This window comes from Caloenas nicobarica, chromosome 24, assembly GCF_036013445.1.
Source record: "Caloenas nicobarica isolate bCalNic1 chromosome 24, bCalNic1.hap1, whole genome shotgun sequence".
Taxonomy (NCBI): Eukaryota; Metazoa; Chordata; class Aves; order Columbiformes; family Columbidae; genus Caloenas; species Caloenas nicobarica.
The window spans coordinates 2,834,798-2,945,535 of NC_088268.1; the positions used below are offsets into that span (position 1 = coordinate 2,834,798).

General features: G+C 55.6%; 9 protein-coding genes across 12 annotated transcripts; 4 read left to right on the forward strand and 5 right to left on the reverse strand.

Annotated features, from left to right (window-relative positions):
• Nucleotides 1-803: 803 nt before the first annotated feature.
• Nucleotides 804-15,625, forward strand: SMARCD2 (SWI/SNF related, matrix associated, actin dependent regulator of chromatin, subfamily d, member 2). Its single transcript, XM_065650931.1, has 13 exons — nucleotides 804-1,041; nucleotides 8,043-8,227; nucleotides 10,472-10,514; nucleotides 11,397-11,519; nucleotides 11,635-11,754; nucleotides 11,893-11,988; nucleotides 12,746-12,847; nucleotides 13,087-13,248; nucleotides 13,497-13,594; nucleotides 14,010-14,145; nucleotides 14,244-14,366; nucleotides 14,453-14,554; nucleotides 14,642-15,625. Exons 1-13 carry the CDS (start codon nucleotides 880-882, stop codon nucleotides 14,693-14,695), a joined length of 1,506 nt encoding a protein of 501 aa, XP_065507003.1. The 5' UTR covers nucleotides 804-879; the 3' UTR covers nucleotides 14,696-15,625.
• A 69-nt stretch (nucleotides 15,626-15,694) lies between these two features.
• Nucleotides 15,695-20,283, reverse strand: PSMC5 (proteasome 26S subunit, ATPase 5). 2 transcript variants are annotated; one of them, XM_065650933.1, is made up of 12 exons: nucleotides 20,190-20,283; nucleotides 19,324-19,395; nucleotides 18,931-19,000; nucleotides 18,386-18,483; nucleotides 17,981-18,037; nucleotides 17,666-17,896; nucleotides 17,010-17,136; nucleotides 16,638-16,828; nucleotides 16,456-16,554; nucleotides 16,256-16,366; nucleotides 16,099-16,185; nucleotides 15,695-15,790 (listed from the first exon to the last, which is right to left on the reverse strand). In XM_065650933.1, exons 1-12 carry the CDS (start codon nucleotides 20,226-20,228, stop codon nucleotides 15,737-15,739), a joined length of 1,236 nt encoding a protein of 411 aa, XP_065507005.1. In that variant the 5' UTR covers nucleotides 20,229-20,283; the 3' UTR covers nucleotides 15,695-15,736. The 2 variants fall into 2 exon arrangements, with proteins under 2 accessions (XP_065507005.1, XP_065507004.1); XM_065650932.1 differs by having other exon boundaries at nucleotides 17,666-18,037.
• A 345-nt stretch (nucleotides 20,284-20,628) lies between these two features.
• Nucleotides 20,629-30,309, forward strand: FTSJ3 (FtsJ RNA 2'-O-methyltransferase 3). Of its 2 annotated transcripts, none has more exons than XM_065650826.1 (22): nucleotides 20,629-20,681; nucleotides 20,814-20,939; nucleotides 21,031-21,136; nucleotides 21,267-21,313; nucleotides 22,415-22,494; nucleotides 22,677-22,776; nucleotides 22,908-23,102; nucleotides 23,182-23,297; nucleotides 23,839-23,943; nucleotides 24,696-24,796; nucleotides 24,871-24,951; nucleotides 25,033-25,191; nucleotides 25,788-25,923; nucleotides 26,029-26,234; nucleotides 26,332-26,452; nucleotides 26,544-26,637; nucleotides 26,865-27,009; nucleotides 27,109-27,185; nucleotides 28,387-28,489; nucleotides 28,620-28,803; nucleotides 28,885-28,979; nucleotides 29,707-30,309. In XM_065650826.1, the coding sequence occupies exons 2-22, from the start codon at nucleotides 20,873-20,875 to the stop codon at nucleotides 29,894-29,896; spliced, it is 2,508 nt and encodes an 835-aa protein (XP_065506898.1). In that variant the 5' UTR covers nucleotides 20,629-20,681; nucleotides 20,814-20,872; the 3' UTR covers nucleotides 29,897-30,309. The 2 variants fall into 2 exon arrangements, with proteins under 2 accessions (XP_065506898.1, XP_065506900.1); XM_065650828.1 differs by having other exon boundaries at nucleotides 26,868-27,009.
• A 130-nt stretch (nucleotides 30,310-30,439) lies between these two features.
• On the reverse strand, nucleotides 30,440-45,092 carry LOC135997906 (alpha-2-macroglobulin-like protein 1). The gene is made up of 36 exons (XM_065650825.1): nucleotides 44,863-45,092; nucleotides 44,007-44,196; nucleotides 43,464-43,626; nucleotides 43,111-43,163; nucleotides 42,668-42,688; nucleotides 42,362-42,515; nucleotides 42,153-42,237; nucleotides 41,502-41,613; nucleotides 41,304-41,418; nucleotides 40,544-40,653; nucleotides 40,261-40,425; nucleotides 39,871-40,098; nucleotides 39,488-39,545; nucleotides 39,259-39,404; nucleotides 38,680-38,829; nucleotides 38,273-38,485; nucleotides 37,946-38,042; nucleotides 37,572-37,728; nucleotides 37,171-37,396; nucleotides 36,968-37,094; nucleotides 36,576-36,697; nucleotides 36,340-36,391; nucleotides 36,044-36,118; nucleotides 35,738-35,914; nucleotides 35,013-35,094; nucleotides 34,731-34,887; nucleotides 34,011-34,085; nucleotides 33,668-33,824; nucleotides 33,333-33,550; nucleotides 32,424-32,639; nucleotides 32,226-32,350; nucleotides 32,034-32,124; nucleotides 31,831-31,899; nucleotides 31,626-31,728; nucleotides 31,453-31,494; nucleotides 30,440-31,084 (listed from the first exon to the last, which is right to left on the reverse strand). Exons 1-36 carry the CDS (start codon nucleotides 45,090-45,092, stop codon nucleotides 31,056-31,058), a joined length of 4,590 nt encoding a protein of 1,529 aa, XP_065506897.1. The 3' UTR covers nucleotides 30,440-31,055.
• Nucleotides 45,093-46,305: 1,213 nt separating this feature from the next.
• On the reverse strand, nucleotides 46,306-48,266 carry LOC135997882 (alpha-2-macroglobulin-like). Its single transcript, XM_065650792.1, has 4 exons — nucleotides 48,060-48,266; nucleotides 47,854-47,983; nucleotides 47,170-47,291; nucleotides 46,306-46,731 (listed from the first exon to the last, which is right to left on the reverse strand). Exons 1-4 carry the CDS (start codon nucleotides 48,264-48,266, stop codon nucleotides 46,714-46,716), a joined length of 477 nt encoding a protein of 158 aa, XP_065506864.1. The 3' UTR covers nucleotides 46,306-46,713.
• Nucleotides 48,267-59,594: 11,328 nt separating this feature from the next.
• LOC135998174 (1-acyl-sn-glycerol-3-phosphate acyltransferase alpha-like) lies at nucleotides 59,595-63,908 on the reverse strand. Its single transcript, XM_065651307.1, has 6 exons — nucleotides 63,721-63,908; nucleotides 61,375-61,508; nucleotides 60,539-60,714; nucleotides 60,307-60,402; nucleotides 60,001-60,073; nucleotides 59,595-59,830 (listed from the first exon to the last, which is right to left on the reverse strand). Exons 1-6 carry the CDS (start codon nucleotides 63,906-63,908, stop codon nucleotides 59,595-59,597), a joined length of 903 nt encoding a protein of 300 aa, XP_065507379.1.
• Nucleotides 63,909-66,676: 2,768 nt separating this feature from the next.
• PRR29 (proline rich 29) lies at nucleotides 66,677-70,772 on the reverse strand. The gene is made up of 6 exons (XM_065651364.1): nucleotides 70,695-70,772; nucleotides 70,112-70,238; nucleotides 68,859-68,974; nucleotides 67,477-67,652; nucleotides 67,268-67,338; nucleotides 66,677-66,708 (listed from the first exon to the last, which is right to left on the reverse strand). Exons 1-6 carry the CDS (start codon nucleotides 70,770-70,772, stop codon nucleotides 66,677-66,679), a joined length of 600 nt encoding a protein of 199 aa, XP_065507436.1.
• A 3,667-nt stretch (nucleotides 70,773-74,439) lies between these two features.
• Nucleotides 74,440-84,534, forward strand: LOC135998147 (vasoactive intestinal polypeptide receptor 1-like). Of its 2 annotated transcripts, none has more exons than XM_065651262.1 (13): nucleotides 74,440-74,532; nucleotides 76,141-76,264; nucleotides 79,655-79,762; nucleotides 80,584-80,693; nucleotides 80,916-81,013; nucleotides 81,654-81,786; nucleotides 82,025-82,178; nucleotides 82,729-82,789; nucleotides 83,047-83,113; nucleotides 83,222-83,313; nucleotides 83,740-83,869; nucleotides 84,190-84,250; nucleotides 84,323-84,534. In XM_065651262.1, the coding sequence occupies exons 1-13, from the start codon at nucleotides 74,461-74,463 to the stop codon at nucleotides 84,532-84,534; spliced, it is 1,422 nt and encodes a 473-aa protein (XP_065507334.1). In that variant the 5' UTR covers nucleotides 74,440-74,460. The 2 variants fall into 2 exon arrangements, with proteins under 2 accessions (XP_065507334.1, XP_065507335.1); XM_065651263.1 differs by having other exon boundaries at nucleotides 84,190-84,231; nucleotides 84,442-84,534.
• Nucleotides 84,535-95,071: 10,537 nt separating this feature from the next.
• METTL2A (methyltransferase 2A, tRNA N3-cytidine) lies at nucleotides 95,072-105,837 on the forward strand. The gene is made up of 9 exons (XM_065651086.1): nucleotides 95,072-95,169; nucleotides 96,701-96,792; nucleotides 98,955-99,316; nucleotides 100,674-100,723; nucleotides 101,199-101,259; nucleotides 102,415-102,554; nucleotides 103,375-103,481; nucleotides 103,692-103,757; nucleotides 105,349-105,837. Exons 1-9 carry the CDS (start codon nucleotides 95,081-95,083, stop codon nucleotides 105,498-105,500), a joined length of 1,119 nt encoding a protein of 372 aa, XP_065507158.1. The 5' UTR covers nucleotides 95,072-95,080; the 3' UTR covers nucleotides 105,501-105,837.
• Nucleotides 105,838-110,738: the final 4,901 nt, after the last annotated feature.

Below are 110,738 nucleotides of genomic sequence, written 5' to 3' on the forward strand. Positions count from 1 at the left end.
TGTATCTGTAAACGCATGTGTCTGCACACACAAGCACACCTGCACCCCTCGTGTCTACACACGCACACACCTGCACACGCATCTGCAAACCCCATGTCTGCACACCGACACGCACGCACACCCACGCACAAGTGCATTCAGACCCACGTGCACGCCCACCCGCATGCCTGCACGTGCGCGTGCGCACACACACACGTGCATCCTGCCCCGCGTGTCTGCACACCCGCATGCACTAATGCGCACGCACCCACACCCGTGCACGTCTGCACCCTTCCGTCCACACTTTCTCACACTCACCTCCGCACCCACGTGTCTGCACGCCGCTCGCACACGCGCTTGCACACGCGCTTGCACATGCGCTTGCACACGCGCTTGGGCATGCACTTGCACACGCGCTTGCACACGCGCTTGCACGCTCACCCGCATGCACAGCCACGCGCGAGCACACGCACACCCACACGCGCCGCCGCGGGTGGGCGGGGCCATGCCTGGGGGCTGAGCCTTTCCGCGGGTGGGCGGGGCCATGCCTGGGGGCGGAGCCTTTCCGCGGGGGGGCGGGGCCATGCCTGGGGGCGGAGCCTTTCCCCGGGTAGGCAGGGCCATGCCTGGGGGCGGAGCCTTTCCCCGGGTAGGCGGGGCCATGTCTGGGGGCGGAGCCTTTCCCCGGGAGGGGCGGGGCCAATGCGCGGGCGGGCGGATCCACTGCGGGGGGGCGGGGTCATTGGGGGGCGGGGCTCACTGCGGGGGGCGGGGCCAGCTCGCGGGGGGCGGAGCCTTTCCGGGGGCGGGGCCATCGGGCGCCGCGCTCTGACTCGGTCTCCGGGCGCCGCCGCCGCTGCCGCTTCCGAGTAAACACCGCGGGCGGGGGCTCCCCCCGCCATGGCCGGCCGAGGCGCCTTCCCGCTCAGCCCGCTGCCCCCCGCCGCCGCCCCGCCACCCCCGGGGCCCGGGCCCGCCATCATGCGAGGCCCCAGCCCGGCTCCCGCCGCCGCCACCGCCCCGGGATACCGCCCCATGGGCCCGGCCGCCGCGCAGTACCAGGTGAGGAGGCCTCGGGGTAAGGGGCTGGGGCTTGGGGCGGTGTGATGGGAACGCGCTTCGCGGGGCCGCTCCGGGAGCGGAGGGCTCCGGGTCAGCCGTTGGGGCCTTCGCGGGGCCCGGCCTGTGCCGGTACCCCCGCCTAAAATCCCCGGTGACGTTATTTTCCAGCCGCCTTTATCCAGGACACCTCCGCTCGTCCCGTCCCCCTTTCCAGCCTCTCCACAAACCCCCGCTAAAAGTTACGGCGGCGGCGCCGAGCGCGTCCCCTCGGCCGCAGCGCCCGGGAGCAGCCGCTGCCGCTGCCGGTGGCCGGTGAGACCCCCCGGGGGCCCCGCAGCCGTTTCCCCTCGCACGGGGACTCCTCGAAACCCGTTTCCCTGCGCTTTCGGTGATGGTGACGGCTCAGTGTCGTGGGTGCGTCTCTGCGAGAAGAAGCTGGGCTGTTATTTAAGTGGTGGGTAGAGGAAAGCAGGCACTGCTAAAACTGGGGGAAAGTCCTCAAAAAGCGGAAGGAACCACTCATCTTCCAGCCTGAAAACTTCTTGTAAGAAGTGTATTCTGATGTACACCCAAGTTTCCGCCTCCCGCAGCTTGTCGGTTCGCTCTTACGCGCGGGATAATTATTTTTTGTTATTAGGTTTGTGGGGTAAAGCACAATCTTCCAGGCGGGCTTGAAATGGAGGAGAGCCCGCTTGTGCAACACGTTCTGACCCGCCGCCGATCGCCTGATTTGCATGAACTAAAACTCGAGAAATAAACCGAGCGGGGGGAATTTCTAGCGCGTAAACTTCATTAATACAGGATGAGGAAACAACTTCCCCCCACCCTGTAATTTTAAAAACGCTGAAAACCGAGATGGCGCAGCCGAGGCTGGTGCGAGCGTGGACCGCGGGTAACTCGACTCGGAGGCGTTTCGGGCTCGATCGTTTTTCCCTGACCTTCCGTTGCGAATCCAGCCGGGAAGCTGGAGCTGTGGGTAAACAGCCTGACAGATGCTTGTTTTCCCCCCCTCCCTCCCCGTAATAACACCGTGATGGTTGCAGGTGTTGGGCGCACACGGCCGGCGCAGGGCGATGGACACCGGGCGTGCGTCACCGCGGTGTCTGGCACCGACGAGCCGGTGCGGGAGGCGGTGAGGCCGGTTGAGCTGAGGCCGGTTGAGCCCCGGGGCTGGCGGCGAGTTCCTCGTGTCTGGCCGGGAGCTGCATCTGGCGGGCAGATCGCGTGCGTGGGAGGGGAGAGCGGGTTCCGATCCAGAGGGGTCTGCCCTTTGTTTTGCAATTCCCCCCGGCTGGGGAAAAGCGGCCCCTCCCCTGCTGTGGCCATCCCTGCCATAGCCGGAGGACTTTTCTGCTTCGTTATGGCCTGGTTTGATGAAGAATTTCATTACTTGGGCGCTAGGAGACACAACAGGCCTCATCCACGCCGGTGAGCGCTTAAGGGCTCTTTAATCACGGGATTATTAAACATACGCTCGTCCTTTTGACATCCTTGCGTGCCTGCTGGTTGTTTACTGGTGGCTCAAGCAGGGAATTCAAGAGGACGACTCCCCTGGGGTGTCCCTTTTGGGACCCTTTTGGGAGCTGGTGTTCCCGGAGCAGAAAGCAGAGGGTTTTTTCCAGGAGGAGGATGATCAGCCGAGCTCCGTCAGGCTCCTCGGTGGCGGGTCTGCCCACAGACCCCCCTGTCCCGCTGCCTGTGCCGGTGGCAGCGCGGCTGCCAAGGCCAAATCCCAGCCCCCAGCGTCCAGGTTGCACCAGCCAGCGTAGATTTGGCAAAAAGGAGTGTTTCTTCTGTTTGTTCAGGTGTTTGTTTCAGGCTTAGGAGAGGTTTTTCCCCCAGTTACCGGGTTGACGCCGTGGCAGGGGGTGAACTTGGCTCTATGTGGCGGAGACCGGACTTTGCAAAGCCACACTCCAGCCTCGGCTTTGCCCTGCGCTGATGCTTCACTGGTGCACAAAGGTGGCAAAAAGCAGTTCATTAGGTGACATATTTAAAGGGGTTTTGGGCACTTTTTGGTAAGAAAGAGCCCGGTGTCCATGGGACAGGAAGGTTTCCGCAGTCCAAGCAGCTCCTGGCTGCTTTGGTGATCCCATCCCTGGGCAGCGTGAAGGAAAGCGGAGTCGTGCTTTGGGGAGAAACTCCGGGAAACTCAAGGTAGCCGGGATGAGGAGCCGGAGAAGTGTGGGATGCTGGCGTGGAGCCCAGTGGAAGGTGGAGTAGCCTGGACGTGTTGGAGAAGGTGTAGTGCGGCACAGGAGAGATCCGCCCCATCTTCTTGGGAGCCGAGGAAAACTGTTCCGGCTCACGGAGTGATTTGGTTTGGCTTGAAGGGGCCTGGGGAGAACAGCCAGGGCTGGAGCCACACCAGAACCATGCACAGAAAAGCTGTGATGCTGCTTGGGCTGCGTGACCCCACCCTTCCCAAGGGAGATGGTTTCCAAGGCAGGTTTCATCACAGACCGAGCCTCGAGTTAGTTCAAGTCATGATCCAAAGCAGATGGACGCTGTCTTCCCGGAGCAGGAGGGAGGAAAGCAAGAATGGAGACCACAGCACCCTTTGTTTCTCCTGGGGAAACGTGACAGTGAAGTTGTAGGTGGAAAACATCTCCAGAGTTTGCTGTTGGAGGCCCTCATTCCATCTTCCTCCACAGGACCTTCTCGGGAGCTCTTGGAGCCGTTCCCTCGGCGGTTCAGCACTGCAGCTGCACCAAAAGCAGATTTTATACCAGGCACCAATCTGTGCGTTAGAGGCCACCAGAGCTTCAAGCAGGAACCCAACACCTTTGTTCCTTGTTCCCGCTTGCATTAACACCCCCGTTGTGATTTGAATCCCCATGGCCTTTCCGTTCTCTGACCTGGAACATCTGCAGCTCCAGCTGTGAGGCCGCAGACGGGCAGGTTGGTCTGGACCCGAACGTCTCTGCTCCCAGCACGTGTCCTACATCTGCTCAGTGTCTTTCCCCGTTGCTTTGCCCTTCTCCCTTTAATTTACTACTTCCTTGTCCACGGTTTTTAGCTGAGAAGCGATCTGACTCCTGGAGCTCCTCCTGTATCGGAACACAGCAGGTTTTCCAAGCGTGACGAGATGTGTTGGGGCAGTTTGAGGGCTTGTTGGGAGCGAGGTGCTGCTCAGGAGCCTGCAGCATCCAACAGCATCTCGACAACAACGCCGCCTCCCAGATGAAGATCTCTGCCAGCACGAATCCCGGCTCTTCCTGGCACCCTCCCAAGAGGGATTTGCTCACAGATAAGAACAAAGAGGGGAAAAGCACCATTTTGGGGGGGTGACTCCCTTGGTCCCGATCCACGCAAAGCCCCAAGTTGAGCGGTGGCTTTAAGCCGAGCTCTCCTCGAGACCAGCCTGGCGTGGAGCTCAAATCCCGTTTGCTTTTGCTTCTGTCCTAATGGGAAGCGGGGAGGAATTGCAGGAAGAGCCGTCATTGCCTGGCGTCTGTCCAGGGCTCTGCTCCCAAAGCCCAGGGCAGGGGTGCATGTGGGCTCTCGCTCCCCGACTTAACGTGCACAAAGTTGGCTCGCGCCTTTCTAGATGAAGCAAAACATCGGGAAGAGCCTTTCCCCCCTCGTTGGGGAGCTGCAGGAAAAGAGCTGTGGCCTTGGAAGGAAGATGAAGAGGCTCTCAAGCTGTTTTCTGAAACGCTGCTTTGCTTCAGCCTCGCCTTCGTCTTGCAGATCCGTCCTGTAATTTATTGCTCCCCTTGTTTCTCCTCTCTGCTACCAGCCTCTGATTTCTGGCCTGTCCTTCCTCAAGAAGAGGCCTTGGGCAGGCAGGGAGGCTCCTGTCACGCCAACGAGCATCCATCGGGAAACCTTCCAGCCTCCCGTTGCATCCAACCAAAGCTGGATCCCAGCAGAGCTCCCCAAACGCCGGCCGCCTGTGCGCTGACCTGGGATGAACCGCTAAACCGCAGCCAGCCCCGTTCGTTCCTTCGCCTTTGGCAGGGAACAGAAACAAGCTGGTTTTTGTCCCATTTCCAAATGGCCCCGCTCGCTCTCTGCGGGGAAAGGCTGGACGAGGTCCAGCTCGTTCCTCGGAGCTGAGCTGATGAGGTTTGCCCTTTGTCCGCCCCACGGCAGGGACGAAGGGGACAGGGCAGTACCCGGAGGGGATGGGGAAGGACAGAGGGACAAGGGGTGTCCAGCAGGAATGAGCTAAGGAAGCTCTCGTTGCTTTGAGCTGGTCTAATAAAATTTCCTGTACTTAAGCCCTCTTGCATCCTGCTAATTTCCAGGCCTTCCAAAGGGAGTTGGAGGCCGGTTTTGCCCCGCTGGGGCTGTAATGCGGCTTCGTGGCTTAGCCAAGGATTTAAGGCTGTGCTGGGTTTGTGAGAGCGGAGTCTGAGGAGCCTTTGGGCAGGTTGGGAGAGGGCAGAGACCCCTCCCCGGACAGGGGTGCGGCCGCTGGTTGAACACAATGCAGAGACTGGCCCCACTTTGCTAATGGAGAAGCCTATGGGCAATTTGCAAATCTTGAGAATAAACTGAGAGTTAAAAAAAAAAAATCACGGAGACAATCCTGCCTTCTCTTTTTTGCTTGTCCAAGTGATCAAATGTGGGTCACTGCTGGGTTGGAACTTGCTCCCCCGGCAGCGTAATTGTGGCTGATGGTTCTCAGATGTTTGTAGAGGTGCTATTAAAGTGTGGCAGATCTGTTTGTCCTTGCGCTGAACCTCTCCCTGCCAACAGAATTGTCTCCTCTTCTTGCAACCGAGCAGTCTCTCGCCCTCTGAAGAGCAGATGGACGCACAGGAGAACTTGCACAAGATGCTATCCCTCACGTAGAGCAGTCAAATTCTCTCAACCGACTTCAGCCGGCCTCCAAGTCTCTTATTTGAGGGATAGATCAGAAATGTGACCCGTGGAGTGGCAGAGGGAGGTAAGAGAGAGCTCACGGTGTCGTGGTAGTGAGCGCTGCCTTGGCCACGTCACGTTTTATTCCAGACAAGCTGCCGACAGCTTTGTATGTTGTCACATTGGGAACCTGCCTGACCTCAGACCAGTTTCTTCATGGCACTGACCACAATCTCCTGCATGGGCTTGAGAAACACCCAGGATTAAGGGTGTCCTCAAAACCTTCTGTCTTCTCCATGCTTCTGGTGGCTCTAGGGAGCTGCAGGTGATTGCATGCAGCCTTGGCACTACACAGCTTTTTTTGGGGCTCCCAAATTTCCCATGAAAAGTTTCACAGCCTCTTCTCCCAGCTTATCTGTTCTCCAGAAGCCCTCGCAGGTGAGTCAGTATGGTTATGGGAGCGCTGTCCTCCGGTAGCCACGCTGCACTGGCAAACAGTATTTACCACTCTCTGTGTTTTTTAAATTTTGCAAAGGGTGTGGATCTTGGTGCTGCTTCTCCTCCTGGCCCTGCCACGGAGGATTTCATGATAAACCTGCAGGAACTGTGCTCGTGCCTTGCGATTTTTGGCAGAAGAGGAGGTGCTGCTGGCCGCGGTCGGCTCTTGGCGATGCCGCTGCAGTTCCTGATTGTCACGAGGAGTTGCGCAAATGTGGCCGATCAAAAGGAGAGAAACTCTGGGGGCTGTTTGGGGGAAGAAACGAGCTCCTGCCTTGCAGCAGGGGCAGGTTGGCGAGCCTGGGCTCGAGGTGCTGCTTCAAAAGAAGGCTGGGCAAAGGTGGAGACAGTGTTTGGTTGTGTAACGGGCTCAACCCGTGCTTGACCTGCCTGTTTTTGAACTTCCACGTGCGGCACTGATCCCGTGACCTGCTGCTGCTCAGCTTCCCAGCTGCAATATGCAGTGGTTGGTGTATTTTTGGGATCTCCTTGCAGACACTCCTATGGCCTCAGGCTTCAGAGCACGAGCAACTCACGGTCTTGATTTTGCGTTTACCAGCTTTTTGGGGAGGAGGTGAGTGGGTTTTGGCTCTAGCTGCCGTCAAACCAACTTCCCCTCTGCCCATGAAAGCTGCAGAGGACGGGCAGGCTGCTGGCGCTTGTCTTGTGCCCCCAGCCCTCCTGCGCCCGGGGTTCGTGCTGAATTTAATGCCTGTATGCACATAAGCTCATCAACTCGCGTTGTTGCCTTGCTGGGCTCCCCTGGGATAACGAAGCAGCTTCGTTAGGTCTCCCCATGGCACCGGGCGGTGGGAAGGGAGTGTGGGGGATGTCCTGGCACGTCAAGGAGCCTGCGGCAGGGCAGAAATGTTGCTCTGCTGGCTCGGTGGCTCTCCCAGCCTCCCGTCTTGGCAGCAGCGAGCTGGAAGATCAAAGGATCCAGGAGGCTGTTGGCTCGGAGCGCGGTGAAGCAGGTCAAAGCACGTCAGGACAGCTGGTGGGTCGTGGGGTGCTGTGACCACTTGTCGGGGGGGCTGTGTGGGGTGTAGACCTGGTGGCACAAACCGCTCCGCTCCAGGGGCTGCAGAGGGGCTGTGGGTGGGTGGTGTTGCGTCATGGATCGTAAATGCCCTTTCTGGGTCCCTGCAGGGGGAAGGATGGTGGCAGAGCTGGCAGCAGTGAGCTGTTTGAGCTGTTGCTTCCATCCCTTGCGACCGGGAGCTCCTTCCCACCTGGCGACTGGTGCCGTTAGGAGGTGGGATTGCCCCACTCCCCTCTCGGGTGTTGCATCTGCCAACGCCACTGCTTTCTGGAGAGGAACCCACAGCACAGCCCCTGATATCTCTGGTGTGTTGGCTTTGCATGCAATGGCTCCGGTGATGGAGTCTTGTGAAATCCCAGGTCCCACGTCTCCTGCGTGGTGGTGGCTCGGCCATCGACGCTTCAGCTGCCAGGCTGGGCTTACCCAGCGCTCAGCGGCTTCTGCTCGACCCTGTCCTGCTTCCCGGCTCCTTTTTGTGCAGCAAGGAAGGCTGCAGCTGCTGCCCTCCTTGCTTTGTCCCTCGCTGTCATCTCGGAGCAGGTTACAGCCTTGGGAATCTCTCCCAAAAAAGAAGCAAGAGGGCAGATGGTGTCCGCTGCTCCAAGCCTGTGTTTAACGCACATTCCTCCTTTCTTCTCTTCCCCACCAGCGCCCGGGGATGCCTCCCGGCAGCCGGATGCCCATGGCGGGGCTGCAGGTGGGACCACCGGGGGCACCCCCGTATGGAGCGGCCTCCTCGATGAGACCCGGCCTGCCGCAGTCCATGATGGATCCCTTCAGGAAGCGCCTGCTGACCCCCCAGGCCCAGCCGCCGCTGCCCGCCCAGAGGAGAGGGTAAGGGGCCAGCACCCTCCTGCTCCCCAACGGATCTCTGAGCTCCACACCAGTAACCAAAAAGCCTCTCTGCACATGTTTGTGCTTGCCAGAGGCTCCAGCACTGGCTGCTTGGAGTCTTTCCTCCTCCTCTGGACACGAGGAAGGAATTGTTGGCCCTGAGGGTGGTGAGAGCCTGGCCCAGGTTGGCCAGAGAGGTGGTGGCTGAACCATCCCTGGAGACATCCCAGGCCAGGCTGGACGGGGCTCTGAGCAACCTGAGCTGGTGCAGATGTCCCTGCTCATGGCAGGGGGGGCACTGGGGGAGCTGGGAAGGGCCCTTCAACCCAAACCATTCTGTGATTCTCACAGCGGTCTGTGCTGGTTCCAGCAGTACAGATGTGGCTGGAAACAGGGGCACAGGGGTGACAGGTTGCAGAGACGCTCACCAGAGCTGCGGCTCTCAGTAGGACTGTTCCTTGGGGCTGGTGTCAGCGAGCTGCAGGGCTGTGCCAGCTGCTTCTCGCTTGTTTACAGTGCCGCTAATCCCTTTGCTCCCTTTCTGTTTTCCACAAGGGCTTCTTGATTGCTGGAGGCAGTTTCTCAGCACAGGGTCCCTTGGTCCTAACAGATCGTCAGGTCACAGTCTGTGCGGCAGGACCGGCAGCCAACAGCTTGCCTGGCTCTGTCATCCCTCCGCAGGGTGTCACAGCCTCCGCGTGTCCCTTCCATGCTCCAGAGCAAGCTGGGGATTAAGGACAAGGGGCAGCTTGCCACCGAGCAAGGACGTCAGTGGCCAGATAAGGCTGCGGCTGCGTGGGATGAGCCGAGCTCAGCTGGTCAAGCATCCCCGCTCCCGGCTGGCCGTGGGGATCAGGAACTGCCAGTCGCGAATGGCATGGCCAAACCCTGCAGGGCAGGAAGGATTTAATGCAGCAAAAAGAGCTCTGAGAAGTGCTCTGTCCCCCGCTCATCACTAGGGCTGCCCTCCCGACGTGTCCTCCTGTGCCAGCGGCTGCAGAGCCGCTGGCGAACCTTGGCCACCGCGAACGCCCGCGTTTGCTGCCGGGGGAAAGGGACCTGCTGCTGCCTGCTGGACTCTGCCCCGTCTCTTGCTCACATGTGCGGCAGAACGGGAGGAGGACATTTCCCTGTCTATCCAGGCGCTGAGCGTGAATTTAGTGGGGTATTGGGGTGAGGGGTGAAAGAAGAGCCCAGGGCCCTGGTGAGAGCGAAAATGGCTCTAAGCAAGGCTGCAGCAGTTCTGTGGCTCTAGAGGCCGCTCTGCTGCTTCTATCCGTGATGATTTCAGCCCCACCGTGACAAGGTTGATTTGTTTTAAGCTGTTTTGAAGTGAGCTGGGCTTTGATTTGTAGCGCTGGGAGGATGTGACGGCCGCTTCCAGAAGCGAAGTCAGGAACGCTGTCCTGCTGGCGGGAACACACTGCAGCTTTGCCTTGTGCCACCTTCTCCTCACTCCTGCCTGCAATACCATTAGCAAGTGGCAGCAGTGAAGCAAACCGAACCAGGGACTGGATTTCCTTCCCTGGAGATATCAAATCACAGAATCATTTTGGTTGGAAAAGCCCCTCAAGATGATCAAGTCCAACCATAACCCCCTGGCACTACCCCCTGTCCCTGAGAACCTCATGTCCGTCTGTCCAACCCCTCCAGGGATGGTGACTCCAGCACTGCCCTGGGCAGCCTGTTCCAATGCCCCACAGCCCTTTGGGGAAGAAATTGTTCCCCAGATCCAACCTCAACCTCCCCTGGCGCAACTTGAGGCCGTTTGCTCTCATCCTGGTGTTCGTTCCTCGGGAGACCAACACCAACACATGCTCTAGATGTTCAAGACCTTCTCCCTTGGAGTCACCTTGGCTTGCCCACAGGCTTTATAACCTCTTGCTCATTTACTTTCCAGTTCTTCTTGCAAGTCCAAAGTCCCTGTCACCCCGAGCAGCCCCCAGACCCGTTCCCTGCAGCGGGAGCCTCCTCACCTGGCTCACACTGAGCCGTCCCTGTGGCATGCAGCTGGCACTGCCACTGTGACTGCTGTCCCCACCGCCTGGCCCCATTCCTGGCCTGGATGGGGACAAAAGAGCCACCAGGCTGCTGGTGTATGAGCAGAGCTCAGCGTTGTCCTGAAACCTGCCCGAGCAAAGGACGTGTAGCAGCTTCCCACCGCGCAGGCAACAAGGTGTCCTGCAAGAGCTTACAGTGTTGTTTGGTTTTTTAATTTTGTGCCCGTCTCTGTGCTTTTTGCAGGGTGAAAAGGAGGAAGATGGCTGACAAGGTCCTGCCGCAGAGGGTGAGTGCTGCCGCGGGCGTGGGGAAGCAGCGGAGCTGTGGGGGAATGTTGGTGCAGCCAGGGTGATGAGGATCTTGCTGAGCTGCATCCCGCCTGCCAGCACTTCTGCTCCGCCACAAACAGACCTGGAAGATGTCTGTCCCTTCCTTTGGGGTGGCAGGAGAGGTTTGGGGTGCGCACGAATTGGACAAGCAGGACTTGGGACAAGCAAGGAGCAGTGGTAGCTTGGAGTGGAGACCCCAGGAGGACCCCCAAACCCCTCCTGGGGGTCCCTTTTGACAATCTATGACCTGCATGTGACACTGGGCACAGGGACAGTCTCTGAATGGAGCTCTGCAATGTGATGGGTTGTTCAACCTGGAGAAGAGAAGCTCCGGGGACACCTTATTGCAGCCTTTCTGTACTTAAAAGGGGCCGATAAGAAAGATGGGGACAGATTTTGAGCAGGGCCTGTTGCAACAGGACAAGGGCTGATGGTTTGAAACTAAAGGAGGGAGATTCAGGCTGGACATGAGGAAGGAATTGTTGGCCCTGAGGGTGGTGAGAGCCTGGCCCAGGTTGGCCAGAGAGGTGGTGGCTGAACCATCCCTGGAGACATCCCAGGCCAGGCTGGACGGGGCTCTGAGCAACCTGAGCTGGTGCAGATGTCCCTGCTCATGGCAGGGGGGGCACTGGGGGAGCTGGGAAGGGCCCTTCAACACGAACTGTTCTGTGATTCTATGCGGGCAGAGCTTTGAAAGGCTGTGCTCCTCACTGAAAATGAGAAATTGGTGCTGTCATGTGTCACTCAGTGACTCCTTGGCCCGTCAGCCCAGCATTGCTGGGTGGTGGGGGGACAGCCCCATCCCAGCACATGAGGGACCGATCTTTTCCATTTGCCAGATCCGGGAACTGGTCCCAGAATCCCAGGCCTACATGGACCTCCTCGCCTTCGAGCGCAAGCTGGACCAAACCATCGCTCGGAAGAGGATGGAGATTCAGGAGGCCATAAAGAAACCACTGACGGTGCGTGGTGGCCTTGGCTAGCTGGGAGGGCTGAGGGGCAATGAGGTGGGTGCTGCTGTGGGTGCTGCCACCCTCTCACTCGGAGCATCCCCCTTTCCGTTTTCCTCCTCCACAGCAAAAGCGGAAGCTCAGGATTTACATCTCCAACACTTTCACCCCGGCCAAAGAAGAAGGGGAGGGCGGCGAGCGCGTGGCCTCCTGGGAGCTACGCGTGGAGGGCAAACTGCTGGAGGATGTGAGGCTGTGGGCAGGGACGGATGGGTTCTGGGGGGAGAAGTGGGGAGTGCAGCCCCCCAGGTGCTGGAGGTGTGTGTGGGCTGGGGTCCTGCGTGGCTGGGGTGTTGGGCTGAGCCTCTCCCGCTCTGTTTTGCAGCCCAGCAAGCAGAAGAGGAAATTCTCCTCCTTTTTCAAGAGCCTCGTCATCGAGCTGGACAAAGAGCTGTACGGGCCAGACAACCATCTGGTGGAGGTGAGACAGGAGCTCCCGGCCGTGCTGCGGGGCTGGATTTGCACCCTGGGCAGGGTAGAGAGCGCCCTTACCCGCAGGTGATGGGAATCAGGCTGCCAGGGCTGTGATCAGAGAATCACAGAATCATTTGGGTTGGAAAAGACCCTCAAAATCATCAAGTCCAACCGTTCCCCCAGCCCTGGCACTGACCTGAGAACCTCATGTCCGTCTGTCCAACCCCTCCAGGGATGGTGACTGCACCACTGCCCTGGGCAGCCTGTTCCAATGCCCCACAGCCCTTTGGGGAAGAAATTGTTCCCCAGACCCAACCTCAACCTCCCCTGGCGCAACTTGAGGCCATTTCCTCTGGTCCTGGCGCTTGTTCCTGGGGAGCAGAGCCCGACCCCCCCTGGCTCCAAGCTCCTTTCAGGCAGGTCAGAGATCAGAAGGTCTCCCCTCAGCTCCTGTTCTCCAGCTGAACCCCCAGCTCCCTCAGCCGCTCCCATCACACTTGTGTTCCAGCCCCTCACCAGCTCTGTTCCCTTCTCTCAACTCGCTCCAGCACCTCAAGGGCTTTCTTGGTGTGAGGGGCCCAAAACTGCCCCCAGGATTCAAAGTTGTGCCTCCCCAGTGCCCAGCACAGGGGGATCCAGGCTGTTGGCCCCTGCACAAAGTCCCAGCACCATCATTCTCTGCTCCTGGCTGAAGATTTTAAAGCCCATTAGGGGTGGCTTGTCACAGTCCTGGAGTTAACCAGTGTCCCCTTGATCTTTCGTAGTGGCATCGGCTGCCCACAACCCAAGAGACCGATGGCTTCCAAGTGAAGCGTCCTGGCGATGTCAATGTGAAGTGCACGCTGCTGCTCATGCTGGATCATCAGGTGGGGACCCCGGGGGTGCTGCTTGTCCTCCGCTGCCCTTTCTCCAGCACAGCTCATCCATGCAGGGGTGCCCAGTGGGGACAAACGGGCTCGGGCTGGGCCAGAGCCTTAAAATGAGGCAGCTGGGGGGTGGTGGGGAGGAGCACAGAGCTCCAGGCACGGACCCCGCAGCCTGTGGTGACACAAGCGCCGTGTGGAGCCAAATGCCAGACCCCCCCTCACTCTGCGTGTCCCCGCAGCCCCCACAGTACAAACTGGACCCCCGCCTGGCTCGCCTGCTGGGGGTGCACACCCAGACCCGCGCCAGCATCATGCAGGCGCTCTGGCTCTACATCAAGCACAACAAGCTGCAGGACAGTCACGAGAAGGAGTATATCAACTGCAACCGCTACTTCCGCCAGGTCAGCGCTCACCCCGCCACACCGCACGCTTTTGGGAGGAGAGGACCCTCTTCCCCCACACAGTAAAGCCAGAAAAACATATTTTCTGGCTCAAAACACACTCCAGTCTGAATTTATGGCCCTTCCCCAGGCTCTGGCTTGCACCCAGCAGCTCGCTGTGCACAAATCAGAGCTGGGTGACTCCCCTCCTCCTGCCTGGCCCTTTCAGTGGCCACAAGCAGCTCAGGCTCTGCTCTGTCCCCCCTCAGATCTTTAACTGCGTCCGCATGCGCTTCTCCGAGATCCCCATGAAGCTGGCAGGGCTGCTGCAGCACCCAGATCCCATCATCATCAACCACACCATCAGGTGGGGCTGGAGGGGGCATGGGGCAGCATTCCAGGGGCTGGGGGGCTCTGTGGGGTGCAGGGACACAGGGTGTCTCCCCTGGTGGGGTGCGGAAGGGAGGGCAGGATGTGCAGGGTCTCCATCCCGAAGCTGCAATGAGGGCAAGTCGCTTGGTAGGGGAATCATCAAATTGTTTTAGTTGGAAAAGACCCTGAAGATCATCGAGTCCAACCATTCCTCCAGCCCTGGCACTGCCCCACGTCCCTGAGAACCTCATGTCCGTCTGTCCAACCCCTCCAGGGATGGTGACTCCAGCACTGCCCTGGGCAGCCTGTTCCAATGCCCCACAGCCCTTTCGGGGAGAAATTGTTCCCAAGATTCAACCTCAACCTCCCCTGGTGCAAATCCTCCCCACTAACTCCCTATTTCCTCCCAGCGTGGACCCCAACGACCAGAAGAAGACAGCCTGCTACGACATCGACGTGGAGGTGGACGATCCCCTGAAAGCTCAGATGAGCAACTTCCTGGCTTCCACCACCAACCAGCAGGAGATCGCCTCTCTGGATGCCAAGGTGTGGGGACCCGCAGGGTGTAAGGGACATTCTGAGGTCCCACAGAGCTGGGGAGGGAGCTTGGTATCCTCTTCTGACACCCCTTGTCACCTCCCCAGATTCACGAGACCATCGAATCCATCAACCAGCTGAAGACGCAGCGCGATTTCATGCTGAGCTTCAGCAACAACCCGCAGGATTTCATCCAGGAATGGATCAAATCCCAGAGGAGGGACCTTAAGGTGAAACCCTGGGACGGAGCTGGCGGGGGGGACACAAAGGGGCGCAGCTCTGGTCTTCACCCCGTGTTTCCCCCCCACCATCCCAGATCATAACAGATGTGATCGGGAACCCCGAGGAGGAGCGACGAGCAGAGTTCTACCAGCAGCCCTGGGCGCAGGAGGCTGTGGGCAGACACATCTTCGCGAAGGTGGGCTCAGAACTCCACTGCGGGGGTGGGATGGAACTGGGGAGTCCCTGGGGCAACCCCTGATCCCCCCACCCTCCTCTCCTCCAGGTCCAGCAGCGTCGGCAGGAACTGGAACAAGTGCTGGGGATCCGCCTCACCTAAAGGGGCCGGCGGGGGCTCAGGGGGGTGCTCCTCCTCGTGCAGCACCTGAGCCCGATGGTACTTGCGACTGGAATCAAACAGCACTTGCACAAACCCATGTGCCTGGGGGGGTTCGGGGCCACCCACACCCCTGGGCTCCCCCCTTGCCGCAGGCAGAGTGGAGAGGGTCCCCCGCTTTCCCCCCCAAAAAAATCCCGCTGCTGCGCTAACACCTCTTGCTTTAGCATCGCATCCTTTGTGTCCCCTACTCTGGCCAAAACCCCCGAGTGGGAGGTGCTGCCTGTTCCCCCCAGCCCAGGGCCCTGCCCCTCTTTTCTTCAACCAAAGTTTTTCGTCATTCCAAACACCAGCCCCAACCCCCCGCACTGGTGCCCAACGTTTTGCACTATTTTTGTGACCAGGTTTTATAAAAAAAAAAAAAAAAAAAGAAAAAAAAATAAGCGTTTTGTACAGTGGGTTTGTATCTGATTAATATATTGAGTTCCTCAATCTATGCAGTGGTTCGTGCTGTTTGCAGAGGGCTGGCTCGGCCCAAACTCTCCTTTTTTTTTTCATATGTAACCAAGTTTTTTAGCGTTAAGTTTTTGACAATCAGTTGATGACTCTACCCTCCGCTACTGTTTTTACATAATTAGTGACTCACAAGACACAAAGTTGGGGGGCGGAGGGGCCGGTGGGACTCAGCGCGCCGCCCCAGTCAGAACTGGAGATACTGGGGAGCGAGGGGACCCCAGCACTGGGCTGAGGGGACAGGGCCACCACCCGCTGAAGTGCCTTAACCCCACAGGTCCCCCCGCTCCGGGGGGTGCAGGAGGGGAAGGGGGGGCGTTTACATATTCCCAGGGTGTCGGGCTCAGGTGCCTGCTCTGCCTCTTGTGTAACCATTTGGTTTTTTGTCTATTTTGGAAATTTTCTAATAAAACCAGTTAGCAGCAGCTCGGTGTGTGTGTGTTAGAGCCCCCCCGCACCCTCTCTATACCCCGAATCAGTGCACAGGCATGACCAGAGCAGCATTTTATTCCAGACAACACGGCCCCACTGTTACTTCCACAGCTTCTTGATGGACATGTTCTTCTCACTGTCCTTCTGCATCACCTGGCGGGGGAGGAGGAGACACTGGGTTCCCCACCTTCCTCCACCCCCTATTTGGGTGCTCATCACCCCAAAAACCACCCCCAGGACCAAGCATCACCCCTCCCTGCACGGGGCAGGTGCTGCAGCCTGGAGCTCCTGCCAGAAGAGTGTCTACCGCCTCTCGTGTCACTCATAGCTTAAGAACTTGGGGACAACCCCTTCACGGTGGCGTCTGTCCCCAGAGCCGTGTCCCCACGGCTCCCAGGTCCCTGCAGATGTACCCCAGGACACTTTGTGGCCTCCCGCTTTGCCTCCCTGACAGCACTTACCTTGGCAACAGCCATTTCAAAGTCTTCCTGCGTGACGTGCACCCGCCTCTCTCGCAGCGCATACATCCCGGCTTCTGTGCACACCCCCTGCAAGGGACAGGGACGTCACTCACCGCTCTGCGACCCCCCCAGTGTCACCACTGTGTCCCCAGCTCACCTTGACCTCCGCGCCTGACGCCCCTGGCATCAGCTCCGCGATCTTGCGCAGATTGATGCCCCGTGTCAGGTTCATTTTCCGGGAGTGGATCTTGAGGATGTCCAGGCGGGCCTGGAGGAGAGTGGCAGCCAGGGGAAGGCTGGGGACACTGCGTTGTCCCCAGGGAGAGGGGCAGGACCACAGAGGACCCCCCCACCTACCTCTTCATTGGGCGGGGGGAATTCGATCTTCCTGTCGATGCGGCCGGGGCGCAGCAGAGCCGAGTCCAGGATGTCAATTCGGTTCGTGGCCATGATCACCTGCACGGGGACAACAACCGCTGTCACCACTCCGCGTCCCCACTGCCACCACAGGGCCAGCACGACAGCTAGCAGCCTCCTACCTTGATGTTCTTGGTGGCCTCGAAGCCGTCGAGCTGGTTGAGGAGCTCCAGCATGGTGCGCTGCACCTCACTGTCCCCCCCCGAGCCCCCTTCGAGGCGTGAGGAACCGATGGAGTCGATCTCATCCATGAAAATGATGGAGGGCGCGTGTTCCCGCGCCATCACAAACAGCTCCCGCACCATGCGGGCGCCTGTGGAGGATGCACAGAGTGGAGAGAGCTGAGCCCCTGCACCCTGCACTGCTCAGCGCGGCCGCGGCGCTTCCATCTGCCCCGGACACCGGGCGAGAGGCCAGTCCCGGGGCGACCCGGCACCGCGAGAGTCCCCACCAGAATCCGGCACTGGCCTCCAAGTCCCCCCGCGCACGTTTACCTTCCCCGATGAACTTTTGCACCAGCTCGGAGCCCGAGACGCGGATGAAGGTGCAGTCGGTGTGATGGGCCACAGCCCTGGCCAGCAAGGTCTTGCCTGTGCCGGGGGGGCCGTAGAGCAGCACCCCCTGAAACGGCAGCAGGGAGACCTCAGCACCCAAATCAGCATCCACACCCCGACGGGGGACACAGGGACACCCCCAGGGTGACACAGGCAGCATCATCAAATCGTTTTGGTTGGAAAAGATGCTGAAGATCATCGAGTCCAACCATTCCCCAGCCCTGGCACTACCCCATGTCCCTGAGAACCTCATCTCCGTCTGTCCAACCCCTCCAGGGATGGTGACTCCAGCACTGCCCTGGGCAGCCTGTTCCAATGCCCCACAGCCCTTTCGGGAAGAAATTGTTCCCCACATCCAACCTCAACTTCCCCTGGCGCAACTTGAGGCCGTTTCCTCTCGTCCTATCACTTGCCACCTGGGAGAAGAGCCCAACACCAACATATGCCCTAGAAGTCCAAGACCTTCTCCCCTGGAGTCATCTTGCCTTCCCCACAGGGTTTATAATCTCTTACTCATTTACTTTCCACACCCTCCAGGTATTTAAACCACCACAGCACCCCAAATACTGTTCCCCATACCCCAAACCCCTACTTGCCTTGGGCTGGGCGATCCCCAGCGCCTCGAAAAGCTCCGGGTGTTTGACCGGCAGCTCGATCACTTCCTTGATCTCCTTGATCTGCTTGTCCAAGCCTCCGATCATCTCATAGGTGGAATCTGGAACCTTCTCCACCATCATCAGGGACACCAGAGGATCCACTTTGTTGGGCAGGATCTTGTGCAGCGTGTAGCTGTCGTTGCGCAAAGCCACGCGGCAGTTTGGCGTCACCTGCCGCCAGAGCAGAGGGGAGCTCAGCGTCCCTACGGCCGGGAGGGGACAAGCAGGGCCCAGCCGCGTCCCCAGGACACTCACGTCATTAATGTCAATGTTCTTGTCCACGTCCACCACGAACTTCCCCTCTGGGTGCACCTGGAAGGTGGCAGTTGTCACCGTTAAGAGTTATTTCTTGGAGAATTGCCCCATCGCATGCCCGACATCCGCACTGGCTGCTTGGAGCAGGAGGAAGGAGCCGGAGAACTTGGCCACCCGCACCCCGCGGTCCCTCCTGTCCCCAGGAAGCCCCGAGCCAGGTGCCTCCCACGTTTCTGGGGAAGGTTTGGGCCCAGAAAAGCCATTACAATGTGTCTCTCCACAAAAAGAGCTCTCACTCGAGGTCTTTTGATCGTTACACCCCCCCAGAGCTCATGCTCGCGCTCATCCCCAACCGTGGGGTCACAGGGAGCGTCTGTCACCCCTCGGGACAGCTCAGCCTTGTACCTTGACAAGCACTTTCTTCTTGTCCATGGCTCTCACCACCTCCCCAACATAGGAGCCCTGTTCCTGCAGCAGCTGCAGCTCCTCCCGCAGCAGACGCACTGCAGAGAGGGAGACATCAGCACCTGCCACAGCCACCCTGACACCCTCCCGAGGTGCATTTGCCACAGTGGCCACGAGCCACCAGCCTTGTGGGTGGGACCAGCCACAGAACATTGGTGACCAGTGACAGGACCCGAGGGAATGGCAGGAAGATGTGCCAGGGGAGGGTCAGTTGGACATGAGGAAGAGGTTCTTCACCCAGAGGGTGCTGGACACTGGAACAGGCTCCCCAGGGAGGTGTCACGGCCCCAAGCCTGACAGTGTTCAAGAAGAGACTGGACAACGTCTTCAGACACACAGTGTGACCTGTGGGGTGTCCTGTGCAGGGATAGGAGCTGGACTCGATGATCCCTGTGGGTCCCTTCCAGCTCAGGACATTCTCTGATTCTATGAACCCCAGGCAAGGAAGACAAAGATGAAGAAAGATGAGAGGAGCCCAGACGCACCTTTAGCGTTCAACTCATTTCTCTGCGCTTGCAGGCGCCGCAAGTTCTGGCTTTTCTCATTCACTATGAGCTGTTGGGAGAAAAGCTTTGCTGAGATCTCAGCATCCTGGGCAGCGTTGGCATCACCAGCACAATGGGCTCTGTCTGGGGACAGGGACCCAGAGGGCGACAGTCCTTCCTAGCCAGTCAAACCCCCCTGCCAAGGGCCACCTCACACACACTCAGGAGCTCGTAGGACTGAAATTCATCTCCCACACATCTAAAGGTTGGATTGGTCCTTGTTGTGGGGCGGCGCTTCCCCCAGAACAGGGCACTGTCAGCGCACAGAGGCTGTGGGGGCTCCCGAGGTGAGTTCAGGGCCAGGCAGGCCCAGCGCAGGCAGGACGAGCTCACCTGCAGTTCCTCGATCTTGGACAGGTAGTACTGCCGCAGCCCCGTGCCGCCCTTCCCGTCGTCCATCTCCATCTGTGACAGAGCAGAGCTCAGCGGCCAAGGCTCTGTGGTGTCCCTCTGGTCCCCATTTCCCCCTCCAATGTCCCTGTGTCCCCACTTGCCCTCCGACCCACCTTCTACCTCACCAGCTCAGCACCCAACTCCACAGAATCACAGAATCGGTTTGATTGGAAAAACCCCTCAAGATCACGGAATCCAACGGCTCCCCCAGCCCTGGCACTGCCCCATGTCCCTGAGAACCTCATCTCCGACTGTCCAACCCCTCCAGGGATGGTGACTCCAGCACTGCCCTGGGCAGCCTGTTCCAATGCCCCACAGCCCTGTGGGGAAGAAATTGTTCCCCACATCCAACCTCAACCTCCCCTGGCGCAACTTGAGGTCGTTTCCTCTGGTCCTGGCGCTTGTTCCTGGGGAGCAGAGCCCGACCCCCCTGGCTCCCAGCTCCTTTCAGGCAGTTCAGAGATCAGAAGGTCTCCCCTCAGCTCCTGTTCTCCAGGCTGAACCCCCAGCTCCCTCAGCCGCTTCCATCACACTTGCACTCTACGCTATTCTCTCTACGGCCCCAAATGGCTCATTATCCCCCGGATCCCACCGTTCCCACCCTCACGCCTCTCTCTCCTCCTCTCGGAGGCCCGTCCCCCCCCCCAAGGCCCGATCGCTCCCCGGCCCCTCGGGGAGGCTGAGGCGAGTCCCGCCGAGTCACGGTGGCCAGGCCCCGACCAGCCCCGCTCCCAGCAGAGCCCCGCGGGAACACGGCGCGACCCGACCCCCCCACAGCCCGCGGTCACCGCCGGGCCCGGCTGCACCTGCTCGGGCCCGTCCAGCGCCATCTTCTCCGCCGGCATCGGGACGCGCCGCCGCTGCCGCCGCCACTAAAGATGGCCGCCGCCCTCCTTCCGCTCACCGCCCAGCGTGATGATGTCACTTCCTCTCCGCGTCGAGCCGCAGACACCGAACACACCCCCTCCCATCCGCCCCGAGCGGCGGAATGCGCATGCGCACTAGAGAACGGCTCGGGTCGTATTCTTGACGCCATATTGGTACGGTCAAGCCTGATTTTTCCGTATGTGGAATCACTAAAGATGCAAGAACAAAGTCTAGACGCGCCCCCGAGGGGGCCTGTTACCGTTCCTCCTTCTCCTGCCTGCGGCAGCCCTGCCTGGCCACGGCGGCGGGGACGCGCCACTCCCAAGATGGCGGAGAGGGAGAGCGGAAGTGGGGCGGCTCGCGCGGGGCACGCCGGGAAGGCGCTGTGGGCACGTGGCGGCGGGACCGGGACCGGGATCGCGATCGTGACCGTGAGGCGTCGGGGGGGGACGCGGGGCCGGGATGGGAACAGCGAGGGGTCCGAGGAGGCCGCTGGGTTCTCCTGGGGAGGCGGCGGGGGACACCGGCCCGTCCGCCCCGCTCACCCCCGGTGTTTCCCGCAGGCCTGTGCCGGTGCCGCCAGCAGGCCTCGGCCCCGCGGGGAGGCCCACCCGCCGCCACCATGGGCAAGAAGAGCAAATTGGGCAAGAGCCGGAGGGACAAGTTCTACCACCTGGCCAAGGAGACGGGTGAGGGGCTGCGGGACCGGGGGGCTGCGGCCCCAGAACCGCGGGAACCCAGAGCCCCGGTAACCGGTACCCTGTGCTCTCCCTCCCGCAGGATTCCGCTCCCGCTCCTCCTTCAAGCTGCTCCAGCTCAACCGCAAGTTCCAGTTCCTGCAGAAGGCCCGGGCGCTGCTGGACCTGTGCGCGGCCCCCGGCGGGTGGTGAGTGCTGGGGGGTCCCCGGGGCGCAGCCGGTGTCACCCGGTGTCACCTACTGCACGGGTGGCAGCGTTTGGAACTGGGGGCTGTGCTGGCATCCTGCTGGAGCTCTGATTCTCTCTGTGCTTCCCAGGCTGCAGGTGGCTTCTAAATTCATGCCGGTTTCCAGCTTGATCATTGGTAAGTGATGGGACATGGTGGGGTGGCCTGAGGGGACAGGGACCTCCACGCAGTCCTTGGATGTGACTGGAGAAGAGTGTGATAGATAAACTTACTCAATACAGACAGAGTCTATGCTCAAGAGAAGTTTATTGTAGTAGAGATAAGCAAAGCAGCGCTGGGTGCGTGGGGAATCTGCGTTCCACCTACACGCATAGCTGACAAAGTTTTTAGTGGTCATTATATACCCCCGCTTTGTTATTACAATTCTCTATTTTGGGAATTATCCCACCTACTAATACATACTCATACTAATAGGTACGCACGCTCTGTCTTGGTGTTAGGGTCTTCTCTCCCCATCCGGTGGTCGTCAGGATGAAGGCTCTCATCTTGCTCAGTTTGTCCTTTATCTGAACTCGGGGGTCCTTGTAGAAAAAAATCACTGTCCTTCTGGCTTTGGCTGATGTTTCTATTATCTCCCCCATTTGGTCATCTTCTTGTCCTTCAGTCCACGATTTATCTGTTCCTGTTCCTGTGTTTCGGTACATCTGGTTTCCTCAAAATAGACTCAGAACATCCTTATCAATAACATGAGCCATCTGCCATCCCATTTAACTAGCAACAGGAATCACTAGGTCGCTCTAACATTTACTACAAGAGGGATCTGGCGCCGGGGAGACCTTATTGTGGCCTTTCTGGACTTAAAAGGGGCCGAGAAGAAAGATGGGGACAGACTTTTGAGCAGGGCTTGTTGCAATAGGACAAGGGGTGATGGTTTGAAACTAAAGGAGGGAGATTCAGGCTGGACATGAGGAAGGAATTGTTGTCCCTGAGGGTGGTGAGAGCCTGGCCCAGGTTGGCCAGAGAGGTGGTGGCTGAACCATCCCTGGAGACATCCCAGGCCAGGCTGGACGGGGCTCTGAGCAACCTGAGCTGGTGCAGATGTCCCTGCTCAGGGCAGGGGGGGCACTGGGGGAGCTTTAAGGTCCCTTCAACCCAAACCCTTCTGTGATCCTGAGCTGGGGATCCCAGCAGGAGGAGGGGGAAGTGGGAAGCCCCGTGGGACAGGCTGGAGCCCAATTTTGGGGGGGTTTCGGTGCTCACATCTCTTCCTCACTCCAGGAGTAGACTTGGTCCCCATCAAGCCCATTCCCAACGTGGTGACGCTGCAGGAGGACATCACCACCGAGAAGTGCCGCCAGGTACAAACCCGTGTCCCCTTCCCTGAGTGTCACACGCCCATCTGGATCTCAGCAGGTTCCTCTAGGAGGGGGGTGGGCATCACCCCATGTCCCCTCACCTGCCCAACTGGGGTTTGTGGAGGGGGGAAAGTGAACTGTTGGGAGGACCTGGGGTGGGACCAACATCTGTCCCTGTTCCTCAGGCCCTGCGCAAGGAGCTGCAGACCTGGAAGGTGGACGTGGTGCTGAACGATGGAGCGCCCAATGTGGGAGCCAGCTGGGTGCACGACGCCTACTCCCAAGGTGGGGCCCGCCTGGGGCTTTCCCAGTCTGGGGGGACACAGGGCAGGGGGCAAATTGTGTGCTGTGTGACAGGGAGCTGGGCGGTGGGGACGGTGACAACCCCTGACTGCTCTTTTTCCTTCCCCCTCCAGCCAACCTGACTCTCATGGCCCTGAAACTGGCCTGCGAGTTCCTCTGCAAAGGCGGGTGGTTCATCACCAAGGTGTTTCGTTCCCGGGACTACCAGCCACTCCTCTGGATCTTCCAGCAGTTCTTCAGCAAGGTCCAGGCCACCAAACCCCAGGCGTCCCGCAACGAATCCGCTGAGATCTTCGTGGTGTGTCAGGGTGAGCAACCGGGGGAACCTGCAGCTGTGGGGATGGGGCTGGGAAAGACCCGCTGATGTCTCTGGTTTCTCCGTTGCAGGTTATCAGGCTCCTGACAAAATCGACAGCAAATTTTTTGACCCAAAATACGCCTTCAAGGAGGTGGAGGTTCAGACCAAGTCTGTCAGTGAGCTGGTCAGCAAGAAGAAACCGAAGGTATGAGCTCGTTTCGCTGGGCAGCAAGGCCAAGCACATGCTAAATGTGCTGGGACTGGGGCCAAAGAGATCATAATAAATGAAGTTTCTCAGAAAAATGAAAGGTCTGGGGATGCAAAGTGCCAGAAGAGCCATTTTGGGGAGGTTTACAGCCTTAAAGGGTGATGGGGAAGCAGTGACTGAGTTGCGAGGCTGGGGATGGGTCAGTAAAACCCTCCCTGCAGTCACTGGCCGCTGGGTTTGTGTCTCTGTGAGGTGTCTTTGGGACACAGGATGCTAAAGGATGCGACAAGTGGCCTCAGCTGGGCATGGAGCTTCACAAATGTGTCACTGTCACCTTTGGGTGTCTGAGGCGGGACTGGGTTACATCACGGAGCTGGCAGGCCGGACCTGGTGACCTGCACTTGTCCTTAAGTCCTGCGGCCGCATTAAGGTGGACACCACAGCAAGACACGGGTTCCGTGACATCATTCATCCTTTGGGGACGGTCGAAGCTGGTTTTGTGCCCTGCAGCAACTCAAACAGCACTTTTCTCCCGCAGGCAGAAGGTTACGCAGATGGTGACACCACCCTCTACCACCGCTTCACCCTGATGGACTTTCTCAAGGCTCCCAACCCCGTGGATTTCCTCTCCAAGGCCAACGAGGTGAGTGCCTGAGGTGAGGTGGATTTTGGTGGCCTCAGAGATGTACCCAGGAGTGCACAGAAATTAAAAGAGGGAGCCAGAGGCCCCAGCGATGGCTCTGTTTGTGTCCAGGAGCCTGCCTGGAGTTTAGCCAGTCATTCTGTATTTTATAAGCTGATTATTCTTACCAAAGAAAGAGACTTGATGTAGATACTGTGACCAGCAGGCCCAGGGCAGGGACTGGCCCCTGTGCTGGGCACTGAGGAGGCCAAACCTCGAATCTTGGGGACAGTTTTGGGCCCCTCACACCAAGAAAGCCTTTGAGGTGCTGGAACGAGTTGAGAGAAGGGAACAGAGCTGGTGAGGGGCTGGAGCGCAAGTGTGATGGGAGCGGCTGAGGGAGTTGGGGGTTCAGCCTGGAGAACAGGAGCTGAGGGGAGACCTTCTGATCTCTGACCTGCCTGAAAGGAGCTGGGAGCCGGGGGGGGTCGGGCTCTGCTCCCCAGGAACAAGCGCCAGGAGCAGAGGAAACGGCCTCAAGTTGCGCCAGGGGAGGTTGAGGTTGGATCTGGGGAACAATTTCTTCCCCCAAGGGCTGTGGGGCATTGGAACAGGCTGCCCAGGGCAGTGCTGGAGTCACCATCCCTGGAGGGGTTGGACAGACGGAGATGAGGTTCTCAGGACATGGGGCAGTGCCAGGGATAGGTTAACAGTGATGGTCTTGATTCTGTGATTCTGTCCATGCTTAATTAATCTCCCTCCGCTCTATCCAGATCACACTGGGGGACGGGGAGCTGGAGAATCACAGTTCCACCACGGAGGAGCTGCGGCAGTGCTGCAAGGACATCCGCGTGCTGGGCCGCAAAGAGCTCAGGTACTGGGTGGGACTGGGATGGGACGTTACACCGGCCCTGAGGCATGTCTCTGACAGTTCACCTCCCCGCACAGAGCTCTGCTGAACTGGAGGACGAAGCTGCGGCGTTTCTTGGCCAAAAAGCTGAAAGAGCAGGCGAAGGAGCTGGATATCAAGTAGGAATACAGGGCTGGCCATGGGGTGGCGGAATGGGCTGGCTGCCAGGAGAGAGACTCTGAGCTCTTTTCCTTGGGCAGCCTGAGCTCCGGTGAGGAGGAGGAAGGCAAAGAGGAGGAGGAGAAGAAGAAAAAGTCGTCGCCAAGAGCCACAGCGGATGAGGAGGTGAAAGAGGAAGAGGAGGAGGTAGAGCTGGCATTGGCAGAGATGAAGGCCAAGGAGCTGGCGGAGTTAAAGAGGTAAAAAGAGTTCAGATGAGCAGAACCGGGGGGCTCCAGCCATGGGGACAGCGGCTGGTTGTGGCGTCTGTGGCTCTGGGGTCCTCAGGGTCGTTTTCAGGCAGGTGACATGGCTGTTCCACGCTTGTGTCTGTCCCCTTTGCCCTGGCGCTGGGGACCCGTCACAGGGGGGTGACGGTGCTGCTGGGTCCCCAGTCCTAGGGGGGATCTGGCACTGATGTGGCAGTGGCTGAGCCGGGGGGAGGGAGGTGGCCTCGTTCCTTTGCCTCCTCCTTAAAAGAGGCTGAGAATAAAGATGGGGACAGACTTCTGAGCAGGGCCTATTGCAACAGGACAAGGGGTGATGGTTTGAAACTAAAGGAGGGAGATTCAGGCTGGACATGAGGAAGGAATTGTTGGCCCTGAGGGTGGTGAGAGCCTGGCCCAGGTTGGCCAGAGAGGTGGTGGCTGAACCATCCCTGGAGACATCCCAGGCCAGGCTGGACGGGGCTCTGAGCAACCTGAGCTGGTGCAGATGTCCCTGCTCATGGCAGGGGGGGCACTGGGGGAGCTGGGAAGGTTCCTTCAGCCCAAACTGTTCTGTGATTCTTCTCCAGAAAGAAGAAGAAGATCCTGAAAGAACAGCGGAAGCAGCGGGAGCGTGTGGAGCTGAAGATGGACCTCCCTGGTGTCTCCATAGCTGATGATGGTGACACCAGCATGTTCTCCCTCCGGACTATCGGCAGGACACCGGTATGTGGGGCAGGGGGACACTGGGCCCCTGGATCTGTCAGTGGCAGCGACAGGCACATGGCTGATGATCTGTAGTGTGTGACTCCAGTCTTGCTTTCATTGCAGCTGCTGAATGAGATGACCCGTGGGGACATGGCTTCGGCAGACGCTCTGTTAGAGATAGGACCTGGGGACGATGACATTTACGTCTCGGATCATGAGGAAGAGGATGATGTATCCCTGGCCAGCGACCTCGACCCAGAGGAGCTGCTTGAGATAGAAGCTCGTCAGCGGCGGCTGGAGCGGGAGAGGCGAGAGCAGAGTGCGAAGAGGTGAGCGGCCTCCCTGGGAGCAGCCCTGGTGTCCGGCAGCGGGTACACGCACCTCGTCCTGGCTGGGGGACACTAATCCTGCTGCTCTTTGTTACAGGGGGAAGTTTAAGCAGAAGGAGGAAGAGGAAGAAGAGGAGGAAGAGAAAAATCCCTTGCTGGTACCTCTGGAGGAGAAGTCGGTGCTGGAGGAACGACAAACCAGCCTGTGGTTCGGGAAGGTGAGTTGTGCTGATGCAAACAGGGCAGTGTCACCCCAGCATGACCCCAGGGCTGCCCCGTGTCCCCTCACCAGCTGCTCCCCGTCCCCAGGACGCCTTTGCCGGCATCGAGGATGACGCGGATGAGGACCTAGAGCTGGGGCAGTCGCAGATGTTGGCTGAGAAACAGCGCGAGGCACAGAGAGGTGAGCAGGGGGCGCAGGGGCAGCCCCACGACCCGTCTGGGGCACTGGGTCAAACTGCGACGTGGACGCTGCTCTGAGCACAACCAGAGATCTCCAGGGGTTGCTTCCATTACCCAATTACTGAGCTGGCAATAATGCAGCATTAATGATCTGGGTCTCTAGAGGAATGACCTGCAGGGGTCTTTGCCTCAACTCTTCCTCACCCAAGCGGTTCTTGTTCCCCAAAGCAGCGAGAAAAGGGCAGAAGACGACGGTGGTTCCCCAGGAGGAGGCTCCAGCCGAGCCCCCGCCTGCCGCAGACGCAAGACCCGATGCCGATAACGTGCAAGACAATCAGAGCAGCAACGACGACACCAGCAGCGACGATGAGAGGTGAGGGGGGATTGGGGATGTTCCCCCCCAGCTCCGCAGCCCTGCAGAGCTGAGTAGGGGGTGAGGACCCCATCCCTGACCACTTTTTTCTCTCCACAGCCCACCCACACCGGTGGGGAGGAAGCGGGGCCGTGTGGAGCCATGTGGCTTCGAGGTGGTGCCCATTGAGAACCCGGGTGAGTGAAGGAACTGTCTGCACCCGTGGGAGTCCCTTTTTGGGGACAGGAGGCAGGGTCAGACCAGGCTTTTCTGGGTTCCAGGACTGCATGCTGCTCCTTGGGTCTCAAGGCTTTAATCTTTTCCAAACACTACTGAACCTACCACTGTTAGGAAAAAATTTTTCATGGAAAGGGCTGTGGGGCATTGGAACAGACTGCCCAGGGCAGTGGTGGAGTCACCGCCTGGAGGGGTTGGACAGACGGAGATGAGGTTCTCAGGGACATGAGGCAGTGCCAGGGGTGGGGGAACGGTTGGACTTGATGATCTTGAGGGTCTTTCCAAACCAAAATGATTCTATGATTCTATAACCAGCCTGGCTGGGTCACTCCAAAGGATTTTTAAGGCTTGCAGTCTTGTGTTTTGGTATTAATATATAAAATAGTGCTGGCTTTGCTTTTCTTTAAGTCTTAACTGATTATTTAATAGGCCTACGCAGCTACGTTTTGATTTCTCACTGTTTCATAGTGGTCTGGTCTCCCTGTTAGCTGTGGAAGTCTTGTTCCTACCGTAGTACACAGAGCTGCAGGGTAGGGGAGCTGGTTTTTGTTGGCTTACTGGTGGGGTTTTTTTGGGTAAAGGCAAAAATAAGTGGCTGAAATCTGAGTAGCTGGCAAATGTTTTTCAAAAAGATCTCCTTGTAGATGTTATTTGATTGAAAAGATTTTTTGTCTCCCTGTTGACTGTGGGTTACCAGGGAGCAGAGCCCGACCCCCCTTGGCTCCAAGCTCCTTTCAGGCAGGTCAGAGATCAGAAGGTCTCCCCTCAGCTCCTGTTCTCCAGCTGAACCCCCAGCTCCCTCAGCCGCTCCCATCACACTTGTGCTCCAGCCCTTCACCAGCTCCGTTCCCTTCTCTCAACTCGCTCCAGCAAGTTTCTGGTAGAGGCAAAAATAAGCGTCTGTATCTGAGTAGCTGGCAAATGTTTTTCAAAAAGGTCTCCTTGTACATGTTATTTGATTGAAAACATTTTATTTATTTTTCAAAGTAGGCAAGATACCCTTTTCTTGAAGCATTTAGTTTGGTTTTCACATTGCTTTCTTTGACACACGGTGTGAATTTTGGGGCTGTCCTATCCAGGGACAGGAGTTGGACTCGATCCTTGTGGGTCCCTTCCAGCTCAGGCCATTCGATGATTCTCTGATCTCTCCATCTGCTGCAGTGAAAAGAGCCCGTGTCCTGGATGCGGAGGGGCTAGCGCTCGGCTCCGTCATCGCCACCTCCAAAAAAGCCCGTCGGGACCTGATCGACGACTCCTTCAACAGGTACGTGCGGTTGCGGTGGCAGGAGGAGCAGCGTTCAGTCCCCAAACAGGAGCCAGGCCACGGGTTGGCAGATATTGCTGTGGGGACCTCATGTCCCGCTCACAACTCACCCGAGTCGTCCCCCCACCAGGTATTCCTTCAACGAGGAGGAGGGCGAGCTGCCGGAGTGGTTCACGGAGGAGGAGAAGCAGCACCGGCGCAAGCAGATCCCCGTGGACCGGCAGACGGTGGAGGCGTATCGGCAGCGCTGGCGCGAGATCAACGCCCGCCCCATCAAGAAGGTGGCGGAGGCCAAGGCGCGAAAGAAGCGGCGGGTGAGTGGGGCTGTGAACATGGACTGTTCCTCTCCCGGGTGCTCTGTCCCGCCTTGTCCCTCACCCTCGCTGTCCCCACAGATGCTGAAGAAGATGGAGCAGATGAAGAAGAAAGCGGAGGCCGTGGTGAACACGGTGGATATTTCAGAGAGGGAGAAGGTGGCGCAGCTGCGGCGGTGAGTGGTGATGCTGGGAGCCAGATCCTTCGTGTTTTGCTGGGCTCAATCACAGGGACATTGTGAATACTCGAATCCTGGGTTCGTCTCTGGGCTCCTCATGACAAGAAAGGCCTTGAGGTGCTGGAGCAAGTTCAGAGAAGGGAACGGAGCTGGGGAAGGGGCTGGAGCACAAGTGTGATGGGAGCGGCTGAGGGAGCTGGGGGTTCAGCTGGAGAACAGGAGCTGAGGGGAGACCTTCTGATCTCTGACCTGCCTGAAAGGAGCTTGGAGCCAGGGGGGGTCGGGCTCTGCTCCCCAGGAACAAGCGCCAGGAGCAGAGGAAACGGCCTCAAGTTGCGCCAGGGGAGGTTGAGGTTGGATCTGGGGAACAATTTCTTCCCCAAAGGGCTGTGGGGCATTGGAACAGGCTGCCCAGGGCAGTGGTGGAGTCACCATCCCCGGAGGGGTTGGACAGACGGACATGAGGTTCTCAGGGATATGGGGTAGTGCCAGGGGTGGGGAACGGTTGGACTCGATGATCTTCAGGATCTTTTCCTACCAAAATGATTCCGTGACATCTGCAGCTCAGGTGCAGCTGTGGGGTGGGAGAGCAGGAACAGGAGCCCTGTCCTGGGGCACGAAGTCCTGGCGGAGCAGTGGGACCCAATACTGGTCTTTGCATACGGAGCTAGAGCTGGGTGGGGTTGCTGGGCTGTCGGTCTCACCTTTTGCCAATCTCCCACAGCATCTACAAGAAGGCTGGGCTGGCCAAGGAGAAGCGGCAGGTCACCTACTTGGTGGCTAAGAAAGGCGTGGGACGCCGAGTGCGCCGTCCTCCCGGTGTCAAGGGTCAGTTCAAGGTCGTCGACAGTCGCCTGAAGAAGGATGTGAGAGCTCAGAAGCGCAAAGAACAGAAGAAAAAACGCCACAAGTGATGTGGGACCGGCCAGGGACTCTGCTTCCTGTGGCAGGGCTGCCCTTGGGGGCAGCCAGCTCGCCCTGCTGCTGTCCCCTATCGTGGGGACAGGGACTTAACCACGCATCCTGACAGTCTGTGCCTTGATGTGACGTTGCCTCCTGTCCTCTGTTGGGACAGGAAGGTTTTATTTGGCCTCAGCGCTGTAGCATCGACCCCCTTCCATCTCTGGATCTCTCACCATTGCCGGCTGCTGGGAGACTCTGGCCCAGTGGAGGTGGCACGAGCATCCATGCCAGCCCTTGCTGTCCCCAGTGAGGTTGTGGCTTGGGGACAGCTCCCTGGGCCACATTTGTCACCGCAGTTGCAGGACGGCCTGCAGAGAGCAGCTCCTCAGTTACAGCAGAATTAAACTCCAGTCTGAGGATGTCCCAGGACGTGTCCTGATGTGGCGAGGGGCCTGTGCTGTGACCATCCCCACCGGCCTGTCCCCACCCTCCTCCATCCGTACCCCCTCTGGGTGTGGGACCCTGCAAGTTTAAAAGAAGACCAAGAGAAAGCGCACACTTGAGAAAATTTATTTATTTATACCCAGGGCAGGGGCTGGGGGGCTGCAGCTTCTCTCTGTCAACACCTGAATCTGTTGGATTTGCAGAGGTGGCCCCAGGTCCCTCTTGGTGACAGTGGCACCATGTTAGTGCCTGGAAGGGGGACGGGTTGAGTGGCAGTGGGGACCTGCTCTGGGGGGGACCAGTTGCTGTGACAGGAGGAAGGTCTCAGTCCCCGGACAAGGGGAGATGCCAGACCTGGTGCCCCAGAGCTCCCTGGGGTGGTGGGAGGGGGAGGCACCGCGATGTCCCTGTAAAGCCACCGCTTGGGTGTTCAACCAAAGTCAAATTTAGGACAAGAGGGAGCAGCCTCAAGTTGTGCTAGAGGAGGTTGAGGTTGGATCTGGGGAACAATTTCTTCCCCAAAGGGCTGTGGGGCTTTGGAACAGGCTGCCCAGGGCAGTGCTGGAGTCACCTTCCCTGGAGGGGTTGGGCAGACGGAGATGAGGTTCTCAGGACATGGGGCAGTGCCAGGGCTGGGGCAACAGTTGGACTTGATGATCTTGAGGGTCTTTTCCAACCAAAATGATTCGATGGTGGGGATTCACAAAGCAGCTGCTTCAGGCTGTGCTAGAAGTTCTGCTCCTGCCCGTCAGCCTCTTCAAAACCAAATGGGGGTGCTGTGAGCAGAGTCCCCCCTGCCCCCCCTGCTGAGCTCCGTCCCCAGGAGCTCAGTGTCCCGTCCCCCATGTCACCCCAAACCCCTGGCTGGGAGTTCCACAGGGTGCACAGGAGGCTTGGGAGGGGGGCTGAGCCCCCCAAAAGAGGCACAGCTCCTGGACACCTGGATCCATCCCAATCTCCAGCCACCTCAAACTGGCCAGCAAGTCCTCGTTGATCAATCTGAGGTTCCTGGGTTCCTCCATCCCATCCCTGCCCTCTGTCCCCAGGGGCTCAGCACAGCCCAGCTTGGCCCGCGGGGGTCCCCACCAGGGTCCCAATGTGGGGGTAACCCCTCTGTCCCTACCTGAGCTGCAAGGCGCGCTGTAGGCAACGTCCACGCGGTCACCTGCGACGGGAAGGGCTGTGACCAACGGGCTCAGGGCGAGACATTCCCATTAACGAGCCAAAGCTCGTCGATGTGAACCAAGTGTCCAGCCAGCCCCACTCTGAGGCACAGGGGTGCAAGGGGGGGCTCACCGGTCTCGTAGTAGTCGTACAGCGTCACGGTTGCCGGCTGGAGGTTCCTCACCGGGAAGTCCTGCCTGGCGGTGAAGGTCAAGTTCTCCTCCTCCTTTGTCAGCTGCGGAGACAGGCCAAGGGTGAGGTGCCACCGTCCACGATGGGGAAGGGTCCCCATGTCCTGGTACATGGGGTCTGGCTCCTGTCCCCATGCCACACTCACCTGGTCCAGGTAAATTGTCACCTGGTCGGGCTCCACCTCCACCTTCTTCACCAGCTTCTGCCTCTTCAACTGGAGGGACACAGCTCAGGATGGGTAGTGGGTTCCCCAGCTGGGACCAGCATCCCAAATGGGGGTCTTTCTGTGTCCCACTGCCTCCAAGGGACAGACCCAATGCCGGGCAGGGTGTCCCAGATGCTCCTCACCTCCACCATGGAGCTCTTGTCCGGGATGTAGCCAGATGGCAGCTTGGCCTCGATGACAACCATGTTGGTGGCCGGACGCTCCCCAGTGTACCTGACAAGGCAGAGCCCCAGAGGGGGTTGGGGTTGGGGTCTGCCCTCCCTCCTTGGCTGCCCCCAGCCCCCCCAAACCCAGCGGGCAGCCCCAGCCCATACCGTGCCCAGAGGACGAGGTGGAAGTGGGTGCTGGCATCACCCCGGCACTCCCTAGGCTCCGTCTCCACGCGGAGGTCGAACGTCCCCGTGCTCGGAGGGGGTGGCACGTTATAGCGCAGGGTCACCTGGGATGATACAAGGGGGTCAGAGCCACCAAGCGGGTCTCACACAGGGACAGGGACCCCTGGCCGTACCCACCTGCACCAGGGCACAGCCCTGCCCGCGGGCTCGCACCCCGTACAGCCCCGGCAGCTCCGGCAACACTGCCTGCTGCAGCACCAGCCGGTTGCTGTTGTTCAGCACAAAGTCCTGTGCAGTGCCCGTCGGGGACGTCACTGTCACCGCCAAGTCCCCGTTGCTGCCGTATGTCAGGGCGGCGTACTTGGCCAGAGCTTGCAGGGCCACCACAGTGTCCTGGCCACGGAGAGAGTTGGTGGAGGAAAGGGAGAAGAAGCCATATGAGGAGCAGCTGAAGTCATAGAATCATAGAACCATTTTGGTTGGAAAAGACCCTCAAGCTCATCAAGTCCAACAGTTACCCCAGCCCTGGCACTACCCCATGTCCCTGAGAACCTCATCTCTGCATCTGTTCAACCCCTCCAGAGATGGTGACTCCACCACTGCCCTGGGAAGTTACTGGGTTTGTTCAGCCTGGAGAAGAGAAGGCTGAGGAGAGACCTCATCATGGTCTGCAGCTTCCTCACAAGGCAAGGCGAAGGGGCAGGTGCTGAACTCTTCTCTTTGGCAACCAGGGGCAGGACCCAAGGGAATGGCAGCAAGATATGCCAGGGGAGGTTTAGGTTTAATATCAGGATAAGGTTCTTCACCCAGAGGGTGCTGGACACTGGAACAGGCTCCCCAGGGAGGTGTCATGGACCCAAGCCTGACAGGATTCAAGAAGCAGTTGGACAATGCCTTCAGACACATGGTGTGAACTGTGGGGTTGTCCTATGCATGGACACGAGTTGGATTTGATTATCCTTGTGTGTCCCTTCCAACTGAGGACATTCTATGACTCTATGAAAGCACCAAGCCAGGGTCACCCCTAATTGCAGCCACGGGGTGGGGGGACACCTGGACCCGCCCTGCGGACCCTGGTACCGGTACCTGCGTGGAGGCAAAGCCCCCGTAGGGGTTCTGCTGCTTGCTGAGCCAGCGGACGATCTGGGATGCAGTCCCCATGTCGGCAGAGGACACTTGGGGCTGGGACAGGTAGGCCAGGAGGACATAGGCTGTCATCTCCACCTCCGCCGGCGCAGCGGCCGCCCAGGAGGGCTGCGATGGGGGCAGAGCCTTCCCCTTCCTCTGCCAGTGGAGCTGCCCCTCTGGGAGAGATGGGGGGTGAGCTCAGACCCCCACTCCAGGAGCGCTGGGGTGGGATGGGGTGACCCAGGCAGGGGGTGGCATCACCCAGAGGTGACACGGCCCGTGTCAGGGGGTACCTGTGCTGACGCTGTGCTGGGCCAGGCTCTGCAACCGCGCTCGCTGCTGCTCCACGCGTCCCGCCAGCCCCAAGACGTAGGCGAGCAGCGCCTGCGTGTAGGGGTCGTCCGTGGCCGCAGCCTCCAGGCACCGCAGGGCTGAGCTCACCGTCGGGTCCTGGCACGGGACCGGGGTCAGGAACCAGCCCACGGGCATGGACATCGCTCAGAGACCCCACTTCTGCCCAGTGAGACCAGTGGCACCCAGGTGTGGCAAGGAGGTGGGCTGGCACAGCCAGACCGCCTGCCCCGGCACCCGTCCCCACCCCAGCAGCCCCGCCAGGGAAGATGGGGTCATCCTCACCGTTGGGGACAGCCCCAGCTCCAGCATCGCAGCTGTGACATAAGCTGACAGCGAAAGCTCGTCCGAGACGCCACCCTGCAAAGGGGACAGCGGAAGATGGGTCCAGCCATGCCGTACCACCAGTACAGGGACTGCCCCAATGCTGAGACCAGGGACATGCTGGGGGCTACTCAGCCCCCATATCATAGAATCATCAAGACATTTTGGTGGGAAGAGTCCAGCCATTAACCCAATCCTGGCACTACCCCATGTCCCTGAGAACCTCATGTCCGTCTGTCCAACCCCTCCAGGGATGGTGACTCCAGCACTGCCCTGGGCAGCCTGTTCCAATGCCCCACAGCCCTTTGGGGAAGAAATTGTTCCCCAGATCCAACCTCAACCTCCCCTGGCGCAACTTGAGGCCGTTTCCTCTGCTCCTGGCGCTTGTTCCTGGGGAGCAGAGCCCGACCCCCCTGGCTCCAAGCTCCTTTCAGGCAGGTCAGAGATCAGAAGGTCTCCCCTCAGCTCCTGTTCTCCAGCTGAACCCCCAGCTCCCTCAGCCGCTCCCATCACACTTGTGCTCCAGCCCCTTCCCCAGCTCCGTTCCCTTCTCTCAACTCGCTCCAGCACCTCAAGGCCTTTCTTGGTGTGAGGGGCCCAAAACTGCCCCCAGGATTCAAGGTTTGGCCTCCTCAGTGCCCAGGACAGGGGGACAATCACTGAATTCCCCCACCCACCCACCTGCAGAGCGTTGTTGAAGAGCTTCCCCACGCTGCGGAAACAGCCCGTTCCCAGCTGCTTCTTCTGCAGCCAGCTCAGCGCATCCGTGATGTGCCGCTCCTCGATGGCCACGTAGGCTCTGGCTTGCCCGAAGGACTTGAGGACAAATGCTGTCAGCCTGCAAGCCAGAGAAAGATTGGAGGGACAGAAGGCTGGGGCTTGGGTACGCTTGGTGGCAGGAGGAGCCCTGGGACCCAGGAAGATGCCCCTGGCCAGCCTGTCTAAGCCCCGTGTTGTCCTCACCAGGTGTTGCCACTGGGGTCGCTTTTCCCAAAGGCACTGTAAGAGCCATCATCATGTTTGTAGAGCAGCTCTCGCTGGTACCCTATGGGGAGGAGATTGGGACGAGTCTTTACACGGTGTTTTTTATACCCCAGAGGCAGCCTGGAGCCCAGATGCAACTCAGGGTAGGTAGGAAATGGGGAGGGGAGATATGGGGTGGTGGTTGTCCCTCAGCAGAACGGCAGGGGGATCATAGAATCGCAGAACAGTTTGTGTTGAAGGGACCTTAAAGCTCATCCAGTCCCACCCCTGCCACGAGCAGGGACATCTGCACCAGCTCCGGTTGCTCAGAGCCCCGTCCAGCCTGGCCTGGGATGTCTCCAGGGATGGTTCATCCACCACCTCTCTGGCCAACCTGGGCCAGGCTCTCACCACCCTCAGGGACGACAATTCCTTCCTCATGTCCAGCCTGAACCTCCCTCCTTTAGTTTCAAACCATCACCCTTGTCCTATCACAACAGGCCCTGCTCAAAAGTCTGTCCCCATCTTTCTTCTTGGCCCCTTTTCAGTCCAGAAAGGCCGCACTAAGGTCTCCCCGGAGCTTCTCTTCTCCAGCTGAATGCCCCAACTCTCTCAGCCTGTCCTCCCAGCAGAGCTGGTCCAGCCTCGGGTCATTCCTGTGCCTCCTCTGGCCCCTCTCCAGCAGGTCCGTGTCTTTGAGGAAAGGAGGGACCGGGGACACTCACCACTCTGCAGGAATCCCTGTGCCCTGGCACGGATGTCGGGGTGCAGCTGCCCGCTCTTCTCCAGGTACTGCTGGATGTAGATGTTGGGGGCAAAGCGGACCATGTTCTGCTCCCCACAGCCATAGGGCATGGCCAGGAGGCAGTCCAGGTTCTGCAGGGCGTTGCCCATGATGTCACCTGCCCCAGGGGGACACGATGAGCATCATCATCGGCTCTGCCCACCATATCCCCTCCCGTCTCATCTTCGGGTGGAGCTCTGCAGCCTCCCTGCTGCAGTCAGTCTCCTGTCCCCTGCATGCCCATTACCCATCACGGTGACATGGGCTCGCTGGGAACCCTCCAAGATGTTTGCAGGAACTTCCAGGGAGATCTCTTCAGTGACTGTGGAGAACAATGAGAGTGGGGACACCCAGCTCCTCCTGGCCTGGCCCCATGGCCCCCTCATCCACCCTTCTCCCCACTCTGACTCCCCTGTGGCCTCGAGGTTGGCTTGGAGCATCTCAGCCAAGAGTGTGTATGGACCCTGGTCCTTGGCTCCTTGGCCTGGTGGCCCTTCCTCCAGTGTCCCCACAGCACTGCTGGACACCCCTGGCTGATCCTACCTTCCTGGCAGAGCAGGGAGTTGTGCGCCTTCTCCACCAGGATCCCCCCGGGCTGTGGGGAAGCAGCAACAGGGTTGGTCAGAAGAAGGGACCAGCCGTGTCCCCATGTCCCCCAGGGTCACCTCTGCAGCCCAGGCTTGGGGCTGGGTGCTGTCCCACTCCCGGTCCTCCCGCTGCAGCCCAAGGGCTTCTCAGACCCCATCCCAAACCCATTCCACTCGTCCATAACATCTGACCTGCACCAACAAGGGCTTTATCACAGTGTCCATGCGCCCCTGGGCTGGCACCACGGGCATCTCATTGCCGCAGAGCTCCTCGGAGCTGAGGGCCTCGGTGCTGACGGTGATGTTCACCTCCCCTGCAAGGGGGGGCACTCAGTCCCCATGGAGCCCCCACTGTGGCCCCACGGGCTTCCATCAACCCTGGGGCTTTGTGCAGGGCTGACTGGTTTGGGATGGGGGTCACCAGGTTGCAGAGAAGTGCTGGGGGCAATGGGGAGGGTGGGAGTGGAGTGGAGAGCTTGCTAGGTGGCCTTGCATTTGGTCCCACCCTCTCTGCCCACCCCATCCTCCAAGGGGGTCCCCAAGCAGCAGGGCAGGGGTCCCCGCATGGCCCTGGTGCTCGGTACCCAGGCTGGTGGCTCGCATGCCCCATCGGAAGGTCCTCGCTTCATCCGCGCAGATGCAACCACCGTACACCTCGTCCACGCTTGCTGACACCTCAAGCTCCGCCGACTCCGCCAGTGTCACCTGAACCTGCCGGACCACGGCCATGGCTCCATCAGCCCCCGCCAGACCCCAGCCCCAGGGCTCCCTCCCCAGCCCCACTCACCCGCAGGCACTGCCGCAGGTAGTTGAAGACGGTGGCCACGAGGGTGAAGGCTTCGTGGCGGACCACAGCGTAGGGCAGGGCCAGCTCCACGAAGAAGGGCTTGAAGGCCGTGAGGGTGGTGGCCGGGGCCAGCCCCAAGCCCTGGGGGGACATGCAGAACATCCCGGCTTCCCACTCGGTGATCGCATCGGGCACCGTCACCGTCACCTCTGCAGAGCCGCCCTCTCTGCGGGATGGAGAACATCATGAGGCCGTCCCACCATGTTCGCCCACAGCTGGTGTCATCTCCAGCTGGGCTGGCTCTGTCCTCATGGGAGAACGAGCCATTCTGAGGTGCCCAACCTCCCTCCCCACAGGAGGGGAGGTGGGGAAAGGACCATCCCCATGGGGACTGTCCTCACCCCACGGGGACCAGGTCCCACAGCCACGTCTCTGGGAAATACGTCCGGGGTGCCGGTGGCTCTTCCTGGACAGCAATGGTTGGCATTCTGCGAAACATTACTGCTGGCATATCAGTTTCTTTCCGCAAATAGCCACCATAAGAGTTAACAAAGCCACCTGGAAAAGGCAGAGCAGAAATTAGGGTCGACACGTCTCTGCATCTCAGTTGGACCTTGCCTGCAGCCAGCCCAATGGTGGCCAAAATCCTTTTCAATCCTCTTCAATCGCTTTGATGCTGAGCAGGTTTTCAGGATGGCTCCAAGTCCCCTTGAGGACACAGGAGCCATTACCAGGTACCGGCTCTTTGCTCTTTTCTCATGAGGGCCATGCTGACCTCTGGGACCTTGGGGACCGTGCATCCCAACCAAGCGGAACCTCCCCTTGCAAACATCGTTGGTCTTGGCATTGGTGAAAAGTTTCAATGCTGCGTTCTGTGAAAAAGAAAAGAGGTTGTCCATCTCCAAAACCCAGCAGGAGGAATATCCTAATCTCTGCAGGAAAGAGTCACAGGGCCGCAGAAGAAGATAAGTGGTGAAGGACCAGAGCTTGGGGTCCGCAGGAGAGACCTTTGCCATGAGCGTGGCTTTCACAGAACGTTGCTGTGGTTTCTTGGTTCCTGGATGAAGAGAAACCAGGAGATACAGTTGGGCAGGACCTTTACCTGAAATAACTTGTACGTGTCCATCTGGGAAGTCCTCCCAAAATGTAAAGGTAAGTGATGTCTCCTTGGAATGTAAAAGAGGCCTCGCTCTCTTGGTACAGGTGAGATGATGGGAATGTCAAAGTCATGGAAATAGTCCCAAGAAAATTCTGAACAGAGTGGTGGGTCTCGAATGCTTCCAGGGTAGTTGAATTCAGGGAGTACTTTGTAGACCTGGGAATAAACGTGTGTCTTAGGTACAAAACCATCCAGGCACCTCCCCCTGCCCAGGAGCAGGACTGTCCAGGAGCCACCACAGCACTGAGTCCCTACGTGAGAGGTCCAAGCCAATGTCATCTCTTCCCCCCCAGCATCCCTGGCTGGTCCCTGGAGCTGCAGAAGGGACCCTGGGCATTGCCACCACTCACCGCCTCCGCATTGAGCTCAGCCTCAGGCTTCAAGAGAAGCACGCTGCGGTCCACGGCACGGATGGCACACAGGGACCCCGGGGCAGCATCCAGCTCCAGCTGCAGTGCTGAACCGGGCAGAGCCCTGTCCTCCGAAAAAGCCATCTTCACCTGGAGAGGGACAGAGGCATCAGGGAGCAAAGGCAGGAGGGGGAAGCCACCTCCCATGGAGGAGCAGGACAAAGCCACAGACATGGAGGTCTCTTCTTCCCAGAAAGGGTTATTGGGCATTGGAACAGGCTGCCCAGGGCAGTGCTGGAGTCACCATCCCTGGAGGGGTTGGACAGACCGAGATGAGGTTCTCAGGGACATGGGGTAGTGCCAGGGGTGGGTTAATGGTTGGACACAATGATCTTGAGGGTTCTTTCCAACCAAAATGATTCCAGACAAGGATAAAATCAAACTCGAGGGTTTGGGTATCAGAGCATGGGCTGAAGAGACCTTGAAGCTGTGATACATCTGGAGCAGGATGGACCTCAGGGCGTGCAGCTATGGACAAGCCAAGGAGTGATTCCCCCAACTCCAGCAGTCTCTGCTCACCTTGCTGGGGAAGCACTTGTCCACCTTGAGCTCGGTGCTGTCAGCCACCATCTCGCCGTTGGGCAGCAGCACATAGCCCAGCACCCTGGCCGTGGGCGCCAGCTGGAGGCCGATGGGCAGCTCCAGGGAGAAGGAACCTCTGAGCCCTGGGCCGTGGGACAGGAGGGGAGATGAGGACCAGGCATGGAGAGCAGAGCCCTGCACAGCCCACGTACACCTCAGGACCTACCAGCCTCTGCAGGCAGCTCTTTCCTGAGGACGGTGACGATGGTTCCCTTGGCCAGGACCTGCAGAGGAGGAGATGAGAACAACAAAACTGATGCTTCCTGTGGAAATAAATGCCCTGATGGAGGATGGACCCAAGAGTGAGAGTGTCAGGACACTTTTTGACCTTGCCCAGTTTCCCGCCCGCCCAACACCTCCCATTGGCACGCAGGTCCAACAGTACCAGCAGACACCTCTACTAACAAGCCTACGTCTCTCAGTCTAGCCAGGACAGATTGCTCATTGTCTTGGCCTCAGGTACACAACCACAAATGTGTGTGTAGATGTGGTCCTAGGCATACAACCACCCTAACACCTGCTGCCCTCCCTCCCCAGGCCAGGACTCACCAGGAAAACCACATCCAGGCTCTCTAGCTGGGTCCCCAAGGCCTCCTTGCTGAAGATGAAGTCCACCCAGAGCTGCTGGGGTTGGCCACAGGGCAGCTCACCCTCCAGCCGGCGGATCCGCAGGAAACTCCTGCTCGCCGAGAAGAAAGGGCTGAGAGACGTGTAGGCTTTTTGGTAGATGGGCGTCGAGCCACCATTCTGGGTGTCAGCTGTCTCATTGACTTGACCCTGAGTGGTGGAAAATCAAGGTGGTGAAGCCATCCAGAATCCACGAGGTGCTGGTACCAACACTGGGCACCACTGATGCGGGTTCTTGGAGAGGTGCCCAACCCCATATTGCTGGAGAAAGCAGCACAGGGACCCCCAAGGGGTGGGAGACGAGTCCCTTACATGCAGGGTGACCGTGCCACTCCAACCAGAGGTCTCCAGCTCAAAGGAGGCTCTCCCCGATCTATCTGTCAGGAGGGTCCGTCTTGTGTCTTTTCCTCCCTGGCTAATGACGAGCAAGAGCTGCTTCTGCGGCAGCACGGAGCCGTCAGCTCCCTTCAGCAGCATCTGCAGCGGGGCAAGGGGAGATGCTCCAGTTTGGGGTGGGAGAACAGGGCTGGGGGGTCAGCAGGAGCAGAACTGGGTGCAGTGGAGCCCCAGGGCTGTGGGGACCCCTCCCTGTTACCATCCCAGTGTAGGGAATGCCAGGCTTGTAGAAATCATCGGTGTTTTCAAATGTGACGGTGAGGATTTCAGGTAAAATCTTGCAGCTCTTGGTGTTTTTCAGCTCCAGCCCTGTGGAGAGGGAGCGGGGAGCTGAGGGTGTTGGGGGGACACAGTTCAGCTGCTGCTGACTCCATGGTGCAGAAATGGACATTTTAGGCTTTCCCTCTGCAGATGGCAGCTTTGAGTACCGTTTGCACCTCCTACAAGAGGAGTAAAACCTCTACAGTGTGTCTTAAACCCAAAACCAAGGTACGGCTGGTTGCAGAGACTTCACAAAAGGCACTCCACCAAATAATCGTGATGCAGGGCCACCTTGGTGCTGGTGGCCCTGGGGACAACCCTGGGGACAGAGGGAGGAAAGGAGGAAGAAAGAGAGAGAGAATGAGAGGGACGAAGGAAGGGAAGGGGAAAGGGAAAGGGAAAAAAGAGAAAAAGAAGAGAAAATAAGAAGGGGAAAAAAAGGAGAGAGAGGGAAAGAGAGAAAGATGAGAAAGAAAGAGGCGTTTCTCTGGTCAGAATTAAAAGTACTGACCTGGCTCATATCCCCACCTGGACCTGGTCCCTGCACACGTGCACCCCTAAATCACAGCTTTGCTTTTGGGCCTCCCCAGAGAAGATCAACACCCTTGTGCCTCCTGCACTCGGGTACACACAGGGATGAACCAAAACCCTGCAGTAGCAGCAATGCCCGTGCCCGAGCAGAACACCCTAGTCCCTACCCGTCCCATCCTCCACCAGTGACGCCTGAACCTGGAATTGCTTCTGATACATGGAGCTGGTCAGGTTGAAGGCAGCCAACAAAACTTCTGTTGAAAAGCAGCCGTTCTTCTCGGTCTGGAGGGATAGAGTCAGCCCCATTAGCAGCAGTCCCGGGGAGGAGCTGTCCCGGTGGTACCCACACCCCCAGCAGTGCTCACCTGCCCCCCAAGCTCAATGCAGTTCTTCTCTCTCCGGGGGTCGACAGGAGGGCTGTAGTGCCGGCACAGGCTGGCCTGGACCTTCCCTTGGACGGGTTTCCCGTAGGTGTACCTGTTGGGTGGAGGGTGGTGAGGCTGTTCCTGATGGACCACGTCACAGAATCATAGAATCATTTTGGTTGGAAAAGACTCTTAAATCATCAAGTCCAACTGTTACCCCAGCCCTGGCACTGCCCCGTGTCCCTGAGAACCTCATGTCCGTCTGTCCAACCCCTCCAGGGATGGTGACTCCAGCACTGCCCTGGGCAGCCTGTTCCAATGCCCCACAGCCCTTTGGGGAAGAAATTGTTCCCCAGATCCAACCTCAACCTCCCCTGGCGCAACTTGAGGCCGTTTCCTCTGGTCCTGGCGCTTGTTCCTGGGGAGCAGAGCCCGACCCCCCCTGGCTCCCAGCTCCTTTCAGGCAGGTCAGAGATCAGAAGGTCTCCCCTCAGCTCCTGTTCTCCAGCTGAACCCCCAGCTCCCTCAGCCGCTCCCATCACACTTGTGCTCCAGCCCCTTCCCCAGCTCCGTTCCCTTCTGTGAACTCGCTCCAGTGATCATGTCGGATCCCCCCATCCCCTCCCCTGGCGCAGCCTGTTTTGGCCTCACCGTCCACAAATCTCCATCTGGAACTTCTTGTCCTTCTCCAGCACCACGGCGGGGAGATCGATAGTCATCTCAAACTTGGGCAGCACTGATGGAGAAGCAAAAGGAGAGGGTTGTGACTCCCATGACAAGGACAACAATACCTGGGTGGCCTGAGAGGGAGCCCAAGACAAGCTGCCCACAAGGACATGCCATGGTGAGTCCCTCCATACCATATTCCTCCACGCTGAAGGAGTGCCTCTTCCCCTCCACCTCGATGGTGTACGTGCCCAGCACCGGCTCTGCTGCCAGCGGGAGGGACAGGTCCACGATGCCCTGCTGTGGGGTCACCTCCCGCCACTGCGCGATGCGGTTCCTGCTGGGATCCTGCACACAGGGACACGTGGCTTCAGCACCCCGGGGACCCCAGCACCCCGTGATAAAACAGCCCATGGCTGCGTTGTGCTTCTCCTTTCCCAGCCATGCTGCCCTCCCAAGCACACACTGCCCAGGAGCCTCCTTCCATATCCCAGACTGACCTTCAGGAACACGAGGGGCAGCTGCAAGGCAAAGAGAAGATGGTTAGAGGAGACATTCAAAGCCTTCCTTGGGGTCTCATATGAATACTGAACACAGTATTTTTGAGTCGGGTTCAGTCTCTTCACCCAATCAACAAGCAAGCCTGCTGAAGCCTGCGTGAATGCAGCCACCAGGTAGAGCTGCCTGGGGCAGGATCCCAAGGGGAAAGGTGCTGGGTGACTCCCACAGCTCTCTCACAGCTTGCCAAGACTTGCAGAGGAGCCCTGTCACTTCCCCACCACTCCAGCCCTGCTCTCATCCCTGGAGACATCCCAGGCCAGGCTGGACGGGGCTCTGAGCAACCTGAGCTGGTGCAGATGTCCCTGCTCATGGCAGTGGTGGCGCTGGGGGAGCTGGGAAGGTCCCTTCAACCCAAAATATTCTGTGGCTCTATAATTCTTACCTTCTTATTGCTGGGAGTGAAGTCTTTATCCAAAGAGACAATGCGAAACTTCACTGGAAAAAGCAAATAGGGATGCAGAAGTGAGTGAGTGGTGTCTTCATCCACAGGGATGGGAGTTCCCATGGGGAAGGTGGATGGAGATCCACCCTGAGCCCTGCAGTGGGGCACTGCCCCCCAAGCAGCACAGCCTCCAGCATGTCCTGGCATTGTTCTGGGCTAGTGCTGTGGGTCCCAGTGCATCCCAGCATGAGCCCTCCTATTCCCCTGCAGTGCAGGAGCAAGGCTGAGCCTCCTGCAACCCTCTCCCGCCAGGTCCTTCAGCCCAAGTGGGATACTCCATCTTGCACCCTCACCTTGCTGCCCAGGCTTGTAGACAGCCTTATCTGTCTGTATGAAGATCCCAGGCTCCAAGGCTCTCAGCATCACCTTCTTCTTCTTGGAGACATCCAGAGAATCTCCCTGGATGGAGACGTGCAGGTCTACGATTTCCTCCTTCCCTTTGGCAGGAGCTGGAGCCTGCCAGGGGAAACACCAGGCAGGGGGTGAGGACGAGGGACATGCCATGACCAGGATGCTCTTGGTGACCCACAGCACTCCCCACCCACAGGGACACCTTCCCCAAACCAGGGGCTGGGAAGAAATATCCCCCCCAACACCCTGCCCTAGTTTGCAGGTCTGCTAGAGGGGGATTATTTCTAGGGTGAGCCTAGAGTTGTTTTGTCTGCATGGAGAATGAGACCCTACCAAAAGATGGGGAAGCCATGCTTGCTTCCAGCCCCATGTGGGACCACAGCCTCATGCTCAGGGAAGCTGGTGGAAATTGTTCTGCCTGGAGACACCAGGGTGTCCAGGGCATCCCCCTCCACACTTATGGCTGTGTGTGGGGTGACACTCACGGGGAAGGTGATGTCCAGGTACAGACGAGGCTCCTGGACCTTCCTCTCCAGCAGGGTGATGTTATGGGTCTTGTCTGTTCTCTGCAGCTGTACAGTCACCTGGACGGGCTCATGGAGACCACTGAGATGGACCCACAGCATCGCTGTGTGGGGGTGGTAGATCACAGCTGGGGATGTGACCACATAACTCCTGGCAAGGAGAAGTGCTGACCTGAGAGGCCTGCAGGTGAGGCACATCCCAGGAGGGACCCCCATGGAGGTCTCGAAAACTCTTGGGTGCACAGAAACCTGTGCTGGGGCACAGGGCCACCTCCCCCAGCCTCCCTGCTCTGCTTCTGGGCTCCCCTTGACTTCTTGGCTCAGCAAAGCCAAGGTTCTGCTCACACATGGGCTGCAAGTGAGGCAGCACCTCCAATAAACCATCCCAGGGCCACCAGTGCCAGCAGCCCTGGGGTGCCAAGTCCATAGAATGATAGAATAGTTTGGGTGGGAAGGGACCTTCAAAGCTCCCCCAGTGCCCCCCCTGCCATGAGCAGGGACATCTGCACCAGCTCAGGTTGCTCAGAGCCCCGTCCAGCCTGGCCTGGGATGTCTCCAGGGATGGGGCATCCACCACCTCTCTGGCCAACCTGGGCCAGTATTTTACCACCCTCATTGTAAAAAATGTCTTCCTCATGTCCTCATGCCCATGATGTTCACAGGCAGGGACAACCCACCAGCCTGAGTGTTTCCACCCTGGCCAACAATCACATACACGGGAAGGACTATTTCCCACTATATCCTGCCAAGGAGCCAAGACTAAATTTCCTCCCATGAGACACGGACAGACAGACAGACAGACACAGAGAGGGCTTACGGCGCTGCAGATGCCCCAGCTGTGAGGTGCAGGATGAAGAGCAGCAGGGTGGGCAGGGCAGATGGGGACCTCATGTCTCCAGCTGCACGTGGACGTCGGGGACAGCCACAGCCTCCTTCTCCAGATGCTGGATTGCTGAAGACCCTTGTCCGCTCTGCCGCAGGCTCTGCAATGAGATCTTTGCTTTCCATCCACTGAGCAAACAAGGGGTTGGCAGAGGGATCCAGCATGGACCTGCAGATATAGCCAAGGCAACATTTACCATCTGCCCACAGTCTCCTGGGTTCAAGGATCTGATGGATTTTTTGCAATTTGAGGAAGGCTTCCCATAGGCTATAGAGGTGCTAAACCAGGGGCAGGACCCACCTACACACTGGTTTGCTGGGAAATGATGGCAGGAGTGGGAATGAGTTCCTCAAATGAAAGTAGGCAGCACATAATGAGAACAGCCTGTGAGTTGGTGGCAAATTCTCAGAAAGGGTTGTTTCCAGGTATTGCAAATTTAGCCAAACAGTAGCTGTTTGGGCTGATTGCAGGTACCATGCTGTCTTTTTGCCCAGTTTCCTCCAATTTCATCAAATCAGTTATGGGCACAGGAGTAGAATGGTGTTAGGCTGTTGTGCCATCTCCACCCTGTCTCATTGCCTGGGAGCTGGACACCAGCTGGGACATGGGCTGAGCTGCCCCTTTCCATCCTAGTGGGAGTCTGGGAAAGTTGAGGCACCTACACAACAGCTCCACAGTGTCCCCAGTGCATCTCCTGCTCCAGGGTTCTGTAGCCCCCTTCCCTTTGGGGATATGGGGACAGGCAGAGGCAGCGCTGCGGGAAGCCACGGATGGGCGACCCCTTTTCCATGGGCTCTCGAGTGATCACAGCTGCTGTCTCCACACCTGCCCTGCTTGGGTGTTGCTGGATTTTGTTCACCCTCCTGCTCCTGCGCTACGCAGTGCTGGTGTCTGGAAGAGGACAGTCCCCACCACCCCCGTGGGGACATGAGGGAGGAGCGTGGCACCAAGCCCATCCTGCCAGCCCAGGATGGGACACAGGTCAGTGTCCCCCTGGGCATGCCGGGGACAGTTCAACGTGATGGGGAGCTCAGGGCCATGGGCACACAGAGCCCTTGGCAGGATGCAGTGGGGACCATGAGCATGTGGCCAAGGGGACATTGATTCTTCTGCTGTCTGTGCAATGAATGCTCTCCCTGGTTTGGTCCCAGCTTTTTATTTAGCAAAGCGAGGTGAAGGTACAGGCCCCTGACACATCATCAAGGTGGACAGGAACAACGAGCCCCTAACACAAAGTCTGTTTTGGGACACAGGGCTAGCCTCGGTCAAGGATGATCGGAAAGAGCCTGAAGAAAGGAAGCTTTCTTGCAAGAAAAACATTTTTTTGTTTCCACTTCCCTTATTCCACTTGCATTTTTCTTTATTTTTCATTCTGGCAGAGCAGGGGTCAGCCTGGCTGTGCTTGGGTCAGCTCTGAGCATCGTCTCCATCCCCAGCCATCAGGCTTGCATTGATCTCCAGAGGCTTTTTGTCAGCCTGGGGTCAGCTCACCTGCCCTGGTCCCCTCTCCGAGGGATCACACTGGCATTGGTTCAAGGGAAATCACAACTGCTTGGGCAGAAAAGCAGCTGCTCGCAGGCAGCCCTTGACCCGCATAGGCTGGCAGGGCTGCTGGAGAGCAGGGTGGGGTTTGGAGTCCTCTTCTCAGCCGTGTTGCTGCAGATTCCTCCTGGGTCAGGTGAAGGGAATGAAGTGGTAGGAACGGGGAAAGGCGCCAGTCCTCTAGACCACGGCTGTCTGGTGGGGTCAGGAGCAGAGGGACAGCCAGGCAGCTGCAATTTTCCTTCACATCGCTTTTGGAGCCTTTAAAACCAGGAATACAGCATGTATGAGGCCAGGGCCAGAATCAGCCTGCCTGTCTCTGTCCCAGAAATGTCCCCCCTGCCAACACACACCCCACCTGGCCCCTGTTCCCACCAGCAGCTCTGATGGGCCAGGAGAACCCAGGGCTGTCCTTGGAGCATCCCTGTGCACACTGTGATGAGGGCAGCAAACTGAACATCGCACAGCCAGCGGCCTCAAATCTGCCAATCTCACCCCAAAAATGAAGGGAAGACACCGTCCCACTGGTGGTACCCAAGCAGGGACACAATCTCTCCCCTTGCTCTGGGTGCTGATGCTCTTCTGCACCTTGCAGCACCCACTGGCACCATCCAGCCTGGCTGAGGGACAGGGAGATGCTCTGCTCTGGGAACAACTCCTTTGGGCGCAAAACCTCGTCCAGAACCTTGCTCGGCTCACCTGCACCATCAGGAGTTTTGTCTCGGTGTCCACATGCTGCTGGGCTGGCATCGTGGGCATCTGGGTGCTGCAGAGCTTGTCAGAGTTCAGGGCCTCGGCGGTGACGGTGACGTTCATCTTCCCTGCGGATGTAGATGGGGGATATCACTGTGACATTGCTCCAGGGGCTGGCTCCATCTCAGAGCTATCCTGGGGAGCTGGGAAAGGAGGAGGAGGGTGCAATGGGTGCAACAGGACTGGAAAATGGAGGGAAAAGGCTGGAGAGTGGAGAAGGCAAAGAGGTGTGGGTGGGTGTCAAGAGGATGGAGCAGACTCTCTTCAGTGGTGCCCAACCACAGGGTGAGGGGCAACAGGCACAGGAGGCTCCGCCTGAACACAAGGAGAAACTTCTTTCCTTTGCGGTGCCAGAGCCTGGACCAGGCTGCCCAGAGCGGGTGTGGAGTCTCCTTCTCTGGAGACATTCAAACCCGCCTTGGATCCTGTGTGATCTGCTCTGGTGACCCTGCATGAGCAGCGCTGGGGCATCTACAGAGGTCCCTCCAACCCCAACCACCCTGTCATTCTGTGAGAGGGAGCTGGGAGGGGGAGGAAAGGATCAGAAAAGCAGTGACAAAGAGGAGTTTTGCAAGGACTCCCACTGCTGGGCTTTCCCCCTGCCCCAGCCCTTCGCTGTCCCCTCCGTACCCAGGCTGGTGGCTCGCACGTTCCACTGGAAAGTTCTCTCTTCATCCGTGCAGACGCAGCCTGTGTATGGACCCTGGTCCGTGCCTGCCAACACCTCCAGCTCCACCAACTCCACCAGCGTCACCCGGACCTGCCAGACCACGGCCACGGCTCCATCAGCCCCCGCCAGACCCCAGCCGCAGGGCTCCCTCCCCAGCCCCACTCACCCGCAGGCACTGCTGCAGGTAGTTGAAGACGGTGGCCACGAGGGTGAAGGCTTCGTGGCGGACCACAGCGTAGGGCAGGGCCAGCTCCACGAAGAAGGGCTTGAAGGCCGTGAGGGTGGTGGCCGGGGCCAGCCCCAAGCCCTGGGGGGACATGCAGAACATCCCGGCTTCCCACTCAGTGATGGCATCGGGCACCGTCACCGTCATCTCCGCAGAGCCGCCCTCCCTGCAGAAGTTGGACGGACCTTGCAGGCTTGGTCTGATGGGCAGAGCCAGCAAAAGGAACATGCCAGCCCCCATCCTCTAGGTCCTGGGGATCATCAGTGGCCATCACATGCTTGGGGATGGGCAGAGATACCATCTCTTGTCTATGACAGCAACCCCTCCCTACTGGACTCAATCTGCCCCAATCTGTCACAGGATTGGTGCTGAGGTCCAAGGGAATCAGAGAATAGTTTGGGTTGGAAGTGACCTTCAAAGCTCATCTAGTCCAACCTCTTGCCATTAGCAGGGACATCTTCAACTAGATCAGAGGCTGGACATGTCTCAGTGTCACTTGTGGATGCGTGGACACTGAAACAGAGGTCTGGGCACTGCATCCAGCAGCGAAGCTGAATGCAAAAGGGCAGCCCCTTGGCTTGAGGGCTGCTGGGGCTCCTTACTCACCCCACAGGGACCAGCTCCCACAGCCACGTCCCCAAGAAATCCGTCTGCATCCCTGTGTCCCGCTCATTCCCCAGATTTCTTCCTGCAAACAGTGGCACAAGTTGAACTTGCTGCCAGAAGGGATGGGAAGAGGCAGGGTGTCCCCACCTGTCCTTCTGCAGCCGCCACAAAAGCTGTTAGAAACTCTTTCCACTTGCCTGGGGGGTACAAAAAGCGGTCGTATACATCAAACTGCATGTACACATTACAGCCCAGCTGAGCGTTGGTGACGGCTCTCAAACCTGTGTCCTGCAACACGATATGTGAGAGAGAACAGCATCATGCTGAAGCTCAGAGATAGCCAAACTCCTTACCAACCCTTTCTGAAGCAAGGAACAGAGCTCCCAAAGATCAAGACCCCCAATGCAGGAACACAGGAGAGGAATATCTGTGCCAGGGGAAGCTGCTGCACCAGTTGGGAAAGATCTGGTGGATCTGCTCTGCCCACTTCGTTTCCTTGGGTTTGCTGCCAGTGGGGGACATACATGCCCCAGAAAAAGCAGAGCAATGCCAGGCCAATCTATGCTGTTTAGTCCAAGCCCAGATTTGTGATGGGAAGAGCAGAAATGTCACTGTGCCTGGACTGACAGACATATTTCACGTGTCTGTCCTGGGCTGGTGAAGAGAGGGGCAGGATATGTTATTTGTGGGGGGGTGTGAGAGCACAGACCAGGGTGCCCCCAGCACCTTGAGTAATCCCTCATGGGAGGAAGAGGAGGATGAGGGAAGGCTGGAGGGCTCGTACCTTCAGCAGGTTGTAGGTACCGGGCTGGGGCTCGGGCGCCAGCACCTCCCTGCGCCACAGGCTGCGGCGGCAATTTCTCCAGCTACTCCCTGGCACATCAAAACAGTTAATGGCTGGAAGATGTGACATTATGCCGGGCAACCCTATCCCACAGCGAGGTAAATCCGGTTCTTCAAAATGATAGCTGGCTTCAGAAGGCGTTGGGATGAATTCATAGACCTAAACCAAACCGTGAACTTCGAGTGAGAAAGACATGAGATGCTCCTGGCCCAGATCAAACCCCTTTTGCCTCCGGCATCACCCTGTAGTTTCTGCAGATGATGCTGCCTGCCCCTCCAGTGGGACCCATCCCTGCCTCATCTCCTCTCCTCCCCAAGAGCTTCTCACCACCCACATCCTGTTTTCAAGATTTCCACTCCAGGAGGCACCACGGAGTGATTATGCAGCTCAACCCTCCACTCAGCAAAACACCATCTCCCCTGCAAAGCCCCAAAGTCCATGGGTGGCAGGGGGGCTCCCAGACACCCAGCTCCCACAAGGTCCCTACCGTCCTCCTCCAAAATGGGCGAGGGTGGAAAGAAGCTGCTGTCCCCATGCCCCAGCAGTGAGTCCCCTGTGAAGGGCTCCTCATGGAAAACGACCAACCCAGCACTGAGGTTACTCCAGACTCACCGTGTCGGGGTTGATTGTGCCCTTGGGACCATGTTCATCCATGGCATAGACAGCACACAGTGAGCCCGGGGCAGCCTGCACCTTCAGGAGGAGCTGGGAGCCCACCAGAGCCCTCTGCTCTGAGAAGGACAGATTGACCTGGAGAGAATCAGAGAATGTCCTGAGTTGGAAGGAACCAACAAGGATCATCAGGTCCAGCTCCTGTCCCTGCACAGGACAACCCCACAGTTCACACCATGTGTCTGAGGGTGTTGTTCAATCGCTTCTTGAACACTGTCAGGCTTGGGGCCATGATGCCTCCCTGTGGATCCTGTTCCAGTGTCCAGCACCCTCTGGGTGAAAAAACAGAGAGGGGAAGCCTTTGGGTTAGGGGAGAGGGGAGCTGGTGCCAGGAAGGACCTCTGTGCTCCCAAACATCAGTGGAGGGTGGAGGGGGAGGACTGAGATCAAAGCCAGGAGATGGTTTGCAGCAGCAACAGGAAGGGCAGAGGAAGGAAAACCCTCCCTGAAAAAAGAGTCTGGGACCAGCCAGTTGCAGGGGATCATAGAATCGCAAAATAGTTTGGCTTGGAAGAGACTTAAAAGCTCCCCCAGTGCCCCCCCTGCCATGAGCAGGGACATCTGCACCAGCTCAGGTTGCTCAGAGCCCCGTCCAGCCTGGCCTGGGATGTCTCCAGGGATGGTTCAGCCACCACCTCTCTGGCCAACCTGGGCCAGGCTCTCACCACCCTCAGGGCCAACAATTCCTTCCTCACGTCCAGCCTGAACCTCCCTCCTTTAGTTTCAAACCATCACCCCTTGTCCTGTTGCAACAGACTTAAAAGTCTGTCCCCATCTTTCTTCTCGGCCTCTTTGAAGTACGGAATGGGATGAGGGAAGGCTGTGCTGAAGAGCAAAGCTTGGTGCTCACATCTCCCCACCAAGCCTGGCAGCAACTCTCCCAACTCCAGCAGTCTCTGCTCACCTTGCTGGGGAAGCACTTGTCCACCTTGAGCTCGGTGCTGTCAGCCACCATCTCGCCGTTGGGCAGCAGCACATAGCCCAGCACCCTGGCCGTGGGCGCCAGCTGGAGGCCGATGGGCAGCTCCAGGGAGAAGGAACCTCTGAGCCCTGGGCCGTGGGACAGGAGGGGAGATGAGGACCAGGCATGGAGAGCAGAGCCCTGCACAGCCCACGTACACCTCAGGACCTACCAGCCTCTGCAGGCAGCTCTTTCCTGAGGACGGTGACGATGGTTCCCTTGGCCAGGACCTGCAGAGGAGGAGATCACAGAATGACAGAGAATGATTTGGGTTGGAAGGGAACTCTGTAGATCCCCCAGCCCAGCCCTGCTCACGCAGGGGCACCAGAGCAGATCACACAGGTCGGGCCAGGCGGGTCTGAATGTCTCAGAGAAGGAGACTCCACACCCGCTCTGGGCAGCCTGGGCCAGGCTCTGGCACCGCAAAGGAAAGAAGTTTCTCCTCATGTTCCGATGGAGCCTCCTGTGTTTCAGTCTGTGCCCGTCGCCCCTCACCCTGGCGTTGGGCACCACTGAACAGAGTCTGCTCCATCCTCTGACACCCACCCTGAGATAATTATCAGCATCAATAAGATCCCTCTCAGCTTCTCTTCTCCAGCTCAACAGCCCCAGGTCTCTCAGCCTTTCCTTATCAGAAACATGCTCCAGACTTTTGTTCCCACACCCTAGAGATGGGAACAACAAAACCGATGCTGAGTGGAGCACAAGGAAATGAGAGGTGGCCATGGAGGATGCTCAGGGAGAGACTATCAGAGCTGCATCCTGCAGGAGGGATGGAAATGGTGCCCCAAGACCTGACAGCTCTAGGGTCCATCCCTGAGTCCTGAACCCAGGAGTACTTGCCCAGGGCTGGGTGGAAATGGCTTCTGCTAGAGGGGAAAGCAACAGGCTCATTCTCCTTCCCTGAGCTCTGCCCTTCATGCAGTCTCCTGTCTCTCCCCAGATGAAAACTCACCAGGAAGACCACGTCCAGGCTCTGCAGCTTGATCCCCAACTCTTTCTCATCAAACAAGTAATCCACCCATAAATTCTGGGGCTGGTCACAGGGCAGCTTCTTCTCCAACCTGCGGATCTTCAGGAAACTTTTGCTGTCCACAGAGAAGGGATACAGGTAGCGAACAACAGTTTCATATTCAGGATACTTGTCTTGCTCCGAGGGTGCAGAGTCATCCTTGAGCTCACCCTGAGGGGTGGAAATTGAGGTTCTCAACAGCAAAGACCAGCTCAGCAGCAGAGCACGGTCAGGGTGGAAAACCACTCTGCAGCAGCGACTGCTACGTGCTTTGCTGCAACATCCCTGCAGGGGCAAAGAAATGCAATCCAGCTGCACTCAGCACCCAAAAAGTGGAGCTGCATGCCATAACGGGGCTTGAAGAATCTTGAAATTAAGCAGTGAAGTATGAAAACAAGAAGGCAGAGACAAGGAATTAGAGGAAGAATGTGCAGAATGCATCAAAAGTGAGAGCAGCCCCTTTTCCCAGTGCAGGAGGAGCAGGAAGGGTGCTGGAGTCTGTCGGGTCTGACAGGCAATTGAGGTGCTGAACGGGACTAATAAACACACAGAGCTCTTTACTGCAGGATGCTGTGGGTGCAAAAGGACCAAACAGGGTCAAGGGGAGGCTGGGAGATTTGGTGTAAGGAAACGTCCATGATATTTACTAAATCCAGGATGCCTGGAGGGTGTGGGACACAGGTCACTTACATGCAGCACGACCTCATCATTCCAACCAGAGGTGTTCAGCTCGAAGAAGGCTCTCCCCAATCCATCCGTAACTAGGGTTTTATTTTGGTTTACTTCTCCAGCTTTAACTACAAGCAGGAACTCAGTCTCCTTCAGGACAGAGCCATTGGTTCCCTTCAGCAGCATCTGCACCGGGAGAGAAGGGGAGATGCCCTGGGCTGGGCATCATCATCCATGGGGCAGAGGGCAGGGGTGGGAGATCAAGGGGAGCGGGACTGGGCACAGCAGGGTACAAGGGGGGCCCTGTGGGGTGCAGGGACCTCCCCCCATTACCATCCCAGTGTAGGGGATCCCAGGCTTGTAGAATTTATCATTGTTTTCAAAGGTGATCGCGGCCGTTTCATACATAACCATGCAACTTTTGGTGGCTGCATGCCGCATCCCTGCAGAGAGGAGTGGAAGATGAGAGGGTCACTCAGCAATTTGTCCCGGTGCCTGCTCTTCCATCCCATCCCATCCCACCCCGCCCCATCCCAACCATGCTGCTGCATAGACCCAGTCTGGAGGCAATGGGCCAAGTTTGCAGAGCACAAAACCACACTTTTTAGGCAACAAACACCAAAAAAAATGGTTCTCTGGTGTGATGGGAGCTGTAGTGTGAGCAGGAGCACGCTCAGCTAAGATCTGTATGCTACCAAAATACCCAGACTTACCCCCAAAATGCCCCTTTTAATGGCTGCAAGCAAATAGAAGAGGCTGAGGATCTGACACTCACAGTTGCACTGTGCTTTTTATGTGTCCCTAAGGATGTGTCAAACAAGATCCCCAGGCAGATAGTGACTATTTATAACTAGATTCAAAGTCAGAAAAACCCAATAAGAAAAACACGTAGCTCTCCAGGCACTCATCAAGCACGGTAACTAGTCTCAGAGTGGCAGAGAGTGGGGAAGGAGAGGTGGATGATGGAGGGATATCCTGGAGTGGGATGTTGGAAGGGAAAGAAACTCCTGATCAGCCTTCAGGACATAAGGGATTGCTCCAGCAGTCAGAAGTAGAGGAAAAAAAAAAATGACACCAAAGCAAGTAAGGGCACAGAGCGGCTGATGCTTGTGGATGGGAAGGATCCTAGGGACACCCAAGCAGAACGATTGTGCCACGTCCTCCAGGTGTCACCACCCCAGGACATCACCGGGGGCTGTTGGCACGGCTGTGCTCACCAGATCCCCTCTCTATCAGCAATGCCTTGGCGTTGAGCCAGTTCTCATAGTCGAAGTTGGTCAGGTTGAAGGAAGCTGCCGGCACCTCGGTAGAGAAGCAGCCGTTCTTCCCCGTCTGAAGGAAAGTCACCCACATTAGTATCAGCCCTGTGGCCAGGCCCTTGAGTGTCATCTGCTGTCATCCTTGGGGTCCCACTCGCCCCACTGCTGCTGCCTCCCTCCCTCCTGCCCTGCAACCCTTGGATCCTGCAAATTTGCCCCCCCCCAAAGGCTGGTACCGTGCTCTGCCATGCAGCTGGTTGTCCCATTCCTGCCCACCCTGGCCCGAGGATCACCCCAAGAGTCCCCACTCGGCTCCTCTGCCCTCTTTGGGATGACTCTGGGTTTGTAGCACTTTCACACAAGAGCCGGATCACCTGGTGATGCCTGAATGATGCACCCAGCCATCGTCAGCCCAAGCACCCCAAGATGAAGAAACATTTCCAGGACCACTAACCATGTGCCTTCTCCCGCTCCTGCTGCCCTCACCTGGCCCCTAAACTCAGCACAGATCTTCGTACGTTCCCGTAGGTTAAAAAAAAATCTGTGGAACTGGCACAACTTGGCCTTAGCCTTTCCCCGGAAAGGTTTCCCAGATGGGTACCTGTTGGGAGGGTGCAGGAAGGGGAGTGGATGGGGAGGCTGTTGGGGAGCATCACCCCAGGAGCAGCCAGCCTGGCTGCTGGGGCTGCTCTCCAGCTCACCGCCCGCAGACGTCCAGCGGGATCTTCTCATCCTTCACCGTCACAATGTTGGGCAGCCGGATCAGCACTTCAAAGCGGCGCATCCCTGGAGGGGGGACAAACGGGGAATGGGATAGAATCATAGAATGACAGAATGGTTTGTGTTGAAGGGACCTTCCCAGCTCATCCATGAGCAGGGACATCTGCACCAGCTCAGGTTGCTCAGAGCCCCGTCCAGCCTGGCCTGGGATGTCTCCAGGGATGGTTCAGCCACCACCTCTCTGGCCAACCTGGGCCAGGCTCTCACCACCCTCAGGGCCAACAATTCCTTCCTCATGTCCAGCCTGGATCTCCCTCCTTTAGTTTCAAACCATCACCCCTTGTCCTATCACAACAGGCCCTGCTGGAAAGTCTGTCCCCATCTTTCTTCTCAGCTCCTTTGAAGTACAGAAAGGATAAAATACTGAATGGGATTGTGCCCATTTCTTCCTTCGGGAGTTTCTTGCCATCCTATGCGATGGTTCTTAAACACCCTGTGTGGAGTCCAGCCTTTGTCCCCACGCACCATAACCCTCCACGCTGAAGGAATGCCTCTTCTCCTCCACCTTGATGGTGTACGTGCCCAGGTCTGTCTCTGCAGCCAGTGGAAAGGACAGGTCCACGATTCCCTGCCGCGGAGTCACCTCCTTCCACTCTGCCACACTGTTCCAGCTGGGATCCTGCACACAAGGACACACAGCATCAGCCCTCGCTCGTGGGGCTGAAGACGGGTGCATGGTGGCAGCGGGTTGACAACCTTAAGGACTCAAGTCACCCTGTGTATCCTCGCAAGAAGCAGAGGTTTTGCCCTGCCATCACACTCAGAGCAGCATCACCTCTCCAGAAGGAAAGTTTTTCCCCTGGGGGCTGTGTCAGCTGAGCTCCAGCCTGGCTACAGCAGCCAGAGTTGCCAGGGGGATGCTCCAGGCTGGACTGGAAGCTTAGGGGGTTCTCCAGTTTGGCCAGTGCCCCCATCTTGCAGGAAGACAGCAAACTGATCCCCAGCAGGCTGGAAATGTGTACAAGGAACCCAAGCCCCTTCTCGCTCTTCCTTGTAACTGCATTGGGGATGTCCCTATCTCCGCTCCTTGTCCCCAGTACCACACACACATGCTGGGGCCCTTTGCTCCTCCCGAGGGAGCTGGCAGAGTGGCACAAGGGTGACAACTCACCTGCACAGCCACCAAGGGGATCTGCAAAGAAAGAGGGAGGAAGCATTTAGCATGATCAAATACAGAGGGTTGAGCAACGATGCTGCGTTGTGCAAACAGCACTAGCTGTGCGACTGGGGCTGCCAGCACCGCCTAACACCAGGAGTCTAAAACCAGCAGGTGTTATAATGATGCATAAAAGCTCCACGTGAGATAAGACAGGCAGCGGGATGGTGCAAAGGGGATAATTCGTCTCCTGTGCCAATGCCAAAAACCAAGGGCTGAACCCTGGGTGCTCAGGGTGGGGGTGCTGGGAAGGGTTGTGTGTGTCCCCCCACCCCACATCCCTTCGGTGTTTGGGGGATTCCCTCCCCACACTCATCATGATGCTGAAGGCGGTGACACTGAAGGCGGTGACACTGGTGCCACAACCCATCGTCTTGGGCATGTCAGGATCCCATTGCCTCCATCCCCCAACCTTGTGCCCCAACCCCATCTCACCTCCCTGTTGCTAGGAGTTAAGTTTGGATCCAAACGCACAATCCGAATTTTCACTGAAGAGAGCAAAGGCAGGAGCAGGAGTGAGCACTAGGGCCTGGGACCCAAATTTGGGGATTCCATTCCAAGAGCCTATGAGCTCTTCCAGCAGGTCCTGTCCCTCACCTGTTTGTCCAGGCTTGTAGACATCCTTGTCTGTCTGCACCAAGGTCCCCGGCTTCAGGAATTTCACCAGAACTCGCTTCTGCTCAGTGACCTGCAGGGAACCTCCCTCGATGGAGATGTGAAGATAGCCATACTCATAGTTCTCTGCAGGAGGGGTAGAAATCTGTCCCCGAGGAAACAGCAGAAATGGTTGCAAAGCCTTTTTGTTGAATGCCAGTGAGTCACCACACCTGTCCTCGATCATCACCACCCCATTGCCCCATGAAGGCACCAGGGGACTGGTGTTGATGGGAAGATGATGCAGATACAGCCCACGAGGTCTCTGTATACACACCATGTCCTTCCACTCTTCAGATCACTCGTTGACCATCCAGGATGGACCCCATGTCCCCACTGAGTTCCCCCAGCCCAGCTCTGGTGGTAGGTAGGGAATGGACACCCCTTCCCCAGGTCCTCAGCCCTGCCATGGGGCCATGACTCACGTTGGAGAAGTCAGGCCAGTTCAGCTGGAGGATATCGCTGCCCTGCACCTCCAGGGTGACATTGGGGGCACCTTGGCTGCTGTCCAGGTGGAGGGTCACCCGCACCGGCTCATCCAGGTCCATGAGGTGGATGTGCACTTTGCCCGGGTACGGATAGTAGAACACAGAGGGGACAAGCACCATGTAGCGCCTGGGGAGGGGACACCTCAATAGTGGAGGAGAGCAGGGACCCACCACCAAACCCCAGTGCTTCCCTCCCCTCCAGACTCTCAAGCTGGGGGGCACTTGGGTTTTTCCCAGCCCTGGGTGCACTTCGCAGGGCTACATCACCCAGCTTTGCCCCCATCTACCCAAGGATGCTCGTTAGGGCACAGTTCTTTGCCTAAACACAGAATCATTCTGGTTGGAAAAGACCTTCAAGACCATCGAGTCCAACCATAACATCTTGGGAAACTGCCAAGGGGCCGCTCTGCAGCGGGAGAAAAGTCTCTGCTCACCCACTGCCTTGCGTGCAAGGTTGTACCTACACCAAACCAGCCCAGAAACACCAACCCCAAGTGTTAAGTCCTCTGTGGGGACAACCCACCACCCCAAGCATTTCCACCCTGAGCAGCGACCAGTCAGAGTGAAGGTTGTGACTGAGACCAACCACCGTCCCACCAGGTATGGAGAGGCAGACACAGAGAGGGCTTACGGCTTTGCAGATGCTCCAGCTGTGAGGTAGAAGATGCAAAGCAGCAGGCAGGGCAGGGTGGCTGCAGACCCCATGCTTGGAGGACCAGTAGAAGGTGGTCCCAGCATCCCCGTGCTGAGTTTTCTTCTTCTCCTCAAGCTTCCAGCTCTCCGCTGGCAGCAAGCGAGGTCTCTGGTTGGAACCTGGCCATCCAGCCAGGACAATGTTTAACCACCCAAACCACACTTTGCTGGGTTCAAGGCTCTGGGCAGCCAAACCACACCCCGTGGTGGTGGGACCGCCGAGCCAGCTCGGAGCTGACAGACTGAGCTGCACGTAGGGAACTCTGGCAGGAGGGAAGGGAATAAAGGGGTACCTGAGAAATGAGACCCTTCATGTGCATGCTGCCCTCAACCATCTCCACCTGACATTTCCCAATCCAGTCAGTTGTTACTCATGGGAAGCCACTTTTCTGTTGCTGATATTTTTGCCCAGTGGTATCCACCTGGGGGGATGGTTTCCATAGTTCTGCAGAATTTCCTTCAGAACGAGCCAGCTGTTCCCAAGAGCAGGAATGATGCCAAACCAGAGCACTGCACTCCTGTTTGGCCACAGTTTCATAGAATCATAGAGCAGTTTGTGTTGAAGGGACCTTCCCAGCTCCCGCAGTGCCCCCCCTGCCATGAGCAGGGACATCTGCACCAGCTCAGGTTGCTCAGAGCCCCGTCCAGCCTGGCCTGGGATGTCTCCAGGGATGGTTCAGCCACCACCTCTCTGGCCAACCTGGGCCAGGCTCTCACCACCCTCAGGGCCAACAATTCCTTCCTCATGTGTGGCCTGAATCTCCCCTCCTTTAGTTTAAAACCCTCACCTCTGCGTGCAATGATGCAGGCCCGCTTCATGGCAATAAGAGGATGGATCCCCCTCCCCACGGTCCTCTCAGCCCCAAAGATGCAGGCAGGACACCATGCACACACACCACCAGGTACGGACTGTTTAATCTTGTACTCTTGTCTCATAGATCAGCATGGAGGATGCTCTTCCCACATGGCAATATACCCTGGACCTCCTGCCCCCCCCACACACTGTGCTCTGGACTCCTCCCCAGAGATGGCTGCATCTGAACAGCATCAACCAGCTTGCAGAAGCCTCTGGAAGAAGCGACCCAGCAAGACCATGGGTGAACCCCCCTGCCAGTCACACCGTCAGGGGTAAATCGTAGTACCATAGAATAGTTTAGGATGGGAGGGACCTTCAAAGCTCCCCCAGTGCCCCCCCTGCCATGAGCAGGGACATCTGCACCAGCTCCGGTTGCTCAGAACCCCGTCCAGCCTGGCCTGGGATGTCTCCAGGGATGCTTCATCCACCACCTCTCTGGCCAACCTGGGCCAGTGTTTCACCGCCCTCAAACGGTGCAGTGAAGCCCAGACCCTGCCCATCACATCTCTCCCTGCTACCCAGTGTGCAAGCAGGAGCCAACCAGACAGAGGAGGGTTGTTACCCTGGGGCCAGGTTTGGGGGAGACAGGCAATGCCCTGGGGAGGAGACTCAGTCATAGCAAGAGGTTTCTGGGGACACCTCACACTGTTTTTAGGGTGCCGCCTGGTGCCCTCCTGCACTGCTCTGCTTCCCCTGGCACCAGGGCACCATCCTGCTGGACCTGCCAGGTCTGGTGGACACATCTGCAGGGAACAAGGGGACAGCATTGTCCAGCCTACAGGTGTGCCACCTCCCTCATGTCCCCAAGGGGCTCAGTCTCTCTGCCTAATTGCTGGTCCTGGTTGTGTCCTTGTCACACTGAAGGTTTTCTGTCCCCCTGCCAGCACTGGCCCTGGTGCAGTGCAAGCGCTGCTCAGCATGATGGTCCCCATGGTGACCTGCAGACATCTCGGCAAAGGCATCAGCCATGGCCTGGCGGACAGTGTCTGTCAGCTCGGGGACATCCTTTGGACTCAGGCCCTGGGTTTCTACCCTGGGGAAGATTCGGATGGTGCACGTCCCTGGAGAGAGAAGGGAAAGGCCAGGGATGCTCTTAGAGGAACCCACCAGCATCCTCCACCACCAGCTGCCTCCCCACACCTCGATGTCCCACAGAGAGACCACCAAGCCCCGCATGCCTCATCCCCACTGCCAGCCCTTCTGGCAATGAGACTTCTTGTCCATCACTTACCAGAAGTGAATTTCTTGTCCTTGGAGCTGAAGAAGTCCCAGTACGGGGAGATCACAATGGGGATAATGGGAACCTGTAGGAGATGGAGAATCAGGGGTGTCCTCCATACAGACCCCATCCCCAGGTGGAACTCCAGCTCCTGCTGTACCTGCTTCAGCAGGTCCCTGTCCCCTCCCTGGGTCCTGCACAACACTTGTCCCTGGGGACTGCAGACCCCAAAACATCCCAACGTCCCCATCCCGCTGCCCCAGGGTGCATGCCCACCCCACTCCATCAAGGGCAGGTAGAGGGGGATGGTGGCCTCACCTGTGCTTGCACGGCCAAGTGGAAAGCCCCGCGCTTGAAGGGCAGCATGGATTTGCCCTCATTCCTGGTACCTTCAGGGAAAATCAACACTCGGAGCTGAACGGGACAGGGAGAAACATGATTGAGGACCTTGACCAGGGCACCCTGGCACTTGCGATGTCAGTCCTCCCCATGCCACCCTCGTCCCATCGGTGTTTGCTCCTGACTCCCCCCTGCTGCCCGCTCCTCTCACATTTTCACGCCGCATGGTGCTAGCCGTCCGGGAGATGACATAGATCGCATCTTCTGTTTTGTGGCGGTTGATAAAGATGATGCCACTGAGCCAGCAGGCCCACCCCACGATGCCCATGTAGATGAGCTCCTTCTTGGCAATGGGCACGCAGCGGTCGGGAAGGAACTCCACCATGCCTGGAGGATGGATGAGAGAGGAAAGGATCCGTTCCTGCTCAGTGGCACCCAGAACCAACCAGCCCTGTGGCTGCAGTGACCTGGCATCATCTTCCATTGTCCCAATCCTCTCTCTGCAGCATACTCATAACCATAGAATCATTGAATTGTTTTGGTTGGAAGAGACCCTAAAGATCATTGAGTCCAACCATAACCTAACTCTAGCACTAAACCGTGTCCCCAAGAACCTCATCTATGCGCCTTTTAAACCCCTCCAGGGATGGACACTCCACCACTACCCTGAGCAGCCTGTTCCAATGCTTCATAACACTTTCTGTGAAGAATTTTTTTCCCCAACATCCAATCTGAACCTTCCCTGGTGCAACTTGAGGCCGTTTCCTCTTGTCCTATCACTTGCTACTTGGGAGAAGAGACCAACACCCTCCATACTGCAACCTCCTTTCACATAGTTGTAGAGAGCAATAAGGTCTCCCCTCAGCCTCCTGTTCTCCAAGGCCAGGAGGTCCTGTCCCACCAGCTATTCTGGCCAGTGCCTACCATGCTGCCCCATACAAATCCTGGTGCTGGTGTCACTGGGACCCCTCAGAGTGAGCCTGGTCCACCCTTGCAGCACCCCAAAGGTTGTCCATGCAGTGGTGAACCCCCATCCCTTGCACATACCCATGAGGTCAAGGAAAGCTTGGTGGTTGCAAACCATCACATAGGGCTCCTTGGTGTTCAGATGCTCAGAGCCCCACACCTGCATCTTGATGCCATAGAAGTGTTTGAGGGGCCGGATGGCAACACGCAGGAGCCTAGGGCAGAGGAACATACGTGGGGAGCAGATCAACACAGAGAAGGCACTGCTTGGGTTTTTTTATGGCCCTTCACATTCACTTAGGGAGCAAGATGGGCCAGGCTAGATCTGGTCTACACGAGCAAATAGTCTGTCCCAAGGTGGATCTGTGTTCAGTCTCGGTGATGCTTTGCTTTTCTAAGCACATTTGTGATCAGAGCTGTCCTTATAACCATCCCCAAGGTAGGACCAGCTGCTGTCTCAGTAGCAGAAAGTCCACATTGGAGTTTCTGATGAAGAAGAGCAGCCAGCACAAGCTGGTGGGAGAAAAAGAAACAGGTTTTCTGATATCCAGGGATGATGGGAAAGCAAGAAGAGAAGGGATAGGATGTCTGCCTACAGCCAGGGTGCAAGTCATCGAGCATTAAAAAATGGGTGTGCAGAGGAACAGTCTTGAGACAGACAAGTCTATGGGGATGCAGATGTCTCCAGGGACTGTCCTTGCAGAGCGGGCACCAAGCTTTGTGCTCCAGGTGGAGGGGGAAGAGAGCAGGGAAGAGAAAACCAACTCAGCTTCGTTCATTAGAGGAAAACACAAAGAACAGCATCACTAGACCTGAGATGGAGGTTTTTCCATCTGTGCAGATGGAAGGAAGAACAAGGAGAAGTGGTGTCACCATGCAGGGAGGGTTGGGCAGGAAGGATGACATCAGGATGGCAGTGCTGATGAAGGGTGACACTTAGCATGAAAATAACAAGAGGAATGGAGGGAGGATGGAGCAACAGGGATTGCAGCACCCGTAGTGGAGATAAAAAGCTGGTATGCTTTTGGTGTTGAAATGGGGCACTGTCCAACCTAGAGCACAGAGAACACCTGTGCCAGGGTCCACATCTCTGGCAGCGACTGGTCCCAGGGAGCCCAGAGGGGACAGGGCAGGGGACAGGGCTGCCTGCAAGAGCTCAGCACCACATCGGGATGAGAAGAAGTTTGGGAGGAGAGAGCAGAGGCAAACACAGAGAGATAAGGAGGCATGATGATGCTTAGAGGATTCATTGTATCACAAGACCACCCATTCCTTGGGAGATGCAGGCCCAGAGATGCCTGTGTCTGCAGAGAAGCAAAACACTCGTGGCAATGCCCCAAAGCCAGGACTAATGACAGGAACATGCTCCAAGCCGGAGGCTTTGGGATTTGGAGGTTGGGGAGGAGATGGAGCTGGGCACGCTGCTCCGGGGGAGGATGGCTTCGAGGTGTCGGTGGGACAAGATAAGGCAGAGGTGGGACAAGATAAGGCAGCATGAGTCACTGCTGCATCACACCGCGTATTTCCACTAAGCTGGAAGCGCTTGTGCCAGGGTTCAGAGCAACTCTGGAGGACGAGCACAGCATTTCTGCACAGGATGAGTGACAGAGGCTACATACAGACTGATAACATCAAATCTCTGACCACACTCCTTCCCAGGGCCCGAAATCCATCAGCACAAATACATGATGGCTCGAGCTCAGTAAATACCACAGGCTCCGATATTTTTCACTCTGACATAATTATATCCCTTCTGGTATGCTATCATGCCCAGGAATCCAGCAACAAGATTGCAACGCCCTTGAAAAGCAGCCAGACCTTCCTCGCGTGTTGCACAGCAGTGTTATCTCAGCTGCTACCACCCCTGAGCAAAGGGTCCTGACTCACCAGGACGTGACGGTGCCATCCCCAACAGCTGGTGGCACCGGGACATTCCAAACTCCCTCTGCCAAAGCACAGTCCCCAGGGCTCCCACTGAGCAAGACCTGGCTGCCTTGCCAGGGACATGGCGATGGGTGTGCATTTGCATCTGCTAATTATCATATGTCCAATCTTTGCCAAAACCCCCGTCACCCACCCAACTGATGACCCCAACATTGCAATGGCCAAGAATCATCCCTTTCACACCACTTCATCTTCCAGCGACCACCAGTCCCAACCCAGCTGGCCACCTCCATCATGGTGTAACTGTCCTGGGGCACATCCAGCACCTCTTCACTACACCACAGGACGCAGATGCACCCTTCATTGCCACATGGACATGACCACAGCCTTCGTTGTGGCCCCAGGGCTCAACCACCCGCCATAACATGCTGTGGATATGCCCCGAGAAGGAGACAGCATGTCCACAAGACCACATGAGCTCCTCCATCACAACCAAGCCCCAGCCATCTCCACATCAGAAGAACATCCCCAGGCCATACTCACTTCATGTTCTCCACGGAGCGTCCCCGAAGGAGAGCCAAGGGGAAGAGGACGGTGGCCATGACCACAAGCCAGCAGTGGAAGAAAGCCACCTTGCAGAAGTAGTGGAAGGTGGCATTGTACCGGTAAAGCAGCAGGGCTGCCAAAGGGAGGAGGAGCAGCAGCCCGTGGAGCAGGACCACCTCCATCATGCTGCCCTGGCGGGAGGATGCTGGGGAGCTCAGCCCGCGTCCCCGGGAGTAGGAGGCAAGTGGAACAGGGAATGCCGAGGAGCGTGGCAGGTGACTCAGGTGTGTCGAGAGCACAGCACGTGGGTGTTTGGGGCTGGTCCAGGGGAAGGTGCTGTGTGAATCTCACCCTGTACAGAAGCTTGAGGATGGACTGGCTCAGAGTTTTCAGCAGGGTCTGTCGTGATAGGACAAGGGGTGATGGTTTGAAACTAAAGGAGGAGATTCAGGCTGGACATAAGGAAGGAATTGTTGTCCCTGAGGGTGGTGAGAGCCTGGCCCAGGTTGGCCAGAGAGGTGGTGGCTGAACCATCCCTGGAGACATCCCAGGCCAGGCTGGACGGGGCTCTGAGCAACCTGAGCTGGTGCAGATGTCCCTGCTCATGGCAGGGGGGCACTGGGGGAGCTGGGAAGGTTCCTTCAGCCTACTCTATAATTCTATGAGATGGGAGGCAGGCTGCCCCACCAAGGGTGGACAGTGGTGATGAGTCAACACCAGGGACCCCACATCACTGAGGGGGTCACTGCAGATAAGTCCCCTTCTGGGCTGTTAAAAGCCACCGCAATGCCTCCGACAGTGCGATCAGCTCTGTTGCCCATGACGGTCTCCATGCTCTGGGCACCTCTCCTGGCCACAGGGTCCCCAATCCTGGGAAAGGGGAATCTCAGCTGGTTGGACAGCAGGAGCTGCTTCTGGCCCATGCCCATCACCCCGACAAGGCATGTTGCAATTCCCTGTTTGCATCGTGGCTAATCCCCAGACCTCATCCTGCAGAGTAGCAGATTATCGGAAAATATCTCCCTGCTGCTCCCTGCCTGGCTCTGCAGCAGGCACGTGGTGCCAGTGCTCCCCGTCTCCCTGCAGGAGCCCCTCTGCCCTTCCTCTCCCATGTCCCAGCATCTGTCACCGAGGTCCAGGTGATGCCACAGGGGTCTGAGCCCTGCCACCCCTCCTGGTCCCACCCTGGGCTGGAGATGACACCAGCCCTGGCCCCATTTGGCAGCTGGGGCTGCATTGTGTTAGGTGCAATTAGCATGCACAGAGGTCTAGTTAGCCTCTCCTTCCTCTCTGTTGCTTTCATGCTGGGCACTCGCAACCCAGAACAACTCTGGGTTGTCCTGCGGAAATCTGATCTTGCTTTTAAAAAGAAAACGCTTGTCATTGCAGAGATAACCCCAGCCTGGGCTCAGCCATGAGCAGCACCTCCCAGCCTGGTGGTTCCATGTCCCCGGCCCTGCCAGGGACATCCACACACTGCTGCCCAGACCCATCAGTTCATCCTTGACCCTTGGGGCAGGAGCCTGCAACAAGAAATCTCCACTGATGCCTTCCTATAACCCCATCAGGGCTCTGGGGTATAATGAGCAAAACCCCATTATACCACACTGGGGAGAGACATCACATCATCAGTGTCAAACCCAGCAGCACTTCATCCAACAGGACCTACCTTCAGCAAAACCGCTCTTTATGTCCTCTGCTCCATTCTGCTCCATGTCCATGGCTTCTCTTTCCACCCACACCTTCTCCCTGTCCCTCCGATGGAGATGCAAGCAGATGCCTTTGGGGTCCTGGCTGTGCCGTGGTCTCCGTGCCACCAGCTGAAGGGTGCCCCAGTTCAACCAGTGTGACTCAGAGAAGGCTCCAAAGGTTGCTTCCATTGCGGGTGTGGCAATCCCCGTTGCTTCATCCTCCCATTCCTCTCCTTATTCTCATATTCAAGCTAAGATTGGGACACACCTTGAGCCCATCCTTCCTGTCCACCCCATCCCCTGATGACTCCACTCCTCCTTCTTCCTTTTCTGTCCATATAGATGTGGAAACCTTTGTGCACCAGCCTGGTTTCCCATCGAACTCAGCTCAGCTTTTGGACAGTCTCCTTCCCTTCTTGCTGGAGATGTGCCTTCATGCTGCAACCCAACAGAACTCTTCTGCTGCACATTTGGAGCTTCTCCTCCAGCTTCAGCAGGAGCCAGGCTGAGTTTTGCTGCCTGTGCCAGAGCACAGCTCAATCCTGGGCTCAGGAAGCATAAAACCTCCTTTCCATTGGGACCCCAGAAGACAAACAGGGCAGGACTCATGCCCATTGGAGGCAGAAGGAGGGGATTTAAGGTACAACTGCCTGGCTACCATCTTTCTGTATGCTCACACCCCGCCTTTACCCCCCCCAGCTTGAAGAGAACCCTGCATTCAGGCAATGAGCCAGCAGTCTGATAATTACAAATGCTTAATTAGTGACAGCAGGGTGCTTTCTTAACAAAGCAAATTAATTACAGGCAATGTGCTGCTTTGAGATCTGAAGGGATTAATGAAGACCAGGACCACCTGGGTTGGCAGCACTGGCCCCCACCCATGGGGACACGGCACAGCCCGTGCTGCAGAGTCCTCATGGCTCGGCAGGAACATATTGTCCACCCAGGATCGGGATGTCACCAGCGACCAGCCTTCTGCAGAGCATGGAGATAAAGCCTGTCCCTCTTTGGGGTCATGCTGTCACCTGGGGTTTGGTGACAGGCTTTGTGACACCCCTTTCCTTGGGGTGGCTGGTGGGGGAGGGAGCCAACGTGCCCAGCAAAATGCACTTTGTGCATTTTGCTGGGCACGTTGGCTCCCTCCCCCACCAGCCACACCAAAACTTATAGGTGTCATGGAGCACCCATGCTCAGCACCTGCAGGATCTTCTGGGGTTGAGGACTGGGATGTGCAGGAGAAACCATCTTGGGAAGTGTGGAGCTCACAGCCTCTCCGCCATCACGTCATAGTACTCTGCAGAGAGCAAGGGGGAGCTGGAGGTTGTGCACCCCCAGGATCAGATGGATGGAGGGACAGGGAGGGCTCAGTCTTTGACTGGGCACTGCCTGGTTGATATATGGAATCATTTTGGTTGGAAAAGACCCTCAAGATCACCCAGTCCAACCGTTCCCCCAGCCCTGGCCCTGCCCCATGTCCCTGAGAACCTCATGTCCGTCTGTCCAACCCCTCCAGGGATGGTGACTCCAGCACTGCCCTGGGCAGCCTGTTCCAGTGCCCCACAGCCCTTTGGGGAAGAAATTGTTCCCCAGATCCAACCTCAACCTCCCCTGGCGCAACTTGAGGCCGTTTCCTCTGCTCCTGGCGCTTGTTCCTGGGGAGCAGAGCCCGACCCCCCCTGGCTCCAAGCTCCTTTCAGGCAGGTCAGAGATCAGAAGGTCTCCCCTCAGCTCCTGTTCTCCAGCTGAACCCCCCAGGTCCCTCAGACCCATCAGACTTGTGCTCCAGACCCTTGAGGGCACACTTGAGGGCAAGATATCCCTTATTGAGGGACATGGGTAGAACATGTCCTTACCTGATGCTGGTGGGACGTTGGCTCCCACGGTCCCCGTGGCGCTGGGAGGTGGAGGGGGGGGCACTGCGCTGCTGGAGAAGAACAAGGACAGAAGTAAGTGATGACCTGGTGTTGCTCCTTGTGTCCCAGCTTGGGCTGGAGGTCCCGTTACACTAGCGGCCATGGGGACACGGCGCTGAGTGGCGCAAAGCAACACCCTTGTTACTCACACCTCCCCATCCTCGGCTAACGAGCCTGTGCCCAGGTACCGCACGGCCACCGGTCCCCGATCCTGCACCGGGACCGGCCACGCCAGGACAGGGGCTGGACTGGGGTAGGGAATGTAGTGATGATGGAAAACCACAGCCTCCTCTTCCTCTGTGGTCTGCAAAGGCATTGCCATCACCTGCGGGGAGGAACAAAATACAAGGTTGTGCTGCGCCCCTTTTGGCAGCATCTCCGTGGGGCACTGCTCCCCAATGCACCAGCGAGAAGGCTCCCAGGGAGCATTGGCCGCGATGCCACCAGCACAGCACCGCTCTCCCAGGGTCGGGCTGGGTGGGCTCCATCCCACACAAACCCCGTGGTCATCCAGCGCGGGAACCCGGCTGCTGGGGACACGGAGCGGTGACAGTCCCACAGCCAGGACTTCAAAAGGCTCCGGGGAGACCTTATTGTGGCTTTTCTGTACTTAAAAGGGGCCGATCAGAAAGATGGGGACAGACTTTTCAGCAGGGCCTGTTGCAATAGGACAAGGGGTGATGGTTTGAAACTAAAGGAGGGAGGTTCAGGCTGGACACGAGGAAGGAATTGTTGGCCCTGGGGGTGGTGAGAGCCTGGCCCAGGTTGGCCAGAGAGGTGGTGGCTGAACCATCCCTGGAGACATCCCAGGCCAGGCTGGACGGGGCTCTGAGCAACCTGAGCTGGTGCAGATGTCCCTGCCCATGGCAGGGGGGGCACTGGGGGAGCTGAGAAGGGCCCTTCAACCCAAACCATTCTATGATTCTACCAAAAATGCTGCTGAGAATTGCTCGTTTGCTCCATCTGCTGAGATGTGACAGGGTCCAGTCTTGACCAGCATGGTGAACTGGTGGGCACTGGGTGGGCAGCACAGAGGGTGTGTGGCTGGATTTGCCAGCTGGCAGCAGACGAGGCAGCTGCCCACAGCCCAGCTCTCACCCCCGCCAAGAAAGCAGCATTTGTTTCCCCACCAGGGAGATGAAATGTTTAATATGCTTTTGGTTCGAGGTGGACTCTTAAATGAAAGCCCTCGCAGAGACATGATAACAGCGCTCAGCCTCGCTGCTCGGCTGCCCCAACCACAGGGAGGGTCCTGGCTCTTCCCTGCCGGGCTAAATCACCTCTGAGCAGCGTGGATGCAATCTGTGCTGACAGAGTGGGGGGGTCAAACCAGCACAAAGAGCCCCAAAATGCCAAGAGGCTGCAGAACCTGGAGTGAGATGGGTTGAGACCACCCAGCTTCTGTGCCCAGATGGGTCCCAGGCTGTGCCAAAGCAGTTACACGAGCATCCCGCTCGCCTGCGCAGCTCTCAATTTTTTGGTCCTTTTGGTCCCCTGGTCTCTTTGTCCATCCAGCATCCCTGACCCTTACCTGGGCAGCGGCTGCAGATGGCCCGAACCCGAAGGACGTCAGTGCCGATACAGCCAGGCTGTTCATCACCACCTGGTGCATTTGGGAGTTTTGAATCATCATCAAATCGATTAAGTCTGCCAGAAAGTAAGAAGCTCTGCATCAGATAGAGATTGGAGCAAGGGCACAAGAACAGCAGCCGTGGGATGAGTGCCTGGGGTGGCACTTGGCAGCACCAGGGCTTGTCCCTATGCCCAACTGACAGGAACGAAGCCAAACTTCCCCCACCCCAACTTGGAAGGCCTAGGTGGCACTTAAAAATTATTTTGCTTGGATAAAGCTTTAAAATAGCCCTATTTCAGCCTTTTTCTTATTTGCAAATGTGATTAAACATCTGGTCTGGCTTGCTGAAGGCTGCTCACAAAAGGTGATTAGCGGTGCTGGAGGCATTGGACTTTCCACCCATTCGGAGGAGAATTGCTGTGGTCCTGGCAGCGCTCAGCGGCTTGGCGAGCCTCTGCCTTGGCACCGGGCGGCAGAGCCGGTGTTTTGGGGGTGTCACCGTGTGGGGTCAGCTCTGCTTTGCACCACGTCTCACCCAGGGGAGCTCAGAGACCCCCCAAGAGGACAGGAGCTGGGGCTGGACTATGGGGTCTGCTCCCATCTCCATTCCCAGATGCAAGCACCTACGGAGCTGGGTGCAGGTGAGGAGCAGGCGGGGGATGCTCTGCACAAAATGCTGGGACCTGGAGCAGCCGTGCATGTACAGGTCAGTGTCCCTGTCCCCGTGGCTGGATGCCCAAGCTGTGTCATGTCTGCTGAGAGCAATCCAGCTGCAGGGGAAACACAGTGTCTGGCTCTGCATCCCCATCAGAACATCCCCATTTGCCACAGGCGTGAAGTTCCCCTGCAAAATGCCTGCAAATCTGCCAGAGGAGCTGCCTCCAAGATCAGATTAGATCCAAGATTAGAGTTCGGAGAAGGGCTACGAAGCTGGTGAAGGATATGGAAGTGTGATTTCAAAAACCAGCCCAAAACCATTCCCTGGGAGCGTCCTGGTGTTGCCAAAGCCAGCCCAGGCTTCAGGGTGGGTAAAACCACCTAAAATCTCATCCCATGGAGCAAAGCAGACATGGAATCACCGCCCTGAGAGGCTGCAGAGGGTGGGCACAGTCCCCCTGCCTGCTCCTCATCCTGAAAAGGCCGGGGAAAAAAAAGAAAAGGATGAAGTTAAGCTGGTTTTAATGCTGAGCTCTACATCTACTGTCACGCACCTTCCCGGACGTGCAGGGGTCCAGCTGGGGGGACCAGGGCAGACGTGGTCCAAGGAAGCTGCTGCAGGATCATCATCGGCTGCGGGGACACTGGCACAACCCCACGGGGACATCGCTCAGGTGGGAGCTGAAAGGCAGGAGGGCAGGAAGGAAGGAAGGAAGGAAGGAAAACCTCAGGGATTTCCCATTTTTGGTTTAATTCAGTGCCCTGGCAGGGCGGCAAGAGGGCAGGAGCGGGGAGAGGAGCTGGTGGTGGGGAGCAGAGCAGCGCTGGCCCCGGGGGAGCAGGGGTGGGAGCCTGGCTTGCACCAACCCCTGTCTTTTCAGGGTGCAGCCCTGCAAGCCTGGAGGGATTGCACGCCTGGCAAGTGCTGGGGACATGTCCCTGTGAAACAGCAGCCTTGTTAGGGAAGAGGGACAGAGGAGCATTTTGCAAAGAGCCCCATCACAGAGCGGCTTTGCTGCCCCAGATCCCAGTGTCCCCCCAAAACCCAACCTCAGCCCCTCTCTCCACCCACTCTCCCCATTTCCCCACCCTGTCTATCCCATAAATCCAGACATGGAGCTTCTCTCTGGGGCTTACCCTGTTTGGGACGATGTAGGTCTCTGCTGGGGTGTCCCCCCAGGCCCCACGGGGGTCCCCTACTGTCCCCACCTCCATGGCTGGGGCAGGCAGAGCTGCAACAGGACTCGTTGCTATAGCTGCTGGGGGAAACAAACCCCCCCGGAGGTTTGGCCAGGGAGGAGCATCACTGGGCTGGGTTTTCCTGCAGTGTGTCCCCAGGACCATAGAATCACAGAACAGTTTGGGTTGAAGGGACCTTCAGAGCTCATCCAGTCCTACCCCTGCCATGAGCAGACACATCTTCACCAGCTCAGGTTGCTCAGAGCAGACTCGTTGCAATGCAAAACCACTTTCTCCCCCAAAAAAGCCCAACTTCCCGCTTAGCCTCAGGTTTCTTTCCTCCACCTCCATCCGGTGCATTTCCTCAGACTGCTCTTCTGGGTGATTTTTTTTTTTCCGCCATCAATATTACATCCAAAATCTGCCATCCACCCATAGCACAGTTCTGGGAATTTTTCCCAGGAACCCAGCCTGCAGCCAGCCCTGCTCACCATGCGGGAACAAATCTCTCCAAAACCTCCTGTCCTGCCCCCAAAAATGCACCAGAGACACCTCCAGATGCCAGGGGAGGAGCATTGCCTTTGCCTCCAGCCGTTGGCTCCAGTCAGACTATTTTCTGCTTGATTAGATTTTGCTCTGTGTTCCTAATTTCTCCAAGCCCCTCCAGATTGTTCCTCTGCCTTTTGTCGTAACTCCCAAATTCCCGTTATTTGCACATTTAATTACTGTTGCTGATTACCCCCTGCTTCTGGCAGAGCCTGGCTCACCAGTGCTAATATTGTTCTTGTCTGCGGGAAGGATTCAAGGGGCGAAGGGCTGAGCAACGTGAGGAAACCTTCTGCCAGCGGTGGGACAACAAGGGGTCCAGGGGACCTGCTCTGAATGCCCCCAGGTCCCCCCTCGCACCTTCAGCCCCTTTGGGGGTTTTACAAGCTGCCCTCTGGTGCAACCCACATCCCTGATGCCTCTTGTGCAGCGTTGCAGGACAGGGCACAGGCTGGGGGCTCAGCTGCAGGCAGGGACAGGCAGCATGTCACCGTGGGCATGTCCCTTTTTAAGTCCCGCAGCACGCTTGTCACACAGAGAGAAGAAATTGTTCCCCAGATCCAACCCCAACCTCCCCTGGCGCAACTTGAGGCCGTTTCCTCTGCTCCTGGCGCTTGTTCCTGGGGAGCAGAGCCCGACCCCCCCTGGCTCCCAGCTCCTTTCAGGCAGGTCAGAGATCAGAAGGTCTCCCCTCAGCTCCTGTTCTCCAGGCTGAACCCCCAGCTCCCTCAGCCATTCCTCACAATGCAAGGAAAGTTTAGCATCAACGAGCTTTGGGGAATTAGTTGAGGAGCAGAGCGGGGTCATTATGGGCTTGATGGTCAGCCGCAAGACTGGGGACACTGGGACGGTGATGCATCAAGCCCAGGTGAGCTGTGCTGTTATGGCCCAGCAGCAACAACTCGCTGAGCTGCCCTCCGATAACTGGGAGAGGCCAACAAGGTGACGGTGCACCCCTTGTGTCATCCCCCTGCCCTGGGGACATATCAGAGCCAGAGAGATTCCCAAGTTGAGGAAACACAGGCAGGAGGCAGCAGCCTTGCCTAAGGCTCGAGGAAGATGAAGTAAGCACGACTGAGGCAATACGTCCCCCACATCATCACTGCTGGCTCCTAAGTGGTATAGAAAACCAGTTTAGAAACCAGTTTGTCGTTGCACATGAAGACAAATCCTGGATACAGAGTGGCATCTTGGCAGCTGCTGTCCCCTGTGCTGTGTCCCACTGTCACACACAGCCGCACACCTCTCGGGGATGCTCTGTAGGCTCATGAGAACCAGTGGGTGGAAGCATCTCACTGTGAAAGCTGGTTACAAAAAAATACCATTTTCCCCTTCCAGGAGGTCTCACACTGCTGGTGCCTTGAGTCCCATCTGCCTCAAGCCATCATCCAGCCACCATGCTCTCCTCTTATGCTGAATTATGCTTTGCAGGCTGTTTCCTTCCCCAGAGCCCAAAACAAAGCAAGAGGTTGTTGGTGAGGGCTGGGGACACCCCACTTCTTTGCTGTGAGGTGGGATGGAGGTGACATAATTAGTGATTTCCAGCCCTTGGTAAATGAGTGTTTGCCACTTGCAAAAAGATAACTGTGAGTGACTTAATTTGCTTTGGAAAGGGCTGAGTCATTTGTAATTACGGACACACACCAGCAGCAATCCCAGGGCTGGTGTTGGGTTCATGGGAGCACCCGCAGCTGGAGGGCAGCCTGTGGGGACCTGTGGACACGGAGCCTCCCGCTCCCTGGTCCCCATCAGCCACAGCCATGCATAGCTCTGCTGTCACCCCAAAGCACTATGCATGTGGGTAATCAAAGAATCATTGAATCATTTTGGTTTGAAAAGACCCTCAAGATCATGGAGTCCAACCGTTCCCCACCCCTGGCACTGCCCCATGTCCTGAGAACCTCATCTCCGTCTGTCCAACCCCTCCAGGGATGGTGACTCCAGCACTGCCCTGGGCAGCCTGTTCCAATGCCCCACAGCCCTTTGGGGAAGAAATTGTTCCCCACATCCAACCTCAACCTCCCCTGGCACAAGTTGAGACTGTTTCTTCCCCTATCCCATCCCATCCCCTCCAGCCAGCCACCACCGTCCCCACCACTGTCACCATTGCATAACCGTGTGCTGGTCCAGGCGGGGAGCCCGCAGGGGGTTGAGGAGTCTCAGGCTGGCCAGGATTTGCAATGCAGGGAGTTTGACCTCATTTATTTTCCACTTACTGCTGCAAAAGGGAACAACAGCCCTAAAGAGGCCAATGAGAGGCCAAGAGAGGTGTCCCAGACAGGACAGGCGGGAGGTGGGCAGGTGGGATGGGATGGGACGGGATGGGACGGGACAGGACAGGACGGGATGGGATGGGATGGGACGGGATGGGACGGGACGGGACGGGACGGGACGGGATGGGATGGGACGGGATGGGATGTGACGAGATGGGATAGGATGGGACGGGATGGGACGGGACGGGACGGGATGGGATGGGATGGGATGGGATGGGATGGGCAGCGCTGCCTGCTGTGCTGGGGCCAGCAGAGCCTCCTGTGCAGGCAGGGCTTGAAGGAGCATCACTGCCTTTGTGCATGACCCCTGCACCCCTCTGCCTGCACCCCAATTTCCCGCAGCCTCCAGCCAATTTTTCAGCTCAGTAGCATCGGAGGAGCAGGCAAGAGGTCTCCATGCCCCCCCTGCACATCCCCCTGTGCCCAGCTGGGATTCCTCAGGTCCCTGATGGGAGCAGATAAAGGGGTACTGGGATCCCAGTGGTGGCCAGGCTGGGCAGTGCCAGGCTGGGGTGTCCCCCCCCCATGCTGCTCCTGGCATCCAGCCCTCTGTGTGGGGAGGGGGAGCAGAGGGTGGAGCCTGGATTCCCAGATCCAGGAGCTGTGACATTCAGTCTCGCAGTCAGACGGAGCCCATCGGTGCTGGGCAGGGACGGCGAGGTGGGGGGACAGCCAGGGAGCGAGGCAGGGCCACCCGAGCGGGACCCAGCGACCACCAAGGAGAAGGGTCCCTGGGGGATCCGGGAGCAGGACAAGGAGCAGCCAGAGTGGGGTTAGGGGGTGCAGGGTCCCGATATGACCCCCCCTACCTTCAGGGCCATGCCGGAGGAGCTGGGCTGTCCCCAACCCCTCGGGGACTGAGCCAGGACACCCGTGGACAGGGCAGCACAGGGGTGGCTCCAGCCATGGGGGGTCTGTGGCAGCCCCCCGGTGCCTGCACGATGCTGGTCCTGCTGCTCGCACTCCTGATGATGCGGGTAAGTGTCCCCATGTGGGACGGGACCACGCGGGGAGAAGGCGGGTGGTGAGCATGGTGTCACCTGCCTGTGACAGCCACTTCGGGGTCCAGCCAGCCCTGGGGAGCAGCATGGCTGCAGTCCTGGCCAGTGGGCAGGTGTCCCCCAGCATGTCCCCATCCCTGTCCCCATCCTTGACCCAGAGGTGCCACCGCAGCCCTGCAAGTCACCGGCACCGCTGCACCAGCTCAGGTGCTTTCACAGGAGGATTTGCTGACATGCAGTGCGGGGACGGGCAGGGGGGGAAGTGAGCAATGTCGGGACCCCGTGGCACCCCCCCAGGGCTGGGACACCCCTTGGGGTCCAACTGGGAGACCCAGCAAAGCTCCTTTGGGGTTCAGCTCCAGGGCATCTCCAGGGAGGGTGACCCAGCTCTGCCCTGCCTCGGGACAATCCCCTCCATCCTCGTGTGGGTCATAGAATCACAGTATAATTCGGGTTGAAGGGACCTTCCAAGCTCATCCAGTCCAATCCCTGCCATGAGCAGGGACATCTTCACCCAGCTCATGTTGCTCAGAGCCCCGTCCAGTGATGCTTTAACATTCCAGACTTTCCTTCAGTCCTTGGGTCCACTTGCCCACCTTCATCCCTCTATTTCTCGAACTTTTATATCTCTGTCCACACACCTAAAACCACCAGCAGCCCAATCCCATGTCTCGACCCGAAGAACCCTGTTCCAGACATGTCCCATCTCCAGATGCTGCAGCCCCCACCACATCCCCCCAGGGGCATGGTTGCTCAGGAATGAGCATGGATGCTCAGGAACAGGTGTGAATGTTTGGGAATGAGATGGATGCTCAGGAATGGCTGTGCCAAATTCATGGCCCATTCTCACTTCAGCCTTGAGCTCCCGGCTCTCCAGATGGAAGCCAAAGGGGCAAACCCCAAAACTGGGGGTCCCAGAAAGCTCAGGGCACTGAGCCACCACATCCCTTGCATTTTTGGGAGCTGTGGGGTCAGGGCACGCTCCTTCGTGTCTCAGCACTTCTCTGAGCAAACCCAAAAGCTTCACAGAGATCAACATGTCCATTTGGCAGCGTCTCCCCAAAGAGATGTGGTACAAGAGGTGGGTGAACTCCGATGGCCATTGCCAATGCCTCTGACTAAAATACACCAGCCTGAGCGTGAACAAAACCTGTGTGAGCAAAACCCGGACATCAAGGGAAGGATTAGACATGCCCAAAGATTTTTTTTTTTTTTTTTTAAATCTATAATTACATGGTTTCCTTGCTCAGGCTTTGAACGTGCTTGCCTCTGCCCTGCCAATGGGCTTGGCCCCTCCATCTGTAAGCTCAGCTCCTCTGCATGAATCCTGCGTCTTCGCGGAGCGGTGCCCTGAAGCATCATACGCTATCAGAGGGAATTAGAAATAATTGTGGCGGTTCTTTATGGTGTTTACAAAGCAAACAGTAGAAAGCTAAGGAAATGTCAGGGCCCAAAAGCATGGTTACGCAGACAGGCTCTCCTGGGGCTGGCTGCAGCAGAAATAGTGAATATCGGCTGGTACCCTGCCTGCTCAGGTCTTTTAATGCCCAGCATGCTACTGTCTGCCCTTTCCCCCTTCCCAAGGTGCGAGCAACACATCCCGACTGTTCCGTTGTCCTCTATTTCCAAGAGCAAGAAGCTGAATGCCTGGAGATTATCAGGACCGAAAGCCAAAGGCCAACACCCTCCGGGCCCCCCGGGCAGCAAGGTGAGTGCGAGTTGCTGCCATGTGTGGGGCTCATCTCCCTCGGGAGGACAGGGGGGGATTTGCTAATGGGAGGATGACACATGATTGTGGGGCTGCAGAACGTATATGGATGCAGAATAAGAGGTATTTTCAGGGAAATGGGGAGCAACACCAAGGCAGAGGCTGAGGAGCACCCTCGGAGAGCCCCAAAAAATGCTGCTGCAGGGAGAGAGGGGCTGAGATTGCAGCTGGGAATAATGGGTGGGCTGAGGGATGCAAACAACTGCCTGAAAGGAGCTTGGAGCCAGGGGGGGTCGGGCTCTGCTCCCCAGGAACAAGCACCAGGAGCAGAGGAAACGGCCTCAAGTTGCACCAGGGGAGGTTGAGGTTGGATTTAGGAACAATTTCTTCCCCAAAGGGCTGTGGGGCATTGGAACAGGCTGCCCAGGGCAGTGCTGGAGTCACCATCCCTGGAGGGGTTGGACAGACGGAGATGAGGTTCTCAGGGACATGGGGCAGTGCCAAGGGTGGGAGAATGGTTGGACTGGGTGATCTTGAGGGTCTTTTCCAACCAAAATGATTCTGTGATTCTATGAAATAACTGCAGGGGACGAGTTGCCCCACATTTATGGCATGTGACAATGACGGTGTGGTCCATGCCCCGGCAGATCCTTCTGCCCCACTCCCATCCTTCCTGCCCCAATGCTCTGGGGCTGTGCGCACAGGAGATGTGGAGCCCTGGCCACCAGCACACTTGTCACACAATGCCTGTCACCCCTTCATCCCTTCTTCCCTTCCTAATTCACTTAGTTTTGATGCTAAGCATGTTTTGAGCAACTTAATTTTTACATATCCGGGGACTTATAAACCAATTAACTAATTGAAAAACAGTTTTAAAGTACTGCTTTTGTACTTTTTTTTTTTTTTAATTGCATTTCAGTTTCCATCCAAAAACATCTTGGCTCAAATTCTGGGTAAAAATTATCACCTAATGAATAAGAAATGCGTCATTCAGCGGGTTTCATCTAATACAAATGTAAAAATGAAGTATCTCAATAAATGCATGTTAAGGTGCATAATTGCTTAAGTAACTATGCAGAGATATAACGTATCATCCAGTTTAGCAGAGAAAGGCCAAGCTGGTGGGAAAACATCCATTTTGCAGCCCAGATCATGCCAGACAGGGGAGAAGAATGTCACTGTAGGAAAATAACCAAGAAGCATGAATGCATAATTAAAATTAGTGTTTAATCTCAGGTTTCCTGCTTAACTGCCGCCTCCACTGCCCACCTGAACTGAACTTATCGCTCCCCACTTTATTGCTTGTGCCAGTGCAGGGAGGGTCATGCTGAGAGTGTGGCACGGAGTGACGATGGAAGGGACGGCTCAGATGACCTGGACATGGTGGCAATATAGCGTGAAGGGACAGAACAGGGACCTCCGGCTTCAGCATCCTTCTGGGGAACCCACCATGGGGCCCTAAAACTGGTCGAAGATCACATTTCCAAAGCTTCGCCTTCCAAATCTGCTCCGGTGCTGGCAGCGTTTACTACTCAGAAATAGCTGGGAAGAAATAACCCAATGGTGAGGCTCATATTATCTCATTTGGAGGTCTCCAGGTACCAGTTAGAGCAGCAAGAAATAGGGAGGCAGCCCTGGCAGGTCTGCGTCTAATTAACCAGTAGAAATGCCGAGCAGGAACTTCCCATCAAACTGCATTTTGAGGGAAAAATGCTCTTTTCGGTCACGTCAAGGAGAACAACGCAAGGATAATGTTGATCTTGGTGATGTTTCAGCCCTGAGCTGGGAAAAACAGAATAAAGGCGGTTGCTTTGTGTCAATCCAAACCAAGAACCTCGGGCTGCTGGGCTGCACTGGCTGGGGACAGAGGACAGTGTGAGAATGTGGTGGCTCCTGGGGACCAACAATATGGGGACACTGAAGGCACAGATCCTGCCAGTGAGGTTTGCAATGAGACACATTTTCAGTTCCTTCGCTCATGTTTTTTTGCCCTGTCCTCCTAGAAGTTGCCTCCATCACATCTTCTCCATGGCAGAGTTGTTCCAATTTTGCACAGCTCTAAGAAATGAGATTATTTTTTAGATGTTACAGCAGCCATGGTGAGGGAAACAGTGGGAAGAGGGACTTAAACTCCATTAATCCCAATCGCTGTGCTCAGTTCACCTGTCCTCCAGAGCAGAAATCAAGACATGCCTTGCTTGGTGTTGTGATGACAGCCCTCCAAATCCCTCCAGATACCGACAGATAGCTTTGCTGAAATCAGAGAAAACTAATTAGACTTGTCTGAGTCCACATTCCCTGGCTGGGAATAGATGTGGCTGCAGGTTAATAATGTGTATCTACAAGGTTAATAATGTAGATGCGCAAGGAGGAGAGGTTTCCTGGAGGTGTGATGTCTGTGTCTCATCCCAGTGTGCTCATTCTTCAAGGTCCCATGTCTGCTTGGCCATGCTTGTTTGCAAGACAATTGGAGAGTCATTTAAAGATGAACTTAGTGCTAGAGAGAGAAGCAAAACACGTTTAAGCTAATTGCTCTCCTGCAAGTCTGGCAATGCTTTCTCCCATCCTCCTCCTTTGGGCTGCAGAGACATCCAGAGCTGAGCCCCCACAGCTGCTGGGTGCAGAAATTCAGCATTATCGTAGAATCACAGAATCATTTTGGTTGGAAAAGACCCTCAAGATCACCCAGTCCAACCGTTCCCCACCCCTGGCACTGCCCCATGTCCCTGAGAACCTCATGTCCGTCTGTCCAACCCCTCCAGGGATGGTGACTCCAGCACTGCCCTGGGCAGCCTGTTCCAATGCCCCACAGCCCTTTGGGGAAGAAATTGTTCCCCAGATCCAACCTCAACCTCCCCTGGCGCAACTTGAGGCCGTTTCCTCTGCTCCTGGCGCTTGTTCCTGGGGAGCAGAGCCCGACCCCCCCTGGCTCCCAGCTCCTTTCAGGCAGGTCAGAGATCAGAAGGTCTCCCCTCAGCTCCTGTTCTCCAGCTGAACCCCCAGCTCCCTCAGCCGCTCCCATCACACTTGTGCTCCAGCCCCTATTTTAGACGTCACCAGGAATGTCCCAGCCTTTCCCACGCCCTCGTCCCCAAGGGTCTCCCTGCAGGAGCTCACGGTCTGATGTAGCCCCAGAAAATATGAGGTCTCATCTCATCATGGGGCTCAAAGAAGAGCTCAGCACCAGGGGAAGTCATTCCAGAACTGGAGCCAGGATGTTCCTAATTCATGTGGGGTTATGATATGGCCTGTAGATTGGGTGATGGCTGGACACTCTCCCCTTACAGCCGCAGGGCCGTGCCTGCTGTGGGCTGTGCCTGTGGACCAGGGGCTGTGTGTGTCCCCAGCACGTCCCTTCCTGGTGGCACTAACTGTCTCGTCCCTCCCTAGGCTGCCTGACCGAGTGGGATGGAGTGAGCTGCTGGTTGGCTGTGCCCGTCGGCCAGTCCCGAGCCGTCGCCTGCCCTGACATCCTCCATGTCTTCAAGAAGTCCAAAGGTGCGGTGTTCTAAATCCAGACTGCTCGTCCCCTGGGACCAAGGGCTGAGCTGCACCCACCCTGTCTGGGATTCTTCTGTCCCCCCAGCCCTTCCCCTCTGCTCCCACAGCTCCTTCGCAGTCCAAAAGCTTGGCAGATATGGATGCAACAGCTCGGCTGTGAGCACAGGCTGAGAGAGTTGGGGTGTCCAGCCTGGAGAAGAGAAGCTCCAGGGAGACCTTATTGTGGGCTTTCCAGATTTAAAAGGGGCCAAGAAGAAAGATGGGGACAGGCTTTTGAGCAGGGCCTGTTGCAACAGGACAAGGGGTGATGGTTTTAAACTAAAGGAGGGAGGTTCAGGCTGGACATGAGGAAGGAATTGTTGCCCTGAGGGTGGTGAGAGCCTGGCCCAGGTTGGCCAGAGAGGTGGTGGCTGAACCATCCCTGGAGACATCCCAGGCCAGGCTGGACGGGGCTCTGAGCAACCTGAGCTGGTGCAGATGTCCCTGCTCATGGCAGGGGGGGCACTGGATGGGCTTTGAAGGTCCCTTCAACCCAAACTATTCTCTGATTCTATGATTCATGGTTGCTTTCACATCACGCCCTAAGATGTCCTGGCACCTCCAGGCACAGCACCAAAGGGCAGAGGTGTGACTGGGATGGAAGGGATGGGGCAGCCAGGACCTTCGGGTACCACGCTGCTGTCACAGCCAGGATGCTGGTGCTTGGATTTAGTCTCCGTTCCAAAGATCAGGGTGCCATTCCCAGGCGGGACATTTGGGGGATGCTGGTGCAGAGGCCGTGCCCATAGCTCTTGTGAGGTCCCTTCTTGTCGCTGCAGCACTGATCCGGAGGAACTGCACCGAGTCCGGATGGAGCTTCCCCAGCCCCCTCTACGACAATGCTTGTGAGCTGGAGGCCATCGGCAGCAGCAACGACACCGAGGACAAGGCAAGTGGGTCCCCTGGGGGCTGTGGGGCAGAGTGTCCCTTCCTGGTGTTGACCCGTGCAATGAAACATGGAGGGGACTCCTGGGGATATCTCGTTGGCCTTGTCCTTGTTGCCGGGCTGCCCGGGGGGATCCCAGCTTGGCCAAGGCTTCGGCATCAAGCTGCCACCTCCCTGCCCATCTCAATCCATGCTGCCTCACTCTGCTGGTATTTTCCCTTCCAGAAAGGCTATTTTGTCACCATGAAGGTGCTTTACACCTGTGGCTACTCCACATCCCTGGCAGCCCTGATCCTGGCCATCGGCATCTTCTCCTGCTTCAGGTAGGGCTCGGTGCTGGCTGCTCCATGGGCTGCAGCTGGAGGGAAGTGGGGTCAATCCTCAGCAGGGATGGCTGCTCTCAGTGTCCCCCCATCCCAGAGCAGCCAGGCTCCATCCCTGCCAACATGGACACAAGGCATGAGAAGAACTGCAGCATTGTCCTTTCCTGCTGACACGGAGCCTTCAGACCCTCAGGTTGCCCTTTTTAAGCTTTGTTTTTGCAGACCTTGCTGTGCTGCAGAAGGATGCTCTCCAGGGGTGGCTGGAGGATGTTCAGCCTGGAGAACAGGAGGCAGAGGGGAGACCTTGCTCTCTGCAACCGCCTGAAAGAAGGTTGTAGCATGGAGGGTCTTGGTCTCTTTTCCCGAGTAACAAGTGATAGGAAGAGAGGAAACAGCCTCAGGTTGCACCAGGGGAAGTTGGGGGTGGATCTTGGGAACAATTTCTTCCCCAAAGGGCTGTGGGGCATTAGAACAGGCTGCCCAGGGCAGTGCTGGAGTCACCATCCCTGGAGGGGTTGGACAGACAGACATGAGGTTCTCAGGGACACAGGGCAGTGCCAGGGTTGCGGTATCGGTTGGACTCGATGACCTTGAGGGTCTCTTCCAACCAAAGTGATTCTATGATTCTTCCCCCCCGTAGGAAGCTGCATTGCACCCGGAACTCCATCCACATCCACTTCTTCACCTCCTTCATACTGCGCGGGGCTGCCGTGTTCATCAAGGATGCTGTCCTCTTCTCGGATGAGTCCATCGACCACTGCACCATGTCGACGGTGAAGTGCTGAGCCCCCGCATGGTGCAGGAGTGGGCAGGGGAGGGGTCTGGCTGCATTTGCAGTGGATTTAGCACTGCGAAGAGGAGGGAGAGAGAGGCTGTGAACCTGGGGAGGAAAGGCCGGCTTGGGTGGACTTCAGGAGCAGATGGTCAGCAAGACTGATCATCTCTGTGTCCCCAGGACAGGGTCTGATGCCAGCCAGCACTCCTGAGCCTTTCTCCTCCTCATCCTCGCAGGTGAGCTGCAAGGCAGCCATCGCCTTCTTCCAGTACTCAGTCCTGGCCAACTTCTACTGGCTGCTGGTGGAGGGCATGTACTTGCAGACTCTGCTGCTGCTCACCTTCACCTCTGACAAGAGGTACATCTGGTGGTACATCCTCATCGGCTGGGGTGAGTGCAGGACCCCTCCTCCAGTGAGGTCCCATTGACACAGACCGGGGTAAACTCCTTTTGGGAATTGCCTGGATTTGCTGCTCTGAGATTTGCATGGCTGGGGGTCCCCAGGCAGGATGGTCCCCGTGGCTGCTCTTGACATGTCCCCCACTGTCCCAGCATGGCCTCCTGCCTGGTGGGGCACCCACCAGCTCCTGCCAGACCCAGCATGGCCTGATCCTCACCCTCGTGCTGCTGACCCATCCTGGACATGGTCAGGATGGGACAGAGCGAGGTCCTTCCTTCTTCCCACATCCATCTGGGGCTGGAAACACCCATCCTGGGAAGCCAGGTTAGATGTAAAAGCACAGAGACTGGAGGTGACGCACAGATGGGCACATCACCTTGAGTGGGCACCATCTCTTTCTCTTTTCACCTTCCTGCCACCTCCAGGGCCCCAGGCCTGACCTAAACACATATTTTTGTGGACAAGGGATGGAGGGAGGTACAGGGGATCCACTGAGCCCTGGCGTGACTCCACATCCCCGCCTGGCTCCTGTCCTTGCAGGTGTCCCCATGCTGACGGTCTGTGTCTGGGTGGTCACCAGGCTGCAATATGACAACCATGGGTAAGAGCAGCAAACCCTCTTCTTTTTGCAGCTTGGCCACGTGTCCCCCATGCAAGTTGTGGGGGACAAACCTCTTGCTTGGAAGGCTCAGGAGGGGAGAATTGGGGCAGAACTTTATTAATTCTTTAAAGCTATTTCTATTTTCTGGTGGGGCCCATGCAAGAGGTACTGTGCAAATGGGGCTGGGGAGGTAGCAGGGCAAGACCTGGGCTAAAAGGGTGCAAGTGGGTGGCAGAGCCTTTTCTCCTCTCCCATAGGTGCTGGGATGACTACACCAGTCTCTACTGGTGGGTGATCAAGGCTCCCATCCTCCTGGCCATATTTGTGAGTATGTCTCCTGAGCATCCCTGCCCCAGAGCTGGGGGTCCCATATGGGCAGGAGGACCTGACCAGGGGTCTGTGCAGAGCCTGAGACACAGCTTCCCGTGGCAGGTGAACTTCTTCATCTTCCTCAATGTCACCAGAATGTTAGCGCAGAAGATCCGGTCCCCAGACATCAGCAAAAACTACAAGCAGCAGTACATGTAAGGGCTTGCTCGGGCAAGAGGGCGCTCCCCTCACCCCCGTTTCTGGGGGAACCCAGGGCAATAGGGACCCTTCCCTGGTGAAGCACAATGAAGGACCACCCTTGAAGCCTCCAACACCTGCTTTTCATGTAAAACCTATTTCGGGTTAAGATCAAGGTCTTGGGAAGGGCTTGTCCCGCGGGGCAGCATGACCAAGTTGGCCAGAGAGGGGGTGGATGAACCATCCCTGGAGACATCCCAGGCCGGGCTGGACGGGGCTCTGAGCAACCTGAGCTGGTGCAGATGTCCCTGCTCATGGCAGGGGGGGCACTGGGGGAGCTGGGAAGGGCCCTTCAACACAAACTATTCTGCGATTCTATGATTCTATGATTCTATGCCCATCACCTGCACCTCAGTCCCCTCTCACACACCCCATCTCCACAGGAGGCTGACAAAATCCACGCTGCTCCTCATCCCTCTCTTTGGGGTACACTACGTGGTGTTTGCACTCTTCCCCGAGCACATCGGTGTGGATGCCCGGCTGTACTTTGAGCTGGTCCTTGGCTCCTACCAGGTACAGACTGGAGAAGATGAACAGGGAAAATCCCCATGTACCCATCCTGTCCCATCCCAAGGTCACACCAGGAGACCCTGGGACGTGCTGCTGGGGCTTTGCACACTTTTGGGAGAGGCCTGTGTCCCAGGCACCCCTTAAACCCTAGGGACAAAGCATGGGGATTGTGGCCAGGTGAATAACTTGCACTGATCCCATACCCTTGCTGTCTGTGGGCTGGGGTAAGAGGCGTGAGAGGACGCTAAATCCGGGCAGCAGATGAATACAGAGGGGTCCAGCCACTTCCCTCGGGTGAAATTTGCTCTTTCTGTCCTTTTGAGGGGTTCCTGGTGGCTCTGCTGTACTGCTTCCTGAACGGAGAGGTGCGTGTCCCCTCCATGTGTACGTGGCCCTACAGACCCCCCATCAAGGGTGCACCCCAATGAGCATCACACCTACACAGCCATGCATTAGCATCCCCACCCTCCTGCACCCCAAATCCCTTGTTGAGCCCAGGGTGCAGGTCCTGCCTCTCCCATTGGGTGCCGGTGGGTGCCCCAGGGTGCCAGCACCCGTCCATGGTGTCGGTTCAGGTCCAGGCTGAGATCAAGAGGAACTGGGGCAAGTGGCAGTCATCCATGGAGAGCAATGTCTTCAACCTGGTGACCCAAGACTTCACAGCATGATGAGGACGGCGTTTGGGGGGAAATAGTTCCTCGAGTATTGTGCTGGTGGTGCAGCTGCATGGCTATGGTCCCAGAAACACAATAAAAAAAGGCTTTTTTAGGTTCTGGGGCTGGCATCCTCAGAGGGTGGTGTGAAATGCTGTTGGGAAAGGCCAGGGGAGGTTGAAGTTGGATCTTGAGAACAATTTCTTCCCCAAAGGGCTGTGGGGCATTGGAACAGGCTGCCCAGGGCAGTGCTGGAGTCACCATCCCTGGAGGGGTTGGACAGATGGAGATGAGGTTCTCAGGGACATGGGGCAGTGCCAGGGGTGGGGGAATGGTTGGAATCTATGATCTTGAGGGGCTTTTCCAACTAAAATGATTCTGTGATTCTATGGGGTGCCCCCAGCCCATGCAGCAGGTCCAGGCACTTGGGCCAACACTTGATGTCCCCAGCTGCACCAGGCAGGGGCTTGGGGTGGGTGTTAACAGCACCCAGGGGGCTCCGGGGTTGGGTGCAGCCGGGTTTGGCCCCAGGAGGAGCATTTCAGCTGCAGGGTGGGCTGAGGAGAAGGTGCCCGAGGCAGAGCCTGGCTGCAGCACGGAGGAGCAGGATGAGACCCCCATGCGTTGGGTGAGCCAGGGATGGGGTTTAGGGTGCAGGGGTTTCCGCTGATCCCTCTGCACTTTTTCTGAAGCCATCTCTGTGCCACCCTGTGCCTTAGACACCCCATCGGACCCTGTCCCAACTTGCTGGTGGCAGGGAGCTGAGCCTAGGAATGCCACCAGGTGCTCTGTGACATCAGGCAGAACGGGGACAGAGAGGTGACACCAGGCAGGGAGCTTGGGGATTGCCTGGGTGCACCCAAGGCCACCGGGGCCACCACCCAGAGGGTGAATCATCTGCGGGAGCAGGGCAAGGGGACACAGGGGGCTGTGGGGGAACCCATTTCCGCAGCACCCCCTTGTTAGACAGGCCCTGGTGCTGAAGTCACCTCCTGCCCCACCACGGCCACAAAGCCCCAGGGTGCACCTTTCCCAGCCGTGTCCTCAGCTGCAGCCCCGTGGGTGCCCCTGTTTGCAGCAGGGCCGGGACGAGGAGGGAATGGACCCCAGAAAGCCACCAAAATCCTGCGGCCCCTCAGCCATCAAGGCTCCGCAGCAGCCACCACGATGTAGCTCAGCAGGAAGCCAGGACACCTCTGATGGCTCCCGAGCCCCATGGGCCCCCAGGAAGGTGTCCTCATCCAGCAGGACCTCCGTGTCCAGTAGCACCTCCAAGTGAGTGAGGGGATGCTTCCTTGGATGGAGGGAGCCCACATTTCACCCATGCTTTGGTCCCCACTTGTCCTCAAGGCAGAAAAGCTGCAGGATGGGAAGGGGAGGGTGATGGAGGATGGTGGTGACATTGCAGGGCGACTGGCCCATGGCACATGGTACTGATGGCCAAGACGTACCCACCCAGGCAGGTGGTGTGCAGGAAGGACGTGCTAAAGGCAGAGAAAGAAACACAGGTAAGGGTGGAAAGCTCTGCCCCCACGCACATTCACACGAGTTCTTTTGGAAGCGTGCCTGCACCCCAAAACCACGTATCCATCATCCACACACGCAACCCTCAGTCCCCAGGGATGCAGCTGGGTCATGCCAGGGCTGTGTGTCCGTATCTTCTCCTGGGATGCACAGGCAAGGATTTGGCCTGGAGATGGATTTGACCACTCCTGAGCACCCTGGTGTGGCCCAGCCTGGGGTAGACACCTGCACAGGAGCTGGGGACCCTCCAGAGCCCCCCAGATGGGGGCTGCTGGTCCTTCCCATTCCCCTGCCTGAGCTCAGCCCATGCTCAGACAGTGTTTGATGGTGCGGGTGCACCAGACCCCCTCTTCCTTCGAGTTGTTACGGAAGGAATGGCAGCCACAGGGCAAGAAGAGAAAGCAGCGGGTGAGCGATGTCCAGGATCAGCCGCAGCGGCGAGCCTCGGGGGCCGGCAGTTCCGCGGAGAGCTGCTCCCGAGCATCGCAGCGCAGAGCCCCCCGCCCCGCCGAGGCGGCTGTCACACCCCGGGACAGGTAACACAGGGATCACCTGGGTCCCCGCGTCTCCCCCGGGGTGATCCGGGTCCCCCAAGGCAGAGGGACGGGTGCTGGGCAGGGGCGTCTCACACGCGTCCGTCTGCTCCCTTGGTAGGAAGAGCGCGTCCAGCCCGTGCCTGAGTCCGTTCAGCGAGGGAGAAGAGCGGGATGGGGCTGTGGCAGAGCTGGAAGGTAACTCTGCTCCTCCCCATCCAGTTCAGCTGCGTTTGCTCCATCGTGCTGCTCTGAAACCCTCTGTCCCGCCTCGAGGACTCCAGCACGCTGCAGAAACCAGAGCGATGCCTTGTGCGGAACTTGGGGAGATCCCCATTTCCCACTGAGCTGTGGGATGAGCCCAGACCCCCGTTTAACCAAGTTCACCGCCCCGCGATGCCGGCAGACGTGGCTGCTTGCAGGATCAGGCCCACGCCCACGAGGACCAGCTGCTAGGAGTCTGGAGTGGCTTTTTTCCCAAAAAATCAGGGCAGTGTCGCCGTGCCGGCCGGTGTGAGCAGCCGGAGGTCCCTCCTGGGGCAGGGGACGGAGGTGGCGGCTGCTCTCCGCTCCCTGGGAGAAGCCATTTGCAAGCGGTAATAACTCCAGCCCTGCTGAACCTGCACATTTTGGGCTGTGTTGAGGCTCCTGGTGTCAGGGACCACTAGATGGTGATGTCTGTACACGCTCGGTCAGACGCTTTCCACTTCTCTGTGCTGCTTTCCCATCATCTCCCACTGCGGACAGGGATGGATCCCCAGGGAAACTTCCCCCATGGAGGTTTCCAGACAGTGGGGACACCCTGCAGCCCATCCCACAGACACAGCTCCTGCAGCAACACTTCGTTCCATGGCTCTTTTTAATGCTACTTTTATTCGTGAAAGCACCAAAGTGCTCCCTCTTCCCGGAGCACATTAATACATCAACTCCTTTCGTTAAACCGAGGTCTGTTAATAAATCCATGAATGAGCAAAGCGCTTCCTGACGCAGCTAGGAGACAATTTCAGGTGCATTGTGGCCCAGTCACAACCCAGAACTGTATTTTCTAGGAAACTTTCTGAAATGAAACGCATCTCCCCACTGATTCTAGGGAAGCAGGTTGACATTGGAGAAGTCAAATCCCACGAATCCCCAGTGAAAACCCACTTACCTGACCAGGAGGCACTGGGGGATGTGGCTGTGGATGTGTATATCAGTATTTCAGGATTGTTCAGGATCTGGAGCATCCGCTGGGTAGAAAGCTTAAGACTTGGGGAAGAAAAGGAGAAAGAGCTGGAATTAAAAAAAAAATAATAATAAAAAATGCCAAAATGCTGCCATTTCCCAGGGCACAAAATCCAGAATAATTCCAGTTGAAGGGACCTCAGGAGGTCTCTAACCCAACTTCTTGATCGAAGCTGGGTCAGCTGTGAGATCAGACTGCGTTGCTCTGGGATTTATCCATTATAGGATCTGCAGGGCTGTGAAGGAGTCAGGGTTAGCCTGGGATGAGAAAGTGCTCTGCTCTGGGGAACGCTGGGACCTCCAGCCTACACCTGGCCAAAAACGCCCTGGTTTGGGAAGCCATTTGGGGGTGAGAACCTAAAATCACCAAATCCTTTGTGGATATGAGAGTTCTCAGTGTTCTAAAGTGCCTTTTTGGTGAAACATTTAAAGCTGTAACCAAAAGTCTCCCTGCAAACTCTTGTTGTATTTTGGTCTCCCCTTCCTCACACATATTTCCCCACTGACTAAGCTCTGTCTTCCCTCGTACCCCAGCGTACACGGTTGACATCCACGATGCAGATTCCAGCCTGAGCACTACAGAGGTCCCCTCAGCCTGGGAGGAGCTGCAGGAACCCCCAGGACACACCAGAGGTGGGGACTGACAGTTTTCATTTATGCTTTGCATTATTTGGCACAGAAGGCATCGCGTGAACTCTGTGTCTCAGCAAGATATAAACGCCACCCCTCAGCATATCAAAGGAGCAGGAGGCTGTGTCTAGAGCGTGTTACACACGGTGCAGGATGAAGGGAGGTGATGGGTGATGAACGGCCGTGGAAAGGGAATTTAATCCTTCTTGGCCTCAGCATCCCACCCTGCCTGGGGGGAGGGACTTTCATTGCATTATTGTGGCTACAGCCCTTTAGATCCTGACACGGAAAGGGTAGGTGAAAGGCAAAGGCGTCTCTATTATTATTATTAATAACCTTTTTTTTGCCGAGTCTCTCTGCGCTGACTGCCAGCAAGCAGAGGAGTTTTTCTACACTTTGTTACAGAGGACACAGCCCCTGTGGATAATCTGGGCTCCGACCTGGCCGCGGTGGAGACCCCAGAGCTACAGGAGGTGCCGAGTCTCGCTGCTGCAGGTCGTGTCTCTCCAGCTGCCATTTCACCATCTGAGATCTCCCCGGAGAGCCATTCCCCGCTGCTGGCGATCTGCTTTGCTCTGTTCAAATCCTGCCTGTGTCCTGCCTTGGCGTGCAAACGCGACGCCCAGGACCTCGACCCCATCCCGGGCTCCACGGCCAGAGATGTCCACCTGGCCACCAAGGAGAAGCTGGAAGCCTTAGCACACATGGAAGGTAAGGGTAGGTGTTTGAGGTGTTTTTCCTTGGAGGAAGCCTAGAAATCCCTGGAAGCCAAGAGGTTAACTAAAAGCCTCCTGCATGCCTGCACTGGTGCTTGTCAGACAATGAGGATGTGACACAGAAACTACACTAGGCGATTGATTTCCTGAAAATAATGCAATGGGGTCCCACTCAGGTGGTGTAAACGTGGAGGAAAGTCTCTGGGGGTGAGGGATTCATCCCTCTCATAGCAAAATCCTCCTCCCTTGTCTCAGCAGGGTCTAGTACCTTATCTTTGTACCCGCACCTGCCACAGAGGCATCATGCTATGAGGAGGGGTTGTGCTCAGTGAAGTCAGTCTGGATTCCTCCCAGTGTAAAGAGAAATGAGCCTCAGCACTTTTCCTTCCAACTTTCCCTTTTCCCAATGCCTGGCTATGCCCAAGGACTCCATCCTGCCTTCACTTGGGAGGAAGAAAGCTCTAAGCATCATTTTGGGGAAAGCCTCTGGCTTGTGCAGTAGCTGTCGTTGGGTCAATCGCATTGTCCCCTCTGTGCTCTGGTGTCTATTTCCACTGATGCTGAGCTTTGCTCTCCTTCTGCAGCTGACAGGAAGGTGAATCCGAGTGAATCCATGAAGGCGGTGAGGACAAGGACAGTCCAGCAACCAGCCCTGGGGGAAGGTGGGTGAGATCTCCGCAGTGCAAGTTGCTGCTAGTTGGGATTAGATAAAAGTCCTTCAGAAGAAAACTCCAGGGCCAAAATCAAAGCACGCCGCTGCTCTCAGCATGCTCCCTGCTCCGTGTTGTAACTCCTGAGCCACGAGGGTGGGAAATCACAGATGGCTGCTTGAGACTGACTAAGATTTGCTTGACGCCGTTCGTGTTTCCCTTCTTGTTTCAAGACCCGGTTTGTCTACAAGCCACCTCATCTCACTCTGCTTCCCCATCACTGCGGTGATGGCAGGGCTTTTCCCCTCCCTGTGTGCAGGGGAGATTAGTTCCACAAACGTGCTGGAAAGATTTTAAATCCTTTGGAGGATGGAGCTGGAGAAAAGCAAAAGATGTTACTAAACTGCTCTTATTTTTATACAATCAATCTCCCTCCGTGTCTGGGCTGTAGAAGGCAAGTAGCACCTTGCTGGAGTGTTTAGGATGGTGCTTAAAACACCCCTGTTCAGAAGGAAATCAATGCTCAGAGGGGCTTTTTTATTTTCATAGAGGACAAAGTTGATGTCAATAGTGAGGGCTCCATCCTGGCCACCCCACAGATCCATTCAAACCCAGAGAAGCTGAAAGAGGCAAAAGTAAATGGTGAGTGAATCATAGAAAACCTGGTGAGAAGGAGCCTCTGGAGGCCTCCAAACCAGCCTCTAGATCGGGTTGGTCGAGGTTTTGTCCAGCCAAGTCTTGGGGATCTCCCTGGGGACTTGGAAGTCTAGGCATGGCCCAAAGCGCCTTGCCCAGTGTCCCACAGGTTTTCTGGGGGGACAGCAGGATCAGAGCCTGGATCTTTAGCCACCCTGCACCATGGAACCTTCGTGCTGGGTCGCAGTGCTGCCATCACAATGGTGTGACCTCGTGTCCACCAGCAAAACCAGGTTCTGGATTAGTAGATGGAGGCGAGTACGTGTAAGAGAGAGCTCGGTGAGATGTTAATTATCCCCTGGGACTAGTCAGGCTTTGGCTACCATGAGCCATCGTGTTCAAAGGGTAGAGAAAGGAAAACCAGTGTGTCCATGAAGTGTCATCTCTATGGGTGGCAGTTTGTCTCAGAGCTGCTGTGGAGGGCAGAGGAAGGGGAATAAACGACCCTCCACACCCACGGCAGGTGGGACAGGCGATCAGAGGCTTAAGTGGCAGGAAGAGATTTGAATGAGCCCCAGGGAAGATGCTGTAGCAGAGGAAAGAGAATGCGGGGAGGGGGCAGGATTTCCATTGCTGCCCAAGAACAGGGGGAGGCAGCAAGTTAATGCTGCCACAGCACAAAGCAGAGATGAGTGTCATTGCAAGGTCCTTCCAGCTCTCCTGGTGATGGCCACAGCTGCGAGTCCTGCCTGAAAGGGAGCTCTTGAGACTCTCCACTTATTTTTCTTTCCACATCCAGAAAAAGTTGCTCCTTCTCCAGGCTGTGCTCCCCAAACCAGTGAGACACCAAAGCTGATGCCAAGGAAGAGGGTGACAACCCCCCCGCCAAGGGAGGCAACCAGGTGAGCACGGAGGTGGAACCCGGGTGTGCGGAACTGTTGCTGTCCCCGGCCTGTCTCCCCGCGGCTGGGAGAAGGACAAGGTCCATCTGCAGGAGCTGCGGTTCAGCTGGTCTCTTGTCCATGCGTGCCTCTCAGCTGTCCGTCTGTCTGTCCATCTCTCTTTATGCCTCTGTGTGTGTGGCAGGGACACCCCACTCACCCCTCAGCAGAGAACGGAGTGTGAAGCAGCACAGAATATGACAAGGGAACAAGACAAAGGTAACATCACCTTGTCATGGGATTCCCCCCTAGAAGGCATGTTGCCAGCATGGCCAGGAGTGGTTTCACATTTAGGTTGGTCCTGCAGCATCCCATGGTCCTCCTGAGACAATAACCAGGAGTACATAAAGGAAGGGACAACCCTGTCCTAAATATTTGGGGAACCAATGATTGAAGGAAGCATCAATACCCTCTTTGGCAGCAATAACCTGAAGGTCCTGAGCACAGAGCTAGAACTAAACCAACCACCTCACATTAAACGTGGGCTCACCCTTCCTCTGCCCAGATTCCCAAGTCCCCTGCACTCTGTAGCTGTTTAGAGGTCGATGTTTTGCTGCACAATGAGGAACAACCCGCCCAAATCCCAACCCCAAAACCCTCGTGGTTATAACTCATTGTTTCCAACCAAATATAACACAGGTAACGCCTCCCTCTGTCCTGTTTAACCCACTGTCCTGCCCCTGCCTGCAGCATTCGACTTATTCCCTGAAGACACGGATGACAATATCAGCCTTTACAGCACGGAGACGATCGCCGTGTGGCCGGGGATTAGATCAAGCAGCCCAGAGATGTACGACGAGCTGGGATGGCCAGACACCGCCAGTGAGTTCTCCAGACCAGGCGTTAGTCCCCTGAGGCTTGTTCCGAGCCGATTTCTGGGTGTGCGAAGCGATCTTCCTCCACGTGCCTTCCCCAAGGCGAGCACCAAGTTCCACGGCCATGTCACACGTGAAAAGCTTTAACGGCGTTTCTGCTACCCTCAGATTTTGGCAGCAGGACGGATGGCTGCTGCTGCTGCGACTCCTGCTTCGGAGGCACGAGGAATTCAGGACTTGCCTCGTCCTTCCCCGGTGAGGAGGCAAACCAAGGGACGGGAGCAGCCGGCTGTTGGCCGCGCAGCCAGTGACTCCGGTTCCTATTTCCCTTGGCCCTGTTCAGGCAGCCCTCATGCCCAGACACTCGTCTTCCCGATGAGTTCTAAAAAACAGGCAACGACACCGGTAAAGTCAAAAAAAGGCTTGCAGAATGTGGTGAGGCAGAGGGATGAGCCAGCCACTTCGTTTGAGAGCCACTGCTGCTGCGAGAGAGCCCGGGTGCAGGAGGTGAGCGGGACAAGCGACGCTTCAGCCGTGTAACTGTATTGAAGGAATTTTTTAAGGGAGTGGTGAGAGCCTGGCCCAGGTTGGCCAGAGAGGTGGTGGATGAACCATCTCTGGAGACATCCCAGGCCAGGCTGGACGGGGCTCTGAGCAACCTGAGCTGGTGCAGATGTCCCTGCTCATGGCAGGGGGGGCACTGGGGGAGCTGGGAAGGGCCCTTCCCACCCATTCTATGATTCTGTGATTGAAGGAAGTGTGAGAACAAGCCTAAAATCTCGTCCTGTGTTTAATCAGGCACCTGTTCCCAAGCCTCCCGCTCACTGCAAAAAGCAGGGGAGCTCCGCTGATGTCAGCACCATGTGCTCAAACACATCCCGCCATCTGACAGCAGAGAGCCTGGGCAGGGCACGAGAACAAGTGAGTGTGAAACACGGAGGGCAGATGTTACGCTTTGTTGTACAGGGATGGCAATTAGAGCAGAACTAAGTGTGGCTGGTCACTCACGTCACCCATACATTAACTGTCTGGTGAATGTTTTAACTAGACACAGGTATTAAAGAGCAATTTGGTCATAAGTGCAAGGAAAAAATAAACTAGAGGTATAATAATAGCCTAGTTGTTTATTACTGTTAATCATCAGCATGAATTGGTTATAACCAGCCAGTACGGCATCGTAACACACCACCAAGTGCTTTTTGCCTTGTACAGATGTCACACGTGCTCTGGCCTGTGCAATGCTGTGTCATTGTCCCCCCAGGCATCCTCTGCTCTGTGCTGGGGCGGCCCCACCTGGAGCATTCACTGTGTGCAGGGCTGGGGACACAGGAGAAAAAAAGATATAAAGCTGCTAGAGAGTGTCCAGGAGAGGCTACAAAGTCAGCAAAGGGTTTGGAGGGGAAGCCGTGTGAGGAGCGGCTGGAGTCCCTGGGTTTGTTCAGCCTGGAGGAGACTGAGGGCAGAGCTCATGGGGCTGCAGCTTCAGCAGGGGAGCAGGAGGGGCAGGGCTGAGCTCTTCTCTCTGTGACAGTGACAGAACCCAGAGAATGGCAGGAACATGTGCCAGGGGAGGGTCAGTTGGACATGAGGAAAAGGTTCTTCACCCAGAGGGTGCTGGACACTGGAACAGGCTCCCCAGGGAGGTGTCACGGCCCCAACCTGACAGTGTTCAAGAACAGACTGGATGTCCTCAGACACACGGAGTGAGCTGTGAGGTGTCCTGTGCAGGGACAGGAGTTGGACTCCATGTGCCTTGTGGGTCAGCTCAGGACATTCTATGATTGAGGGGTGGTCAGTAGGTCAGAGAGGTTCTCCTGCCCCTCTACTCTGCCCTGGTGAGGCCACATCTGGAATATTGTGTTCAGTTCTGGGCCCCTCAGTTCCAGGACAGGGAACTGCTGGAGAGAGTCCTGCGCAGCCACGAAGATGCTGAAGGGAGTGGAGCATCTCCCGTGTGAGGAAAGGCTGAGGAGCTGGGGCTCTGAGCTGGAGAAGAGGAGACTGAGGGCTGACTCATTCATGGGGATCAATATGGAAAGGGGCAGTGTCAGGAGGATGGAGCCAGGCTCTTTGCGGTGACAATCAGTGGGTACAAACCGGAATACAGGAGGTTCCACTTAAATTTGAGAAGAAACTTCTTCTCGGTGAGGGTGCCAGAGCCTGGCCCAGGCTGCCCAGGGAGGTTGTGGAGTCTCCTTCTCTGCAGACATTCCAACCCGCCTGGACACCTTCTGTGTAACCTCATCTGGGTGTTCCTGCTCCGGCGGGGGGATTGGGCTGGATGAGCTTTCGAGGTCCCTTCCAACCCCTTAACACTCTGTGATTCTGTGATTCTCTGCCTCCTCACAGGCAGCACAGGCGGCCCAGCGGCGCAGACACAGCCTGGCCCAGGGCCAGCGCCTCAGCCTGCTGCAGCTCTGGCAGCGGATCGGGGCCTGCGGCGGCCGGCAGCCCGGCGACGAGAGCTTCCACCACACCTTCTGCACCTACTCCTGGTCGTGGAACGCCGGCCGGGAGCTGGTGACAGTCGCCGACCTGCGCAGGCTGGACCAGGAGCTCCGCCAAGGGCGGCGGCCCGGGAGGGAGGGAGCGGGGATGGACGCCGGGCCAAGCCCGTGCCTTGATGCCACCGGAGGCCAGCGAACGCCGGACAATGGTGGCTTAGGACAATGCCCTCACGCCGGTGAATGAAACGCGAAATAAAAGCGAGAAAAAGCGTTTTTATCGCCGTGCTGCCCGTTTCCCGCCCGCCGCCACCAACCCCCTGAGGCAGCGGCTTCCCGCCACCGCCCCCACGTGACACCGGCGGCCCTCACGTGACCGCCCAGCTCTGCCCTCTCTCGGGTCGTAGCGCCAGGCAGGGCTTCCGCTTCCGGCGGCGCTCGGCCCAACATGGCGGCGCCCAGGGAGGCGCCGGAGCGGCGGCTCTTCGGGAGGCGCTTCCTCACCGACCCTGCCCGCCTCTTCCAGCACAACGCCTGGTGAGGGCGGCCGCCGCCTCCTCCGTGTCCCCTCCGCGTCCCCGGCCGTTCGCTGCCCACCGCGGAGAGGCCCCGGGAGCCAGCCGAGACGCTGCTGGCCTGTGGTGCTTCTCCAGGCCCGGCCGCGGGAGTTGGGCTGGGGTGGCTGAACCGGGGAGGGGGGGCTCGTCCTCTCAGCCCAGGCCTGGCGGTGATTTGGGGCTTCACGGGCGCCCGGCTGCAGACACTGACGTGCCCACAGGGGCGCGGTGGGGCGCGGGCGCTGCTGGTGGGGGCAGGCGGTGCCGGGAGGGCTCGGAGGGGTGGGGGGTCCCTGCCCTGCTCGGGGGGCCCTGCTGTGTTCAGGGAGGGTCCCTGCCCTGCTTGTTGGGGTCCCTGCCCTGCTCGGGGTGCTGTGCTGTGCTCGGGGGTGCTCATCGAGGAGTCCTGAGCCTTCCTTGGTGAAGTCTTGAGGAGGGGCCCGAGTCTTCCATGGGATTCCTCAGGCTCCCTCTATCTCTGAGGAATGTGTCGCTTTGCTTTGTAGCTTCATTGCTATAGTTAATAAAGTTAAATGATCCGCTCTCCAAAATCTATAACCTTCTCCATCTGTGTACGTTAGTGACTAATGTAGACGTTGGACAAAGATGATTTTGGCCATCTTCAGCCACAGAATGAAACTGTGCCAGATGTTAGCTTGGAACCAGAGGTCTTTGGTTGGAGAAGGCTGTTGTTTTAAGATACATTAAGCTCTCAAATTTGCTGGGAACTGAAGGCATTCTGCATTTTTGAAGTAAATATGTCCACTTGTGGTCTCTGGCTCTGTGAGTTAATATCAAAAGACTGATTCCTCCTGAGGCCAAAATAGTGCTTCTTGATCCTTGTAGTCTGCTTTTCATTCACTTGTTTTAATGAAAAAAGGTCAAGTGAATCACTTTAATGACTACACAACTGTGTATGTACATTTGAGTTATTAATAGGCTCTTAATGCATTAAAGCTTCCTGCATGTTTTTGTCGTAATTAGATTTAATATTAATATGACACTTTACCTTCCAAATAACCCTAATGCCTTTTTTGTTTGAACTTGAGAAAGAAAATGTGGTTTTCTAAGACAGCTAAATCAAATGGCCGGTGTTGATGACCGCTTGAGTGAAAGCAAGCAAGCGCCTGCCTGTCGGTCACCTGAGAGGGAAGAAGTGCTTTTCATCGTCTGAGAACAGCAGTTCCTCTCCAAGGAGGCCTGTTTTTACTGAGTTCCCTCATGGTTTTTATAAAAATGATTTATTTCCTCTTCGCTTGGCTGAGCGTCAGATAGGGAAAAGGATTAGGGGCCAGATTTAGTGTCTCTTGGGCTCCCAGTTACATCTTTTGTAGTGCTACAAGCGTAATTCATTCAGAATCAGGAACCGTAGGTGCTCATGGCTGGTGTCCTGCTGCGGAGCTGGAGATCGTGACGAGCTCCACAGCTGTCGGTTTGGAGACCGTTCTCTTTTCTCCCTGTCTTTGCCTTACCGTTCTCAGCTGAGTAGTTCATCTTATTTTTTACAACAGGGATAATGTGGAGTGGTCAGAAGAGCAGGAAGCCAGTGCCAGGAGTAAAGTTCAAGAGAACAGCTCACAGCTCTTGCCACAAGATAAACAAGGTACTTTTGGATGCTGTTGTAATGTTGGGTCTTAACTTGTTCGTACAAGAGCAGAACAGTCTGGCGAGAGCTGCATATGCATCTTCATTTATTCCTCCCTTCCCCCATCTCCCGAATCATTCAAAATACATTACCTAGTGATTGATAATGAAAAATGGCACAAGAGGAATCTTTCTGTTCTTAATTTACCTCTCTGTGACTTTTCCACCTTCTCTAGAGACTCATTCTCCAGGAACAGAAATGGTCTTGGCTGGGAGGAGTCACCTTGGGTTGAGGTCTTTGTTTGTGTTGTTTATGTTTAAAAACTCATTAGTGTTCCTTTTCAATGAACTTCTTTCAGTATAGAGCAACAGCCTCATTTAATCTTATTTTCTCTACTTGTTTTTGCTCTCTAAAGCTTGACTTCTAACAAGCAATCTTTTGTTGCTTGCATGCTGTGGAGCTATCCCTAATTCAAGCTCAGTTTTAAGAGGGTCTAATGAAGTCGTGTCCGTATCTGTCTCTACAGTTAACAAACAGCATGATAATGATTAAATCAGAAGCGAAGAAAAGTGATTTTATCCTAACTGAAGTGTTTATCATCAGAGAGGCAGGATAGGGATTCCGAAGCTTTTATTTCCTCAAACTTGGCTTAAAGGATATTTATACATCCAAAATGCAAAGCTTACCTGAATCTGAATCAAGCTAAAACTGCACAGCTCTATAGTCAGTAAGACAGTTGAAGCTGTTCTGAGTTGGTTAGTAATGCGTCTTCACTCCATACCTGTTAGAGATCATCCAGTCCCTTAAATGATGCTGAACTGGCTTCCCACTCCTTGGTATGATAAGAAACTTGTTTGATGATGATCCTGTTGTACCAAGCTGAGCTTTAGGGTGGATCTGTGCCTTTCGTTCAAATTAAATGGAGTGTGTCATCTTTAAGGCGATGCCAATCGCTATTGGAGCTATTGAGAACTGCCCATATAGCTTCCAGTTGTGTTCACAATAGCAAATTTAATTATACCAAAGAGCAACCCTCCTAATTTCTTGGATTCCCAGAAGTATCCAGCAGTTTCTATTGTGATACCCATTGTGTGGAGTTCATTTTAAAATCTGGTTAACATTAAAGGATGCTGTCTGTCATGCTTTGAGAACCTATATACAACTAGGAAATTGTGGAGCAATTTACTGTTCGAGCAGTTTGTCAGGTCTTTGTGATGGATTTCCCAGACCGAACAATAGAGACCAGGCACATTTTGATGGCTGCTATTCAGCAGGAAGCGTGTGGAGACAATGGGATGGCTGAAACGGAGGGAAGGCAGCCCAGCCAAATGTGCCTGAAGGGTCTGGTATTTTGAGAATCGGGAATGTCCAAGCAGGAGAACAAAGGCAGGGTATTGGTCATTATGGCTGCATTATTCTCTGGACTTCTTGGGGCTGTCAGAATTTGTTCTGAAGGATAAGTTTTTTGGGTATGTCAAAGATGTGTCTGCTGGCTGGCAACAGAGAAAGATGTGGAAGGGTTTATTGGTTTGCTTTTGAGGCTCCATAATCAGCCATTCAGGGGGTCCTTGGCTCTCTTTCAGTATTTACTTTTGTTTGCCCTTCTTCTGCAATGTGAAAGGGTGAGTATGGGCTTGGCTTTGGGGGTGTCCTTACACAGACGAGCAGAACCGTCAGGAGTCCTTATCACGAAAGTCTCTGGAGGAATCTGGCTCACGTGCCCATGTCCGCCTGAGCTAATACCACTAAAAGGGATCTCAAAGCAAGTATTTTGTGAACTTTTCTGGCATAAGTTGTGCAGGAAGTCAGACTGAAAAATGAATATGGTCATTTTTTGCTTTAAATCTCTTTCTTGCATGATCTTTTTCAACTGGCCCTTGATTTCTTACATTTCAAAGAGGCCTTTTCTGTTGCCAGCTTCCTTTAAATCCTACCAGGAGACAGACAGTTTCCTCTTCTATCTCTTTTCCCCTTTTTAGTCCTAACAAAGTGACTGTGAGGAGGGAGGCTGAGTGTTCATGTGGCACAGCATAATTTAAATAAAGGTGATTTTCAATCAATAACCTTACTTATTAAAGCAAATTGCTGAGTAGGTGTCTGCAGGGATCCCTGACCATCTGAACTGATGAAACTCTGAGACCCGATTTGACTGCTGGTCTCATTTTTGCTTGTGTTTACAGAGGATTATGAGGTGAACGCTAAGAGGTACTGGGATGACTTTTATAAAATCCACGAAAATGGCTTCTTCAAGGACAGGCACTGGCTGTTCACTGAATTTCCTGAGCTGGCTCCTAACAGGAACCCAAGTCAAAATGGGGATTGTGTGCATGAATTTAGTAACAAAGAAGAATCCAACCATGAAGGGCTGGGAAGCTGTGAAAATGGACATTGTTCATTGGAAATCAGGGCAGAGAATCAGCTAAACCTGATAAAAAACACAGCTAAGATTTGCACAGAGGAGCTGGCTGCGCAGAAATATGATGAGCTGAATCACAGTGATGGAGATTACCCAGGATCATCTGCGTCTTATCGAATATTAGAGGTAATAGTTATAAAACAGAGTCACACATCAAACAGTCGCTTGCATCGGTATTAGGGTGACTGGGACATAAAATATATATAATTGGAAACAGGGCGTGATTGCCTTAAATCAGTGAAATTCAAAAAGCAGCTTAAAACTGAGTGAAATCTCTTTGGATTCTTTTGGTTTGGACCGCGAATTGGCAGAGTATATGGGCCATGAGAAGTTTCAGAGTTTAAAATACAAACTGTTACAATCAGATGTTGAAACAAACATTTAAAGATCGTCTTTTGAAGAAGCTGATTCTTTCCCTTGTCTGTATAAAGCTTTCCTTTGTAAATTATGCTTTGCATGTTTGCACTGACTCTTGTTTGCCTTGAGAGATGTGAAACAACAAAACAATGAAACCCAAGAATCAAAGATGCTGTTTGGTTTGTTCCTGGTGGCCCATGTAAAAATGGAGAATCTCAGACCGATACAGGGTTTGTCCCCACAAAAGGCTGTAGGACTTTTAGACATTCAACTCCTGACAGCTGGTAACAACCTTTTGCTCTGTCACCTCTGCTTTGTTCACTGTAGATCTCGCTGGTTTTGTTGAATGCTTCGTGTTCTACAGAAGTTCTGCCCTTCCAGGGAGAGTCAATATGAACTGTACTTTCCATATTTTTATTTAATCTGAGACTCTGAGACTTCCTCAGGCTTTCATGTTCTTGAATCATTGTGACTTTCCTGACTTAGCTGAGTACTTTCGGTAATATCTGTCACTGCAAGCCATTGGTGGTGTTTTCTGCTCAATTTATTTCAATTTTACTGATTCCTTTCGCATTCAGAGGCAGATTCCCCAAACCCAGTTGTGTGAGCCATCTTCTCTTCAAATGGGAACAAGCAGAAGGAATAATAAGGCAGAATTCTTGTAGGCCTGGTTGTAACTTGAAGAAGAGCCATCTAGCGAAGGAAACTCTGAAACAGCAGGATGTAATTACAGCAAAACAAACTTCTTTCTCCATTGCTCTGATTTTCTATGGAAGCGAATGCAACTAATCCGTGGCTTTTGCCAAAGCTTCAGTGACTCATACTGGCTGTTATGCTTGGGATTCCAGCAATAATTTTCTAAAGAATAACAATATCTAGAAATCGTAAGATTTATACAAGAACTGGCTTAGTGGTTTCCCGCAAACACTTATATGTAGCACTGCTCCTCAGAGCTGAACATATTCAGATCTTGCAGCAAGATTTGCAAATGGTCGCTGCTGCACTCCTTCGTTACTTATGAGTTGCTCTTTGTTCCATGGTTGTAGGGAGATGATTTGAAATTGACTGCGTGGGACACGCTGAGTAAATGATTTTCACTGTGTGTACTTCTACTTTCTTTGCACAGGTTGGCTGTGGTGCTGGAAATACGGTCTTCCCAATTTTACAAACCAACAAGTAAGTACTTCTCAGCAGGTTTTTACCTGCATGATATACCAGCCTCTGAAAAACAATCGGAAAAGCGTTGCCTGTGTTCTTAGTTGAGACAATCTCAGAGAAAGGCCAGATGCAAATGGTACATTTGCCATCTGCAAGTTCAAATGATTGTGTTTTGAGCTTGGAAATGTTTGGTCTCAGAACGCAACCACCGTAATGTGAGTTTACACGTCTCGTTCTGAAAGCATTTTCTTCCAGGTCTTAGTGCCTCTCCTTTTCCAGAAGGAAAAGTAAGCGGGCAGTTCCGTATGAGAATAACTGAGGGATAAAGGAGCAACATGTTCCACCAGCTTTTGCACAGCACATTACTGATAGATATAGACTAAAGCCCAGGATTTCTTGCTCCCAATTCTGTGCTCTGTGCATTTGAGCCGCTTTTGTAATTCCTACGAAGCACCTTTATATAAATGATGATAGTTTCTTTTATTTATTTCAGTGACCCAGGACTTTTTGTTTATTGCTGTGATTTTTCTACAACGGCTGTGGATCTTGTCCAGGTAAACTCACTGGTGATTTACGAAGATAGAAGTACATTGTGCCAATTGCACATTAACACAAAAATGTCACAGCTGCCACCAGCTGTCTAGCTGCGATGGCAGCTTTCTGTTTCTAGCTAGCCCTGATGCTGACCCTTGTACTGGTAAATCAGGAAAACCAGCTGTCGAAAGTTGTAGAAATGAGGGAAGTTGGAGTTCTCAAAATGTCACATTGGCAGCAGACAAGTCAGCCAGATTTTCTTTCCCCTGTGGTTGGCAGTACTTTGCTAAATCCAGCGCTCTTTTAGTTGAGCAACTGCTGAACCTTGAAAACATTCAGGCTATTTTTTAACAGGAACTGAAGCTGGGTTTGGTTTGCGTGTGCGTTACTGTCACTGCAGTTCTGGGAATGTGGTCTCGTTGCTTCTGCACAGACAGCTGAGGGGGGATGCTGTTGTCTGTGGAGCAGGAGGCTGGAATTTAGCCAAAGGACGAACACTGCTAATAAATTTCAGGTCAGAACAGAGAATATTTAAAATATGAAATGTAATGACTTAATGAGGTGAGATGGGGAGCACAGCAGCAGAGACAGGATGTCGTTCCATCCTTTTAACCTGACACAAGCACTGTTTGTAGAGGCTCCTGCCATCTGTAGCAGCAGCTTTAGAAAAATACACAACTTCTTTTACAAGTCTAAATGTTTTAAAGAGCGTAACTTCAGGCAGCCAGGTTTGGGGCTTAGGGAGTAGTCTGCTTGTAGTTCAAATGGATATTGATTTCAGTGATGCAGAGAGGGGCCCTGACACTCTTTTGTAAAGATTTCCTGCTTAATAGTGTAAATCCCTCACTTCCTACCACTATTAGTGGAAAATGTGACCTCAAAACTTCAATAATCCCTCAATCCAGTTTGGGATTTTTGGCCATGCTGATTGTCTGAATGTAGCAAGTCCAAAACTCTTTGTAAATCTCCCAGGTGTACTCACTTTTCACATTTCACCCCTGTTCCTTGTCAGACCAGGGAACCTACCTGACCCTGTCTGCCTTAATCCAGTGAGGCTGAAACAGATTTCTGAACACACCACTTCATTACATGAAAGTTAAAATGCTCCCATGTCCAGATAAGATTGAGATCAAGGTCTGCTGCTAATGCTCTGATTTCTCTCCCCTTAAACACAGAACAATGCAGAATTTGATTCTTCTCGCTGCTTTGCGTTTGTCCACGACCTGTGCAATGACCAGAGTCCTTTCCCGATGCCAGATGGGAGTCTTGACATTGTTATTCTTATCTTTGTCCTCTCAGCAATTCTCCCAGAGAAGTAAGTTTTAATAATTCCTCCTGGATTCAGAAGATAGCGCATGTAGAACTGGAATTCTTTAATAGTAGATCCCTTCTTATCAAGAAAAATTAAAGTTTGTTCTGTGTCTGGTCCAGTTTTCCATTAAGCTTCTGAAAATGAAATTTGCAGATATTTTCTGTTGTTACAAATTCTGGTGCAGGATAGGGGCGATTTGGAGGTGCTAAGCGGTTATAGGTGACATCTTGCTGCACTCGCTGTTGCACCTCTGTTCGGAACCCCAACACATGGAGAACTCAGCACCCATTTGTGTAAAATGTGCTACTGGATTGTAAGGCTCAAAGACGAGATTAATTTCACATATGGGAGGTGGCAAGAAGGGGGGGACAGGTTTAGAAAACTGTTAAGAAAAGTGCTGTGATCTTAGTGTGACAGTGTGTTACAACCTGCACTAGTCTCTCCTTCTTGTTCCCTTTGGTTTTATTTCACAGCATTTTTCAAGTTCAGTTATTACTTGTTTTACAGAAACCAGTGGAGGTACTTTTGTAATTAGTAAGAGAGAGAGCAGTTAATCCCTGCTGTGGCAGGCTAGGTTATAATTGTAGAAAAAAAACCAAAACAAACAAAACCCACAAACATGAGAACTGAGTGTCAGAAACAAGGCAGCCAAATAAAATCAACCCACCTAAGTCTGAGACAGCTCAGAAAAGTGCTGTCTTTTGGTAGCTCTTTATATCAAGTCGAAACATATAAATTTTATACCTTCTTTTTGGAAAATAGGCTAAGGCAACAAGCATCATTTTGCAGAGTGATGAATACTTCTGTTTTGTTTTTCCCTCAGGATGCAGTGCATCGTTAACAGACTGAGTCGCCTTCTGAAACCGGGAGGAATGATTTTGCTACGAGATTATGGCCGTTACGATCTGGCCCAGCTTCGGTTTAAGAAAGGTATTTTCTTTTCCCTTGGGTAGTCTTGCCAGATCACTAACAGACGATTCTCTGGAGTTACTGTCTCCCCCGTTTAGGAGGCAGCTCATTAATTCCCCTGAAGCACAGCATGTGCTGGGAGAAGCACCTCTTGTCTTTACGTGCAGTTGGGCGGCAATTGTTGATTTTTACATGATAGCTGGTAACTGTTTAAATGCTTCTTGCCCTTAGGTCAATGTCTGTCTGATAACTTCTATGTGAGAGGTGATGGCACCAGAGTCTACTTCTTCACACAAGGTAGGAGGCTGGAAAACATCCCTCTGACTCTCCTCACCTCTTTTTGTCTCTGTGCCCTCGAGTTTTGCCACTAGCTCTTTCCAGCCTTTCTTGGAGCAGTGTGAAATGTGAAGTACCTGGGCTTGTCGCTTGCTGATGCAAATATGGCAGGGTGAATCCCTTTTGACAGAATCAGAGAATAGTTTGGGTTGAAGGACCTTCCCAGCTCCCCCAGTGCCACCCCTGCCATGAGCAGGGACATCTGCACCAGCTCAGATTGCTCAGAGCCCTGTCCAGCCTGGCCTGGAATGTCTCCAGGGATGGTTCATCCACCACCTCTCCAGGCAACCTGGGCCAATATTTTACGACCCACATTGTAAAAATTTCTTTCCTCATGTCTAGCCTGAATCTTTTCTCCTTCAGTTTAGAACTGTTACCCAGCTTTTAGAGAAAACTAGTGTGTTTGGTACACTGGGAGGGGTGGGATTGGAGGAGCTCTCCTTGAATCTCATTGCCTGCAGAGGATGGAGTGAGAAGGACACCATCTAAAGGAACTTCTCTTGACTTTAGTGTTCTCCTACGAGGAAATAAGAAGGGTGTGGTTCAGTGTAGAGCTGAGGCAGCCTCTCCAGTTCTGCTGCTGCTTGGTGTTCAGCAAGTGTTGTATTCTCCCTGCTTATCACCAGTTACACCTCCAGTCACTTCTACCGCGGACCCCTCTGCACGGACAGTTTCAGAGCAGTGGCACAACTGTAACCAACTATGCCCTTCCCCACTGCATAAGTCTTGTTTGTCACAACAAAATTAATGTTTCGTGCGTGTTTGGCAAACACTCTGTAATGGCGAGCATCTGATAAAAGAGCACAAGCTGGGACCTGTTAGCCCTTTTCTACAGAAACTCCATACAAATCACGTGCTCCTGGGCTGCAGTTGAACAAGCTCTATGCTGCGCAGCAGGACTGGGTCTGGCTTTGCCCACAGCCAGTGCACCAGGGCACTGGGATACTGGTTTCCTTGGTCAGGAATTCCTGCCAGTGCCGCAGCCTCCGGGGCTCTTAGTGCTTTGATTGGGCCCCAGCAGGGTGTGGTTTCTTAAAGGATTTCCCCCCCACCCCCCCAACTTAACCTTAATGAATCCCATTCCCCTCCAGCCTATACAGCGTGGATCTTATTGCCACCATTTAGAAGTGTAGGTCTGATCCCTTTCTTTGCTCTTGCAGGCTCTGAAATTCCTCTGGAGAGAGGGGGGAGGGGGAAGAAATGGATATGTCCCTACTCGCCAGAAGATGCTCACTTAATTGGTTACTAGAGGCGATACCCATGTCTGAAACTGCTGCTGTTTTCTCTTTGTCGAGTCTCTGTAATTCTCGTTCTCCAAATAATTCTTTCCTTCCTTGGTAATAGAAGGTAAACTCAAGGGAAACTGGAGAATCTGTGACCTTAATCTCCCATAGTACAGTAATTAAATCCTGTCTGATGTTTACATTTCCCTGCAAAGCAAGACTGTGAGTTTCCTCTGATCCATCGTCCAACATAGATTATCCCTCGGTGTGAGCGGGTGTCAGTCAGATGCAAGCTGTGGCATCCTCCATCTCCTTCTCTCTGCTTCCAGATGAATTAGATGACCTCTTCACAACAGCTGGGCTGGAGAAAATCCAGAATCTGGTTGATCGGCGATTGCAGGTGAACCGTGGGAAACAAATGACGATGTATCGAGTATGGATCCAGTGCAAATACCGCAAGCCTGCTGCCCCTCAGCTGTGAGGAAATGGGACATGCTTTTTAGGTTGGAGCCTCTTCATGACCATGTGCAGTATCTTCTCCTGGTGAGACGCGGTTTTACGGAGTCCAGCACACACAGGACCTCAGTGCCTTTTCCAGTCCCTAGCATCACTTCAAGTGAGTTTTGCTAAGGACAAATGCTCTAAGAGGAGACCAAGCAGTAATTTAGATGTCTTGCTACTGGTCTGAGGTTTTTAAAATTATTTATGGTTTTAGTGACTTAAGAAATGGTCATGTTGTCTTACAGCAGCTGAGCAAGTTGAGTAGTGTGTCACTTATACTCTGGATTTCTACATGAAACAGGAGAGCTTCGACCTTACCTCTGTGTTGTGTACTCTTGTCTCTGGAACAAAAACCGTAGAACTGGTAAATCTGTTCTTTGCAACTGGTCGCTAGGCCTCATGGATTCCTTGGCCAACTTCTCATGCAGGTTTGTGCAAATCCACATGTTAAAATACTTTGATCAAGGGCGTGAACTGAGAGCATGCTAGTTGCTCTGTGCCAGCTTCCCCATGGATGCCTTGTGGTGTGGAAAAAGCAGATTATGCTGCCTTGCCCTCACTGTCCAGAAGGATGTTTACATCGGGAGCTAGCACACTATAGCTCAGGTGCTATAAATTCATAGTGGACAGGGTTCAGGCTTTCAAAGATTTGGGGCTGATACCGGTTTTGAGGCATCTCCAGAGTGCAGAGAATCACAAGCAGTTCGTTGGACCAGGGTTTACACAGAATTACGTGCTTTTTCTGCTTCAACAGTGAGAACAGTTCTTGCCGACGGCAGTCCCCAGGTCACAAGCTGCACTGCCCTGTCATGGTAGTGTGCTAATCTCAAGCAAGACAAGACACCTGTCTTTGATGAGAAATCTCAAGAATGTCTACCACTTTTGCTTAATTTCTTAGAGGAAGCCAACATTGTGGCTTTCTGAAGGTATTTCCCCACCTTTGACAGCAAATATCTTTTATCTCCGCTTGTTTTCTTTTGTTATTTTTAGGGTGTGGTACAACAGGTATCAGAATAAATTTTGCAGTAATGCTTTTCAGTGCTGGGTTGATTAATATAAATCAGGCTTCCACAGAGACTCACATGCTTCTACGCACCTGATCTGGGCCACCGTTGGGTAACTACAGTTTTTTTCCTCTTCTGTTATCATGATTTTCACTGGTTCCTGCTCGTGTCTCTCAAGAAGGGGTATCTCTTACCTTGTTTTAGTTCATACTACACAGAGCATGTATATTTTCTTAGCTAGATGCTTGTATTTGTAGCTTGCAGTTGCCTAAGAATAACTGTCAACTATAGAGACATGTAGGTTACGAAATAACTGCTGTCTTGAAATGGGAGAAAGTGAAAAAAGATGAGGAAATGTCATTGCTGTCTTTGGAGAGTCTGCAGGAGTCTTGGAGAGTCAAACCAGGAGCAGCCTGATTTGTAAAGTGTTGGAAGGGCCTGTAGCAATATTCTCTACTGGGCACGTGATCAGTTCATAACTTCCATGTTCCCTTGCTTACTATATTTTCTAAAGACTTAGAGAATTTCCAGTGTCTGCAGATGAAACACAAGGTAAGGTTTCTTTCTTTCTAAGCACACTTGACTTCTGCAGTGCACAAGCCTGACCCAACCCAGAAGCTGTGCAGCCGCTGCTGTTTTCTCTAAACCTACGAAGTCTGGTTCCCTGGCAAGGTTGGTACCTCAGGCAAGGTCTAGGCAAAACACAGCTCAAGGCCTCTGGGAGCTGAGCAAGCTCATGTCTTCTCATCTTATCCAGGCAAAGAGTCAGGCTTAGCAAAAGAAGTCCTGGGAGTGTTCAACATGATGGGACTCATGTAACCAGCTCTGTTGCTTTCAGTGCGAGACCTCCCCAGTGTTACTGGTGCCGTAGGCAGTTCCCTTGAGGTCTTTTCCTCTTGGTCCCTGGAGGAAAACCTCCTCCTGGGATGGCTTTATCTCCCTGGAAGAAAAATTATTGACTGGAGTAAACAAGCGGCATAGTTAGTGTGCATTAAAGTAATTTGAAAAATGCTTTATTAATCATACAAAGGCTTGTAAGCAGCGCAGGAAAATATGTTTTTAATTATAAACATGATTTATTTGAAGTTGATGGACTCCCCTTTAAATTTAAACTCCCGAATGGGAGAAAATGAAGGCTAGTAATTTATTTGTTTCGACTTTCAAGGCTACCTCCCAGTTGCCCGCCTGGTTTTGACTTGGGCTTCATGCAAAAACTTGCAGCCCTGTGAGCCTGCAGCTGTCGAAGTGGCTCGACATGACCCATGCTGGGCAGACGTGCTTTTGTTTCCAGTCCTGGTGGTGTTCAGAGAGCAACAAGTTAATGGCCTCGCGCTGAGCCAGGCCTCCTGCAGACGGATGCTGTCAGAGCTGCTGTTCCCTCGGAAGCTGCTGCTCTCCCTCCCACACAGCTCTGCTCAGGTACCTCGGTCCTGACTTGCAGCAGCTTCTGCCATTCCCAACCTGGGCCTGCTGAGCGGGCTGGGTTGCACAACGGCTTTCTAGCGTGTTCAAAGGAAATCTCTGAATTCACTTTTATTGCATTGAAAAGCCAGGTTAAGTGCCTTTATTTTATTTTATGATTTTTTCCCCATTCCTTTTTAGCAGTGTAACATTAGCTCTAAAGCCATTCTGAATGTATCTGCTCTGGTTTTGTTCCCAGCATTCCAGTCTTGTGGTCTGTGGCTGGCAGGCAGTGCCAACGTAGCTTGTGGAACCTCCCAAGCAGAAGAGATGATTTCATAGCTCTTCGGAGGCTCTGCCTCTGCGATTCCAGAGCCAGACATTGTTACACTTCGGAAAGTCTGGTCCTGGCTCTTGCTAGAGGATGGTGGATTTCCTTGGAGATTCGTAGATTGTTTTGGCTGGAAGGGAACTTGATCATCGCCCATTCTGACCCTTTGCATAAACCCGTTCATGGAGGGATTATGGCATGAAGCCTGTGACTTGGGCTGAGCCAGAACTAGTCGTTTGGAAAGGCTTTACAGTCCAGCTGTGATCCTGAGAGCTCTGGTGAACGGCAAAGAACCGTTGGCCTCCCCAGGTACATTGTTCCACTTGCGGCATCTTGATTTCGCAGATAGACTAGAAACTGGGAGGCAGGAAGGGAACAGGGAGGTAAAGAGATGAAGAGGCTGGGTAGTAACTTCAAAAACAAATAAATTGTAAATTCCACTGAAAATTGGAGCTTTCTCAGGATCTTCCTGACAGCACAGGAAAGTGGGAAAGGACGGTCATCCTTAGTGATCTTTATTGTTACAACAGTAATCATCAGATACTTCTGACCAGAAGCATGTGAGACCAGACACAATTGTCTTCTCTCCCAAACTCTTTGGCTCCACCTTCTCCGGGTACATCACCACCATTTCTCATTCTCTAGTTAGTTGTAGAGCTCCAGGATAAATGGAACCTGGTTATTTTCAGTAAAACAGAGGTGTGAGCAGAAGGAACCTCCGTGTATGCATGCCAGTGCCTTTTAGCGTTATGTCGTAACTAAAGCTGGAAGAGCTTCATTTTGTCTTTGGGGGGAGCCCCATCTCGTCCCCAGTTAGATTCTCTACAGGAATCACAGACCCAAACTGAACTGAACTGTTTTTCCTGAGCACAACTGAAAGGTGCAGAGGTTTCAGTGCCTGGAAGTGGGGGTATGGATGAGAGTGAGGCCACTGGGGTAAAGTTATGCAGGGATTTGGGGAGCATCCTTCCATCTCTGTAAAGACAGAGGGAAACTGAGGCATGCAGCCTTTGACTGATCAGTCAACTGGATTTGATTTGTCAACTGGAGCAGTGCCACCAGTGCCATATTGGGGAAAATTAATCCAGAAGAGAAGATTCATGATCAGGAATGATGATCATCTGCCTTGGCCGGGGTATGTGCTTAGCACACATCTTTTTGTACAGTGTCCGTAGGATTCTGACTCTAACAGTGTTGTCGCATATGTTTTCAGGGCACGATAGAAATCACTAGAAAAGTGAAGAGGAAGGAGGAGTTTTTTTGGAGGACTCTCCTGCAAAGTGAGGTGCTCTAGAGGGAAAGGAATTGGCAGCTCTGTGCTTGATCAGCAAAGCTCTGGAGTTTGTGCTTCGCCCTTGCTGAAGGCAGTAAGTTCTGTGCGTAAGTGCTTTGCTGAATGGGAGCTTGTATTGCCGAGAAAGTGGGACACGGTGCAGGAAATTACCGGTGTAGGCAACAGTGAATGCTAATTTGAACTAAATAGGATACAGCTACCTTTGATACGGAGAGCACAAACCAGACCTGGCAACTTGGCTGGAGCGAGCGAGAAAAGCTGAGTCATGTGTGCCCCTGCTTTTGCCTCCTGCCCAAAGGCTGTGTGGTATGACAGGGACTGTCACAGAATCACAGAATCATAGAATCACAGAAATGTGTCGTGCCAGTGAAGGCTTTTACTCTTGAAAATACCATCTTTGACCCACAGTTGGATGATTGGCTGTGGTTGGAAAGCATCGATGGCAAAGATCACCGGCAAATCTAACGTGTCAGCAGCTGCCTGGAGCTCCCAGCCTGTTGGTCCACGGCTCTTTCCAAGAAGGAGGAACATCCTGGTAAAGTTCAGACCCTACTGCCCTAGAATATTCTCCCTGGTATTAGATAACCTCGAAAAGTCTTCACTGCAAGCACCAGTGTGAACAGCAACTTCATTTTGGGGTGGAGGGCGAGTGCGACTGCTGTATTCAGGTTGTTTTCATGTTATGTAGTCCAACAGACCCTTGTGGCTTCACGTTATTTGGGGTTGAGTTCTGGGGGATTGCGGCCATTTCTTTGCCCTGTGAAACTTTCTCCCATTAGAAATGGGTTGTAGCACGAGGCGCAGTGGGGTCCCCCTCATCCTGGGCAGCTACACTATCCTACGGTCTTTAATTACACAGCTGCACATGGGTTTTTTTCCACATTTAGTGCCAAACGTGGATGTGAAGAGGTCAATCAAGGTTGCATGGAAAACTAAATCTGTCTTTTCCTCAACTTCAAGCGACTTCTTCCCTACTGAGACGAGCCTTGTTAGGAAGGTCAGCCCGTATTTACAGACGTTCACGCGGAGGCTGAATATACGTGCAGAAATATGGATGCAGTAACTCTAGCTTTACAATAGGATGTTGATTTAATTTTCCTCTTACACAAATCTCAGAGCAGTTTGTTTAATTGAGGCTTTCAAAAGCCCTGTAAGGTAAGGGTGTTATTATGCCCGTTTTATGCAGGA

What these genes read in the sequence shown, in the direction of transcription:
- PRR29 (XM_065651364.1), bottom strand. Translation starts at nt 70,772, where the DNA reads ATGGAGGTGGGGACAGTAGGGGACCCCCGTGGGGCCTGGGGGGACACC. An exon ending in ACCCCTGCACGTCCGGGAAG is followed by an intron (nt 68,975 to 70,111) that starts GTGCGTGACAGT and finishes ACTTTCTGGCAG; the next exon opens with ACTTAATCGATTTGATGATG. An exon ending in CAACGTCCCACCAGCATCAG is followed by an intron (nt 66,709 to 67,267) that starts GTAAGGACATGT and finishes TGCTCTCTGCAG; the next exon opens with AGTACTATGACGTGATGGCG.
- PSMC5 (XM_065650932.1), bottom strand. Translation starts at nt 20,228, where the DNA reads ATGCCGGCGGAGAAGATGGCGCTGGACGGGCCCGAGCAG. An exon ending in CGCTGGACGGGCCCGAGCAG is followed by an intron (nt 19,396 to 20,189) that starts GTGCAGCCGGGC and finishes GCTCTGTCACAG; the next exon opens with ATGGAGATGGACGACGGGAA. An exon ending in TGGGGATCGCCCAGCCCAAG is followed by an intron (nt 17,137 to 17,665) that starts GCAAGTAGGGGT and finishes CTGCCGTTTCAG; the next exon opens with GGGGTGCTGCTCTACGGCCC.
- FTSJ3 (XM_065650826.1), top strand. Translation starts at nt 20,873, where the DNA reads ATGGGCAAGAAGAGCAAATTGGGCAAGAGCCGGAGGGACAAGTTCTAC. An exon ending in GCGAAGGAGCTGGATATCAA is followed by an intron (nt 24,952 to 25,032) that starts GTAGGAATACAG and finishes TTCCTTGGGCAG; the next exon opens with CCTGAGCTCCGGTGAGGAGG. An exon ending in AGGCGCGAAAGAAGCGGCGG is followed by an intron (nt 28,804 to 28,884) that starts GTGAGTGGGGCT and finishes CTGTCCCCACAG; the next exon opens with ATGCTGAAGAAGATGGAGCA.
- LOC135998174 (XM_065651307.1), bottom strand. Translation starts at nt 63,908, where the DNA reads ATGATGGAGGTGGTCCTGCTCCACGGGCTGCTGCTCCTCCTCCCTTTG. An exon ending in CGCTCCGTGGAGAACATGAA is followed by an intron (nt 61,509 to 63,720) that starts GTGAGTATGGCC and finishes CCTCTGCCCTAG; the next exon opens with GCTCCTGCGTGTTGCCATCC. An exon ending in GCACCATGCGGCGTGAAAAT is followed by an intron (nt 60,403 to 60,538) that starts GTGAGAGGAGCG and finishes TGTCCCGTTCAG; the next exon opens with CTCCGAGTGTTGATTTTCCC.
- SMARCD2 (XM_065650931.1), top strand. Translation starts at nt 880, where the DNA reads ATGGCCGGCCGAGGCGCCTTCCCGCTCAGCCCGCTGCCCCCCGCCGCC. An exon ending in CGGCCGCCGCGCAGTACCAG is followed by an intron (nt 1,042 to 8,042) that starts GTGAGGAGGCCT and finishes CTTCCCCACCAG; the next exon opens with CGCCCGGGGATGCCTCCCGG. An exon ending in CAGACAACCATCTGGTGGAG is followed by an intron (nt 11,989 to 12,745) that starts GTGAGACAGGAG and finishes GATCTTTCGTAG; the next exon opens with TGGCATCGGCTGCCCACAAC.
- LOC135997882 (XM_065650792.1), bottom strand. Translation starts at nt 48,266, where the DNA reads ATGACGGTGACGGTGCCCGATGCCATCACTGAGTGGGAAGCCGGGATG. An exon ending in ACCTGCAGCAGTGCCTGCGG is followed by an intron (nt 47,984 to 48,059) that starts GTGAGTGGGGCT and finishes GTGGTCTGGCAG; the next exon opens with GTCCGGGTGACGCTGGTGGA. An exon ending in CGTGCGAGCCACCAGCCTGG is followed by an intron (nt 47,292 to 47,853) that starts GTACGGAGGGGA and finishes CTACATCCGCAG; the next exon opens with GGAAGATGAACGTCACCGTC.
- LOC135998147 (XM_065651262.1), top strand. Translation starts at nt 74,461, where the DNA reads ATGGGGGGTCTGTGGCAGCCCCCCGGTGCCTGCACGATGCTGGTCCTG. An exon ending in TGTCTTCAAGAAGTCCAAAG is followed by an intron (nt 79,763 to 80,583) that starts GTGCGGTGTTCT and finishes TTGTCGCTGCAG; the next exon opens with CACTGATCCGGAGGAACTGC. An exon ending in CCATCCTCCTGGCCATATTT is followed by an intron (nt 83,114 to 83,221) that starts GTGAGTATGTCT and finishes TTCCCGTGGCAG; the next exon opens with GTGAACTTCTTCATCTTCCT.
- LOC135997906 (XM_065650825.1), bottom strand. Translation starts at nt 45,092, where the DNA reads ATGCTGGATCCCTCTGCCAACCCCTTGTTTGCTCAGTGGATGGAAAGC. An exon ending in CATGCGAGCCACCAGCCTGG is followed by an intron (nt 36,698 to 36,967) that starts GTACCGAGCACC and finishes CCCCCCTTGCAG; the next exon opens with GGGAGGTGAACATCACCGTC. An exon ending in ACAAGAGCTCCATGGTGGAG is followed by an intron (nt 31,900 to 32,033) that starts GTGAGGAGCATC and finishes GTGTCCCTCCAG; the next exon opens with TTGAAGAGGCAGAAGCTGGT.
- METTL2A (XM_065651086.1), top strand. Translation starts at nt 95,081, where the DNA reads ATGGCGGCGCCCAGGGAGGCGCCGGAGCGGCGGCTCTTCGGGAGGCGC. An exon ending in CGTCTTATCGAATATTAGAG is followed by an intron (nt 99,317 to 100,673) that starts GTAATAGTTATA and finishes TTCTTTGCACAG; the next exon opens with GTTGGCTGTGGTGCTGGAAA. An exon ending in TCAGCAATTCTCCCAGAGAA is followed by an intron (nt 102,555 to 103,374) that starts GTAAGTTTTAAT and finishes TTTTTCCCTCAG; the next exon opens with GATGCAGTGCATCGTTAACA.